The sequence below is a fragment of the Callorhinchus milii genome, unplaced genomic scaffold, assembly GCF_018977255.1.
Source record: "Callorhinchus milii isolate IMCB2004 unplaced genomic scaffold, IMCB_Cmil_1.0 Scaffold9, whole genome shotgun sequence".
Classification (NCBI taxonomy): Eukaryota; Metazoa; Chordata; class Chondrichthyes; order Chimaeriformes; family Callorhinchidae; genus Callorhinchus; species Callorhinchus milii.
Genome location: NW_024704750.1, coordinates 15,378,868 through 15,492,522, shown reverse-complemented (window position 1 = coordinate 15,492,522; position 113,655 = coordinate 15,378,868). Strand labels below are relative to the sequence as shown.

The window sequence follows — 113,655 nt, the reverse complement described above, 5'->3', positions numbered from 1 at the left end:
CCCCTTCCCCCCAAAGTAACTAGCCTTCCAACCTATAGCAGTAACATTAAACCTGAATCTCCAGAGATTAATTACACTTTTAATGATCTGAAGTTTCTCCAATTTGAGTGGTAATGAGTTGGTACCTGGGATAAATCTGACAATTTACCGTATGGATAATTTCCCAGCACAGTAAGCCGATTAGAAAGTGCGAATGACACATGGTTACCTCCCTCTCCAGCACCATCTTAAAGCAGGAGCACAGTTCCAACAGGAGCTGGAGGCAAGGTTTCAAGTCGGAGCCTTTGTTTCCTTACTCCCCAAGGCGGTGTCTCAGAGATGAGATCTATTTGCACAAATAAATTATCCTTAGGTCGTATAGACCTACCTAAGTCAGCTTTCCAACCATCTACCAGTGTTCACACACAAGAAAAATCCCACCTTGTTACCAAGTGAGTGAATGTGGTGTTATACAATCTTGATAGCTGTTTGGTGAGGGAACAGACTACTATGTAACCAATCCCTGACTGGAGTCAGCAACCTCTGGAGATTATCTTATTAAATTGATATTTAGGTGTCAGATTGGTTGAAGTGGTAGTATTCTCGCCCCCGAGTCAGAAAGCTGTGAGTTTGAGTCCCATTTCAGGACTTGGGGAGAGCTGCACTGCTTTCAAATGAGACGTTAAATCGAGGTCTTGTCTGCCTGTTCAGGTGGATGTTAAGGTTCCTTTCTATTGCATTATTTGAAAAATGCTCCTCCTGGTGCCCTGACCAACAATCCCCCAAATAAAATTGATCATTTCATGGCTGTTTATGGGACATTGCTGTGCGCAAATTGACTGCCACATTAATCTCCACAAAATAGTTACTACACTTCACAGTAATTCCTGTGAACCGCTTTGAGACATCTTGACAACGCGATAAGGTGCTAAATCAAATGCAAGTTGATTAGTATCATTATTTCCCTGTTTGTAATCGGAATCTTAAGCACAATCTTTTTTTAAATATATTTCATAATTTTTTTAAATGCTGGTATAGGCCGATCCCAGAATACATTTTATTCACATTTTATATTTCTTTGTATAGGTTATGTCCCCTCAAGTAAAAATAACCAGATACATTTCTGAAAAAACAAGGAATAGTTATATTGCAAAAATATTTGACACAGAGACCCATATTTGATATACAGCCCTGTAGCTCAGGGGTTAGAGCACTCGCCTCGCAAGCAAGAGACCTGGGTTCGATTCCCAATAGTGCAAAATGTTGGGCAAGTTTCCTTACTCCACACACCTCTGTTTACCTAGCAGTAAGTAGGAACTCAGTTGTTAGTCGATTGGCGGATCGCTTTTTCCAGGGTAATAATTTCTTCAAAGAAGTAATAAGAATAAATTGGTCACTTCAATCCACGACTGTTTGTAGGACACTGCTGTACGCAATTGGCTGCTGAACTTCGCCCACAAAGTATAGTCAATTCACTTTACATTTCATTCTGTGAAGCTCTTTGAGACAACTCGAAGGCATGATAAGACGCTATATCAAATGCTAGGATTATTATTATTATCCCTCAGTAGTTTGCTATCTGGATTGTTTAGAGGCAGAATTCCTTCCACTGGCTATTGATAGCCATACAAACCAATGATGACCTAATCAGTAGGGTGATCCCAGCTGGATTAATAGTGTGAAGCTTTCTGGTGCCACATATTGGTTCCTGGTAAGCTGTACGTTTTGAGTTAATTCAATTCCAGCAGCACTGCAACGTGCACTTTGAGGTCCCTTGGTTGCTGTCAATCTGCCTTGTATTCTCAAAATGTGTGTGCTCCCCACCCCAAGAAGGATTGTACACTGTGGAACTGGGACACACAAACTGCTTCTGGAAGTGTGCAGCAACTGAAGACTCATAAGCACAGTAAAGGTTTCCACGCAATGTTATGTTTTCTGTAAAAGTAATGTACAACCAGAAACAATTTGAAGTTAATAAAACTAGTCAAACCTTGGAAATTGTATTGGATTACTGCTTGGGCTGTATACTGCAATATCCCAACGTTATTTTAAATGAAGTGGAATAATATACTTTAAAATGGCATTTTAAGAACACTTCAGTCCGAAAGGGAAATATTTGTTCTGAATTTGCTTCTATCTATGTAGGAGTGCTGTATCGTATTGGTCAGAGCACTCACCTCGCAAGCAAGAACGTCTGGGTTTGATTCCCAGGAGAGTGAAACCTTAGGCAAGTTTCCTTACAGCACACGCCTCTGTTTACCTAGCAGTAAGTAGGAACCCGGTTGTTAGTCAATTAACAAATCGCTTTTCCTTCAAAATATAAAATAATAATTTGGTCACTCAATTCACGAATGTTTGTAGGATATTGCTGCGCACAATTGGCTGCCGCATTTCGCCCACAAAATAGTCAATCCACTTTACAATATATTCTGTCCAGCACCTTGGGACGTCCTCCCGACATGAAAGGCGCTATACAAATATCTCAACAACGTGATAAGGTGTTATATCAAATGCAAGAATTATTTATTATTATTATGTAAGAGGCAACATGAGGTGGTGTCTCTTTAGCAGGAATCGAACTTCCCTGCACAAAGCAAGGATTTTAGCGTTTTTTTTGTGTAACGTGCTGGACACAGTAAACTCACATTGACCTTGTTGTTCGTGTGGGTGTGTGTCTAGGTTAACCCGCCCCAGGGCAATGGACGGGGTGGGTGATTGGAGGGACGCAGGTTGAAAGCCAGATGAGCGCTAATTTATTTCAGAAAAGCTGCCTTCCATAATTGTGTCATGCTTCCAACTTGGAAAAAAAAATGAACAAACGGGAAAGCTGTTGCCATCTGCAGCTTGGGTTTCCCCTACAACCAGCCCTCCAATGGTTCCTCTGAACCAATCCTCCAATGACACAAAAGAGCCATAGGAGAAGCCCATCGTTTTTCCCTATTGTGGTCAGCTGATCCCATTGATCCCCCTCTTGGTCATGTCTGGAAACCCACGACTTCAGAAAGGTTTTTTTAAAAGGCAGAGTCTGTTTCCAGTTTGGTAGGTGACCTGTTTTGTGTTTTCAGTGTGTCTGGGAACTCCTTAGTGTAATTAGTGACCTTTGAACCGGGGAGTTAATCCCGAGCTGTTTTGTATTCCTTACCCATCTTTAAGGCCGGTCTTCTCTCCTTTTTTTTCAGCATCCGTCGCCACAATTAAAGAAGAAACAGCTGCATTTCAAAGGGATTCCGATTCTAGAGGCTTAATCGTGATTGACAAGTCCTTCTTATTCTGGGCAATAAGAAAACTCTGGGAGTCTTTTCTTCTGCTGAAACTTCAATCATTTTCAAAAATTATCTCATTTGGATTTTATTCTATTCCTTTTATAACTATTCCACTATACAATTTTAAAAAAAAGTTGAAAGATGCTTAGTATTTTGCAGTATATATATATATATGAAACGCATTCATCCAGAGATTGGTGCCAGGCCTATATTGTTGACGGGGAAGAAGCTGAAATCCATTTAGCTGCACAACACGGTCATAAAACACTGTGCAAATCCTGCAGACAGTCTTCTGTCACAACACTTTTATCTCTGTGCATAAAAGCAGCTTGAAGCGCTCCATTCTATGAGCGAAAATGTCCAGGAAGTGTGCACATTACAGCTACTGTTTTAAGTATTTTCACGCTCTTGTAGGGAAAGATGGCATTTTAAAAGATATGGTGTCATGTTTAAAACCCTGTAAGGAGATTAGGGAACAAATTCTGGTGCATTGACTCCTTCTTCCAATCCTTGTTTTTTTCTCTCTCTCTGGACAGTACCTCTTGTTAACTATGCATCTAAAATATCTAGAAAGGCACTTTGTCTGAGGTGTACAAGTGCCGGAGATCAAAATCTCCATTCACTGTCAATGTGTCTGGTTCTGAAAAGGTAAAAATAAAAAAAAATTCCAAAAAGTTTTTTTTTAATTCATCCAATCTTGATAAACTTGACAAAATACACTGTCAATTCACTTGACAGTAAATTCTGTGAAGCGTTTTGAGACGTCAGCAAGAAGTGATGAGGGGCTAGATCAGACGCAAGGATTATTATTATTAATTTAGGAAAGGTATCTTTATCGAGGTCATGGGTCAGGTCCTTTTTACCTTTTCAGATTCCCACCACATTAACCAGATGTTGCATCAAGGTCAATAACCATTAATGGGAATGAACCACTTCAGCTGAGAAAGGCAGTATTCTTATACTTGTGAGATATATGATCACAAAGTCAGAATGGTGTATAATAGCACTTGGCACATTTCCAATTATAACGGCTAACTTTCACAGACTAAATTATTTAAATATAAACCCATTAATTTCCTTTTGTATGCTAGTGCATAATATGCCTCTGAAATTAGCCAGTTTCGCTCTACTAAAACGTGTATCCTAAATCTTCTATTTATCATTGATGTAGTTTTAAGCTTAAAAGTTACGACTCTCATGCATAAAATTGTTTTAATATGTATTCTACAAACTGTTCGGGCACTTTTGAAGTTGATTTTAAAATAAAACACCTTTACATTCCTAATTAAGTAGTGTGACTGTGTTGTATTTCTTCAAGTAATGGTCTCCTAATCCTCAAGTTTAGTTAGACTAAAACCCTACATTATTACAGAGGACTTCAAACCAATTCTAATTTCAATAAAGAAGATGATTTAAATGTGAATTCCATTATTTCTGGTAAGGTTTGTGTATAATTTATTCACTGCACTTCTGTCCACAACCAGAAACTAATTTTCTTTTTGCCTGACTGATTCTCAGCCCTCATTCTCTGTCCAAGGGGACAAGTGGGCTCCCAGACCTCCTCCATTCTTGCTTCCGTTATAGGAATCTAATTTGCATTATTTCTTAATGGGAGTCCCGTGGAGTATTGGTTAGAGCACTCGCCTCGCAAGTGAGAGGATCTGGCTTCAATTCCCAGGCAGGGCGAAATCCTTAGGCAAGTTTCCTTACTCCACACCTCTCTGTTTGCCTAGTAGTAAGTTGGAATCCTGTCGTTGATTGGGAGATCGCTTTCCAAGGATAATAATCCCTCCAAAAATGTATATATATATACTCAATTCACGATTGTGCACATTCGGCTGACACATTTCGCCCGCAAATACACAGTCAATCCACTTTACAATATATTCTGTCCGCCATATCTGTGCTCACTCCCATCCCATGAATCCAGCAAAGCATTCGCTTTCAGGGGCGGTGACTGGCCACAGGATACGCCGCCAAACCTCACTTGGCGGCTGTGGGTACAACCTGGGAATAATGTCACTACTGGCAAGATGGGTCCAACCTGGGGGCCGAGGGGCAGATAACCTCTAAGATCCACCTTCTGCTATATCACAGCTGCTCCCCCGCTGCTCTCTCCCATCCAATTTTGTCCAGAAGCAGGTTTTGGCAGATCACCCTACTTCTGGGCAAAATCAGGCTTGTCACGGTAGGTTATAAAAGTAACGAGATTTGTCACGCAATGTCACACCGAGACAAATCACCAGCCAGAGGTTTTTTTCCCATCATGTCTGCTATTGATTTAAGCATTTGGTCTAAGTTTCCAGCACAACCAATTAATGTAGTTTTACACTGGTCGCTCCTGGATTAATTTAAATATATTTTTTAACCCATGGACTGGGTTTCCCTCTTGGCTGCCACGTTGGCCCATAAATACACAATCACTACTTCACAGTAAAATCTTGTAAAGCACTTTGGGTCATCTTTCCAATGTGAAAGGTGCTATACCGAATGCAAGGATTATTATTATTATTCTCTCTTCCTGAATGGCTTAATGGGGTGTTCACCCTGAAGCCCCTTTACTCCCAGCAGCAGTTGTGATGGGGCAAGAAGAGCAATCAAACTTTCTTTCTAACAACTTTGTATTGAATTGTGGTGAGTGGTTATATCCACAAGGGAAGCAGAGAAATGGGGCTCTTTCATAATTTCTCTGGTGAACGGTCCACTAGATCCCAAATGGACCCTGTGGGTGCAAGCTTAAAGTGATTTGTTCCCCCATGCACTTATACTCAGAGGGTGTGAAACATATTGCAACTGAAATCACCTCCTCTCAGCAGTGTCTGGAATCAGGGCTCCACAGAGGCTAAATTTACAACAATTCACTTTCTTAAATCCAGCGTAAACACAGCATAATAAGTACAAGCACACAAGACTGCCTTTTCTATCATTATTATTATATTTTGACATTCCGTAGTTGAAGCCACAATGTATTACAAACCATATTATTTGACATTCTGTAGTTGAAGTTACTATCCTAAACATATTGTATCCAGGATTCCTCTTAAGAAGCTAAGCAAAGAGAATTTTAAAAAGACTGCAGGTGCCAGAATCTGAAAATGCTTTGTGGCATCAGCTCAAGAAGAAACATCCTTAAAAACATATTTCTTTGATGATAAAATTGCATTTCTCTGTATATTATATTTATATATTTTTAAAATCGCCTTGAATCATCAGAACGGCACTGCAAACGTAAAATAAGATGTGGAGTTCGATAGAAGAAGGCGATTAACAAAGATGTCTATAAAAGACAATTAACATTGTTCACATTTCAGAGACTTTCTGGGATTACATCTTAAATGCCAGCAAATCAGATTTGCAGCAACTGAAAGTGAAACGGATACTTCCTTGACTGAAGTTGCAATAGTATCCCATTCCAGGCACCATCAAGCCGGTTAGCTGTATTATCAGATTAGAATACATTGCAGGGGTTGTTATCTGTTCCTACAAAAGAGTACTACTACCAAAAAAAACCTCCTAAGTGTTAGCTGAATTCTGAACCTTTTAACCTGGCTCAAATCCGCTTCTCCCTGTTATGCAAATACCTTGAAATCCCCCAGCTAAATTCAGTGGAAATAATTTTTTTGAATGACAGGTTTACTTTGTGTGGATTCAATTGGCTATTAATCCCCCCTTTGATCTAGGGTATTTTACTAAACTACCAGTTACCTTTTCTGACAGAGTGCTGCCGAGATTAGGGAGATCATTGGAATGCGATCAGGGTGTAGATTTATATTCTCTAACCTTTCAGAGCGAGGGCAGCGAAAGCAACCTATTTGTAGGATTTGATGTTGTTCAATGCTGTCACAAGAGTCAGGAAGCCAATTGTAGAAATGTCTGTCCCTGCTATTTCTTTTAACACTGAAACACAGTGTTTTGTTTAAGAAACAAGACAGGTTTTTTTTGGTTGGTTAGGGTTGTACATCCCGGCTGATCAGATAGTTATGTCAACAGTCAAGCCGCCTCACTAAAGGGAACAGTGTTCTGTATTCAACACATAAGATAAAAGCTCTGGGGAAATAAGCAGGTCTCCTATTGCCTCGTTGAAAAAAAGCAGCCGCACCAGAGAGGAAGGTATGAAAAGAACTCAAATCCAACTTCTGAAGTTGTTATTGTACAGGGTGTCCACAAAGTCCTCTTACCCCCAGTTACAAAACAATGTATGAGCCTTCAGAGGAACTGAAAAAACTGTCCAAGATTTACATTTCACCACCTCACTCCATCCATATTACAGAAGATATCGCACTGAACATGGCAACGGATCATTATCTGCCATGAAAATGATGGCACTCACTCACACAAATCCTCTGGATGTCTAAATACAGTTAAACACTTGTACTGAATACAATTAAGTGCTTCTAAACACAGTTATCATTATTCTTCCACATGTTTCAGTTGTTGGTCAGTGCATTGTAGAAAAAAAACATGGAAGTAACAGGACTTTGTGGACACTCTGTACAATGGACCCTCGCTGTCATTGGCCCAGTCAAGGGCAGTACTACCCTTAGCTCCCCTCTCGGGTAGCTTCTCTCAAGAAAGAAGCCTTTCAGGCCAGCCATTTTGCAGTGAACTAAGTGAAAGGATTCTCTCCTTCCCTCTCAGTGATAAGCGATAATCCTTGTACTTGGTGTAGAATCTTATCCTGTCGTCGATACGCCTCAAAGCGCTTCCCAGGATGTGGGTTACAGAGCGCAGTGACAGTGTTTTGTAGGCAAACGCAGTGGCCAATTCAATTTGCACACAGCCAACTCCAGCAAACAGCCGATTGCAGAATCACCTCTTCTTTCTTTAAGTGTCTTGGCTTCTGTTCCCCCGGCACAGCAGTGCTGTGGGGGGCTGGATCTGGGTGGTGAAGTGAGTGAAATAAACCGTTATGAGAACCAGGCTAAGCTGTGCTGTCAATGTCCACAATCCGTGGGTACAGTTCAGGCCCATGGACAGTCCAGGGTATCAGGAGCTTAGCTGCCTGCTTAAGAACATAAGAAAGAACTGCCTGTTCTACTACCTACCTACCCGTCCTTCCTGTTTAGGTGGATCTTAAAGATCTCACAACGCTATTCACAAAGGGAACGGAGTGTCTCCCCATGTCCTGGCCAACAATCCTCCAGACAATATCATTAATTCACGTCATGGTTGTTTGTGCGACATTGCCAAATGGAGATCAGCTAGAAAGTCACGTCACCTTACAGCAATTATCTGTGAAGAGCTGAGATGCTCTAGTGATATAGGAGCTACATCACATGCATCATGTTGCATGGCATTCCTGCCAATTGTAGAGGGCGTTTCAAGTGGCTTGGCCATGGACATCCATTGTGGTCTTTTACAGGAATTAAATCTGTGAAGAATTTTCAAAGCTATAGTCTAGATTAGATCTCGCCTTGGAACGTCCTCCCAACGTGAAAGGCACTATACAAATGGAATTTTGTATTGCATTGTATCTCAGTAGCCATTCGAAATAACACCTTATTGTGTAAATGATTAGCTCTAGTACTCTGGGATCCTGTTTGCAACAATCCCTCTTTAAACATAGGAGCACAATCGTTTGAATTCCTTGTGGAAGTCAATAAAAAACAGCCTTTGTATTTAAAAATACAGAAGGACAAGGGAATAATGCCTGGTGTGGCATTAAGCAGAGAGTGCTTGTAGATTGGCAGTGGCTGAGACAGATTGCACTGTTCTGCACTAGTCTAGTCTGCCCTCTAGTGGCTTATTCACCTCACTTCAGGCAAAAGCAACAACAGCTCCAAAACTAAATGAACTACAGAAAGGCCTCATTATTATCCCATAGCAGCTTCCTTATTTGTGTTCTGCGAGCAAGCATTATTGGCTGGCAAACCTGAAAATGTTGGGATGATGCACGGATTAATACTATAAATCAGGTCACCGGGTAAGAGAAGGGAGTTTCTCCCCATGTGCCATCCCACTATTCTACTAGATAACATTGATGTTCACTTCACAGTTGTGTGTAGGACATTGCTGCGTGCAAAATCATTTTACAAAATCCAAATCTCTTTGTTTGGTCATTGTTCACCTTCCTCCTACAACCCATTTCCCATTTGTTCGGGTTTCTACTCGTCCCTGATAAAGCACTTTGAGACGTTTTCCTACGTGAAAAGTGCTTTATAAGTGCACATTATTATTATAGTCATCGTGCAAATGGTTAATTATTCAGTGTCCTGCCCCATTTATTTCTTCATAAGTTTTCTTTATAACATTTCACCCACAAAATATACAGTATATTCTATGAAGCACTTTGAGACGTCTCAACGACATGATAAGGCACTATATCAAATGGAAGGAATATTATTATTATTAATTCACTTGGAAATAGCTTGGACAAAGCCCGATCTTAAAGTGAGTGAATAGCTCATTCAAAACTAGTCAAATCTAGTGGAACTGAGACCTGAAGACATCACTCAACACCAGGTGAGACCTGTTGACTTTAACATTTGATGAATTTCCTCCACACAAAGCAGTCAAAAATATTTTCCCTTAACAAAGCCACAGAGCAATATTTTAAGTGACCGGGTCCCTTTTAGATAGGAAAGATAAATTTCTGAATGCCAGCAATGCCTGTTCTGAGTTCTCAGGGTAAATTTGTTTCAGATCCTGTGTCTCGTCTAAGGTTTGGGTTCTGGTGGCTCCAAAACTAACGACAGAACTACAGAAAGGCCTCGATATTATTCTAACAGATATCAGCGTCCTGTATTTGCGTTCAGCGAGCAAGCAATATTGGGCATAAGCTACCTCCTTGCAGCTGCATCATATCCATTTCTGTCCAGGATAGGGGAGGTTTGTTCGCTGTGTAACAGAAGAAAGGGCACAGGTGCCACCTCTGACTCACTCCAGTTACCTCTCCAAAGGGATCAGTGCTGGCGACTGAATAGCATGAAAGCAGAAGAGAACATGGAACCCAATTAATATCTGAGGGGAGGGAGGAATGCGGATCGCAGCCGAGGCTGATTGGGAAAAGACTCACACACGCTCTGTCTCAGTGAGGTACTCTGTCGGATCATTACAGCTCAGGCAGATCGGTGCTGACAGATTCTTTCCCCGTATGGCATGAGACATCCACGAAGATCCATTGTTACTGTTTACACTCAGTAGAGTGTTGAGCTGGTTACACTCCAACAGTGTTGTTCCACTCCTTCACCTCCACAATCCCCCCCTCCCCGCACCTCCCTCCCCCGCCTCAACCCCGTCCCCCTCACCACCACCCCTGCCCCGGGGAGAGAACATGCACTCCATACCTCCAACTAGATCTTTCCATGCATATGTGGACCTCTCGGTAGTGTGGTGATGACTTTTAAGCACAGCGATGGGTTTCCGGACGCGTCAGATACGCTGACACAAAAACAAACGTAATAATCCTTGATTTGATATAGCACCTTATCACATCATTGAGACGTTTCAGAGTGCTTCACAGGATGTAAAGTGAATTGACTGTATATTTTGTGGATGAAACAGTTGGCAGCCACTGTAATGTCCCACAAACAGTCATGGAGTGAGTGACCAATTTTATTTGGAGCATTATTGGCTATGACACCGGGAGTGAGAAACTCGCTTCTTTTATTGAATAGCGCCATGGGATCTTTAACGTCCACCTGAACAGGTAGACGGGACCTTGGTTTACTGTTGTTGTGTTGTGAGTGTCCTGTGTGTATGTACAGTACACAATTCCATAAATACATAGAAAGGAAAAGGCCCAGTGGCCCAGCACATCCAATCCCGGAAGTGTTGCTCCATTTCACTTCCCACCCAGTATTGTAGCTACACTTTCCCCTTGTTGACAATTCACTGCCTTCCCAGGAAAGCCAACACAAATGGCTTTTAGACAGTAATTGTCAGCCAGGCTCACCAGGTAGCATTCTCATCTCTGAAGGTTGAGACTGTGAACTCATATAATCTAGGCTGACACCATGCAGCAGTGAGGGGAGCTCTGCATTGCTGGAAATGATGTCCTACAAAGTCCTGTTTTGCCTGCTCAGGTGGACGTTGAAGATTTCGAAGAGCTTCTCCCATATCCTGGCCAACAATCCAGCAGATAACATTCCTCACTCACTTCATGGCTGTTTGTGAGATTTTGTTGTGTGCAAATTGGCTGCTGCGTTTTCCACCACCACACTTTACAGCAAATCCTGTGAAGCGTTTTGAGACATCTTTCCCAATGTAAACGTGTGATACAATAAACTTGACTGTCCAGCAGAGGGAAGACGAGCAGCAATTTGGAACCTTTCCATCAGTCTGACTCTTTCAGCTCAGCTGTATCAACCACTTATTAACATCCAGCCCCTGAGAGAGTGTATTTAAAGCACTTTGCATTTTTCTCGGTACGTAGCGTTTGGTGTGGTGTGAACAGCAAGCTTTAAATACGTGCAAATAAAACTTGTAACAAGTGAATTGATAAGGTGTCATTTCTTGGCAATGTAACAGGGAAGAGTTGAAGGTAGTCATGTTACTTAGATGCAAGACTGACTCAGAACTGCTCTGACTGTTTTACTGTTTTACTACATATTAATTTTAGCCAATCTAATAATATGCAGGACTAATTTTTCAACACTATATCCATACGCGGGACCTTAAAACAGGTCGGTTTATTGTTTAATCCGACTCTGCTGCTCAGATTTCCACTCCGTCTCTGTGAAGCACTTTGAGATGTTTCCTGATGTGAAAGGGTCTATACAGCGCAGGTTGTTATTGACGTTACACACCATGGTTAATCTGAGGGAAAGGAGCAGCTTTAACACGGTACATGAAGTGCACAAGTCTTTTACACACAGTCATTAGCAGGATTCACCACAGGCGTAATCTTTCAGCTAATTCTGGCTAACAGGTTACATTATTACGTGTTGAAACGTGCTGTGAAACGCAAAGCATTTCAGATTTTTGTCACCAAACTTTGCATGAATGACAATCAAGCTGAGCTGAGCTGAGCAAGTCAGCTTGATGTGTAATGTGGTCAGTGCGAGCGTTTTTTTCTGGTCAGCCGGGTGTCTGACACATGCAGTAACCCGTCACCGTGCTTAATAGAATCCAAACCAAACTGAGAATTTAATGCATCCCACCTACACATGGAAATCCCAGCGATAGATTGTTGGAATGGAATGCGCACTCTCTCCCGGGAGGGACGCATCCTGCTTACCTAATTCTTGAAAGTATTCAGCATAGGTTGGCAAGAGCCAAGGCTTGGGGACCCCAGAGTGTGTGTTGGGGTACTGCTGGAGTCTAACCAGCTAAAAATTGAGTGGGATGACTCCATGACCCCAGTGACTGGTCTGCCCTGGCTGTACTGTCATCAGCAGTGCCCTGGAATACTGCGGACCTACCTGGTTTAGGAACCGGACTACTGAGACCACCACAGAGGGTTGGCTCAATTCCAACATTCCTTTGCCAGGCCTATCTCCTTAAAGCCAGTTCAGTTCCAAGGAGACCTCGCTTACCTCCCCCCCCAAGGAGGATAGTCACTTGTTGGTCGTTAGACATACAGGTGAGCCCTCACTAGGTGGTTGGTAGGTACAAGGAACTCCCTGCGAGCTTCCCATGGCCTTAAAGATCCCCAGGGTTAAGCAACGAGCAGCTTTTGGGGAATGTACACTGATCCCACAAGCCAGGGCACAGATCCCCTAAAGAGTATCTTCGCCCAGACGAGGTTAGCAGAAGCTACTCCAGCAGGTATTGGTCAGAGTCACATTATGTGCATCATTTGTCCTTGGGTCCATAGGTCCTTCAACTACCTGGTCCCCTTTGAAACGCAAGCGACGATCACCAACCATCCCACCCATTTCCTGAAGAGTGAGAACACCAAACTCGTTCTTGGAAAAGGAAGAGGCCGACATCTCCAAAGGCTACACAAGTCATGCAGGCCAGAAATGTCAACGGTTGGTCTTTGTGTGTGTGCTATCCTTAATCAACATCTCTGAAAGAGCACTTTCCACCAGGGCGGGGGTCACTAGACTTTGATCAGGAATGGTTCCCACCCACCCCACCACCCCTCAATTGACATATAATACTATGATCTTTGCATTTGATCTAGAACCTTGTCACATCATTGAGACATCTCAAAGAATTTCACAAAATACATTGCAAATTGAATTGACTGCGGATTTTGTAAGCGAAACGTGGCAGCCAATTGCAAACAGAAGCGTCCCAAACACAGTCGTGGATTCAGTGACCAACGTTTTTTGGGAAGGATTATTACCCCCGGAAAGTGATCTGCCAATTTACTACAAACTAGGTTCCTACTTACTGCTAGGTAAACAGAGGCGCGTGGAGTAAAGAAACTTGCCTAAGGTTTTGCGTCGCCTGGGAAAAGAACCCAGGTCCTCTCACTTGTGAGGTAAGCAAGCTACTAACGGAACTCCACATTTCTGCTCCTTACTCAGGAGCTCAGATTTGAAGCTCCCGTAGCATTGCCACTGCCCCTGCCGAGACCAGTTAAGTGTTTACAGCTTGTTACACTTGAGCAAGTTTCCTTATTTTTTGCAAACCAAGGAATATGTATCTTGGCACCCAGCCTGCACTTCAGTTGTAGACTTCATCTCCAGCCTGTCTCAGAGGATTGATAGCGAGGACTTGCAGAAAGAGATGAAAGCTTACCCTCTTTTCCCAGAACCTGACAGTCTGATGATCTTAATGAGCCTTTGAATGCATTAAACGAGTGTAATAAGTGGCTATTGGCCATTATATCTTCAGTGGAGAAACTCCTTTCTCTTTTCAAATAGTGCCGTGGGATCTTTAAACGTCCACCTGAACACGCAGACGGGATTTCGGTTTAAATCATTATGCATATATAATAATTCTTGCATTTGATTTTGCGCCTTATCCCATCAGTGAGACGTCTCAAAAGAGCTTCGCAGAATATACTGTAAAGTGAATTGCCTGTATATTTTGTGGGCAAAATGCAGCAGCCAATTGCGCACGGCAGTGATACATACATGTTAGCTATCAATCTATTTCATCGTTCTGTCTATCTCTTTTTGTCCATCTATTTATCTCTCTCTCGTCAGTCTTTCTCTGTGAATGTTTGCCTCTGTCTGTGGAAAATTGTGCCTCATATTCTCTTGCTATTCCCCATGTCTTTTCCCTCACACTCTCACTTTTCCCTCTTTCATGCTGGGTCAGCCACCCTCTGTTTATCTCTGCCAATTCCCTGCATCTTCTTTATGTAACACTTGCTCTCTCTTGTCTTTAACCTCTCTCTTACCTCCCACTCTCATACTCACATACTTGTTTCCCCCACAACTCTCCTCTTATATTCTCAGTGTCAGTATCTGTCTCTTTCCTCTCACTCTCTCACACACTCACTGACTCACTCTTCCTTCTCCCTTTATCCTTCCCCTCTTCCTGGCTCCCTCTCCTCTCCCTCTCTCCAGTGACTACAATTTTCAAACTGAACATTTTTTTTCTTTTACTGATGGGTAAAAAAACCTCCATCTGCGTTTTAAACTTTCTGTGATTGAAGAGCGATACATATTTAGAGCAATTCAGCTCGGTGAAAGCAAAAGGATTAGGGACATAACCAGACGAGATGCTAGGCTTCTCAGTAAAATAAACATGAAACTAGTAATAAGTGTTCATTTGAAACTGCATCAGGCAGAGGAGGTGATAAAACATTGGTAAACATAGAAATATATTATATTGCTCAGGGTAGAGGGAGGAATGGAACCACTGTACAATAAAGGTTCAAATAAGGTGCCGAATGATAAGCTTAAACACTTTTATATCAACGTGAAGAGGATTAGGGATATATGATTGGAATTAGAGGTATACAAAGCAAAAATATTGACTTTGCAGAAACATGACCGTGAGCAGAAGAGGGACATGAAATGGAGCTAAGAGCGCATTGAATGTTTTGCATAGATAAACCTGTTAAACTCGGTGAAGGATGGCATTATTGGTAAGGGTTGACGTAAGAGCTGGAGGAGACGATGGGAAGGGTGGAAATAAGACCAGAACGGGATCCAGTAGAAGTAATTGAGAAGCATTAGTAATGATTAGTGCAACAAAGTAAGAAGTGGCAACTGCTCCAGGCTGTCAGCTCAAGGTGAACCAGGTAGATAGTGAGCTGTTCAGGCAAGTAAGAAGGGCCTTAGGGAATCATAATATGATCATGGGTGATTTTAATATCCAAGCCTGGGGAGATCAGGGACAATGACATCCAGGACCACTGCTGTCCTGACAAAATGTCTGTCAGACATCAAGTCCTGGATGAGAGCTAACTTTCTTCAGTTGAACGTCAACAAAGCCGAGGCTCTCCTGATTGACTCCCGTCAGCGCCTCCACACCTCAGGCGCTAACTGCATCACCATCCCTGGTTGCATACTCCACCTTATTAAGACAGTCCAGATCTTTGGCGTCTTGTTTGACCCTCAACTAATCTTTCTAGCCCACGTCTGTGCCATGACCTGCTCTGCCTTCTCCCACCTCCGCAACATCGCCCGGCTCCACCATTGCCTCACACCACAGGCTGCTGAAACCCTCATACACGTTTTCATTACATCGAGGCATGACTATGCAAACTCCTTGCTTGTCGGCCTCCCCAATTCCTCCCTCCACAACCTGTAGATCATCCAGAACTCTGCAGCCCGTGTCCTCTCCCATACCAGGCTCCGTGACCCTATCACTCCATCCTCGCCCAACTCCACTGGCTTCCAATCACACAGAGGACACAGTTCAAGATCCTGGTCCTCACCTTCAAAGCCCTCCATGGTCTTGCTTTCCTTTACCTCTACGACCTCCTAACCCCCTACCATCCTGCTCGCTTCCTCCACTCAGTGGGCTCCACCCTGCTTCACATCCCCCGCCCCACCTCGCACTTTAAAACATTTGCATCTCTCCAGTCCTAGTTGTAAAACAAATGAACATTCTGTTAGTTATGTGTGGCCACAAAATCCTAGCGTGATAAGAATATTGGTTGGCGGGGTTTCTGCTACTCTGCCCCCACCCTCTGGAACTCCATCCCGCAGTCCCTCCGTCTCGCCCCCTCCTTTGCCTCCTTCAAGACCCTCCTCTTCGACCATGCCTTTGATAACCCTTCCCCCTCCACCCTCCGCCCTCCACCCTGCCCGATCCTGACCCCCAGCTCGGGTCCGGAGCTCTGTCTGTCCAACGCCTTGGGACGTGCTCCTGACGTGAAAGGCGCTATACAAATGTAATTTTGTTGTTGTTGTTAAAGGTACAATGACAAGCTTTTAGTGGTAATTAACAACTGTTTCTTACAGTCCGGTGGGTATAGGCTACGCAGTCTTGCAGTGAGTCAGATCTCTGGTATTCTCTGGCTGGAGGTATCAGGCCGTGTCATAGATTGATATAATTATATGATTGACATAATTGCCCACAAAATACACAATCAATCCACTTTATAACATGTTCTGTGAAGCACTTTGAGGCACCTTAACGACATAAGGCGCTATATCAAATGCAAGGATTATTATTATTATTGCTCATAATTGAGGCTGACACTCCAGTGTAATACTAGTGGAGCCCTGCATTGTCAGAGATGACGTCCTTCGAATGATAGATAAACCGAGGCTCTGTTTGCCTGTGATATTACTCGAAAAGAGAAGGGAGTTTCTCCCAGTGTCCTGGCCTACAATCCCCCCAGCCTGGTTCCTGGGTTTTTCTACAAAATAATAATAATCTTTACAAAATAAGTCACTGAACTTAATAATAATTGCTCATGAAGCACTTTAAGACGTTTGCACCTCTCCAGTCCTAGTTGTGAAACAAATGAACATTCTGTTATTTACATGTGGCCACGAAATCCTAGGGTAATAATATAATAATCCCTGCTTTTGATACAGCACCTTATCTGCGTCATTGAGACATCTCAAAGCGCCTCACAGAATATAGTGAAAAGTGAATTGACTTGAAATGAATGTTTTATTACTGAAATCAAATTGATAATTGAAAGTAATGTTTTATTACTGGGATGGTTTACTAGCTGTTTTTGCGACACCGCCACTCGCCCAGCTCTTATTTAACAGGCACGTTAACGGGCAACAAAGCTCTATTTTCAGTCTGTATATGCAGTCCATTTATTCCAGCCAAGAATCACATCAAATGGAACACACATTTGCAGTACAGAATCCCCAGCCACCAACCACTTAGTGGTAGACGAGTAAAAATCTATGAACTCCTCACTTGAGTCTGCTCCTGAGTTCCTGAGTTCTGTCCAAGATTGCTGTTGTGCAATTCCTCCTCCCCCACTCCCCACCCCCCCCAAACCCACCCTGGGCCTCTCGCTCACTGTAATAAACACGGTGTGTGTTCAGGTCTTCACATCAAGTCAGTGTCAGCTCAAGACTCACTGTGCCCTTGTCAAAAACCCCTGTGGATTCCAACACCTGTGCCCTCTTCATACTTCTAACCAGCCATCGCACAGCGATCGCTGGCTGATCACAGCTTCTACCTGACAATTTATGTCTCTTTTGCATAAAACTTGCTTCACATAGGTGCTAATATCCACTTGGGTTTATATCAAAATTGGAATTCCGCCATAATCATCCAATTACCCTCAACTGAATGAGACATGAAAATGCTTTAGCCTCAGGTCAGGGATGGAATCCCATATATCTGACGCCTTTCATTCCCAACTCCCATCTGAAATCCTTCAATTACCTCCTATACAAAAAGCTGTTCTGTATCCAGTGACAGCTTTAACATGTTATTTGCCACAAGCAATTTCAGCTTTGCAAAAGGCATAAAATATTGTCATTTTAAAAATCTGGCAATGGTGTGAACAACTTCATTCCTACACGTGTGCTGGATATTTGAACCCTGAGATTATCAAACTTAACACACCCCAGAAATCAGCTTTTGATCTTTCGCAGCGTTGCATTCAGGACACAGTTTACTGTACCCAAACAGTTTGAACCTCATTCAGAGCTGGGAAGTGGGACTGAGACACAGTTCCATGCAACTGTGAGTTCCAAATATGAATGGAAATATCCCTGCATCTGGAATAGAATGCACACTCTCTCCTTGGAGGGACACTCCCTACTCACCTAATCCTGAAGAGTATTAGGGGCAGGTTGGCAAGAGCCAAGTCTTGGGGGATGGAGGACCCCAGACCCCCAACAATAAAAACCGAGAAATTTTTATTAAAAACAAACCAATTAAACTCGGAATCCAAAAATCAATCTGTTAGTGCAGTGAGGGAGTCGTATAAACATAAGTATACAAGGATTTCCCCCCTCTCGGCTGATGCTTTATTAAGCTTTCTTCAAACCAATTTGCTACTGTAAGTTCACCGCATCCAGTAATTATTTCCGCACCCAAAGGGACTCACACTAATGCAGTTCAACTGGTCTTTAAGGAAATTGAACTCCCCTATGAGCTGTCTATATACTCGCTGATCACGTGGCCTAATCGGAAATGGGCCTTTTTATAAATGGTTTCACCACCTCAAAACCATCTCAAATAAAAGCCTCCCAGCCACTGACCTTCAGTAAATTGCACCATTAAGTAATAGAGAGGCAAACGTGCCTCTGAAAGTCAAGCAGCAAAGCTTCTGGTGCAATGTTTAGGCTGCAAAATAATAGTGTGTACAGCTTGCAGGCGTCACATGCAGTCATCTCGAGTGACCTACTGTGACGGCAGCTCTCAACACCACAAGACAAATTTGCAGAGAGGCGATATAATGATTCTTGCTAAACATTGCTGTCACATCAACTGGTACATTTTCAGTCACAGAGAGTCCCTTCTTGCAGTATAGAAATGACACTCATTTCTCTTTATTTACTTCATAAGTGAAAATCACTATTCGTTGCCTGCTCGACTCAGCTCACAACACTCTTGCCTCTAATTTTAGAAGGTTGTGAACTTGAGCTGTCTCAGTTGACACTCCAGCGCAGTGACATAGTCGGAGGTGCCATCACTTTTGGGTGGATGTTAAACAATCCTCCCAATAAAATGTATCATTTACTTCATGGCTGTTTGTGGGACATGGCTGGCACGTTCACCTAGAAACCCAGTCACTACACTTCACAGGATTTTTACTGTGTACCCAAGGAGTTTGAACCTCATTCAAAGTTGGAGAAGCAGAACTGAGACACAGTATTGGTAAGGGTGTCAGCCTGGCTCAGTTGGTAGCATGCTCACATAAGGCGACCTCTAAGGTCAAATTAACTCTACAGCACTTACCAATTTTGCATTGCACAATAGCAGCAGTTAAAAGCTTCCCGCTAAATCGGAATTTCCTTGTCACTGGACTTGGGCACTTTACTGCAGCAGTAAATAGAAGGTATTATTGTAGTTGAACTGAGGTTAAAGATTTCAACCGACAAAGATATGGAACAGGTGGCACTTCTCAATGGTTTTGCCTTTCTCCATTAAGAATGGTGAAGGAAATGAAACCTCTGCATCCTGCAGTTGCTTGTCAAACTACAACAAGCACTTATACAATTCCAATAAAGAGATAAGAATTCAGAGGCAAGAGTGCTGTGAACTGAGCCCATGGCAAGAGGTTGTACCTCCTGTAATAGCTGCAGCTCGGCTTTGTGTGACCTTTCCATCAAGTCCATTCACCTAAGCAGAAATTACACAAATCATGTGATTTACATGGCACAATTACAAAAACATTTCTTTACCAGGCTCCTACTATTGATCAGAGTTACTGGTGCAACAACAACAAATTACATTTCCTTTCACGTCAGGTGGTCAGGCATTTGGACTGCAGCAGGGGTTTGGGATCGGGAGGAGTAGGAGGGTGGCCCAAGGTGCAGTAGAACAGGAAGGTCTTGCAACTTACCTTGAAGGGGCAAGGGAGGGAGCAAGGCAAAGGGACTGTGGGATGGAGTTCCAAAGTATTGGGGCAGAGAAGCTGAAGGCCTGACCACCAACGGTGGGGTGGGCCAGGCGGGGGACGTGGAGCAGACTGCAACCTGCTGAGCCGAGGGAGTGGACAGGTTGATATGGGGTAAGCATGACACAGAAGTAGGAAGGTGCAAGACCTTGGAGGGCTTTTTTGAAGGCGAAGACAAGGATTTTGAACTCTATCCTCTGGGGGATGGGGAGCCAGTGGAGCTGGGCGAGGGTGGGATGATAGAGTCAAGGAGCCTGGTGCGGGAGAGGACACAAGCTACAGAGTTCTGTATGCAGGGACACAGTTCATCTGAGTTGCATGCTGCAATATCTGCAATCAGTGTTTGAAGTTGGACTAGCACCACACAAAGATAAAATGTTTCTGCTTATCTTTCTGCTTGTCTGTGACGTTCTCCAACAAAACAGTCGCTCCACCTCACAGTATAACTTGCGAAACGCTTTGGAGCATCCTCCTGACATGAAAGGTATTATACCAAATGCAAGGATTATTTTTATTATGATGATTATCTAAGCAAGAGGTTAATACCTTCAGGGTAAATTTGACAATTTATTTGCATTCAATAAAACAGTCACTACACTTGCCAGTGAAGTCTTTAGAGACGTTGCAGTATTATAGGAATTATAGCACGGATTATTGTGTTTATTATTTTGTTTTTTCATATTCCCCAGAAATGTTAGATAAATTGGGTGCATTAATGTTTTTGCTGCGTGCAAACAGTTAGTTTCCCAAGGGCAGCAATGCATCACTTGCAGTCAAAATGAAAGTTTGTTTCTTTTCACATATTGTTAAACCCAATGGAGATAATGCATGACAACCAACACTGCAAATCAGGCTTGAATTGGGATGTGTTCAAATTGCTATTTCCTGCTATTTTAGGGATAATGAACACATAAACTACAGGGCTTGGTTGGAAGAATGGATATTCCCATCTCCCACTCTGTTCCACTAATACTTTCTCAGTTAAAAGCCACAGAATTTCTGCTAAACATGAATCTGCTGAGTTAGGTAACTATGGGAACTAATTGATATCACTGGGATACAATCGCTACTGCACATTACTGAGACGTGTTACAATGTGATAGATCAAAAAGCATTTGATTTAATAGAGCACTGATCATTTTAACATAAATTGACATGACACAATTATGTACAATTAAAATTGGTACAAGACAAGCCTTTTACACGTTACAAGATTAGGAAATATGGAGATAAAGGATAAGAGCACCAAGCATGGCATTGGAATCCACAAACTGAAAGTACTGCCCCGTCTGCTGAGTCACTTAATTGGTTTTAAGGAAAGGAAGTTATTCAACTTTTGCAGCCCAGCCTTAAGGAGAGATAAAGGCATGTTTCATTCACGAATTAGCTGGTTGGAGTGAGAAACATTGGAGAGGCCGAGCCGAAACTAAATTGTTAATGTCAACGATCCTGCATTGGGCCAAAACTTTCAAGTTAATAGTTTGGGAGTTATTAGATAAAATAATCCTTAATGCTTGACATAGCGCCTGCAAGTCGGGAGGGTGTCTCAAAGAGCTTTACAGGATATAGTGTAAAGTGTGATGACTGTGTATTTTTGGTAGACAAATGCAGCAAATAATTTATGCATTGGAGTGTCAGCCAAGACTATGAGTTCAAAGCCTGAATAGTTCTTTGATAATCTCAAGAAATTATAATTTTATGAATATATATTTGTTTACATACATAATACACACATTGCATATATAAACATATATAGACACACATTAGTTTTGTTCTTTTAAATCAAATTTTAGTGAAGAGTTAAGATACAAAGTACAAAAAACACACATTTGCTATTTGCCATTCTATGGCTACCTTCCTTCTTGATCCTTTATTCATAGCATCAAGGTACTTCACAGTTCCAGTTGCATATTATAGGGAAGACTCCTTTCGTATGCTCTTGTTCAAAGCTGCCCTCCTGTGGCATATACTTGAAGTGATTACTGGAGGGCGGCTCAACTGTAGCAATCCTATAAATTACACATTTGCCTTCAAAATGTTCAGAAATAATTATTTTTATATGTGCGAAACAAGTTTTTACCACAAGTGTTTGAATTATCAAAGGAAGGTTATTGTGGTTGTTTGAAGTTCATGGATTGTCTGTTGTAGTGTTGGGCAATTAATAATCTTAATATAAGGACATGTAAAGCTAAAGACATTACTTGTGCATGACCTATGACTGGCTGCTGGTAGAAACTCATTAACCATTCCTAGTGAAACCACCAGCACTTTTTCAATCCTGTCCGAAGGTGCGATATCAACAATCGATTTACACCTCCACGACCTGAGCCAGTTTTAAGAAGCCAAAGGCCCAGTTTGGTGATATTACAGCAGGTTTTCCACACACAATGTTGAAACATTTCCTGAAGTGACGCTAAAGAGTATTCATCATTCCAGTACCTTCAAAGGATTTACAGAGAAGCTAGAAAATGTACAATTTATGCCTACTCAACACAAAACACACAAATGCAGGGTATCTCACATCCACCATATTACAATCAGTTTGGAAGAAAAGAGGTGATCCAATATTTCACTCATCAAACCTGGAGACCTGAAATTCCACCTAGTTTTAGCTTGTTCTGACTTAACCTTTAAGATTGGACAGACTGATTCCTTAAAACTTACATTTTAAATCAGAATAGTCCTAGACCAGATGAAATTTCAGCCTTATGGATTTCTGCTACATAGAAAATTCAGGAACAAGAGTTTTTTGTATGGGAAAACCTTCAAAATAGGAACAGAAGAGAATAGGAAATGTAGGTGACTTTTACTTAGTAAAAGGGTGATAGAGATGTGGAACAGAATACCAGTGGAGGTAGGTGAACAAGAAGACCTTAAAAAAAAACTAGATAAGCTCCTGGCAACTAAAAAGATTCAGGATTATTACATTTAGGGATTGGTACAGTGAAGGAATTGAGTGGGAAGTTGATGGGAAGGCTAGATGGATGGTTTCATCTTGACTGAAATTGTTACAATGTTAACAGATAGACCAATGCACTCTTCACTTACAATGTCCTATTTTGCATTCATTCCCTGCACAAACGGTCATGCACCAACCTTTGGTATAACTGCTGACGTCTTTGGAAAGAATTATTTAACAGAGATGTAAACACATGTCAGAAAAGCACTAAGAAATCACACTTTGTAGAGCGGGGTAACAGCCAGTCTGGATCTCTGGTAAATTTGATGTAGTGACAGCAGAATGAATAATAAAACATTATTTTTTTTTGCTTTGCAAGGCTGTCGACTTACCCCCAGAGACTCAATGCAATTGACTGTTCCCATGTGAAAGTAAAATGATTCTTGTTTCACATTACATTAGAGTGATCATATTATGGTTGAGTTTAATTTGTTGCCAAATGCAATGCAATTTTAGTGGTAAAACATTTCTTGCACTCAAATAGGATTTTCTGCTGCTTCATCAAGAATTTCTAATGCATTCACTTTTTGCTTTGATGCAATAATTTGCTCTTGCAAGCAATGTTATTTTTAAAAAAACAGCAACTTTTTTCACTCAATACACTTATGGGATATCGGTGCCTGAAAGAAATGGTAAATTCACGCGAAGCCAATTACAGCCTCGTATCATGCAAGAACCCCAAGGTCACACAATACAATGACATAACCTCACAGTGGTTGTCATTTGCTTTTCATTGTCCATTTCATTAGCAATGAAAACACTCTGCTCAATACCAACAAAAAGGGTATTGAGCAGCTCCATTATTTAATGGTGGCAGTGATTTTCTCACTGCCGGTGACCTCCAATTAATATACATGCCAGGTAACTGGCACTCTGTGAATGGAACTACTTGTCTAGGGGAAACATTTGTTCAGTCACTAACAGATTAATTCACTATACATCCCAGTGTTAAAACTGACAGTTTAGCGGGAGAGATTCGACTGGGTTTGCTATGTATGGGCAGGGCTTGCAGCCAATGCAGCAAATTGTACATAAGCCCCCTTTATTGTTATACTATAGACCCAGCCTTATAGAGCTCAGTGGGGGGGGGGGGGGGGGGGGACAGCTTTTTGTTCCCCTTCTCATAGAATTCAGCATTTTTTTTTACTTGTTAAGCAGTTTGTGGAACGTTACAGTCGGTAAGCATCAGTTCACCTAATTTTAAGGGTGCTTCCTTAAAAGGAACTGGATAGAAGGGATGTTTAGCTCACTAATCCCATTGGAGCCTCTACCTAGCAAGAAGTGATGATATGAAACTTATTCTCATCAAGAATTGTTGATCTTAAGTCAACAAGTCATTGGTGGTGGGAGTTAAATAATTTGCCTATAAATAGTCACTACACCTCAACGTAAATCACATGGAGTAATTTTAACACTTCCTCCCAACATGAAAGGTGCTATTTCAAAAGCAAGGATTATTATTTTAATTATTACCAGTACAGTATTCAGTGTTTAAAAAAATGTAACTAATAATCTGTATAACATTGTGCAATTGGAAAATTGTAGAGTTGGTATTGAACAATAAAACTAATCTTTCTACTTGATATAGTGCATCAGCAAAATGTTTCAAAGCACAAGATTTTATTGTAAAGTGTAGTGACTGTATTTTATTTATTATGTAGGTGAATGCAACAGGCAAGTTACACACAGCAATGTTCCACAAACAGCCAAGAAATGAAAGACAAATATTATGTGGACAATAACACTAGGAGAAACTCCCTTCTCTGGGATCTTTGACTTCTTGAAAAGGCAGATGGGACTTCTCTTGTGATCTTGTTTTCTGACCTGTTTAAATAGCAGCTGAAAAAGATGAGTAACTGAATGAAGGGGAAAATGAACAGTGTAATTCATTTACTTTAATATTTGAATTCAGTGAAAGCAAAACATAATCAATTACACTAGGGGGTAAAAATGATAAGCGAGAAGCCAAGGTGAATGGATGAACAAGCAGAATTGCTGTGAATGCACATCTCAAGTGGGAATACTCCATTAGTTATTAATGCTCCTGAGAACATCCATATCATTCCTACCTTGTCAAACACAAGAATGACACATATAATGCAATAACAATTGAAGTAGTTAATGTTTTATTCATTTTGAATCTTTATTGCTTTACAAATATGCACACATGCCCTTATCTGGTTACATTGACTGCAATGCAGTTGAAATGCCAACTTGTTCAACAGAATGTCATAAAACAAGTCTCCTGTTTTTTTTTAAATCAACACAAATCAATTTGGAAAAACGCCAGAGTGCATTGCATAATCAGATAACCTCTCCTGCAAATTTTCTAATTTAAGTGGCAACCTGTGACAAATGATACATCCGGGAGAATATATAGAGGTGGAATCCTATGGCACTGTGAAAATCAACCATCAGAGAGTATCTAGTTTCTGATACCTGCCACTCAACATCCAGCAATTGAAGGATGCTGACCTGTTTGCTGTCCTCTTATCCTTCCACACACACACACACACATATATATATATATACACACACATATACACACACATATATATGCACTGTGCACATCAATAAACAGGTACACATTACCACACCCATGCTCCACGCACGTGTACATGCACAATACATACAAATATAGATACAACCACACATGCAAAGGCATACAAACCATACATACATGAATAGTATGCACAAAATACTTTCACACACAACAAACTCACACCTACAGATTCACTTGCATTCTCTTGCAACTGCCATAGATTAGTTGGACTGAAGGACCTATTTCCGTGCAGTACAATACAAAATTACATTTGTTTAGCACCTTTCACGTTGGGAGGATGTCCCATACTACTCTACGCAACCGATTTTTACTCATTATTCTTTGCAATAAAGTGTCCCCATTACTGCTATCATTACGCCATAACAAAGGAAAATGTGACTGGTCAACTCTTAAAGCTCTTGCACACTTTCAGGACATTCACTGTTAATCGACCACCACACCCACCTTTTAGTAACTCTTTCAAGGTCAGAAGATTTCCATTCTTTCAGCCTTCTGTTGCATCACATTCAGGTTAGTCAAGCTTCAACATCCATTTCAAAACACTTTATCATATGCATTGTCTCTTGGGCACCATTGACTGCAATCTTGAAAGTCCACTTAGTGGGGATGAGGTAAGTTTCATGCAATATTTAGTACTGTGAATCTACTGGAAGATAAATATTATAATCTTTTGCAAATATGACAGTACAATACAAAATGCTACTTCAATTCTGTGTAGCACAGCACAAATGTATCACGTAGCTCCACCACCACAATGTGCCGATGTGTTCGATTTATAACAAAAGCAGAGAGGAAGAAAGATTTTCAATTACATTGTTCGCCCTTTTCAGATCATCCTTCCTCCTTTGCGCAGAAGCCAGAGACCTGAAATTCTGCACTGTAGTGGGGCAAAGTTCATAGATAAGATTTTTCCAAAGAGCAAGGCTTGCCTGCAGATGTTCCATCTAACAGTATGAAACTTGGCAACAAACTCAGTTGCAGAACAGATATTTAAAACATTACTTGTTTAACTTAGCGTTGCTTTCCTGAAAATCTTCTAAGTAGTGTGACTGTCTCAAAGGAAAGGACAGCACAATGTGTACCCTATGTTTGGGGTGATTTTCTACAATTTCTTAATTAGGAAATCTTAAAGGGATGCTGCATCTGGCAACCAGAAGTAGGTCACTCATTTCACACCCACTAAGAGGAACCCTGTTCTGAAAAGATGTTGCGCAGTCTTTAAAAGTCCACCTGGACAGTCAGAATGGACTTCAATTTAAGGTCTCAGTTGAGTGGTGCGTCAATTAAGACTACAAGTTCACAATTTAGGTTAGAAACGAGCACTTCTGTGTGCTGACAATTGTGTAACGTGGATTGGCTGATCGCCTCGACTGTCACAGTTGGGATAAAAAAATGTTTATAGAAAATAGACTGCAAAACGATTTCAGATGGAACCTCCAGGGGCAGCTCTATATAGTTTGAGTAGGTTCCAATATGGAATAGGACATTTTGCCTTTGAACCATAACTCAGCTCATCGCCTCCATCTTGGATACACGGCTCCGCCTCCGAGATTGAGCAACATCGAGTGTTCAATCACACAACGCGTCTTTGGCATAATAAAGGCAGCAACGGGCAGAGGGGAGAGAGAGAGAGAGACACTCACACAGAGACACTCGCAAACACACATACAGAGGAGAGAGAGAGAGACAAACACATAGAGAGACGGAGACAGACACTCACAACAGCGAGGCCTCCGCGTGGAGTGAAGGCCGCTTCCCGCTTGCGACGCACCGCGCGTGCGCGTCCGGAGCCGCCGCCGCCGTCGCCCCGCCCACAGTGACGTCGGGTAATCAAAACAACCGGCAGAGGCTCCGGGCCCAGAACCTTCCATGTTTAGCGGGTTGATAGCGGGTGCTGTTTATAGCGGATTCCGCGGGGGAGGGGAGGGGGGAAAAAACATGTCTATCGGCCCAGGTTATAAGTCTGACGCGTTCTGTCTTCATCATTTGCACACACATACGTGATCGGAGGTGATATGATACTCCCCGCCCCTCCCACCTTGTCTCTCCCTTAGTCCGGACCCATCCCCGTTCATGGTCGCGAAGGACATCGTATCGTTGCTGCTGTGAAGCGGTTCAGGTTCCCCCCCAGATCCTGTCCCAGAGGCGAGGCCCCGGCCTCCCCTACCCTCCCGGGGGCGGACACACACACACACACACCACCTGCTATATTTAACTTCCCAGCGGCGTCCGCACTTTTCCGAGCAACGCGGCCTTTGCGGTGTGGAAGCCGTTGGTTGATGATGATGATGACGACGACCACGACGGTGGTGGTTTTTTTTCCGTCCCGTTTCTTTCTAGAACCTCCTCTCGCCGTCGCTCGGTCGAAGGTTGACGTCGTAAAATGACTCCCAGCCTCCCTCCCTCGCGGGGCGGTGACTTTACGACGGCGTGACGTCGCCGGGGCAGCACTTTACGGCCGCCGCTGGCCTCGAGTGACGGTTGAGCGCCGCCGCCGCCTCCGCTCAACTCCTCGCCTCTCGGCCGCTGTTGGTGTCGGGTGCCGCCTGACAGGGGCCGGCGCGGGAATGTACGGCTGCTGAGAGAGGTCTCTCTCTCTCCTCCCCTCCCTTTCCCTCTCCCCCACCCCCTCTCCCACCCCCCCCCCTCCCCTCCCATTCCCCTCCCCGGGCTCTCGCCGCCGCCTCTCCGGCTTCTCGGTATTTAGGAAATGTCCGATCTACCGCCCGGGCCTAGCGTGGTGTCGCCTTCGACCGCCGCCCTCAACCACTCCGGGGCTTACCAGCCGCTGGTGGGCGGCCCGGGCCCGCAAGGAGCTGCCTACGCCGGCACAGCGGGGCAAGGATGCGCCGAGGAAGAGAGGCCCGAGCCGGGCGCTCACCTTATCACGTACCCGGAGACGAGCCGAGGGAAGAAGGGCGTCCCGCATCCTCACCGGCCTCCGCCTCCTCCTCAACAGCAGCAGCAGCAGCGGCTCCTGAACGGCTGCGTGGCCGAGCTTCACTACAAAGCGGATCGCAGAGGCCGCCTCTCGTGTGCCGAAGGCGACGCCGAGTTGAAGGCGGCGCTGGTTGGACTGTCGCCGCCCGAAGGCAGGAGGAAAAAAGCCGAGGCGAAGCACGACGAGAACCAAAGGACTGCTGAGGTCTCCGGGCCCGGCCCCGAGCACCCGGCGGACGGAATCGAGCGGCGACTCGGTGTCAGCCCGGAGGACGAGGAGGAGGAGGAGCACCAGCAGCGCCTGGCCGCCTCGGTGGCCGCTTGTAGCTTACAAGAGGCCGACAGTATACGATACGTGGGCTACCAATCCGAGTTACAAATGCCAGATATTATGCGGTTGATCACGAAAGATTTGTCTGAACCTTATTCCATATATACCTATAGATATTTTATTCACAACTGGCCGCAGCTTTGTTTTCTGGTAAGTGTGAGATTGGGTGCGAAAGGAGGAACTGTGCGTTTGACGGGCGGAGAGGAGAGAATCGGTTTATAAGTTGTGTGATTTACTGCTCGCTACAGGTCGAGAGGCAAATCCAAAAGTTATGTGGTCCGCAGCACGTTGCTTCTGGTCACATTGGGTATGTACTATAAGTACAGAAGAAGAAGTGGCAGCGCATGCCTTGTGTGCACTGACGTCTCTTTTACCTTCCAGATGGGGAGTGTTGAATGCGTTTCTCCGTGTGCTTGTGTACTGTATTAAGGCAGCTTGCGAAATACAACATGGCATTTCTGATCATTTTGCATTTCTAAGCTACAAGAGTCTGCCTTTGCTGGAGGTTACCATGAGGGGCGGTACTTTAACACCCGTTTGTCAGTGGTCGCTGTTAATTGTCCTGTCCGTAGGTACTGTACACGTTTGTTTTTTTTAAGTGTGAAAATTCTGAATTTTGAGAACTTTTTTTGACAGCATAATTAATGCGTCCTTGTATTTGTTGCTTTCAATCTAACTATCTTATACACTAATCTAAGCTTTGGTTAAAGTGAGGGAGACCATTTGGGAATGTCTTTTGTTTTTTGGGGAAAAAACAAATTAATGCACTACAGTTATATAACGAGTTAGAATTGGACAGAGTTGCATTTCACCAGATGTATCACATTTGCAGAATAACCTTTAATGAGTTCTTTAAAACACAAAACATAAAAGTATGGCTGACCAATGTGGGAATAACCCTCAGGGTTATCTAAGATATCAGTTATTATATCCACTACATGGTAGAAATTAGTAGAACATTACTGTGATTCAGTGAAAAGCTTTTCTGTGACCTGGAATGATTGAATGAAGCTGCTTGTTTTCTGAAAGTGTAAGTGCATTAATAGTCAATTTTGAGGACTCTACCAGCAGATTTTGCTCCATTATAACCATCTACAGTATATATAATTTTAAAACTATTTTGATCGATCACAGTAAGATATATTTTTGTGCAAAATTACTAAAGTAGTTTTAAGTTTTCACTTGGGTATCTTACTAGCTAAATGGTCTGTCTGACTGTGTAGCTTTAATTCCAATGAAGGTTGTCATTGGAGTTCGTAAAATTAATACTGAAGATGGGTATATTTTTCTCTCTTTTCACAGCTAGTGTAAAATGAAAGCAACACTTCAAGATTCTTTAAGATATCAGATTTGCAATTACCTTTGCAAAATCCCTGTCAGAAGATTGCACATCTATTGTTAATGGACAACAGCATACTGTCAACTTCACAATAGAAATTCTAACATTCTCACAATCCTGTTCAGAATGACACTAAAGCTTTTTCTCCCAAATTGATGGCTTTTCAGATTGAGAACAGTCTAAAATGATAATTTTAAGACTGAATGTAGTTGGATGGACCAGTGAGAAAAAGCACCACGTGGTGGTCATTCGTACCAGAAGTTAGCAGGTTCAGATCCTGCTCTAGTTGTGAAATTGCAACTTTGCAACAGCAATTTAGTCCATAACTTTTCCTAATGCACCACAAGAGATTATATTTTAAATATGCAATAAAAATAAATGATGTTCCATTTTAATTCACAGCACATTATTTCTTAACCATTGCACAGTTTGTCAAATATTTCACCAAGAATCCTTAACATGCAGGAATTCTAGCTTCTATGTTTATCCAGCGGGTAACCGAGCCTTACAGGTGAAGATCCTTGATCTCTGCACTGTTGGTTGGTTGATTGATCTCAGTTAGGGCGCAGTTGAAGGACCACACTTTCCCTCAGTGCCGCTAGTTTAGGAGAAAGTCAGCTAGGGTTCCTCCTTGTAGGAATTCAGAAAGGCTTGTTGAATATTCAGCGAGAATAGGATCGAACTTGGCTTTGAGGCTACAACAGTTGAATAACATTCCAAAGCTCACTGTTTAATTTTTGGATTTGAATAATGACCACTGCAGCAATGAATTAGCAAGGCGCCTATAGGTGAGGGGAAAGGAGGAAAAATGCTAGCGAGACATTCTCTTGCACTGAATTCTGAGGTTCTGTTTACTGTTTGACAAGATGAATAGGGATAGTCCAAATGACTTGTTCTTTTGGTGCTTGAAAGTGATTTGGAGTTTTTTGGGGGCAGGCAGCAAAGAGCCCTTTTGGAAATTACTGTAAGATCTACTGTAAAGCAGAGTAATAGCTGCAATATAATGAACTTGTCAAGCTGTTCAATGAGAAATGTATATAGCAAAAAATAACTGGAGGGGGTGAGATATTTATCTGATCTGGTTGTTCCAATCATACATTTATGCCCATTTATCCTTTATTTTCAATAACAGAAGCTGATCAAAACTCAACCTGCATTTATCGAGAGCAAGTGGTTAATCTTGTGCAAACTTAAGACTGATTCAGCTGTGGATTCAGCTGTTGCTTCAGGCATGTTGGAACAAAGTATGTTTCTTGTGTGGATTTCTTCTCTCTTTCCCCTGTGTTGACTTTTTTTCTTTCTACAGGGGTACTGTTCAATGGGTACTTATTGCTGGCTGATATCTTGCTCAAATTTGTGAGTGAGCCTCAATGATTAAATGTTGATGTGCTATTCAACCCTGGTGCAGTCAAGCTTGATAAACCAACATCCACATATGTATGACTTCTAGCAGGATCTATTGGTGGGGTTGCTACTAAATAGTAATCAGGAGTGGAAGCTTTAACTAAATTGTCTTTCTCATTTGGATTACTGAGACCAATTGTTCAATATTTGCATTTATTATAGTGCCCTTCACACAGGGCAACATTCAGATTGCAGATTCCAACTGCTGCTCCTGACAGATCAGCTAGCTCAACCCAGACATGGATTTCAGTCACGATTCCAGTCGGCAATATACAGTGACAAAACAGCACAGCAATTCACTATGTGCACAGCTGCTTGCTGGATGAACGCATTGAGTTATTGGTGGAGCTAGGACTCTTGAATTTTAAGTGTTTGTGGGTGAAGGACATTTAAAAAAGGTGTGGCATTTATGAAATTGCACGCTGCTAATTAAAGTGAAATATCAATCATTTTCATCCCTGTTATTGTGCATTTGGAGAATCTCAGTGATCCTTTGTGGTGCCACTCAGTAACACTAAGGATGGAATTGATGATGCTGCTTTGTCACTGTTTCACAAGGCAAGTAAAATGTTGTCTTTGGGACTAGTACAAAGGTATGTTTTATGTAGTTTCTTTAGCAATAGCCACAATGGATGTTCCATTGAGGGAGCTGGTCCATTTTAGGCCCAGCAAATCAAGAGAGTCCTTGTTTTAAAAAGTAAATAGCAGACAATAAGACCACAGAGATTTGCTCCGAGTGACTCATGGTGGTAATTTTCTACAAAGAGGATATGACCTGCCAACTATGGCACTTGGGCTTTCTGATCTCAGTCACAAGGTTATAAATTTGAGCCCCAACAGTTTAATTCTCGTTGAAATGCATTTCTAAACATTTGGTGTGAGCAGTTTTAGTTGGCTCATGCCATAATGAGCAACTTCTCTTCTAGTTTTTGTGGGACTGACCAAAGCCTTGAGTACAATGAGTTGCATGGTAAATCTTGGAAATATTTGCACATAATAATCCTTGCATTTGATATAGCATATTGAGAAGTCCACAATTGGGGCTATGTCTATGTTTCACCCACCAAATACACAGTGAATCCACTTTAAAATATAGTTTGTGAAGTGCTTTGAGATGTTTCAACAACATAATGAGGCACTATATCAAATGCAAGGATTATTATGTGTAAGATAGATTATTAGAACTTTGATAGGACGTCTCAAACTGCTTCACAGGATTTTACTGTGAAGTAGAGTGATTGTATTTTTGTAAACATGCACGCACCCCTTGTTCTTTCAGTTTTCCCTGCCCCTCTAGGAGGAACTGAATCACCTCTTTTCTGAGGACTGTGTTTTAAGCTTGCTTGCCAACATACTGTACCTTGTAATGGCAGCTGACTGAATAATGTTAGTGTTTGTGGAGAGGTGGGTGTTCTGAGGTGATTTGTGATGGAGCTTGTGAGGATGTGTGTGAAACAGTTGGAGGGAGCTGGTACAGAGAAGAACACCAGAGTTGCACAGAACAGGAAATGAATCAGAACTAATGAGTGAGTGCATTTTTAAACACACATCATCCTCAACTCCAGTACTAGTTTTTTGTGGGATAAATGATCTTGTATATTTCCTCTTTACGTATTCCCATGAATTATAGTATTTCCTCTTTCTACATTCCCTGGGTTATAATATTTCTTTTTTTCCATATTCCCAGGGTTATAGCACCAGCATAATAGTTGATCTACCGGTTTTGTTATACTATACAATGCAAGCTTGGTCTGATTTGAGGCTGATAGGCCCAAGTATAAACAGAGAACTTTACATATAAAAAAAACTTATGACAATAGTCTGATCTGTGATCATTCATATTATGTGAACATTTCTGGAGAGACGATTTATGCCTATCTCTACTAGACCAGTTGATGAGTTAGCAGTGGGCTGATGATTATGGCAATGTGGCTGGGAATGATAAACCAGTAACTGCCTATCTGTAGCAAAAGCTCATCACCATAATCTCACATGCACAAGCTGTCTTTTTATTTACAAACTTACATTATATAGATCGCCTCCAGCAAATACCTGTGAGGCCCAGGGAGTGCATTTTTAGTTCTACTTCATCGGCAGATCATTTGTCACTAATTATCGCTTCTAGTTTCTTAAAACTTAATTTCTAGTCTTGCTATTTTTACTGCACTGGCTCGAAGCCAGTTTTCACTGGAGCTGACTCCATTTTTATTGCAGCCGCCTTTTTCTACATTATTTTAACTTAAGTAATGATTTGATCAGAGGTGTGGGTTCCAGCCCTGCCCTTTGAACTGATATGTTGCTGGTTTACAACCTAGGTATCCAATGGTGTACTGCTCATAGCTCTGTTAGCAAATTCTTGTCCAGGACACTGGGTGTGCACCTATGTTGGGAGCTTTCCACCTTCAGGCTTGCAGTTACTTGTAGCTGTTCTGCTTTGTCAATGGAGAAAATAGAGGATGCAACAAGATCAGTGGAATATGATTTAGATTGGGCTGTCCTAAGACCATCAGTTATAAAACATAGCACGTTCTGTTTATACTGTGTTTAAAGTGAATTGAGTGAAGAATATGTTAGTTAATGAGCGATTTAAACCATAATGGTGCATTGTATCCCTCTGTGGCTTGGTTCCAGGTAGCTGGGTTAATTTACCCTGAGCTTAAGCTGCTTATAGTATGAATGATTTCTGGAAACAAACTTTCGAAGGATAAGTAGTTTCAACAACTGCATATCTTTCTGAAATATGAATAAGTGTTGAATCTTGGTGTAGGGTGTATGGTGCAATGCAGGTAACTCAAATCGGAAATTTCGGATTGGGTGGACTTCTTCTTTTAAATGGAGGTACACAGTTTTATGAAGTAACTGAAAATGTTACTTCCAGGCAGGGCGAAACCTTGGGCAAGTTTCCTTACTCCACACGCCTAATAATAATCCCTCCAAAAACCCAAAACAATAATTAAATTGGTCATTTTCAATCTACGACTGTTTGTGGGACATTGCTGTGCGCAATTGGCTGCCGCGTTCGCCCACAAATATACAGTCAATTCACTTTACAGTGTGTTCTGTGAAGCGCTTTGGGACGTCCTCCTGACGTGAAAAGCGCTATATCAAATGCAAGGATTATTATTATTAATGTGCTCTCTTCAATAACTTAGTAAAGGCCCATTTCTGCAGCAGTATCTGTTCTGAGGATCTGATCAGGTCTTCAGTAGAGAGGTGTAGAGCCTCAATCCCCACCGCACATTGTTGAAGAGAGGAAAATGAGTTGACAGTCGGGCTCAAAATGGTGAGGGAAGCAAGCAATCTGCATGTAAAAGTTCAAGTGAAACTGTTTTCTTATCCACTTAGAAAGTACATTAGAAAGTAAAAAAACATAAGTCTAAAATTTCTTGAGGTGATCCGTCTAAATATTGGAAGAACTGTTACCGGTTGGTCAGTTGTATTGTTCATGGTTGGTAAGGGTCGTCACTGAATTTGTATGGATTAAATAAATGCCTTAAAAAAGGACTAACATTTGTGTTAAGTATGGCAATGCAGACAAAGCCACAGGATCTTTAACATCTGCCTGGACAGGCAGACAGGACCTCGATTTAACGTTCCATTCAAAGGACGTCACCCCCGACGGTTTTTTCATAGGTAGTGATGTAAAGTCCCTCTAATGTTAAATCGATGCACCGACAGTACCCTTGACCCTTGGTTTTCAGTACAATGTGTGGGATGTTGTTGTTCTGGTTCCCTGAACAGGGATTCCCTGATATCAAACTACCACTTGGTCTTTTATTTGGTTAATTCCAGATTTGTGTGTACAGCTAACAATTTTTTGCTTTTTTTTCCTCTAGGCTATGGTTGAAGATGAGTGTGTGGGTGCCATTGTCTGCAAGTTGGACATGCACAAGAAGATGTTCAGGAGAGGATACATAGCAATGTTAGCAGTGGACTCCAAGTACAGGAGAAAATGCATCGGTGAGATATTTGATAATGACTAGCTATGTGAAATTCTTTTTTTTTCTACATGCATGGTAGATTTACAACTATAATTAGTGGAGTCCTGTAGCTCAGTGGTTAGAGCACTCGCTTTGCAAGCAAGAAACCTGAGTTCAATTCCAGGCAGGGTGAAACCTTGGGCAAGTTTCCTTACTCCATACGCCTACTAATAATCCCTCCAAACCAAAAAAAAAATAATAAATTGGTCATTTTCAATCTACGACTGTTTGTGGGACATTGCTGTGCGCAATTGGCTGCCGCGTTCGCCCACAAATATACAGTCCATTCACTTTACAGTGTGTTTTGTGAAGCGCTTTGGGACGTCCTCCCGACGTGAAAAGCGCTATATCAAATTCAAGGATTATTATTATTATAGTGATTGAAGTCAGTTTCGCCACTGTAATGGCATCTTAACTTCCGTGTCTTCCACCACCACCCTTACCAGCAGAACTATCTGGTAAGTAGGGGTTCAATGTAACTTTTGAATGCTAAACCTTCCTTACCCCACAGAAAGCAATAATTGCTGCCTAATTCAATGTAAGTAGCAATCCTAACTATACCTGTATTATCTTTGAATTAATTATAAATATTTATAATCCTTGTATTTGATGTAGCATCAGGAGGACGTCTCCAAATACTTCACAGGAGTTTGCTGTAAAATGTAGTGACTCTGCATGTTGATTGCTCCACTTACTATATTATTCATCAGTAGTCTGCCCCAGTAATTAATTTACTGAGTACTTTATTACTGATCAGAAATTAACCCTTGAGAACACATATGCAAGCAATTTGTTTGTTGCAATTTCCCATTCGAACTAACATCCACAGAATTTGTAGGCATTGGCAACAATTTACCCCAGTGTACGAGTCAGGGAACTATTCAGATGTGAAGCCCTTTCCCACCCCACTCTTGGAAGAATGGCAATGTTATGTTAAATATTGTACTTGCCTAGTTATTTGACATAGAGAGGCTGCTTCTAAGCAGATAATTGGTAAATTGTATTAAATGTAGATAAACATAAGGTGCTAAATATTGACAACTTGAGAACAATGGTCATGCAAGCCTAGTGCTGATTGAGTTTCGCCCACGAAATATACGGTCAGTCCACTTTAGAATGTATTTGAAGCGCTTTGAGACATCTCAGTAATTTGATAAGGAGCTATATCAAATGCTCAGATGCTGCAATAGTTCAAAAATTGTGACTTGTCAATATAAAATGGCTAGAAATCTAAACACACGTTGAACTTTTAGCAATAATTGGAAATACAACATCAGTGTTAAAACCAAAATGAGCTGCCATCCAGTAGTAATTGAGTACTCACTCAAGGTAGTAAAAGGCTGTATAGCTGCAACTAATTTTGAGGTCAGTCTAATCCATTTCCTTCCTCTTGTATCTATCTACAGGGCTCTATTCTAACTTGTTCAGCCCGCACCCTTTGGCTAATTTCCCAACCTCTTCCACATGCCTGTGTCCTGTCTGAATTAATAATGAGTGGACACTGTTGTTTAGATTCCTTGTTCAGATTCATGCCCAACAGTAAATTGTGGCCAGATTTTTCTTCATTAGTTTTGTGCTGGTAGCATTAATATTTTCAGATATTCTATGCCTGAATACTTTTGGTAGTAAATTTCCGTTATTTAAACAAAGTTCTGTATGTAGGCACAGAAACTACTTGGAACAGCGATACTAATAATAATAGTTCTTGATATAGCTTCTTATTGTGCTGTCAAAACATCTTCCTGTCAAGCCTAGTGATTGTGTAGGCAAACAAAACTGCAATAAACTTCCTTCCCACCCACCATTGATTCTGTGTAATCCTACTAGAGAAGTCAAAAAGTTTCCCTTTTTCTGAAGATTCCTTGTTTTCTTAACGCGTTAAACCGTAGTCAACAACAACAACTTGCATTTATTCAGCACCCCTCACATGGGTTGGCGTCCCAAAGCGCTTGAAGGTAAAGGTTCCTGAACGTGTTTTTGCAAAGTCTATTTAATATTTGGGTCCAATTTATCATTCGCCTCATTGCAGTTTCCATTTGCAGTGCTGTCCTATCTTACCCGTATGTATTCCCATTCCCAGCACTCACTCACTGAGAAACTGTATTTGTAGCCGTACGTAAAAAGGTGGTGATATGGCATTTTGTTCTATAGTGACTGTCTTCATTCATTTGCACGAATGAAATTGAGGGATATTCCGATATCTAAATTAAAGGAATGAACTCTGCCAACGAGCATCATTCAGTGACTGTTCTAATACTAGGCCAATCTTACTGTGTACAGGGAAAAAAGAAATTAATTAAAATAACATGCCAAAGGACACCCATGTTTTTCTCCTATCCTACCTGTATGTATTCCTATTCCCAGCACTCAATATCTGGACCAAAATATATGCAGTAGAGTGGACAAAGGCAAACCCGGTGATTTAAAGCCATCAGATTTCTTTGAATTTGTGGTAATTGTGCCTGTATGTGTATTTTCTGATTATTTTTCTAAGGACCCATTGCCTTGCAATTTTTTCAGTTTTAAATACCAGTTGCCTGTCTCCTTTAGTGACTGGGCAATATGTCATACATTTTCAATTTACGTAGACATTTGTACGTCTTCCCTATTATTCTCATCACAGATCAGCTGTGTTTTGAATGACTTCCGCAATCTTTCAATACTGCCCTTTCCATCTTCTCTCTTCTATCCCCCCCCATCCCCCGAATGCCTGCTTTTCTGTTTTCACTTCCCTAATGCTACATTGTTAACGCTCATCCCACTGCTTCACACTTCTATTTGTGTTCTTTGTGTTGTTCCTAGTTCCAGATTGAAACAAAGTTACTGATTGAGCAAACCAACTCTTCCTGTCTTTTCACTGCTGCGTTGTCCCTACAGAATTGATGGTGGAGTGCATGTCCTTTAGCCAACTTGCTAATAAGATTCCTAATACCATCTCTAATACTGTCTCTGTGGCATCTCATACTGTAATCCTTCTTGCTTTAATCTACTGGTGTGTTTTTCGTATGTTAACAATCAACTTTGGCAATAGGCTATAGTGAGGTTCATTTCTGCTTGGTGGGGTGGGGGGGTGGATTTGATCATTCAATCCATGACTATTTGTGGGACTTTGCTATGCGCAATTGGCTGCCACATTTCATCCAGGGTCAATCCACTTTGCAATATATTCTGTGACGCTCCGTGAGACATCTCAATGACGCGATAAGGTGCTATATCAAATGCAATTATTACTATAGTTGTCCTGTACTTATGTAGTAATATTATCTCAATACAGTTTTAAGGTATGTTTGCAATTTTTTAAAAATAATTGTAAATCCTTTATTTACTTAAGGCTTTCCCGTTCTCCTTACACACTCCCACCTTCATATCTAGTGGACAGTATGCTTCCAGACCCCTGCCAGTTCTGTTCTGAAACACTTGCAAGATGTGTGTGAAAGCATCAATCTGAGACCCCTGTTGCCCTCAGTGTGAAAATGCCTTGTGTCCTCTTAGTGTCTGTATATCTATGTGCCTGAGCTCAGCACTTCTGTGCTCTCATGAATCTACATCCCAACATTCTGTCACAGAATGGATTGGTGTTGGATACCAGACTGCCTGAGTTTTGCAGCAGTTGTTTTTCTGTTTACTTTAAAATTCAGATTGCTGTATTTTCCAACTCTGTGGTCCTTACAGTCTCACTTTGTTTCACAGGCACAAATCTGGTGAAGAAAGCTATTTATGCCATGGTAGAAGGCGACTGTGATGAGGTACTATCTGTTACACAACCACTATGCCATTAACACACATCTACAACTATAATAATCTGATTCCAGTTTCATTACACTTTGGTTTTATATTCTCCTCCCCCACAGGTGGCCTCTGCTGTCATGTCAGACCTTGAGCTGATCTGGGCCATAGACCTAGATCGCTTCAAAGTCATCTCATTGGCACTCTGATCAGAGGTGAGGGGAAACTTAAGTGAGAGGTCCTACTCTGTATTTTGGACCAGCCCAATGTCTGAAGGTGCTCCATGCAACCACCTTCACGAAAGATAACAAATTTCATTCATTGGAAGGGATTTGAATTGAAATACAAAGAACCTTCAAACACAGGAGCTGAAAAGGCACACTCCTCAGAGGTGTGCAACCCAGAGATATTTCCTTTCTCTCCCCCAGCTGATCTGAGGATGTGACTTATCTCATAGTGCCAAAGCTTCATTGTAACCAATCTTGTGGCACAAAATTTTTGGAAATTTAAAAATCCTCAATGTTGCCGTTTTCCGCATGGAATTGGCCAGAGTCATCCCAGCTGGAGGGCTGGCTGCACTGAACACTGTTTTCAGTCAGCACAGAAATTTGAGAAATGCTGGGTTTGCAGCATTCCCACTTTGTCCTGTGTCAATCTCCTGCACTTCAGCACTTTGTGAATGAGCATGGGGATAAGCGCAGGAGGCACAATCCTGCTGATTTACAGCTCGGCTGGTAGATTTTTTTTAAAAAAATTAGCACGAAATGAAGGTAAGTTTTAAACTTCAAAGGGGTAGTCATGTATTTAGTGTGAGCTACTTGAGCTACAGAGGCTTGACTTTCTGAAAGGTTTGATGCACTGCTGTGAGGGGAGGTGTTGCCCTTTACCCACGTCCAGGAATAGCCGCAAGATTTGGGGCATCAAATTGCAAAAGATTCTCTAGGCAATGGCCACTGAACCAGTTGGTGATGCCCATCCAGACAATTCTTAGGTGTAGACTGACTGCAATTTTTTATAAAAAGGGAGACTTTTTTGGTTTGGGCGAGGAGAGAGAAATATACTTTACAGCTCGCAGAATTCCTCAATTTATAATTTATCTGATAAATGGGAAGTACTGGGGATACGTGCTCAAAACCGTTTTTCTACATGTATAGAGTAACATTTTGTGTGGAATTCTCTTGAATAACAAATTGCACGTATATAACATGCTTCATGCGGGCAGCTTCTCAAAACGCTTAATAGTTTAAGGCATAATCTCTAATAATATCTTTAACTTGTCTGTCAAATATTACGTTTATGAAAGTTTAAATATTTTGTTGCACATTTTTATGATCTTGTTAAAGAGGCGCCTTTTAATATTGTATTCCACAAATAACCTGCATTCAATCCTACCATCTTGCTCCCTCCTTCCCCATCTTCGGGTCATGCCTGAAGACCATCTTCTTCCACCGTGCTTACGGTCACTTCCCCCCTTAGATGTCTAGCTCCACCATTGTTAAGCACTCTGAGATGCTTCCCTGCATGAGGGGGTGCTGTATACATGCAACTTGTTGTTGTTCTAAATCTGGGTTTTGTTTTCTAAAACTTTCTTTTTGTACTTTTAGGTTGTCTTAGAAACGGAAATCACAAACAAATCTGCTCTGAAACTCTATGAAAATCTTGGATTTGTGAGAGACAAAAGGCTGTTCAGATATTACTTAAACGGAGTTGATGCACTGCGTCTTAAACTGTGGCTACGTTAGTAAACCAGAAAGAAATTCAAAAATGTGTCCTCTTCGTGCATGCAATTTTTTACAAATTGCTTTGCAACAGGACCCTCTAATTTCCATGCGGCTCTTATCTGTCTGTGTCTCATTGTGTCACACACCTTTGCAGCACTATGGCATGGCGCATTTGTGCTAAATTAAAAAAAAAAGTTTTAAAATTGTCAAAGTATTCAGAGGATGAACTGTGGTATCAGAAAGATGGGACTGTTATCTGAGATGCACCATTTCAGTGATTGGGGAGAAGGAAATATCCCCCTCCCCCATACATATCCATTTGGCTATAGATTGCGGTAGGGTGCCATTCAAAGGGCCTGTTGGTGAAAATCACGTTGACGGGTTTCCAGAAAACTTGTATCACAAGATTCCTCTATCAACTGCAACAACTTCATACAGAAAATTGCCAGATTAAATTTTTCTCAAACAGCACTGTTTCTGTTTTCTTCCCTGCTCCTTTCCTCTTTCCCCCTCCCCCACCTCCACTCCCCTCCAAAATATTTTGTTTTTCCTTTATTGTTTTAAGTCTTGGTACCTCAGAGGTCAATGATTGACGAAAGCACATATTGTAGAGGTTGTGTGTATATGTGTGAGCGTTACAACAAAAAATAACAGTGAATCTGCTGGTGCCTGTATAGATAGATATATATGCATATATGTCTTCACTACTAGTTTGGAATGCACGCTTTTTTTTTCTTTTCTTGGACAATCTTCCAAGAAAGCTTCTGCTTTTTATTTGAACAATGGTTTAGTTTTTGGTGGCGAGTGGTTTCACGTTTTTAACATTATGATTTTAATTTCTCCTTTTCTCCCACATCCTCTAATCCTTTGAACAAAATTCAAAAGGGTTTCTTGTTTTGGGAAATATAATTGTTGCTTTGAGAGACAGGATAGAGGCTTTCCTATCGAGAAACATCCAGTTGCTGCTTATTTCTCCCCCCTCCCACCACTCCTTGCCCTTTGTGTACAGTGAATAAAATCTTGGCTGGATCTATATATGCACCTTTTGGTTTCAACCGAAGGAATTTTTAAATGAAAGATTGTGCATCTCTACATGATTTTAATCAGAGAAGATTCTTCAAAGTTGTGAAAGGCGGGGTTTCTTTTAAAAGTAATGAAATTGGACCATGTTCTGCTATCCAGTTGAGTATGCAAGCAGCTCAGCTGGAGGAACCTCGGGCCTGGGTTGCCTAAAGGATGCCATTTGTAAAGGACTTTGATAGAAATTCAAGGTGCATATTCCCTGACTTCAGTTCAGTATAATTTCTGTAAGCTTTCAGCAGCTGGGCTCTTGTTTTTTTTCCTCTCTCTGAAGCTGATGATTGTTTTCACCTACACGAGTGTTTGAACTATTTGGAGCTATGCTGCTTTTACATGGTTCAGAACTCACTTATTCTGCCTTATTTTCCACAAGAAGGGTAGACACCCACAGAACAATGAATCTGACACGTTCATCACCAGACAAGAGATTGGGAGCAGAGCACACTATTTGGAATGACTCCCTTCGGTTTTATGTAAGCCATGTAATTTTTAGTTTAAGGGTAGTAAATGAGATTGGGTAACTGTTCGATATCAGTGCTTTTTGGTCTGTATCGAATGATTGGACTGCAGTTCCAGTCAGTGTTTTTACTGCATTTCACTGGTGTCTCTGCTTCTCGTCTCTCAGTAAGCAAGACAAAAGCAACAGGAAAGGGTTAAATGGAAATTGCAAAAATGTTTGTAATATAACTCTGTAAGATGCAGTAAAATAAAGTGAAAAGTGGTTTTAAGAGTCGACAGAATTTTTATGCTTGTATTAAAAAAAAGTGTATGTGAAAGACTTTCAGAGAGGTTTGTACAGCGAAGGATACTGCACCTTTATTGGCATCTCAGGCATCATTTTTTCACAAGTCAAAGCACCACCTCTCAGGAGTTATTCAATGGGTGATCTTAAATTTTTAAGGCTTATAGTCTCAAGGATATGACTGGGGATATGGGGGCAAACATAACAGCCTGAACTGGAATGAGTCCCTTTTCTCAAACTTGTTGAGACTTGAGGTGGATAGATTTTTGTTTGGTAAGGGTATCAAGGGATATGGAGCACAGGCAGGTAAATAGAGTTGAGGTACAGATCAGCCATAACCTAATAGAATGGTGGAACAGGCTTGAGGGGCTGAATGACCTACTCTTCCTTATTGGGTAAACCACTGGATGGTAAAAATTCAGAAGTTATTTTGTTAGTAAGTCGCACGCACAACCAGTTCTTCAATACATTTTTAAACAAAGACTAAACAGCACATGCACAAAACTCTGAAACTGGGTCATTTTGAGTTTGGATACAGAGATGAAAGTAAACAGCACTCCAGATCACTTTGTACCGACAAACTGCTTCCAATGGTGAAAGTGTGGCCTAAAATGGTTATTAAAACGCCAAGTTGTAAAATTTATACTCGCACGAGTGCAATGTCCTATTTTTAAAGCAATGAATAAAAATTACCTTTTGAGGTAATTTTCCAAAAATACCATTAAATAAATAAATCTTTATAGAAACACTAGTCTGATAGTTTTCAATGCAATATGACTGACTATTCATGCACCGGCAGAGATGATGGACCAAATGGCCTTCCTCTGTGAAGGCCATACATTTCTATGGTTCTGTAGATCAAATGTGATTGTCCTCAGTATAAAACTGATCTGCTATAACTATAAACACTTTGTCTTAATTTATTTTGGGGGGATAGCGGTTTCTGCATTGTATTCCCCCCCCCTCACCCTAACTAAAATGTAATAATTCACACTAAAGGTTTGTGATTCATCTGGGTTCTACTTTTCAAAGCTAAATCACCCATTTAATAACAAGCTGGAAATATATGTGTGTGTTTACAGATATAAATGCTTTCAGCAATCACTGACATTGTGGAAGCTTGAGTGTAACACGCAGTCAAAACTAAGGATATCGTGATAAGTCACAAGCTATTTTGTGAAAGACCTCAAATCACCCCATAAAGGGAGCCAAATGGATCACTTTTATTTTTTAGTCTAGAGTTACATAGAGTGTCATTTGGGCAAAGTCTGAAATGCTATGAACAGTGTGTTAGAACTGTTTAAAAGTTACTGGTTTTGTAATATTCAAGATCAGTAGATTAGATTATTTGAATGGTACTTTAACAGGTTGACAGGTTGTATAATGTGTGTTTTATTAAATTGCTGAAGGCTGTGTCTAATGTAATCCAAATATGGAGGTTACACGATTAAGAAAACCTTTGAATTGTCTAGAGAAATGATATTAATATACTATACAATGCATTCCTGTTAAGCACACTATACAGTAACATTTCTCTTGTAATATGCTTAGCAGAGCTATAAACGGACCACAAGACCTATCGTATTCTGTAGTTTGGAGAAGTATTTTGAATTTATGAGTGATATTTACAAATGCTTTTTGAGAGATTGGGTTATGGTTTGATCTATAAGTTGACCTGGTGACAGGTGGAGAGATTTCCTGCAGTTGCATTGAATTTGGGATAAATGGCAATTGCCTCATGTACTTGCTTTATTTTGATCCTTCTATCTGATACAGGTGGACGTAAAAGATCCCAAACCGCTATTTAAAAGAAGAAAGGTATTGCAGTCAACAATCTCCCAGATAAAATTGGTCATTCCCTTTGTGGCCATTTGTGGGAAACTGCTTGTGCGCAAATTGATTGCTGTGTCGCATATAAAATACACAGTCATCACACTTTACAATAAATCTTGTGAAGCAGTTTGAGAAGACCTGAAAGGAGCTGCATCAAATGTAAAGGCTATTATTGCATAGCACCTTACCACGTTGAGATGTCTCAAAGTACTTCACAAGACTTTACTGTATTTGTGTATTTACTGTGTATTTGTAGGCAACGAATTAGCACCGAGTGATGTCCGACAAAAAGCCATGAAGTAAAGGACCAATTTTATCTGGCGAATTATTGGCCACAATTGTAGCAAGATAAGCAAAGAGAACTGCGGGTGTGAAGAAGTGTCAAATTGTAAATATGTGATTGGCCATGATAGGGGCAGATTACATCTTGTAAATTTCACTCAAAACATAACCTTAGCCCAGCATTCTTGTACAAGTGGGTATGTTGTTTGCACCAGAGTTTTAATTATCCTTTACTGATAGGCAACAGCTGCACTAATATCAGAGTGTGTCCGATTACTAGAGTGGAAAGCATGTCGAGCTGCCTAAGTTACGCCTGGTAACCCGACCACAGTAGCCTGCTTGCCTCCCGTGGACCCAGTTCCTGTTTATTTTAAACCAAATTTCAGATATTTCGATCCGATGCGCTATATTCTCGATCTGGAATACCATCCTGAGAGGAATTTGTGACTTTTCTCGTCTCTTGAGTCAAAAGGTTGTGGCTTCAAGTCCCATGTAGGGATTTGGAACCCATATAGTCTATATTGACATTCCTGATGCAGTGTTGGGGGTCGGGGGGTGTTGCATTGTCGGAGGTGCCGTTCTTTGGTTGACGCGTTAAACTGAGGTCCCGTCTGCCTGTCCGAGTGCATGTTAAAGATCCCAAGGCACTATTTGAAAAGAGGGAGTTTCTCCCAGTGTCCTGACTAACAATCCTTCAAATATAGTTGGTCACTCACTCCATGGCTGTTTGTGGGACATGGCTTTGGGCAAATTGCCAAATCTACCCACAATATACACACAGACACACCACTTTATAGTAAATCCTGTGAACTTTGAGACATCTCGACAATGTGAAAGGTGTTACATCAAATGCAAGGATTATTATAATAGTGATAATCCTTGCATTTGATATAGCGCCTTATCACATCTTCGAGACGTCTCAAAGCGCATATTTATATCAATTTCAGCATATTTATCCCATCAAATCTATTATGAAATATCGCACATTCCCCATGCCGTCATTTACAAAATTGTAACAAAACAGTTGCTCTGAATGGACCATAGCCAGGCACAGTGGGTTATTCTGACTTTATTACCTATGTGACATTAAAAAACTAACTTTGGAGTTAAGCAAGTTAGTGATTTGAACTCTGCATGATAATCTGTTCCTCCACCCCATCACGAAGTCAGGTATGCAATGCCTGAGGCATAATAAAAGGCTGATTAAGCTCTTCCAAGTTTTGTTTAATTCCACAGAGACGGGCAACTTCAGGTTGATTGGGCAGAGCGCGGGGGAGTGAGGGTAGAAAGCTGTTAAAGGATGTGTATAACTAGCAAAACAAGTTAAGGAATTCAGGCTGTGTCATTTAACCACCCAACTCCCTGAATTGGAGGGACAACTTTACCCAAACTGAACAAGAGCTTTGCAAATCCTAAACTGCACCCTCTTTGCTTTGTTCTGGAATATCTGAAGGATAATACCTTTTTAAAAAAAAAAATAATTTGGTCACTCAATCCATGACCGTTTGTGGGACACTATGCACTATTAGCTGCCGCATTTTGCCCACAAAATGTAGTCGATTCACTTTACAATACACTCTGTGAAGCGTTTTGAGACGTGCCAACCACATAAGGCGCTATATCAAATGTGAGGATTATTATTGTATTATTATCTAATCATCTTAGAAACCTGGGAGTATTGATACTGAAGGCTGATTGGATCCGACGTTAATTTGTAAATGTCTGAATGTCGCTTGATGCAAGATCTGTCCTTTTTGATGCAGCTACAATGCGAGCTTCTCCAAGACATTGCCCTATGTGAAGCCCGCTTTATAAATACATGTTGTGTTTGTTACGGATGTTGTTCATTTGTTGTTGTGGTTGTTTGTTGTTGTGGTTTTGCTCAAACAGTCAGGCAATTTAGAAGCGTCATTTCCCCACAAAATATAGAGTCAATTCACTTTATAGTATATTCTGTGAAGCACTTTGAGACATCTCAAAGACGTGATAAGTCGCTATCAAATGCAAGGATTATTATTTATTATTGAACGAATGAATGAATTATCCTGTTATATGAATTCTATGTTGATCCTCCAGATAAAATTGGTCATTCCTTTGATGGCTTTTTGTGGAAAACAGTGGGACTCTGTACAGCAAGCTCGAGTTTGCCTTGCAGAGGAGCAAGCAGCAGACTTGGTTAGTGGAGATCGCAGAGGGAGGGAGGTGCTAAGATATAGGTTTGCCATTTCTCTGATAACACTGAATATAGGGAGTTTGTTAATGAACAGGAACGTAACAAGTTTTGTGGTGTATTCTCTCCTAGAAGACTTATTAGATCTTAGACGCTTTGAAAAGAGTGAACAAGTTTACCTTCAAATTTAGAAATGTGATTGTAAATATACCATTTCTAAACTCTGGTGGATATTCTATATCAAAATATATTGACTTTTAAGAAGTGATTAGTTAAATATCTGAAATGCAGAAATATAAAAGGGTAAATAAAATTAATAATCCTTGAATTTGATTTGGTCCCTTTCACGCCAGGAGGACAATTCAAAGCACTTCACAGGACTTAAAGTAGTGCAGTGACTGTGTGTAAATATAATTAAAAATGTACAAGTTTTAAATCAGACACTCTGTTCATTGCCACAGTGTGGGCTTGACCTTGGCTTTTGCCAACCTGTGCCTAACGCTCTGTGGAATTAGGTAAGCAGGGAGCGTCCCTCTGGGGAGGGAGTGTGCGCATTCCATTCCAAACATGGGAATGGCCATGTTTAGGTGGCATGCTTGGAACTCTGTCTCATTTGGACACTGTTAAGCATGGTGATAGGGTTCCTCGTGGTCAAGTGACCAAAAGAAAATGTGGTGCAGTTTTTGAGGAATATTTCGATGACTGAAAAGGAATAGCTTTCCTCAGTATGTAGAGGAAAATGACATTCTATGGGTTATTAGATTAATGTCTGGAAGTTTTTTGATGTCATTAATTTAGTGACATCAAACACCCGATTGTTCCACATACAGTTTCTGTTTGTTTCACTGAATGAATTAATTTTGCTCAGTTATTTACTGGACTGCCAGTATTCACTTACTTCAGCTTTTACAAGAGGAGCAGTGGAATCTGCCCCTTTACTTTAATATAGGTATAAAGGTCAGAATGCGCACTTAAGTTTACGTTGTGACAGTTAGAACACAAATCCAGTCTTACTAATATCCATATAACATTTGGGAGAAAGAAAAAGGAGCTGCCAACAGCATAGACTTTGTCAGCCAAATGGCCTCTTGTACTTTAGTTTCTATGATTGTGTAGGAGCTAAAATACTTTCAGCTTTTCTCTTTGTAATGCACCCAAGTGTCCACCGGGCCGCGCCATAGAGAAACCATAAAATCCAGTGTTATTAATACACTGCAACAAAACACAAAATACTGCAGACGCTGGAAATCTGTAACAAAAACAGAGAGAGCCGGGAAAACTCAGCGGGTCAGGCAGCATCTGCGGAGAAAGGAAAGTGAGTCAACGTTTCGGGTCCAGCGTTCTGGCGAAGGGTCGTGGACCCGAAACGTTGACTCGCTCGCCTTTCTCCATAGATGCTGCCTGACCTGCTCGGTTTTCCCAGCTCTCCCTGTTTTTGTTTTTTAACACGCTGTATCAGGGAGTAGGGAGAAAAGCAGAGTAGTTAACCTCAATGAAGGAGCTGGGGCGCCAGATGGGCTGAATGAGTTATAGCGCTGTAATTCCTATGATTCTGTATCGGTTCTATCAGCTTGAACATTTATGCTCCAAGTTGATGCCTGGGAACAGTAGCCAATGTCTCGCTTGTCTCCACTAATTCAGCTTCTTTGTTAATGTTCTTTACTTAAGCGCTCAGGGACTCTACCCTACGTGAAGGGCACGATACAAAGGCAAGTTGTTGTTTCCTCCCAACTTTTCACTGGCTATAACTCCTGATCGAAGAACTCATCAAACATCGGGATCTTCTCAACCTTAGTTCTCAGCAGCCTACGCTGTGCCTGGTTGGTCCCCTCCCCACAGGAGTCGCTGCTGGAACTCTGACTATGAGTGCCTCGCTGGTGCCTTAGCTGCACAAGACGTTCTGGAGGTCCCCTGCGCCCACTTGTGAGGTACATCGACGAGGTCAAGCTGGGCCACAGATTGTCTGGGAATAAAAATGTGAAGTTTGATCCTCTGTTTATCCTTGCGGACAAGCTAGACAAATTAGACTAATAATAATAATAATAATAATCCTACCATTCGATATAGTTCCATTACCAATCATATCACCAGAACGTCTCAAAGTGCTTCAGAGGATACATCTGTAAAGTGGTGTGACTGCGTGCAATTTACGGGCCGACACAGCAGCCAATTTGTGCACAGCAGAGTGTCCCACAAACAGGCATTGCATAACTGACCAATTTTATTTGGGGATTGTTGGCCAGGATATTGGGAGCCAATGGGCTCTTTAACGTCTCCCTGTGTAGGCAGACTGGCCTTGTTTTAATATCTCATCCGAAGGACAGCATTTCCGACAAGGCAGCGCAGCCCCCCCACCCCCACCCCCTACACCCTCCATCAGCACCTCACTGGAGTGTCAGCAGAGATTATATGGGTTCCAATTCTTGACCTGGGCTTGAACCCACAACCTTCCGACTCAGGGGTGAGAGTGCTACCAACTGAGCCCAGCAAATAACATACAGATGGAATATTCAGGATGTTACCTACAAAATACACAGTTACTGAACTTTATGTTATGTCCTGTGAGACACCTTCCCAACATTATTATTAATAATATTATTAAATAAATGTTCCAAACTGGTCAACAGCAAGCAATAACCTGGGCAGAGAACCTGACTAACCGGTAATAAGGGTTTATATCTTCTAAGGGAAAGATAGGCACCAAACCCCCTCTGTGACACCCATGCGGACCACCCAACACCTTTGAGATGCCTCCCACGAGAAAGGTTACTTACCATAATCCACATTGAATGTTTCATCATGTTCTACTCCTATATAATATTGATCTTCTTGGTGGTTTATGTTTTGAGTATTTTCTTCACAGTCTCTGGCCCCGAGATCATGTCTTATGGGCTTGCTGATTCTCACATGCGGGGGAAGATTGTGCCTCAGTTCCAGTTGTTCCTCAAAGCCAATTGCCTGTGCCAAGACATGAACCTGACTGTGAGCAATGCTATTTATAAGGAAACTAGCCTCTGCGACTCACGCCTGCTTCATATCCCCCACCTCTCCACCCCACCATTGGTGGGTGAGCTTTCAGCTGCTTTGTCTCCCACTCTCTGGAAGTCTTGCCCCTAACTCCCTTTGCCTGCCTGCCTCTCTACTTTCCAACCCCATCTAAAAATCTCTCTTTTGACCGAGCTGCCTAGCTCACCCCACCAAATCTCCCACCCTGCAGCCTGCTTGAGCTCCTAATCCGTGTATTTAAAAGCACTTTGATGTTTTTATAACCTGTGTCCGTGGAAATAGGTAAGCAACGTGCGACCCTCCAGGGAGAGAGAGCACATTCCATTCCAGACACCAGGAGGTTTGTTCTTTACGCAGAGGGTGATCAACAACTGGAACAGGCTGCCAGGATATTGGACTCATCAGCGAGGGTGGTTCATGGGAGCCCAGCAATTTGTCAGCCCAAACTGACTCATTCACCTGGACATTTTCACTGGACTGACAGTCAGGGTTTGCCAATCAAAGGGCAGACATCACCCACAGCCTCCCCCTCCACCCCTACCCAAATGACTGACTAACACTCTGGTGGAGGGGTGGAGCTGATCAGCTGAATCCTGACCTTGACCCACCCCCGATCCTCCATCCTTCAACTCTAGATCTACCCCTGGGACTCATTTGGAAAGCCTTTTGATGCTGTGATGGGAGGACTGTAGGGTGGGTGTCATGAGGGATGAGAACAGATGAGCCTAAGGGCCTTCTCCATCCAGACCAACCTTGTGAGATGCAGGGAGATTTCCAATGTGTAGATGGTAGACATATGTGAAACTCTCAGGCTGATTTGGATACTCTTTAAGCATAGTTTCTGTATGTGTCAGACACCCAGCTAATCAAAAAAAATATAAGGGCAAGTTGTTATACCCTCTCTGTAAATGGGAAATTCCGTACAAAATGGAATTGGAGCTGACTGTTTCCCTAGACACAAGTATTGATAATACATTTGCTGGGGAGACACCACAGGTCTGAAATTCCACATAGCCTTAGCTAAAAAGACCACTGTGTTAATTTCAACACTGTGCAGAATGGTAGAATTTTTTTTTAATTGTCTTAATTTGGAAGCAGTTTTTCGTGGTTCTTTAAATGAAACCAAATCAGAATCCTAGAATTTCTCCGCACAGAAAGAGGTCGCACTGCCCATTGCATCTGTGTCAGATTTCTGAAACCGTTAAAAGCTGATGCTTAACAAAAGGACGGAATAACCTCTTGTTTCCTCTGTTTCTTCTCATGATGTTGAATCTGGTGCATTTGATGCCTTCTCCTGGAAAACTGTTTTGCTGTTTCCATTTGTCTTGCAAGTGTCTTTAAAGAGAAAGCAAAGCTTGTGTATTAAGGCTGTCAAGCTAAAGGCAACCACAAGAACATACCTCCTAACTGTCCTCCACTGTTAGGATAGAGAACGGTGTTACAAGTAAGATGATGATTAATATGAGTAGTGCAAAGAAATCTAAGCGGTTTTGATAGGAAACTGAATGGGATTCAGATGGATGTACGACTTAGGTGATCATATGATTTATAAAGATAAGACTTGGGCAAGTTTTACTGTATTTGATAGTTTTGTCCAGGGCCACACCTGTGCTTTCCGTGCATTCGCTGCTCGCTGCTTCTCCAGTGGCCTCACAGTGGTGTTGACCGCAACAGGCTTCAAAGCCTCCAGTCTCTAAAACACAGAATAAGCCAGTTGATGCTTGTAAGAACATAGGAACATAAGGATTTGTGAGGTGAAAGAAGACAGAGATCCATCCCGTTCGCCTTACACCATCTGGGCAGTCGCACGCACATGTCATGTCCCAAACTATACACGGTATCCCATAAGAATAGAATCTCTTACCAAATAAAATTGAGTCACTCACTTCACAGCTGTTTGTGAGCGCAATACTATGCACAAATTGACTGCCAGGCTCCCCTACAAAATACACAGTAAAATCCTATGAAGCGCTTTGAGACGTCTTAATGATGTGATAAGGCCCTAATATCAAACACAAGGATTATGTTATGCATTACCTGTGTTTATATTGTTGGAATGCATTTAACTACAGGGTAGTATAAGAGAATTTTATTAGAAATTAGAGCAAACTTTTTCCAAGGAGCCAGTTATACCCTTAAACTCTCCTGACATCGATGGTCAATTGATTTTTGTAGATTTGTGGATTTAGTTTTTATTGGAAAGAAAAGCTCCACGAAGAGGCGCTCACACCCCCCTCCTCCTCCCGTTCCCTTCGCTCAACCAGTTTTGACCTTCTCCATATCCCCCCAACCCCACTGCTCGGTGGCCATCCCTTCAGCCACTAAGCCCCAAACCTCTGGAACTCCCTGCCTCAATCCCTCCACTTTGCACCCTCTTTGACCTTTTCAAATCACAGCTGATGACTTTCCTCTTGGACCCAGCCTACCATCAACAGCCCTCTGAAAAACACTTGGTGGGACAATGCCCTATTTTGGTGTTGTACCATTTCATGATTGAGTTGTATTGCTCCAGGGTCCAACCCTGTCACTGTGAAGCTCTCCCAGACTTTATAGATGCAAGTTATCGTTGATGATACAATCAGGTTTAAATTCAATCCAGCATGAGGTGAAATTGGAGATGATACACTGGACAGATATTAGATACCAGAGTTGGTAGGATCTCTTACCTGCAGCCTTCGAGGGGGGTGTCTCTTTATAATGCTCGCTTCCTCATTGTCCAGTGTCACATCAAATGAAATGGCCCTGGGGACTAGATCCATGAGGAGAGATAACTGAGTGTAAAGCTCCTGTCAAACATTAATAAGCTTGGCGCATTGGGAGAGAGGGAAAACAAACTTGTAAACCCCGGTAATAATTAACACCAAAAAAATTATCCCAAGCAAACATTAACAGATTCTCGGAATGCAGTGGGGGGTGGGTGGGAGGAGGGGGCTTATTCCCTGCATTGGGAAAATAAAACTGAAGTCAAGGAAGCATGAAAGCTATAACTGGATGCAAAGCAAAGCACCACTTGTTGCTCGAACGAGTAACTCTCCAGTAAAGACTGACTGTGAACTAGAAAATACATGGTCACTACACACACAGCACACATTTACATTGGTGCGGCGTCTAACACGGAAAGCAAGACGTCTCGGTGGGCTTCACAGCCCTTGGCTGGGAGCGAGGTCTAAGGGATAGGTCTTGAGATGGACGTTTGAGTGAAGCGAGGGAGCTACAGGTACAGCGCAGGGCAGGTACAGGGCAGGTACAGCGCAGGTACAGGGCAGGGCAGGTACAGCGCAGGGCAGGTACAGGGCAGGTACAGGGCAGGTACAGCACAGGGCAGGTACAGGGCAGGTACAGGGCAGGTACAGCACAGGGCAGGTACAGGGCAGGTACAGGGCAGGGCAGCACAGGGCAGGTACAGGGCAGGTACAGCACAGGGCAGGTACAGGGCAGGTACAGGGCAGGGCAGCGCAGGGCAGGTACAGCGCAGGTACAGGGCAGGGCAGGTACAGCGCGGGGCAGGTACAGCGCAGGGCAGGTACAGGGCAGGGCAGGTACAGCACAGGGCAGGGCAGGGGCAGGGACAGGGCAGCACAGGGCAGGTACAGGGCAGGGCAGGTACAGAGCAGAGCAGGTACAGGTTAGATACAGGGCAGAGCAGGTACAGGGCAGGTACAGGGCAGCACAGGGCAGAGCAGGTACAGGGCAGCACAGGGCAGGTACAGGGCAGAGCAGGTACAGGGCAGGTACAGGGCAGGTACAGGGCAGGGCAGATACAGGGCAGGGCAGGTACAGGGCAGGTACAGGGCAGGGAAGGGCGGGTACAGGGCAGCACAGGGCAGGGCAGGTACAGGGCAGGTACAGGGCAGCACAGGGCAGGTACAGGGCAGCACAGGGCAGGTACAGGGCAGCACAGGGCAGAGCAGGTACAGGGCAGCACAGGGCAGGTACAGGGCAGGTACAGGGCAGGGCAGCACAGGGCAGGTACAGGGCAGCACAGGGCAGGCACAGGGCAGGTACAGGGCAGCACAGGGCAGGTACAGGGCAGGTACAGGGCAGGGCAGCACAGGGCAGGGCAGCACAGGGCAGCACAGGGCAGGTGCAGGGCAGCACAGGGCAGGTGCAGGGCAGCACAGGGCAGGTACAGGGCAGCACAGGGCAGGTACAGGGCAGCACAGGGCAGGTACAGGGCAGCACAGGGCAGGTACAGGGCAGGTACAGGGCAGCACAGGGCAGAGCAGGTACAGGGCAGCACAGGGCAGAGCAGGTACAGGGCAGCACAGGGCAGGTACAGGGCAGCACAGGGCAGGTATAGGGCAGCACAGGGCAGCACAGGGCAGGTACAGGGCAGCACAGGGCAGGTACAGGGCAGCACAGGGCAGGTACAGGAGCGCAGGGCAGGTACAGGGCAGCACAGGGCAGGTACAGTAGCGCAGGGCAGGTACAGGGCAGAGCAGGTACAGGGCAGCACAGGGCAGGTACCGGGCAGCACAGGGCAGGTACAGTAGCGCAGGGCAGGTACAGGGCAGCACAGGGCAGGTACAGGGCAGCACAGGGCAGGTACAGGGCAGCACAGGGCAGGTGCAGGGCAGCACAGGGCAGGTACAGGGCAGCACAGGGCAGCACAGGGCAGCACAGGGCAGCACAGGGCAGGTGCAGGGCAGCACAGGGCAGGTACAGGGCAGGGCAGGTACACAGGGCAGGTACAGGGCAGGGCAGGTGCAGGGCAGCACAGGGCAGGTACAGTAGCGCAGGGCTGGACTTACCCTCTGCACAGCTCAGGTACAGGGACTCCCTGAGGGGCGGGAGGTCGGTTCTCCCGCAGAGCAAAGTTGTCTGAGCGCCGCTCCAACCCCTCCGCTGCTGTGCCGGGAACAGCGACTGCGAGGAGCCGAGTCCGCTGTCACCACTGCCGCTCCCACTGCCACTGCCGCTCCCACTGCCACTGCCGCTCCCGCTCCCACTGCCACTGCCGCTCCCACTGCCACTCCCGCTCCCACTCCCCGCCGGGATCACCGGGATCACCTTGGGACCCGCTCTGGACGACCCCGAACCCATGTTCCCGGGAGCCCGCGCTGGACCCGCTGTGTTAAACCATCCCGACTTTTATTCCTCCCGGTGATCCCGTCCTTTTTTGCATCTTGACCCCCCCTCCTCACACCCTCCCCCACCCCCCACACCCCCCACACAGCCCCTCCCCACACCCCCACCCCCACCCCAGGGGGGGGTTTGACTTGCAATGATCGGCGAGGACCTCTCCCTCCCCTTCTCCTTCCTCTCCCTCTCCCCTCTCACACTCTCTCTCTCTCTCTCTCTCTCTCTCAGTGTCCCCTGTTTCTAGGGAAACGCCACGTTGCTATCAGCACTTTGCATTTATATATCGCCCCTCACCCGAGGTGGGGGTCCCACAGCGCTCGACAGTGGCTGAGCACGACCCCGAGCCGGGGCGGGCGGGCGGCGGGCGGGCGGGGGATAGAGGGGAGGGCGGCCATAGGCACGGTCGAAGAGGAAGGTCTTCAGGATGGCCTGGAGATGGGGAACGAAAGGGCGAGGCGGAGGGATAGAGGAAGAGTGCGCCAGAGCGTCAGGCGTCATGGCGAGAAGCCCGGCCACCCAGGGTGGACCTGAGGGCACGAGGGACATGTTGGGAGGCCGGAGCCAGTCAGTCAAGCGGAGGCAGTAGGTAGCGGGTTGGGGAGTAAGCAGGTTGGAGAGGTAGGGAGATGCCGGGGCTTGAAGGGATTTGAAGACGAGCGTGAGGATCTTGAATTGATCCATTTTCTCACTCCACATGCGTGTGCCAGCCTCACACGGAAATCCCCTGTGTCCGGATAGTAGGACAGACCGACACAGGCGGCAGGTTTTTGGGAACGTGGGTTCGGTGTCGTCCAGAGCGTGTTAATGCAATCGTTGGCTCTTGCCAACCCACACCGAATACTCTCTGAAATTATGTAACCAGGGAAGAACATCAGTTTATCCGGAGGACGGCACCTCCGACAATACAGTGCTCCCCCAGCACGGCGTTGGGAGTGTCAGCCTGGCCTGTGTGAGAGGCAAGAGTGCTAGCAACTGAACCAGGCCGACACCTGAGTTTATCATAGAATCTCACATCGGCTTCCCCTGCCTTTTAACCTCCAAGCTCTGTCCATTTTCACTCTGCAGAATCTGGGGACAATCCAGGAAATTGACCTTGGTCAATTTCACAGATATTCACAATAATAATAATAATAATAATCCTGGCATTCAATATAATGGTTATCGCGTCGTTGAGATGTGTCAAAGCGCTTCACAGAATATATCGTAAAGTGGATTGACTTGTTTTTTTTGTTGGTGAAACGCGGCAGCTAATTACGCGCAGCATTGGCCCACAAAAAGTAGTGGATTGAGTGACCAAAGACTTACCTCTACAATCTTGCCTAAGGTCACCTCCCCTTCTACCCTTATCCCTCGCTTAGTCCAATCCCACCACGGTGCAGCGCTCCGAGACACTATTCTCTGCGAAGGGCGCTGTATAAATGCAAGTTGTTGGTGTTGTTGTGACATTCACAAACCATTAAACTGTTCTCATATCTTTTGCATTGCATTAGTCTCAAAAGTCATCCTCCTCGGGGGTGGGTGGGGTAGGGGGGTTGGTGGCTGGTGGCTAAGCTGAACTGGCTCCAAGGTGATCGCAGCAGATGACAGAGATCCTGAAGCACTGATTGAAAAGAGAAGAGAGTGTTCCCCAAAATAAGATTGGTCACTCAATTCATGGCTGTACGTGGAACATTATTGTATGCAAATTGGTTGCTGAGTTTGCCCACAAAATGCACAGTCATGACACTTTACACTAATTTCTGTGAAATGCTTTGCGACATTTCTCCAACATGATAAGGCATCATGAAATGCAAGGATTTATATATACAGTATAAGCAAGTAATATGTAGGATAACATGGCTTAAATAAAAGTAACTTGCTGCAGTCAAAATTGTGGGTTTGTTGCCTGCATATGACTCGTGCTGTATTTTAATGTTATTTATTTGCTTGTTTCGCCATGACAATAACCCATTATTGTACTGAAGTAAAGTGCAGAGTTCAGTGACAGGATTACAGCAGCTCATTACACTTGCAAAGGCCCAGCCGCTGAGCAATAATGATTTTCAACCAATTTGATATCAACATTGAGAACTGATTTAATATTTTCCTGCACGCTGGCAGTCTTGAGTGATGTTTAGTGAGAAACGCAAGAGCCCGAGAATAATTTATAATGTGCCATTTACCCCAGATGTGCTGCCATCAAAGAGTATGGTAATGTAGCTCACTCGCAAAATAGGATCACCAAAGCCTATTTATTGCACCTGGGAAAAAGGCCAAGGATGCTGATCAATGCTTTTCTTTTGTCAAAAACTAAAGGTTTGCAGGAAGAAAAAGAAAAAAACACAGGTGCAGGGAGCTTGCTGTCTGTCACAAATGACAAATAATAATCCTTGCATTTGATGAAGCCCCTTTCACATGGGGAGGGCATCTCGAAGCACTTCACATGAGAAAGCAGCTCCCTCTCAAAGTTGCAGGTTTTATCATTTTCTATGATAAATCAGCAACTTGCATTTGTGATAGCACTCTTCACCTCAGAGAACGTCTTGGAGCTCTCTACAGTGTCAGGGTTGGACGAGAGAGAGGCAGAAGGGGGAGGAGGAGATGATCATTGACACAGTCAAAGTTTTACCTTTTAATATAAAGTATGATTAGATGTAAAAGCAGTGGGAAGCCGAACATTAACAACGTTGTTATTAACAGTAACATTAACAGCAGTAACATGAGCAACAGCAAAAAAAAACGATCAGCTCACTTTGACTGGAGTGAGTTTTTCAGGATAACCTGTCCAACAATCCTTCAGATAAAAGTGGTCTATCACTCGATAGTTGCTTGTGGGAAATTGCTATGTGCAAATTTGGCTGCCACGTTTCACCTACGAAAAACACAGTCACTCCACTTTACAGTGTATCCTGTGAAGCACTTTGACTCGTCCTCCTGACGTGAAAGGTGGTATACCGAATGCAAGGATGATCATTATTATATTATTATGATTATTATTATACATTACAGACTGGGACCAACAAGCAAGTCCAACAAAAAGTGCAATGATTCTGTTTGATCATACAACAAAATCTTCTGTTGTTAACTAATAAAAAAACAACTGGCGCAAGTACTTTCTTTACAAAAACTTTATTACACATTAACACCCATTCCCATGTTGCTTTATAAAGTTTAAATCGCAATACTATAATTTTTTTTAGTGCATTAACTGAAATATATTCATATTGTATGCAGTACGTTTCTGGTAATACTGTCATAAAAAGCATACTTTGTCTCACAAAACTAAATCATATTCACAGAATATACATTCCCGTGCATTTGTAAAACTAGCTGGCGATTAAGCTAACGGGATAGACACAGTCCCATTTGCTCTGCTCCTGCTCCGCGTGTGGTTGCTGGACTCTGTGGTGTCTTCGCTTTGGTCCTCACTCTTCTTTTCTTTCAAGCTATTGATGAACCTCAAGGTTATTTCATCCCATTCCTCAGGAAGGAGCATGAGCAGGAAGCCAATGCATATGATGGTGGTGGCGGCCAGCCTCACCACACTGAATATCATCTCATGTTTCAGAAGGTCGACAGCTGTGTGAGCAAAGGTAATTGGCTCAGAGTTATAATTTTACTCTACAATTATCGCAAGATGTTCCAGCTGGTCAAACCCCAGAAGAACCCTCCACTCACAAACTCTGGGAATCCCCGAAGGCTTGGCTCTTGCCACCTGTAGTTTCAGGAATCAGAAAGCGTCTCTGCAGGGAGAGAGTGCTCATTCCAATCCAGACCCAGGGATATCTCCTATGTGTAGGTTGAATACCTATGTAGAACTCTTAGTCTAGCTGGATTCTCTTAAGCATAAATTAGCTGCGGTCACTGCACTTTAAAGTATATCCTGTGAAGGGCTTTGGGACATTCTCCCTGTGCAAAAGGCACTTCAGCAAATGCCAGGATTATTATTATTATTGAAATGACTTGGGCGGAGCGGTGGGTCAACGCGTGGAACCCTTCACCTCTGGGGCCAATGTCCGAACAATGTGGACAAAGAAACAAATAGCCACCTGCGTTTCCAGGGACACTCAGCAGGGTTCCAATGGAGATGAGAATCGGATATGTGATCACAACCCCGACATTCACAAGGATGTTGAAGGCTGCACAAACAGAGGAAGAGAAACAAGCAGTTCAGATCTGTGTTTAAAAAGCTCGCTGCCCTTTAGCACTCTAACAGAAATTCTTGTATGATTGTACAGCCTGAAGACATTTTGCAATCACTTGTTGGAGTGGCTGGTTGGTGAGGCAGGCTTTAGGTCCTAGCAATCGTGATCCAAGCTCCGCTTTTCCAGGTGTAAATAGGGACAAACATCGGCTGGGTATGTGTCTAGGCGCAAAAAATTGTTTTGGTTTGAGTGCTGAGGGTCGGCGTCAATATTTGCGACTGAGAACAATGCTAGTGCTTCTCGCACAGAGCTCAATGTCAGCAATCCAGACACTTTCCTAAACTAATTGTTGTTCTAACCTGTTACCAGATAGGTTCAGATGAAGAAGACCCTTTGGCCCATCTGATCTCATCCTTCCAGAACACCCACACTACCAGACTACCATCACAGCATCCAGCTGGTTTTTTTAAATGAGTCCAGTGACCTAGCCTCAACCATGGTAATCTGTTCCAGTCATTAATTACCCTCTGAGTGAAGAAAAACATCCTGGTGTTTGTCCTGAAATTATCCTTTGCAACTCTAAACCCATGTCCTCCTGTTCTACTGTCTTGGTGCATTCGAAAGTATTGTTCTGGGTTTACTTTTCAATTCCATTTATAATTTATAAAGCCCTCACTGAGATGTCTTCTTTCAAGTCTGAAGAGTCTTGGTTTCTCTGATCATTGCTCATCATTGCTTTGCTCAGGGATTAAATGTTAGTTCCTTGCTAAACTTCAGATTCGAGAAGATAAAACCCACAGAGCAGATATTCAATCTCAATCGTAGGGCTTATTATTTTATCCGCAGTTAAAGGTAGAGGTGAAAGGGAAATAGAGATGCCATCAGACTGCTTTTACCTTAAGCAGGGCTGAAAACAGTTGGGAATTAGCCACAGTTAAATAAAAATAAAAACTTCATGAAAGATATATTACTTAAGAATATAGAATTATTTTATGAAATGTAATGGGGGTGGAAAATACAGTACATTATCACACACACAATACATACCTAACCAAAGGCTGGCCACACCGCAGAGGTAACCCCAGGGCAAAGCAGAGAATGAAGACCAATATTCCACTTTGGTAAAGTATAATATAACTGGAGCGGATGATATAAAAATTAAATTGAAGAAGCCCATCGTGGAAAGGAAATGAGCGGCTTCCCCAAAATTTGCACTCCCAAGAAACATCTTAAATAAGACCTGGAAGAGATTTATGACATACAACATGTTACGAGCAAATACATTCACTGAAGCAATCAATCAGCAGCTGCTACTGAAGCAAGCTGGCTTTTCATGATTATTAATAAAATATTATAATAATTCTTACATTTTATAATAATAATAATACTCCTTGCATTTGATATAGCGCTTTTCACGTAGGGAGGACGTCCCAAAGTGCTTCACAGAACACACTGTAAAGTGAATTGACTGTATATTTGTGGGCGGACGCGGCAGCCAATTACGCACAGCAATGTCCCACAAACAGTCGTAGATTGAAAATGACCAATTTATTATTGTTTTTGGTTTTGGAGGGATTATTATTAAGCGTGTGGAGTAAGGAAACTTGCCCAAAGTTTCGCCCTCCTGGAAATGAACTTAGGTCTCTCGCTTGCAAAGCGAGTGCTCTAACCACTGAGTTACAGGACTCCGATATTTTGATATAGTGCCTTACGTATCATGTTGTTTTTGTATTTCACAAACTATACAGTCAATCCACTTTGCAGTATATCCTGTGAAGCCCTTTGAGACATCTCGACGACATGATAAGGCGTTATATCAAATGCAAGGATTATTATTATTATTTGCTCTACTTTAATTACAGATACTTTGTGTGTTTTTGTCTCTCCTCGTCCAAATTTCAAACCATTCAGTAAACCAAGTTCTTGAAATGTTACGCTTTTTTTAGACAATGTTTCATGTCTGAAAATGTATCCCCCGCCTCTACTTTATCGGGGATTGACTGAGCTTCTCAGCTGATGGCGCCCAGCCAATGAGACATTGAGAACACATTTACAGAAGACAGCTTACACGTGTTTCCCCTCAAGCCCATCAAATCAAGCAAAAATAGAGCAAAGCCAAGCAAGAGTCCCGTAAGGGAACTCTCCGAACGACAAAATGTGCCGTGTTGCGTTCCAACAGTTCCAGCCTCACAGGAGGTTTATTAGCAGCTTAACTTCAGAACATGGGCTGACGATGCTGAGAGCTACATTAAGCTCTGTAAAGCTCCCATTGTCACTGAAGTTTAAATGACATGTCTGAAATCCCCCAGTGCAACTGATAGGAGACCTTGGGACTAAGGCTAAGCACTTAGTAAGGGGTTCCAACATCACATGTTCATGTCTCATTGTCCCTTCAGTGGTAATTCTCTCATCACCAGTAGATTTACTGACCTTCGGATTATCAGCTGTTTTACCGCTACTCAGTACATTTACTGACCGGGGAGGGAGGTTTGAGCTTAGAGTGGCTTTTCTCTCATTCGCAGGGTGACATCATTGAAGTTGGCAAATTCACTTGGCGATCGGTGCATTGTTTCTCTCTCCTTTGCTTGGCATTTAGCTGGTTAGATCCCAGTAGTACCGCAACACACACCCTGGGTTCCCCGAGCCTTGGCCCTTGCCAAACTGTGCCTAATACTTTCCAGAATTAAGGCAAGCAGGATGCATCCCTCCAGGGAGAGAGTGCGTATTCCATTCCAACAATCTATCTGTGGAATTTCTACTTGTAGGTGGGATGCGTGGAATTCTCAAAAGGCAAAGTACTGCAGATGCCGGAAATCTGGTATAAACACAGCAGGTCAGGCAGCATCCATGGAGAGTAAAATAAGTTAACGTTTCATTTCAATGACCTTTCGCCATGGAATTCTCAGTTTGAGGTTCGATACCCCTAAGCATGGTATTGGGGTCCCGCATGTGTCAGACACCCGGCTGACCTAAAAAAATGGCATTTCCCTATTGTCCTGTTGCTGCTCCTTTTCTTAGACCAGTAAGGCTGCTGGTGATCACAGATTTACCACTGTGGTGACAATGGGACCATCAAAACACCATGTCCTGCCCAGTGCCAGGAGCTTGTACAGACCTGCTTAACCACAACCATGAATTCAGACACGTCACTGAGATGGACAGATTGTCATTTGTCACCTTTGACCAGGGCTGTTTCCTTACAGCGGGCACCACGGAAACCTGATTGGAGATACATAAAGGGGGTGGGGGGGAGGCAGAAGGATTGAGGCAGGGAGTAAAGGAGTATTTCTTAACCGGGTTCTACAGAAATGTTGCGTTTATTCACATACCTTGTATAATGCTGATGTGGAGGCCGATCCAACAGCCAGGGCTACACCGATGATTGAATCACCATGGAAACCATCTGCATAGGCCATCATAACAATGCCAGTAATTGCCATAATGGCAGCAACTATCTGTTCAGCGGAAAATTAGAAAGTTTCTGAATTAGAAAGTTTCGGAACTTCTCCCTCTCCGAGAAAAAAATCCCTTTGCTACGTTGGTTCGATAATTCCCATTGTGCTGTTCGAACCTGAGAGCTTCTATCCAGATTTCTCTCCGCCGTTGTGATTTTTTTAATATAAAAGGTCCCCTTGCAGATGTCAGCTTTAACTTGACAATATGTTAACGTGAGCCAACACCGCACATGAATGGATTCTATTAATTAGAACAGCCTCGCTTCCAATGCTTAGCGCCTGACAGCAAGAAAAAGGCATAATTATGAGTAAAAGCACCTTTAGACACATGATCCTTGCATTTGATATAGCGCCTTATCATGCCATTGAGACATCTCAAATCACTTCACAGGATTTTACTGTGCTGTGTCGTGACTGTGGTTTTGTGGGCAAATGTGGCAGCCAATTCTATCTGGGGGACTGCTGGGCAGGACACCGGGAGAAACTCTCTTCTCTTTTTGAATAGTGCCATGGGATCTTTAATGTCCACTTGAACAGGCAGGTGAAACCTCTGTTTCATGTCTCATCCACAGTAAGGCACTTCTGGCAATGCAGCCCAACACCACTGCACTGGAGCATCAGTGAGCGTATGTAAGTTCAAAGTCCCAATGTGGGGTTTTAACCCACAAGCTTCTGACTCAGGGTTTATTTGGGATTCAGCTGGTATCTGACACACACACACAGTATCTCCAAACAAATCTACACGTATGTATTGCTTCCAGTTGCCTGTACTGGAAGGCACACACCCACCTGGAGTTGCACCCTACTTGCTTAATCCTGAAGTAGTTTAGGTGCATTTGCAAGAGCTAAGGATTAGTAATCCAAGAGTGTGCATTTGGGTACTGCTGGAGATTAACCAGTTTAAACAGAACAGTTTGCCTTTGCAAACCCTGGCAGGTTTGTACTGGTTATTCAGCTGGTTGTAAGAGGAAGCAAAATTAAACGTCACAAAGTAGAGATGTGTAAGTGGCTTGGTGAATTTTTGTTTGGTCTGACACACGCGGAAATCTATCACTGTACCCAAGACTATCAAAACCACAATCCCGGCAGCAACAGAAATTAGTGATCTCTCAGAGAAAGCGCTTCAAAAAAACTTTTCTTAGCGTGATTTAATTCTGAGTAGGTTTCTGCCCTTTCCTCATCTCATTAAAACAGTTCTGCTGCTTGTGCGATATGAGCACATCATAAAACTGACAAAAGCCTTGACTAATAGCTAAATTGGCCAAATTATTATAAGGGACAACCTACATATAAAAGAGAAATAGCGAGACACTTGATAAGCTAACTAGCTAAAGCATTAATGTTGGTCATTTTATGAGCTCAGTCAGCAGATTCATGTCAGAGTGATTCATGTACTGAGGCCGTTTTACATGCCATTAACTGGCTGTGCAATTCAGCGGAGAAACTCCTTCCCTATGAATCCAAACAACCAGAGATTAATCCCTCATCTATAACAATAATAATAATCCTTGCATTTGAGGTAGAGCTTTTCACATCTTCTAAATGTCTCAAAGTGCTTCACAGAATAGACTGTAAAGTGAATTGACTGTATATTTGTGGGCGAAATGCGGCAGCCAATTGCGCACAGCAGTGTCCGACAAACAGTCGTGGATTGAAATAACCAATTTATTATTGTTTTTTTTTGAGGGAGTATTATCAGACGTGTGGATTAAGGAAACTTGCCCAAGGTTTCGCCCTGCCAGGAATCGAACCCAGGTCTCTCGCTTGCAAAGCGAGTGCTCTAACCACTGAGTTACAGGACTCAACAATTGTACTTCATCTACTTCCTTATTCCTCATCTACGTACTTGTATTCCAGCATTCCAATGCTTAAACAGACTAGCGTTAGCACCTATGGGGGCAGTGCATTGCAAGTAGGAGCCATGTGCAATTGGCTGCCGTGTTTCTCCCACAAAGTATACAGTCAATTCACTTTACAGTATATTCTGTGAAGCGCTTTGAGACGTCTCGAAGATGTGAGAAGGCGCTATAACAAATGCATGGATTATTATTATTGTAAGTATCCTATCATTTCAAATTAAATGAAAATCTGTGATATTACACAGATATTGACTGCCATTGAAAGACTCAACAGTAAGGTGTTGTTCCAAGAGTACCCAAAATGATTAAGTGCATGCTTATCGTTTTGGTTGAAGGGCAATAAATTCACAGTCTGTTGCAGTCTGTACCTTTTCTAACTGGGCATAAGTACCAATGTGTCTCACCACTGATGATCAGTGAAGTGAACAGTGGCCTTTTCTGTGACAGGGTCACTGCCAATCATCTATGTGTTACACAGCATGGCTGTGTGACTGCGCTTTCCTACCAAATGCGTGGCAATTTCAGTGAAATGAATGGGTCTTAATCCGCAAGCACGTGGGTTTGTGACTTGCAATTATTCATGTGCTTCTAGAATGGATTGTATTAGACCTTGCGTTTGATACAGTGCCTCGTCACATCATCGAGCCGTCTCGAAGCGCTTCACAGGATTTTACTGTGAAGTGTAGCGACTGTATATTTGTCAGCGAATGCAGCAGTCAATTTAGACACAGCAACATCTCACAAACAGCCACAAAATGAATGACTACATGTTTCAAGACTGCATTACATTATTTTCTCAACTGTAACAAAAGGTGCTTCATATTGGTGCTAGCGATCGATCACAGGTACTCACCCTGACTCCCATGAACTTATCTTTGAGCACAATCCAAGAAAGCAAGAAGACAAATGCTTTGTTGCAGCAGAACAGAGCGGAGACATCGGTGGCTGTTAATTTCTTCAGAGCCAGTAAATACAGGTAGTTAGTTAAGGTCCATAGTATAGAAAATGGAGCTGTCCTTTTGAGGAAGAGTTTCAGTGTGAGTCCGTCCTCTCCAAATATCCGACTGCATTCCCTACAGGCAATGAGCAGATTGGTCTGCGATTGGGGAGACATGATGACATTGCACTCCATTTCATTTCATTTCATTTTCACTCAACGCAAAAACTTACGTTAGGACAATAATCTTTGCATTTCATGTAGCACCTGCAACACTGAATCGCCTTGGGCAGGAAATTACTGCAGGGCGTAAGAACTGCGTAGCTTGTAGGAAAACGCAGGAACACAATTTGCACTAAGCTACGGTTCCACAAACAACCACGAAGTGAGCGACCTGTTTCCTGTTTCTTTTTCGGGGGGGATTGTTGGCAGGGGCACCGGGAGAAATTCCACCAGGATTGTTAAATTCCCTGGTACATCCTCCCGACATGAAAGGCGCTATATAAATGCAATTTGTTGTTGTTCTCTTTTCAACTAGCGCTCTGGGATCTTTAACATCCACCTGAAACCTGCAAAAGACAGAACCTCCGAAAATGCCACAGTGCCTAAAATAGGTGACTGCCATTCTTGGACACGTTTATAATAGATTTTCACCTCTGGGAAACAGAGGCTCAGAACCAGCCTGGCTCTTCGGCAGGACCTGGAGGGCAGACCAGTCACTGGGGGAGGGAATCCTCCCACTCAGCCTTTGTTAACCTTGCAAGTCAAAACCCTAACAGGAAGGGTGGTCCTAGCTGGACAAGCAGCGGGAAAGCTTGCCAGAGAGTGTTTTCAATGGTAAGTTATGTGGTTTTAGTTGTTTTTTATACCAATTGACCGACTGATCCCAGTGTGTCGAGATCATGATGGTCAGTTTGTGCAGTGTGATTGTTCTGATGAAATACACACTTGAGCTCCCCATCACTCGACTCATTAAGAGGTTCAAAGCGCACAATTTAATTTGATGCAATGAGTGAGACTTGCTCCAGTTTGTGCCACAAATGTGCGGGAGGGGAAAGGTGACAGTGAGTCTGGCCTGACTTGGTATAAGCAGGCATCACCTGCCACAGTCTGGTATCATCTGGCATGACTTAGCAAAGGCTAGCATCACCTTGCATAGCCTGGTATGGCCTTGCGCAGACTCCCACAGACTTGCATCACCTGCCACAGTCTGATACAGGCTGGCATTACCTGGCACAACCAACATTGCCAGCTAACATTGCCTGGGAGCGCGTGATTGAAAATCAGCGATCAGAATTATCTTAACATTGTCAAACAAATATTTAATTAGCAAAACAGAGTAACTGTAAGTATTATTTCTTTTTAAAAAAAAGTCATGAAAGATAGAAAGCGAGCGGTACCTAATTTTTTTAATTGGCGACTGTTTGTCCTGTGCCGTTGCCAAATGTCCGGTGTAATACACAGGGAAAAACATGATGTTCCAGTTTGTCGAGAACCACGTCATAAAGAATGGACAATAGAAGTTCTTGTACGTGATCTTGACTATCTGTGTGGTGCCGACCCAAGAGGAAGAGACAGAAAGTATGATCAGAAAAGCCCAGAAAACCTTCAGGAACACAGTGGTGCACGACTGACAGTGGGTCTTGACGTTATTCTCCGGGTTGAGATTCTCCACGCGATTCTCCGAAGCTTCTTCCCCTGAAAGTAAATTAAGAAGAGTTACAGCCCTTATAAATAATAGCAGTGTTATAGTGTTTCAAAGCATTCTTCACATGATTTCCTGTAAAAGTGCAGTGACTGTGGGTTTTGTATGCAGACTTAGCAACCAACTTGCACGCAACAAAGTCCCACAAACCGCTGTGAAGTGAATGATCGAGTGTTTTGGAGGGATTCACTCACTGCCCTTGTTGCCACAGTGCCCGCCACTGCGATGCCACTCCTCACCAACCATCAGCCATCAACTCTCCCTGAGCTCTCACCGAGGACCCGTTTCTCACCCTGATCATCCATTAACCATCCTAATGACAATTATAATAATAATAATCCTTGGATTTGATATGGCACCTTATCACGTCGTTAAGATTTCTGAAACCACTTCACAGAATACACTGTAAAGTGGATTGACTGTATTTTCTTGGCGAAACACGGCAGCCAATTGCACACAGTAGACACCTGTGTAAAGGCAGAAAGATTATATTTAATCTTTGAGCTCGACATAGCGCATGGTAAAACTGAACAATTTTACTTAAAAAAAAGCACCACAGCTTCTGAAATAATCAAAGCCACTGCTGCTGCCAGGACTGGAGAGAGCTGTCAAGAGAATTGATCTGCATGAGTTAACCATCATCTCCCGGCGGTGACCAGAGCTATTTAAAACCTTTAATCTTTAGGATACACTTCAGTCAACCGCATTACCTCATCTGAGCTGGTCTCTCTCTGGGACACAAAGTGACTGTCAGTGGCATCACAAACCCTTGTCAGATACTTTCAGTGGCAACTGAAATAAAATGTCAAAGTAGAAAAATGTTTGTTCTCTTCTGAATCTTCAGTCATCGAATGTTAGAAAGTTTACAGTACATAAGGAGGCCTTTTATAGAGTGTGTATTGATTTCAGCTCCCCCACTGGATTTATTTTTGGAGTTTGAGAGAACGGGGCCAGGCTTAAAGGCTTATATTCTCTCTTATATTTCTCTCTCGTTGTCTATATTTAATCTTTGAGCTCAAACAGGACATGTTAAAACTGAGCAATTTTACTGAAAAAAAAGCACTAAAGCCCTTTCTTTGGGAAAGATCACAAGTTCAAAGATTGGTCGGACAAAGAAGGTCTTTCAGCTCATCCAATCTCATCCTTCCAGAATACCCAACCTACTGTCCTACCATCACAGCATCAAGCTATTTTTAAATGTGTCCAGTGACCTGGCCTCAAACCCTTCTTCCCTGGCAATATGATCCATTTGTTAATTATCCTGAGTAAAGAAAGTCTTTGGGTGTCTGTCCTGAAATTACCATTCCCGACTCTAAATCTATGGCCTCTTGTTCTTCTTGGTCTTGGTGGATCCTAAAGTATTGATGTGGGGTTTACTTTTTCAATCCCAGTTAAAATTTTATGAGGGCATCTCCTTTCAAGAGTGATCACTGTCTTCACTGCAAATCTGAGATCAGAGCTTAGATCTGTGAACTAAGAACCTACGTTAAAAAGGCAGTGGCATGCAGAGAACTCTGATAAGCCATAATTTAGAAGTGTCTTTTACGTCAGGAGTTGAAAGGCTGCATCTGGCACCACGAGACTGAGTGGCGTCCACTGAGCCTTGTACTGAGATGCTATCAGACCAAATCAGACCATTTCACTATGCTGCCTCACAGAGTTCCTGAGTTACAGTCTTAAAGATCTAAGGCTTGTCTTTTTTGTGGTTTGCCTGCACCATGTTCGCAAGTACCCAGGAGATATTTACGGAAATAAATATTTATACAGTCTGAAAGAGTAAAACACCAGCGGTCATAACCACAAGCACTAAATTGTCACTGAGAATTAAAAAAATTTTTAACAAACTCGACAACTGCCTCTCCCATCAGGACCAAATATTGGCTTGTTAAAAAACAATTCTCAGCGAGCAAGAATTGGCTGCACATTGGATCCCATGTTTAAAGGGTGTTGTTGGGTTTGGGTGGAGGGCAGAATTGCAGATAGATATTAGGGACCTTTCATTATTCCTACTCACACACACATACAACTAACCCGAAAGGCACTCTGTGAACATGACAATAAAGACGTTGAAATAAAAAAAACCTTTGAGTAATAATAATAATAATAACAATCCTTGCATTTGATCTAGCGCTTTGCACATCGGGAAAACGTCTCAAAGAGCTTTACAGGATTTATTGCAACATGCAGGTAACTGTATTTTTGTAAGTGAACAAGGTAGCCATTCATGCTCTTGTATCTTCAAGTATCTGCAAGCCATACTAGTAACAGCTCCCTGGCTTTTAATCAGATAGTATCCACTCACTAGATCAGAGACCTAGAATTTTTCTTAGTCACGTAGTTCACAGAGAGCTGGAGGTGACTTTTAACCTCCATCATGTTTATTAATGGGGTCACCAGAAATCAAACTGTAAACTAACTTTCTTTCCTCCTCCTCCCCACCCACCGATTAAATGTTCCGATAATTCTGAACCCTAAAGCACGCATCAGATTCCAGTAGAAAATGCACTTGCTCCGAAGTCCTCATGTTCTGTTGACAGTCAACTCTATAAATCAATTCGGAAATCATTTCCATAGCCCTTCTTTGCAACAATACTAACTCATAATCTTTGCATCTGATATCATGCCTGTAACATCGAAATGTCTCAAAACGTTACACAGGTAATAGCTCTCAATTGCAAGTATCAAAATTCTCAACTGTGTACTTGTAGGCAAACGCAACAGCCAATTTAGCGCACTGCAAGGTGCCATAACTATCTTATACAGGTGTGAAAGGACAGCATGTGCGAACATTGCACTCATTTCTAGTATTAAATGTCTTTATTCAATATGGAATTGTTGTGCTTGGCAAATAGCCCTGCAATAACTCCCCCCTCCCCCATTTTCCAGATATCTGCATCCGACAATCAGGAATAGATCACAGCCAGTCAGTCAGCTGCTAGCAGTAAATGAGGCATGATTGAGCTAGTTACTGTATTCAATACAAACTCCGAGGGGACTGCGAATACAAGTGGAAAATTATATTAACATTATAAAGGTCTTTGTTCTGCGAATCCCAGTACACAGTGTTTCCAAAAGATTACGTGCATCAAGACTGCAGGTACGTAATCCTAGAAGACACACAATAATGACAATCGTTCTTGGATTTGTTATACCGCCTAAACCATCTGAATGTCCAAAAGCACTTTAAAGTAATTACTGTAAAGTGTAGTGACTGTGTATAAATGATAAATAATAATAATAAATCTTGCTTTTGATATAGTGCCTTACCACATCATCGAGACGTCTCAAAGCGCTTCATAGAATATATTGTAAAATGGATTGTGTATTTTGTAGGCGAAATGTGGCACCAATTGCACATAGCAATAACCCACAGACAGTCGTGGATTGAAGCATTCTGAGATGCTACCCTGAATGGAGGGTGCTATCTATAAGTGCAAGTTGTTGCTGTTTGTTGTTGTCATTGATTGAGTGACCAAATTTTTTTTAAGGGATTATTATCCCTGGAAAGTGATCCACCAATTGCCTAACAACCGAGATCCTACTTGCTCCTAGGTAAACAGAGGCATGTGGGCAAGGAAACTTGCCTAAGGTTTCACCTCACCTGGGAATCGAACCAGGGTCCTCTCGTTTGCGAGGCAGGTGGGCTGACCACTGTGCTATAGCTACGCTACAGGACTCTACAAATGGCATTTGAATGGCGTTCCAAGGTCAACCTGGTGTATTTCTGACTACCAAAAGGAGTCCTTATCTGCGCAATTCGAGTTCCTTCCTACGATTCCAGTTAAGAAATATCGCATGTTAAAGCCCAAAGTGTTAGAAAGTATATATTCTAAGGACAAATGCACGGAAAGCGTCGGTTTGCACACTGGCGTAACATAACATGACATAAGTGAGTGTAACAAAGAAGGCTCGACCACCAACAGCCTCCACAAAAGACAACCGACCAAAGCATCAATCCACCACACACTACCATGACCTGGCAATGCTGCACGCTCCTGTGTGTTACCAATATTGCAGCAAAAGCTGAGAAGACGAAGTAAATCTTGTCGTAAGAAACAATCGCCCTAAGTCAACAGGGAGTCAATTGCCAAGGCAATAACATCACATCACGATCGAGGCTGGCATCAAATTTCTCCCAGTGAAGTTCTGGACCTTTCTGAAGATCACCATTCTCCTTTAAAAATACATGATCCTAGATGAGTGCTTCTGTAGAGATAAGGCATGGGGCACCATAGCTTTATTCACTCATTTTCTTATACTAGGCCTTCTCCCCTTCATTTCTCTACTCATCCTCGGCTATTCTCCGGATCTCCCATCCCAGAGTCCCTCCAACTCGCTCCCTCCCTCACCTCGTTCAAGGTCTGGCTCAAATTCTTGCCTTGTAAAATCTGTACAGTTGCCATCAGCTCCATTCAATTTGCCCAACTACAGGTTACAGTGTGTGATGGTCCCAAATGATCTCGTCCCAGCTTTCTCACCATCTCCTCTCCCACTCCGCTACGATTGTAGCATGAGAGTTTATCCCAGGTGAGACTGGAATCCCATCTCTAGTAACTAGGCAATCAAGTCATTTCTCATGGCAACTGTAACAGTGAAGTGTTTGATCAGTGCCCTTGTAACAGCAGCAACTTTGTCAGAGCCAGGCTATTCAGAGTTCAGTCTACACAGCATTTAAAGGCAAGGTATAATTTGGGAGGAGAATTTTGAATGTGCCCATTTTAAATAATTACATGACAACCATGACTTACACTTTAAGCGAAAATTTAGCAACCACTCAATTCCATTGAACTGTACAGTAATAAGATGGTTCCTTTCAGGTAAGGTCAATGTCTCAAAACACTTTACAAAATAAATAAATGTGGCTTGAAATTAAAGTAAATTTTATTGAAATTATAGGCAAATACACACCTCATCTGCTATGGTGCCAGATTTGGGGCTTTTAAAATACGAAATGGCAATTAATCTTGTTTTACATGGGACATTTTATTTTATTGTTCGGTATTTAGTGAGGAATGTGCAAATTCCTCCAATAATTTGTACCTACAAACAAAGTGTTGAAACAATAGTTCTTCTAAAGCATAGCATTTGCTATCTTATAAGTATCTTATAACTAGATTTCCAAAAAGAAAACAGTCATGGAACATGGGGGATGCAAAACCGTCCCTAACACTGAAACTTTAAATGTTATGTTCTACAGGTTAATATCTGAATAAACTTTGCGAAATGTCAAATGCTATAAGTTAGTCTGGATAATGCTAATGAAATGTCATGGGTTATCATTTAACCTGCTAAATGTCTAAAGGTTACCAGTACTATGATATTCTTCAAATAATAATGCTCATGCGCCATCTCTTCATGTCTGTCCCTTTCTACTTTAAGTAGTGGGGGGAGAGACACAGACTTATTCAGTCTTTGGGTTGGGGAGAGGGGTCAGTTCTAATCATAGGATCATAGAATCCTACAGCACAGAAGAAGGCAATTCGGCATATTGTGCCTATGCCGGCTCTTTCAAAAAGCTATCCAATTAGTCCCACTCCCCTGCTCTTTTACCCATTTGAAAGTTATTATTGAATTTGCTTCCACGTTCCTTTTAGGCAGTGCATTCTAGGTCGTAACAACTCTCTGTGTAAACAAAACTTCACCTCATCTCCCCTCTGGTTCTTTTGCCAATTATCTTAAATCTGTGTCCTCTGGTTACTGACCCACCCGCCAGTGGAAACAATTTCAAACAGAAGAAAGTGGATTGAATGTGTATTTTGTGGGCAACATGCAGCAGCCAATTGCGCACAGCAGATATAAGCACTTCCTATAACTTCAAGGCATTTGGGACTGAAATTTCTAACTGTGTTAGTTTGAACCATTACCCCCCTGCCAGCTCTTTTTAGCAGCAGCACAATTCTGTAATTTGCTAAAGTGACAACAGCAAAGAAAGAATGCACATAAACTGAGTAAAAACTGAGAAAAAGGTACAACAAATCCACTGTTCCTTTATTAATTCCCAGAATTCATTTTGTGGAACAATCTTTTCAATCTATGCCATTTCTGGGATTATTTTCTTTTTAAAGAAAAATTGTTAGGCAACTCTTCAGTCTATAAATACATTATTGATCTGTACACCAGCTCTAAAGACGCACTGGCTTGATATTAATAATCTCCCACTTCTGAGTGATATTAGACAAGCGTCAGTTCATTAACTATATTTTAGCTTCATCATAGCTGGTGAGAACTTTCACATGATTAACACTGAACATCCTAGCCTGGACAATGCTTTGGGAACAGTCGAATGATTCACAATTGTTTTTCCCCGTTCTGTATACTGTATTTCCATGTTCCGGTCCTATACATTGCCATATTCCTGTCCTGTATATTCCCATGTTACCATCCTGTGTATTGCTACCTTTCTGCCCTGCATATTGTATCTGTTTAATGTTATAGTGTCACTACTAGAATACAGAGTCACTTTTAAAATGAATGAGAAAGTGAATTATACAGCTGGTCCTTAGAATTCTAGCCTGGTTGTCACCACATCTTACGCAATGGCTTATTTCAGAACCATTCCAGCATCAGACCAAGTGCACTGATGAAACACCTTAAGGGATTAATCCTCCATCTCTATCTCTCTCTCTCTCTCTCTTGGAGTCACACAAGTCTCGTCGCTAAACAATAGTCTGAATACAGCGGAGGTCTACACTTCGGCAGTCTATACTACAGAGATCTTTCTTTCAATTAAACCCACAGTAAATTCTGACCAACAGTTCCTTTCATGACCATTCACTTTTGCGCAGTGTGGAATTTTAAAGCTTTCCTGCTGACAACGTCCCTGACGTGAGGTTAGTCAGCACAGATCAGAGGCTCTCCAAGAGACTGGAAGGGCTAACACACTACATCCACAGGAACAATTGGCTGCTGCATTTCACCCACAAAATATTCAAAACATATTATTATAACTGCCTATTTTGCCTAAAAAACTATGCTCCCTGCCAGCCCCTCACATTATGCTGAACAACAAATACAGTAACGTGGAACAACAACTGACCTGAACAACATACAGAACAGACATACTGCAAAGCTATAATAATAATATTAATCCTTGCATTTGACATAGCACCTTATCACGTCTTCGAGACATCTAAAAGGGCTTCACAGAATCTACTGTAAAATGAATTGACTGTTTCTTTCGTGAGCGAAATCTAGTCAATAACTTTAATTGTTTTTTCCACAACGACAAGATATTAAAGTAAAAGGTTCCATCAGCGACGACACTCTGATTACCTTCTATTATAGAAGCTCTCAACACGGAGGAATTGCAAACAGCCAAGGGCGCCACTCTCGCCGAATGCTTCTTCATTGTCTGCAGTGATTGCTGGAGTTGTAGTCTGCAGTTATAGTTTCCTGTAGCTGCACATCTCTCGGGCAGAGCTTGGTGGAAAGCCAGGGGAGCAGCTCTGTCTGCTGATTTCGAGGCAATGCAGCAACACTTTGGGCGGTGATGTACAGACTCCCTGGGAACACTTGTTATAACATGGTAAAACAAGACTCCGACCTGCCCCAGCTCCCAGCCAGACCACTTGTATGTCAGCTCGTCCTTATGCAGATTGGTTCGAATCAGAACAGCGAGATATGAGCACACAGAGAGAGACAAGCAGTCAGACAGACATGAGCTGAACAAAGCTCCCTGTGAATGCAACAGCGGATGATCTGTGCCAGTGCTTGATAAAACACACTCAGCCACTGCACTCTGGAAACGTCTCAAAAAACTCAGAGCAAGACAGTCAAATAAGAAGTCACCCTCCTTCCCCCAACCCACCCCATCCACAGTTTGCAATCACTGATATTCTTATAAAAAAAAGACTCAAATACCAGGCATATTTGTTATTTCCAAGAATCCAGAATTGCTAAACGACATAAAAACAAGAAAATATCCTGATTAATCAATCTTGTTTAGATCATTTGTCTTTGGCACTTGCAGCTGTGTGTCAGTCTGGCTCAGTTGGTAGCACTCTCACTATTGAGTCAGAAGGTTGTGGGTTCAAGCCCCACATCTGGACTTTGAACTCACAGTCTAGGCTGACATTCCTAATGCAGTGCTGGAGGTGTGCTGCATTGTTGGAGGTGCCATCCTTTGAATGAGATATTAAACTGAGGTTCTGAGGGTCCCTTCTGTTGATTCAGATGGACTTCAAACATCCCACAGCACTATTTGAAAAGAGAAGGGAATTTGTACCCGTGTCCTGGCCAACAATCCGCCAAATAAAATTGGTCACTCACTCCACGGCTGTTTGTGGGCCATCGCTGTGTGGACACTAGCTGCCACTTTCACCTACACAATACACAGTCTCTATACTTTACAGTAAAACCCTAGGAAGCGCTTTGAGACATTCTCCTGATGTGAAAGACGCTACATCAAGTGCAAAGATGATTTATTTATTACAATAATATTGATGATCCCCACAGATATCCAGACCTCACACTCTGATCTCCATAGTGTTGTGCCTTACATTAAGCATTCCAAGATGCTGCCCCATGTGACGGTCACTCTATAAATCCGAGTTGCTGTTGTTGTTACAAAAGATCTGATCCACTGAAAGTCTCAGTCAACATCCAATATCGGAATTTAAAGAAGTTCACATCTCACGTTCTTTCGTGACGATGGACAGATTTCCACTATTTATCTTCATTCTCTAACACACTGGATAATTCTCTAACACTTACCTTAAAGTTGGAGACTTAATGGAGCGAGCTGCGACTAATGAGTCAGGATTATAAGCAGCGAGATGACTTCTACTGCTCAGTTGGTTGAGATCAAAGAGATTTCAGAGGCCAAGAAGACATCGCTGAACATTTGCCAAAAAGGGTTATGTTCCTGTTATCTTGATAAAAAGTTTGCGTTCAAGTCATGTATTGTTCAAGTTGGAAGCCTTTTATGGTCGTTCCACATGAGTTGAGTTGAACCCAGCTTGGCACGTATCCAAGACTATTTGCTCACCCAAGCCTGGAACATCCACCAATGACAGATCCCTGTATATTCTTGCACATTCCTACATAAAGTATCTGATGCTCAAATCTAGATGTCCTACTTTGGTTTTGGTACTTTCTGGAGTGGTCAATTTAAATGGATCATTTTGCAACAGCAACACATGTGCGTCCCCATAGAGACCTTTCCTGACAAGGTGTCAGCCCGGCGCAGTTGGTAGCACTCTCACGTCCGAGTCAGAAGGTTATTGGTCCACTTCGGGACTTTGAGCTCATAGTCTAGGTTAACTCTCGGATTCAGTGTGGGGGTGTCCTGCTGTGTTCGCCTACAAATACACAGTCACTACACTTTACAGTAATTCCTGCAAAGCACTTTGAGATGTTTTGATGACGTGATAAGACACGATATCAAATGCAAGGATCGTATTATTAGTTAAACCTTTCATTTGATATGGTTCCATAATATCTCAAAAGGTTAGGAACATAGGAACAGGAGAAGGCCATTCAGCCCCTTAAGCCTAATCCAAAACTACTCCGTCCGCATCCTCACCTGTACTAAACTCCATACCCACATCATACCAGTTCTAGCCAGGTTCCACTGGCTCTCTATCGCTACTGGCAAGTGCACTGGGATGCTACTCTGCATGAGGAGTGCTATATAAACGCAAGTTGTTGTTCCGCCATTCTATTAGATCATGGCTGATCTGTAGCTCAATTCCAATGACCTGCCCTCGTCCCATATCCCTTACCTAACAAAATATCTATAGGTTCTATAAAGTGTAAGCATTGTGTATTTAAAGACAAACATTGCAGTCAATTTTCACACAGCAATGATCCACAAACAGCCATGAAATGAATGATCAATTTTTTTCCCCATGAGGATTGACACACCTAAATGATCTCAGTTTAACATCGCATCTGAAGTTCAAACAAAGGTTCCTAGGCCTCCTATTATCAATAAAGTTTAAAATTGTCTTGATACATCACAGCTCTGTGGGGTAGGTCTGTAATGACGCAATGGCATTAATCGTATATTGAAACAAGGCTTTGCTTCGGATCAATTTCTACGAGACCAGATCCTTTAGGGATAACATTTGCTGACTTTCCAACCATTACACATCCTTGCGTCTGACACATTAGTTCTCTGTATCTCTCCAATCTTATGAGGAGTTCTCACTCTCTTGAGATGCATCGTCTCACTTGAAGCACCTCTCAGAGGTTAGACGCTGTGTATCTGAGCGTGCTCTGGCAGAGGAAGTCGACTGAAGTTGATGTGAAACCAAATAAAGAGTCTCATCGTCGAAACCTGATGAAAATCTGCAGAGTTGTGCAAAACCTGATCAGTTAATTTCCTACTGGAATCAAACGAAAGTGCTGGCTGCTATTTTCTGACCCAATTCCAGATAACATGAGTCACTTTGAATGGCAAAACAACACTCTTTTTCCATTGCCTGCAAAATCAATTGCAGATCTCCATATTACAAGGTCAGAGTAATAATAATAATAATAATAAGTCCTGCATTTGATATACAATACATTACAAAATTACATTTGTAAAATACCTTTCACATTGGCCGGACATCCCAAGGCGCTGAACAGTCAGCGATTAGTGTTTAGGCCAGAGTGAGGGTGGGGGGTTTGGGATCAGGGAGAATGGGGGGCAGAAAGGGTAGGAGGGTGGCCGAAGGCGCAGTTGAAGAGAAGAGTCTTAAAGCGTGCCCTGAAGGAGCCAAGGGAGGAAGCGAGGCAAAGGGAATATGGGATGGAGTTGTATATAGCACCTTATCACATCATTGAGACGTCTCAAATGCTTCACTTAATATATTGACTGTATTTTGTGGGTGAAACACGACAGCCAATTGCACACAGCAGTGTTCCACAAACAGTCGTTTGTGAGACACTGCTAAAAACTAAAGACTAAAGCATCAATGCCGTCTTACATGAATAAGTGAATTGCATGTGAAAAAACGGTCAAAAACCATTACTATGACCGCATTTTCGGCCAGCTATCCCCTCCTCCCCTCCTCACCCCACCTCCACATATCAATTCCCACCCTTAGCACCGTAGGCTAACCAGACTGGTCAGGTTCTTTGGGACATCCTTTTGATGTGAAAAGAGAAATGTAGCAACCAGTTGTACACAGTGATGTCCCACAAACATTGTGCAGCACATTAGAGAACTAAACAGTCTGAACAAGAAGTGCAGGAAAAATGACTAATTCAATTTGAAAAAAAATATAGAGTTTCAAACTTCTAGGGAAATGCAGACAGTATTTTTGTAAGAGAGCACTCACTATATTCTTACTACTATTTAAGAATCCTATCTCCCCTCCCCCGATAAAACTCAAATCAAAGGGATACGGGGCCATTCCAGGCCATGCTTGTTCTTTCACCGTATAAATCTCTGAAGTCTCCCAATCAATGTGGTATCCAAAAATAGTTGGAATTGAAGCATGGGTCCATTATAAATAGTTGCATCTGACCAGGTTTGGAAGATTGTCAAAGTGTCCGCCATACTGAAACAGTCTGAATTGAACACAAATGCAAAGGTCTAGTTTAATCACGGTCTCAGCCTGGCTCAGTGGCCATCATCCTCAGCAATTTGTCAATTTCTGGATGCTCGAAAATGCTACATAAATAGAGTAAATCTAGACCCAGGTGGAGTTGTCTTACCCAGTGCTTTTAGAGCACAAAATCTTATCTGTTAAGTGTTGATATGAAGCGTGGCTAATACTGCACCATGTGTGCTTTATAGATGTTTGAACTTCTGTTGGCTTAAAGGTAGCTGCTGAAAGACGATTGTAAAACGAGCGTGTTGATCCTAGCTAGACCATTCTCTAGTGTCGCTGAATACAGACAATCACAAGGAACAAAATCCCACCCTGGCTGCGAAACAAGATGTCTCGTCTTGAGCCTGCTTCCTGGAAACATTTCAGGATCCAACGGTAAATATTTATCTTGGTGACAACCCTGCCACTTTGCAACACTCCCCGTGTGAAGGCTGCTATTATAAAAGCAAGTTGTTGTTGTCATTATCTGCAGTGCCAACTGCATCCCATGCTCATGCAACAAAACTGTAACTTAAACTCTGCCTTCAGAAGAGACGCCTCAATGCCTCCAAAGACAGTGTCCACCAGTTCCTCCGCTTGTCCCTTTAGCGGAGAAGGTTCGGTGGCCTGAAAATAAAGCTATGGCTCACAATACAAATTTTGTTTGCTGCTGCAGAATTTGGCACCCGATGTAGATGGGATATGACAGAACTGCTTTTAACTTGAATGACAATGCTTACATTTGTTCCAACGCCTTATCGCATCCATGAGACGCCTCTAAAGTGCTTCACAAGAACTTGGCTGCCGCTTTTGCCAGAACAAAACACACAGTCACTTTACTTTACAGCACAATCCTGTGAAGCGCTTTAAGATCCTTGCATTTGATAAAGTACCTTATCATGTTGTTGAGACATCTCAAAGCGCTTCACAGAATATATTGTAAAGTGTTTTTTGTGAGCAAATGTGGCTGCCAATTGAGCATAGCAGTGTCTCGCAAACAGTCGTGGATTGAGTGACAAATTATTATTTTTTTTTGAAGGGATTATTATCACCAGAAAGCGATCCACCAATCAACTAACAACTGGGTTCCTACGTATTGCTAGGTAAACAAAGTAGTGTGGAATAAGGAAACTCACCTCAGGTTTCGCCCTGCCCAGGAATCAGTCAGGGCGAAACCTTAAGCAAATTTCAAGGATGTTGTTTTTAAAATCCAAATTCTGCAGAGAATTTGGGCCCAGATGCAAAAACAGGAAAGCTTAGCAATTTATAACATGACTCAACAATAAATCATTGCATAAAATGTGTCCAGAACCAATAAGCCAGGCCAACAACTACTTAAAACCATGCGATTGTGATAGATGCGGGGGCAGCAGTGGCCAGCAAATGTTCTGTGTTTGTTATCCTGGGAGAACATCTGTGCAAAAAAAAATAACGTCAATTCACTGACAATCACAATGACAACAAATAGCATTCGCGCAGCACAATGAGTCCCTCGTCGTGCGTGTGCACTCTCCCTCCACGGTACGGACTAATTGGATTCACGGGCAGGATAAACAGCGCTGCAGTGAAATTGACTATTAGGGGAGCGGAGCGGATTGCCTGATGCGGAAGAAAAAGCAATCGCAATGTCTAAGTGCTCAAGCAAAGGTTTATTACCTCTTTTCTATATTAAGACGTGCTGATCACTTCTTCTCCTCAAATGTTTCTCCTACTGTTTTCTGCCTTCATTGCTCACTGAGGATGCAGATTTAATGCATCGCGCTGGTTTAATAATAATCCTTGTATTCGATACAGCGCCTTTCACATCGGGAGGACGTCTCAAAGCGCTGGTGGCCGGTGGCTAGGGCTACAGGGGGCTTCCCCCTCAAATCCAACTCTTCTCCAGTTTGGGCTAATGGGATAATAATAATAATAATATTCATAATAATAATCCTTGCATTTGATATGGTGCCTTATCACATTATTGAGACATCTCAAAGCGCTTCACAGAATATACTGTAAAGTGAATTGATTGCATATTTTGCAGGCGAAATGCTGCAGTCCATTGTGCAAAACAGTGTCCCACAAACAGTCGTGGATTGAGTGACCAAATTATTTTTTGTTTAGTGTTTTTTTTTTCTTTTTTGAAGGGATTATTACCCCTGGAACACGTTCAGTCATTCGACTAACAGCCAGGTTCCTACTTACTGCTAGTTAAAGAGACGTGTGTGGAGTAAGGAAACTTGCCTAAGATTTCACCCCACCCACGAATCAAACCTGGGTCGTCTTGCTTACGAAACGAGTCTGCTAAACCACTACGCTACGGGACTTTTTTTCTCTAAAGGTACTGTCTAGCGCTGCCACTCTGGGAATGCATTTCTTTGATGAGAAAGGTTACAGAGCCGATGCCTGTGTTTTCAGATCTGAGAGTAATACGTACATGTTGCCATAAAATTAACATTCAGGCGAGTTGTGTGCTTAAACCAGTCATTAAAAGGACAAGCAAGGCTCACACTGGGATGTGATCTGCATTTCACTCCCACTGAACGAGCAACATTTTAATGAGGCTTGTAAAGCCTCACTTACCCAGAGCTCTGTTTCTTCAGTTCTTGCTAGGCCTTAGCTGCGTGACAGAGGAGAGCAATGAGACTGATACCTGCTGTTAATGGGAATGATTAAAACTAGAGCTGGTTCCTCTCTGAATAAGATCTCTGACAAGGACAAGGGCTGTAAAAGTGTACAGGTTACTGAAACCGACGATGACAACAACAAGAAATTACATTTATATAGTGCCCTTCACATCAGAAGGAGGTCTCAAGGCACCGGACAGTTAAAGGAGTTGGAAGCAAGGCGGGAGTGGGTTGGAGGGTGGCTGAAGGCACGGTCAAAGAGGAAGGTGTTGAGAAGGGTCTTGACAAAGGCAAGGGAGGGAGTGAAGCAAATGGACTAAGGGATGGAGTTCCACAGGGAGCAGGAAGAAAGGCTGATGCTGATAGTGAGGCGGGCAGGGCAGGAGACATGGAACAGGCCAGTTCCCACCGACCAGAGAGAACTGACAGGTTGGTATGGTGTTAATACATCACAGAGGTAAGGAGGAGCAAGACCTCAGAGGGCTTTAAAAGTGGGGACGAGGATTTTAAACTTAATCCTCTGAGGGTTGGGGAGCCAGTGGACTCGGGCGAGGATAGGGGTTGCATTTATATAGCATTTTTATAAATATATAATAAATATAGTTGTTCAATTCACAACTGTTGGTGGGCCACTGCAGTGAGCAACTGGCTTCCGCCCACAAAGTATACAGTCAAACCACTTTACAAAAGATTTTGTGAAGCACTTTGAGATGTCTCAATGACGTGATAAGGCACGATATCAAACACAAGAATTATTATTATATAGCATCTGCTTATGGGTAGCGTCTCAGAGCACATAACCAGAGCCAGGGAGAAAGGAGGGTGACCAAAAGCACAGTTAAAGAGGAAAGACTTCAGGTGCAATTTGAAGAAGGGTCAAAAAGGAAGGAGATAGTAAACCCAGAACAATAATTTCGATAATACATTAAGGCAGCGGGACAAGAGGGCATGGGTTCAGCAGGATCATGAAGGGCAAGTTTAGGACAGAAACCAGGAAATGTTTCTTCGCACAGAGGTAAATTGACAACAGAAGGGTGGTAGGAGGCCAGCACATGGGGTTCATATAAAGAGACAGCTTGATGCCGTTGTTGGAGGAGAGGATAGAGACAGCATGCTAATTGTACCGTTCAAGTTAGAAACACAATTCTTCACTGTTCACATGGGAAAGCTGCTTTGAAACAAGGCTCCCTGTTTGCAACCAAAGCAATGTCAAGTGGTGTCATCTAAACATCCATTGATGAAATCCTGCAATTTCAGTTTGAAGTCTGATCAGAGAAGATCAAAGCGTATTCATCACAGCAAGCTGAACAGCTTTAGTGATGACAGTTTAACGTTTCCGAAACCCCTGCCTCAGCTACAACTGTCTCAAGTACAACATTCACTAGCTTAACCCCAGACGCACCAGTTTAACCCTTACCTCTGATTTTCTAGCTGTGAAGCAGATGCAATAAAAGATTACTTCATATGAGATGTTAAACCAAGCCTGCCTGTTCAGGTGGATGTTAAATATCCCTTGCTATTGTTTGAAAAGAGAAAGGACTTTCTCCCAGTGTCCTGGCCAACAATTGCCCAAAATAAAATTGGTCACTCACTCCATGGCTGTTTGTGGAACATTGCTGTGCACAAATTAGCTGCTTACCCACAAAACACATAGTCACCGTGTTTTATGGTGATAAGGCACTATATCTAATGCAAGGATTAGTATATCTTTAATGTCCAGCTGAACCACCAGATGGAACCTCAGTTTAACGTCTCATCTGGTGGACGGCACCTCCAGCAATGCACTGGAGTGTTTGCCTGGGCTGTGAGTTCAAAGTCCCAACATGGAGATACCCAAAGCTCACCTCTTCAAACTCACCAATGACCACCTCTTGTTTGGGTAAGGTTCCATTGGCCCCAGCAACCCATTGGGACTGTTCCCAAGTGATCTTTCCTCATTCACATCATTCCCTCATTGTCTAGAGACGTCATTTGGAACATCTTTCTTTATGGCGGTGTACTGCTCTGCAATGTTGGACATTCAATACAATACAATTTTGTGGAGTCCTGAAGCTTAGCACTTGCCTCGCAAGCGAGAGGACCCAGATTCGATTCCTGGGCTGGGCGAAATCTCAGGCAAGTTTTCTTACCCCACACACCTCTGATTACCTAGGGGTAACTATGAACCTGTTTGTTAGTTGATTGGTGGATCCCTTTCCGGGGATAATAATCCCTCTAAAAACAAACAAATAAATAATTGGGTTACTCAATCTATTACCGTTTGTGGCCTTTAGCCCAGAAAATATACAGTCAATTCCCTTCACAGTGTATTCTGTGAAACACTTGTCTCAATGATGTGATAAGGCGATATATCAAATACAAGGATTATTATATTATTACATTTGTACAGCAACTTTCTCTCAGGACATCTTAAAGTGCTGGCAGGCACCCAAAGCTGGTAGTGGGAACCAAGTGGGGAGGGGAAAGATGATTGAAAACGCACTTAAAGAGGTACATTTTGAGACGTGTGTTTAACGAGGGGAAGGAGGGCATGTCAGAGAAATCACAACAGTTAAGGTTAATGTGTTCCTCGACAATACTTAAATTGCTGCATTAATCCAACCCAGGGGCTGCATAATAGCCCTCTATAATTGAATAAGGATTAATGCAGATCATTTGTACATTGCAAACTAAGGCAGTTCCCACTACAAGGAAATACGATCTATCCCCTAATATCTAACCTCATGCATCTTCCTTCAAGATCTTTTTCAAAGAGCTTCATGGGATTTACTGTGAAGTGAAGTGACAGTGTATTTTGTAGGCAAACTCGGCAGCCCAAAGCCACGCAACAATGTCCCATGTCCCACAGTCATGTGGGATGATCAACCAATTTTATTCATAAATACTTTGAGATGGAAGAGAGGGCAAGGCACCTGCAGAGCAGTTTTACACAACAGTATCGATTTCACAGAGGAAAGGTTAGCATCACATTCACAGCCTGAAGCCAAGAAATTGCAGCTCCTTGTAAACTGAAGCTGTGTGGTTCATTCCACTGCAGAAGAGAATCAATAGATTTGTTTTTTCCATTCAGTCTTTTCTAATATGATAATGGAGCGCTCCCTCACCTGAAACGTTGAGTTCATTTCTGAGCAGTCTGAAAGCGGGAACGTGGCAAAGCTTCACAATATATTACTCACATCAGGCCGGTCCCCACAGGTTTACGTCACCACCACTGACACCTAGTGGCTGCAACCACCACACAGTGATTCATCTGAAACTTTATTTTGGCCAGCCGGGTGTCTGACACATGCGGAAACCCACCACCGTGCTTAAGAGGATCCAAACCAAACTGAGAATTCCATGCATCCCAGCTACACATTGAAATTCCAGAAAAGTTTATTGGAATAGAATGCGTACCCTCTTGCTGGAGGAACGTATCCGGCATACCTAAATAGGTAAGTAATAGGTGCAGGTTGGTAAGAGCCAAGGCTTGGGGACCCCAGAGTGTTGGTTGGGGCAACTGCTGGAGTCTGGAATCCAATCAGCTAAAACTGTATAGCCTACCATTGAGGGGCACTGTCTGGCAAACTTTCCCACTGAATCGTCCAGCTAGGTTTGAAAATTTATACAACCATATCAACTTGAATAATTTAAAATAAATAAATACTTTGATTCACGCCTTTGATACATCTCAAAGTGTTTCACGGGATCTAATGTAGAGTATAATGACTGTGTATTTGTATCCAAACGAGGCAGCTAATATGTGCACAGCCATGAAGTTAATCACCAATTTTATTTGGGGGGGGGTGGGGGGGGATTGTTGGCTAGGACACCAGGAGAAACTCCCTTCTCTTTTTGAGCAGTGCCACGGGATGTTTAACATCCACCCGAACAGGCACCTCGGTTGATAAAACTGATCCGATGCACAGCACTTCTGACACTGCAACACACCCCTAGTACTGCACTTGAGTGTCAACCTTTTAAAACAATTTGTCAGTGTCATTGCAACTTATTAAGCACAGAGTCTATTTCACTTGTGTATTGTCACCCTTTTGCTCACAAAATACAAAGTCAATCCACTTAATATATTCTGTGAAACGCTTTGGCATATCTCAACGATGTGATAAGGCACTATATTAAATGCAAGGAATATTATTATTAATATTATTATCCTTCCTCAATCTTCTTTCAGCATAGGCATAGGGGAAGTGGTATCAGCTTAGGGTTGTTGTTGTTGTTTCACCCCTGTTTTCCTTATTTCCAAATTCGTCTGCAAACTTTATAACCTATGGAGTCATCTTTACAATGCAGAATGTTGTGCACCTGTAGTACAATTAACCTCCCATGTATAGCGCTGAATGTTCCTGGCAAAGCTTGAGACCATCTCCACAGCTTCCTCTTCGCTCTTTACTGCAGATCGCTGACATTCCCTGTTTAGAAGGTCGATAGCTCCCTCTGCTGTTTTATTATATATTCTCATGTTGGTGATAATTATCGTATAAGCCTTGCATTTGGTATGTGACGCCGGGCGTCTCAAAGCACTTCACAGGATTTACTGTGAAGTGGAGTGGCTGTGTATTTGTAGGCAAACGCTGCAGCCAATTTGCCCATAGGAGTGTCCCATGTCATGCCATGAAGTGAACAACCAATTTTATTTGGGTGTGGGTCTTACTCAGCCTCGTCAGCTTCTGCGATCTCAAACAATCTCACATGACAAAACAAAATTCCGCAGGGCATGGGAGGGGAGGGGAAGGCAGACAGAAAGAGACATAGAACGGATAACAAAATGTGGAGTCCTGCAGCTCAGTGATTGAAGCACTTGCCTCGCAAGCGAGAGACCTGGGTTTGATTCCCAGCAAGGCGAGACCTTGGGCAAGTTTTCTTACTCCACACACCTGATAATAATCCCTCAAGAAAAAAAACAATAATTTGGTTACTCAATCTACGACTGTTTGTGGGACACTGCTGTGTGCAATTGGCTGCCGTGTTTCGCCCACAAATATACCGTCAATTCACTTTACAGCATACTCTGAAGCGCTTTGAGATGTCTAGAAGACATGAAAAGCGCTATATCAAATGAAAGGATTATTATTATTAAAATAAATCTAAAATATATGGTAGTTTAATTTTAATTAAATAAAAAAATAAATGTTTCTCCAATGCCATATTTGAAAAGATTATATACGTTAGATATGCGTTTAGAAGGGGAATTGGATAGGTATTTGCAGAGGATACAAAAGAGCCGAGGGAAGAGCAGGGATTAGAGTTGATCGTTCCAGGAGAGGAAGTGGTATCAGCATAGGGTTGATGTGCCAAATGCTTTCTGTCCTGATGTTGACTTCAGCCCACAGTCTAAGCTGACGCTCCACTGCAGTACAAACAACATGCATTTATATAGCGCCCTTCACGAGGGATAGCGTCCTGGAACACTTAAGAGTACCAGAAGTACTGAAGGAAGATTGCTGTATCTTCAAGTATGTCGTCTTTCAGCTAAGACAAGCTGGTGTGAGGCTGGCTCAGTTGGTAGCACTGTTGTCTCTGAGTCAAAAAGGTCTGGCCTCCTCCTCGTCCCCCGAGGCCTCCGCTCCACACTCGGCGGCCGTGCCTTCAGCCACTATGCCCCGAGGCTCTGGAACTCCCTTCCTCACTCCTTTCGTCTCGCTCCCTTCCTTCCCATTTTCAGGTCTCTGCTGAAGACCTTTCTTTTCGACCGTGCCTTTGGTCACCTTCCTCCCCCTCCCCCTTCCCCTGGCTCAGTCCCAGGATCCGTTACTGTAAAGCATTCTGAGACTCCGTCCGGCGTGGAGGGCGCTGTATAAATCCAAGTTGTTGTTGTTGTTCTGCCTTCAAGCCTCATGTAAGGACATTGAACTCGTAGTACAGGCTGATACTCTGAAACAGTGCTGGGGAGCTATCCTTTGATGGATGTGCCTTCCTTTGAATGCGACTTTAAACTGAAGTCCAGTCTGCCTATTTAGGTGGACGTTAAAGATCACATGGCACTTCAAAAAGAGAATGGAGTTTCTCTCAGTGTCCTGACCAACACTCCTCCAAATAAAATCAGTCATTCACTCATAGCTATCTGTGGGACGTTGCTGTGCACAAATTAGTTGTTGCGTTCACTCCAATATACTGCATTTTATGATAAATCATGGGAAGTGTTATGAGGCATTTCGACAATGAGATAAAACTCTACATCAAATGTAAGGACTTTTATTCATTATATGAAACCTGAAAGAATGAGGGAATTGTGTGTGTGAGAGAGAGAGAGAGAGAGAGAGAGAGAAAGAGATCAGGGTGAAAGAAAGTCAAGGAAAACAGAGGTGAAGTACTTAAACCAGATTTTTTCTTTTTTTAAAAATCAGGTTCACTTTGACAAGCTAAATACTGCAGTAATAAAGCTGCTCCTGATCTCTCGAGCAGCTTTATTGCATTGCAGTTTGTTTCAGCCTCATGATGATAGATTGGAATTTCTCACCATGCCTAAGATTAATGCACAGACACTCTTTGTAAAATGAAAAAATCGCTGAGAGCGCGTAATTAATTCCCTGTTTATTTTTAGAAGCAACTGAGAAACGTCCTGCTACCGGTAATAAAAATTGCAGTGCCTTATTGGCAACATGAATCAGGATGGAGATACATTTGCTGACATTTTAATCTACTGCTCGTAGAAAAGATGACAAACCTTCAGCAGAAACAAGCCTAAAAGCCAAAAGCTTACGGTTAATTCCTCGCAAAAAATATTTTTCCTTCGCTATCAATAAATGTCTCTCTCCTGGCTTAAATAGAAAGTTCAGCATTGCCTTTGAAGCAGGCTCGCGCAATAGGATACTGAACAGACTTCCTCAGACTAATGTCTTACAGATATACTGCTGGCCTTTCTGGACCAACAGACCAATTGGAAAGGATCAAGTCACTTTCCGTGGCTAATAATCCCTTTTAAAAAACATTATTTGGTCACTCAATCCATGACTGTTTGTGGGACATTGGTTGCCATGTTTCACCCACAAAATATACAGTCAATTCACTTTACAGTATATTCTGTGAAGCACTTTGAGACGTCTCAAAGACGTGATAAGGCGCTATATCAAATGCAAGGATTATTATTATGCAAATATCGACAGGCATCTAAGGAGTATATGTATGTAATCTGCATCGTGTTGATTCCATTCTGTGACAATTGCCTTATCCTAGAATACAGTCGGTCACAGTATAGTCAAAAGCTCAAATGATCCCCTCTGGTTTCCATATTACAATAGCCATGACTCAACAGTAGTAAGTAATGGAATTCTCCATTAAATCTGATAATAGTAATTAGATTTTTCCCAAAGTATTTAGACTTGTTGGTGGATGGTGGTGAACACAGGGGTCCAATTCAGCTCAGATATTTGCGTTTTCTCTCATTTCTCCTCGATAATGACTGCGGCAGATGTGAACAGATGTGCTTCTGATCATGTAAAAGAAAAGATTGTCACCCAGGACAAAGGAGGAAACTTCCTTCTCTTTTAGAATAGCGCCATGGGATCTCAATGTCCCCCCCAAAAAGGCAGGCGGGACCTTGGTTTAGTGTCTCATCTGAAGGACAGCACCTCCAACACTGCAGCACCTGTCCCCCAGCACTGTACTGGAGTGTCAGCTTCCACCATGTGACTCCCAAGTCCCAACATGTGGCTTGAACCCACAACAAGCTCATCACAAGTGGCCTGAGGTTCGCTGTATTCCAGATTGCCAGCCTGTTACACCCCCCATCAGTCTCAGTTTCATCTCAGTCCCCGCTATGATTTTGCAGTTCCAGCAACAAAACAAAGTGGCCTCAGTTGAGTTTTCAAACATAGATTGTTTCTGGTGAGTTATAAAACTGCCCAAATGATTCCGACAGCGAGGATAAGAAGCAGGTGCACTGCACATCAATACACTGGCTAACACCCTGTCTCCATTTCCTCATTAAGGCTCGTCTCAAGATGTATCTCTTGGACGGGATTTCAGTCATCTCTCCCTTCCTCTCTCCCTCCAGCTCCCACCCCCAACTCGGGTGCCCAGTCAACAGTGTTAAGGCCTAGAGAGACATCACCCTGACTTGAAAGGCACCACGTAAATGCAAATTGTGTTGCATTGGATTACGTTGCACTTTTCTGGCATACTGTCAACCAATTCACAAATTATTCAGCCTCTGCCACCACATCAAAGACAATCATCAATTGTTAACAAGATTAGGTTAATAGCAAATAACCAATCTCACTGAAAAAGAACATCGCTTCCATGAGTCTCCAATACAACTAATTTAAGGCAGACAGTAATGTATTGCGGGAGGCATGTTGGTTATGCAATCAGCGGCAGTGTTTTTTTTGTCCTTTCTGTATCCTTCCTAGCGGCAAGAAAGCACTGTCACTGAGAATCTTTATCTTTGCTTTAGGAACAAAAATTTAAATATAAGCCGTGGCATCAGCCTTGCAGTGGTCTAGATTTACATAGCGTACCCTACAGGAAAACATCTAGAATCAGACACAGATCACATTTTTAATCAGAGACTTCTCTGCCCGGGTTAAAAAAAAAACATACTCCACTATTGCTAAATGGTAGACACACATTTTGTACCATCATGTTGCCTACTGCAGGTCACCAATTCTCTTTTTTTTTTGGTCAGTCATGACACAGGCAGAAACTCATCACTGGGCTTAAGAGTATCCAAACCAAGCTGAGATTTCCATGTATCCCACCTACACATGGAAATTGCAGAGGTAGAATGTTGGAATGGAATACACACTCTCTCTCCTGGAGGGACACATCCTGCTTACCTAATTCCAGAAAGCATTAGGTGCAGGTTGGCAAGAGCCAAGGTTTGGGGACCCCAGAGTGTGCAATGGGGGTACTGCTGGAGTCTAACCAGGTAAAACCGCATAATCTGCCATGGATAGCAGTGCCTGTCACTCTTTCACACTGCTTGTTCAGCTAGGACCACCCCACAGTGTGCATTGGGTTACTGCTGGAGTATAACCAGCTGAAACCACATAGCTTGTCATTGAGAACACTGTCTGGCCGATTCTCTTTGAGTTAGAATTGCTCTGAGAATTGTAAATGATCTGCAGTTGCTACAATGAGGCTGTTTGTTGGAATCTTGACATGTCCTGGAGTGACAGGCCACTGGCTTGCCCTTACCCTGTGTGTTTCCTGCACAAGTTCCTAATTGTACCTGTCAAATCAGTGAGGCAACACAACTCTCTATTGGGAGGGAAGAAAGTGAGCAGAGGGCCAGTGCCCACACACACAATTCATCTTCCATTCTCTCTCATTCCATTGCAAACAGTTTCATGCTGTATTTATACCACACATTTTGCAACAAACTCTCATGGACCATACAGTAAAAATCGTAGGACCACTGAAACACAGGAGGGGGACAGCAGCCCACTGAACCTGTTCCACTCGTCGGTAGATCTTTTAATCCCAATCCCATTTTGACACACCACTTAGTATCTCTACTGTACAAGTATCTGTCCATCTCTCTTTTAAATATACTTATTGATTCTGCCTCCGCAGATTTCTGATACATATGACGACTGTTTGTGGGACACTGCTGAGAGCAATTGGCTGCCCCGTTTTACCCACAAAATACGCAATCAATAAACTTTACAATATACCCTGTGAAGTACTTTCTGCTGTGATAAGGCGCTATATCAAATGCAAGGATTATTATTATTTCTGGGGCCAAGCAGTCCACATCTTCACAACCTTCTGTGTGAAGAAATGCTTCCCAACCTGGATTGTAAATCGTCTTTGTTCTGATTTTAGGGGCTCTGCCGCCTTGCGATGCCAGGGAGAATGAGTCAACCCTGAAGCCAAGGTTCAGGCCACCACCGACTGCTCTGGAGCTTCGATCATAGAACTTCAGTCAGGTCATCAGCCCAGAGATTCCTCCCATTGAGTTTAAACTTAATTCAATATTTCAGCAGCGATGCAATTACAAGACAACCATCAAATCTGTTCAGCATAACACAACACAATATAATTTATATTTATATAGCGCCTGTCAAATCAGGAAGACATCTCACATCGCTCAACCGTGCTGTCCGAGCACATCTCACTGTAGTTTTTTTTTAAAAGCACGAATCGCCAATAAATTTAAAGAGAAACGCAGTACTAAAGTGGATCAGTTCTAAATAGAAAATAACGTCATTGGATGTTGTAGTATAACTCAGCAGTGTAAGCTTGCTCAAACACCAGATTATTTGGACAAACCGCAAATATATTAATGGAGCACGCCCTTGGTATGAGAAAGGACACAGCAGGCTGTCTCGCCCGTGTCTCATTCTGGATTGACACCGACCGCACTGAGGGCCAATGTTATTGAGCAACATCCAATTACTTTAAAGGGACAGGCCACATTTAGAATGACATTGTCGGCTTGATCACGTATCACAAGGAAAGCGATGCCCATTGCCAATTCCCTCTTGTCTCATTCTTCCGGGTTCCTCAATTTCACTGTACAGCTCCCTGACAGATGATGAATGTGCCGTCTAACACTGAGAGCTAGGGTCACCCTGCGAGGGAAATCTTCATTGGGCTTTTCAATTGTATAAAGGAAAGAAAGCTCTAACCTTTTTACCACAGACTTGAGCAACAAGCTGAGGCATATCACTGTCTGAACGTGAATAACCCTCACCCACCCCCACTTGGGAAACATTCTTTGATTTAAAGTGAACAAAAATCCTTCTGTCAGGCACAGAGTGTTCAGGTCCTATCAAATATTTATACACAGGTCTGGTTGTGTGTGATGGAATCGTTTCATATCGTGTTGGAAATCTGTGTCAGAGGCGAGGCTCAAATAGTTATGGATTTCCTTTTTGAATCGCAGTATATTTCTTACACATGCTGCAGACCATAACAGTCCATGTCCTCTTCTGCACCAGACTCCTTGAGCCCAGCCCACCCATCCTCATTCATCCCCGCTGGCTCCCCATCCCTCAAATAAAAATAATAATCTTTGCAATTAACATAGCAGCTTTCGCATTGGGAGAATGTCTCAAAGTGCTTCACAGGATTTTTTCTGTAAAGTGTAGTTACTGTATTTTTGTAGGTGCCCATGGCAGCCAATGTACACACAGCAATGTTCCACAAATAGCCTTGAAGTGAGTGACCAATTTTAACAATAAAAATGCTAATCATTGCATATGGTATAGTGCCTTTCACACTGGGAAGACATCTCAAAGCCCTTCACAGAATTTACTGTAAAGTGCAGTGACTATGTATTTGTAAGCAAACACAGCAGTCAATTTGCACACTGCAATATGCCAAAAACAGCCTTGAAGTGAATGACCAATTTTATTTTTCAGGTATTGTTGGCCATGACTCTGGGAGAAACTCCCTTCTCTTTTTGAATAGTGCCAATGGGATCTTTAACATCCAGCTGAACAGATAGGCAGATCCTCGGTTTAATGCCTCATCCAAAAGGTGGAACACCTGATGATGCAGCACACCGACAGCACTGCATTGGACTGCCAGCCTAGGGTATGTGAGTTTAAAGTCCTGACATTGGGCTTGAACCCACAACCTTCTGACCAAGCGCATCAAGTTCAAGATCCTAGTCCTCACTTTCAAATCCATCCATAGCCTCGCCCTGTGACTTCCTTCATCCCTACTGCCCCAGATCTCACCAAACAACAAACTGCTTCTAGCCATTTTGCCTCCGCTCACTAGATCTCCACACCGGAATCCCTCCACCTTGCCCCTTCCTTATCAAATAAGCATTACCTCAACGCACACTCTGTGGTCCCCAAGCCTTAGCTCTTGCCAACCTGCGCCTAATACCTTTTCCGGAATTAGGTAAGCAAGATGTGTCCCTCCAGGGAGAGAGAGTGCACATTCCATTCCATCAATCTATCTCTGAGATTTCCATGTGTAGGTGGGATGTGTGGAATTCTCAGCTTGGTTTGAATACTCTTGAGCATGGTGATGGGTTTCGGCCCGGCTGGCCAGAAAAAAAAGGAACTCAACACCTGACTGAGATCTGTGACCCGACCCCCGGAGGGGAAGGGGAGGGAAGGACATTCAAATAAATGGTTTAAATCGATAGGACTTTCTTCATCTTTTTGTTTTACCATTGGGGGTGGGGGGGAATAAGGTTTAGATAAGACATCACTCTTCCACAGGTAACCACCAAAGTCGAGTGCGCAGAGACACCCCTCCAGCCTCCCACAGTAGTCTTCCGCCACTGTCAAGCGCTCTGGGACACTACCCCGCATGAGGGGCATTATATAAATACAAGTTGTTGTTGTTGTAACTTTACTTTCAGAATTCAAAAGCCAGTCCACAGCACAAGCCCCTGTCTGAAACTGTTACCTTGGATTATATCACGTCAATTTCAGCGGCTGCATGGCCCCCTCACCCACCGCAATATTGGTGTAACGTTTGCTGTGCAGTACAGTAAGTATACAATCGCTGCAAAGCTCCCTTTTGCGAGGCGTGTTGACACTAAGATGGGAATTTCGGAGCGACAGGATTGCGGGTTGGAACCTTGAGTTGTCGTAATAATCAATAGATGCGAAGAGGAGAGAATAGAATAGGAGCGAAAATCATCTTATGACTTGGTTCCCCGCTAACGGTGCGGGATGAGGAAGGAAGCGCCTCTGCTATCAAGGAATCCCTTTAACCCCACAGCTACTGAACTCAATAGATCAATCCTTTCCCTGGTCTCTTAAACAAAAACACCCCGATGGTACATCACAAAATAATAGACATTGCTGGTTTCTCCAGGCAGACTGATGCCTGTCTGGCTCTGTGGATAAAATCCACACCCCCTCCCCCCAGAAAAACACACACAGAAACCGCTGATAAGACACTCAGCACCTTTTTATACACACATATGCATACTTTGAACGAGGAACTCGCTGTAACATTTTACTGGTGCGTTTAATAAAGCCATTTCGGTGTAAACTGAACGCTGAGCACAATTACATCGTGTGTTACTGAATGGTGTCACTCTGTCTCGATCGTCCCGTTATCCACAGATTTGCTTCTTCACCCCCGACACATAGACACACACAACCAGACACACACACACACACAGACAGACAGACAGACAGACAGACAGACAGACAGATAGACAGACACACCGAGACAGTCACATACACAAAACACACTCACAGACCATACACAGAGACAAACATACACATCCAGACCAACACACACACATACATAGACACAGAGACACACACACACATATACACACATACAAACATATACACACACACACATGCACACACACATGCATACACACACGCACACACACATGCACACACACATGCACACACACATGCACACACACATGCACACACACATGCACACACACATGCACACACACATAGAGACAGAAACACACACACAACGTGGACAGAAACGCAAATCACTCAACTGCAGGAAAATGCTTTCAACAGCGAGTGAGCAGCTGCTGAACACCAATATAAACAGCAGTCGGAGCCCACAACGCCAGAGAAAGGTGTGGGTTTGGGTGAATGCAATAATGTTAAAGCAAAAAAAATGAATGGGATGAAAACTTAAGACACGGAGACAGAGGGAAGGGGATGGAGGGAGATGTGCAATGTGGTGTGTGTGGTGTGTGTTGTGTGTGTGTGTGTGTGTTGGAAAGAAAGTTGTGCTCTCCTGAAACACTGGTGTTTTCACTCACTCACTCACTCACTCACTCACTCACTTTTGTGGCTGGAATATCCCGGGTAATAGCCATAATAGCCGGTGATCCGTAAGATCCTGTCCTCGATGGTGGAGACCCCGTTGGATGCGGCTTTGACATCCATAAAGGATCTGGAGCACTGGCCCTGCTGCTCGGCACAGGAGGCAGGAGAGAGCTGGTACTTGAGCTGGTTCAGGTGCGGGCTGATGTCCGACAGTCTCCGCATGGTTTGGTATGTGTGTGTGTGTGTGTGTGTGTGACCAGATCACTGGATTCCGTCAGTCACTGCTGTCAAAGGACACATCTCAAGCAACATCCTCCTCCTCCTCCTCCTCCTCCTCCTCCACCCATCCTACAATCCCTTCTTCCCAATGCTCAGTTGTGTCACCAAAGCTAGAGGGCAGCCTTGCACTCACCCTGCAAACACCCAGCACACCCTCACTCACTCACTCACTCACTCACACACTCACATCGTCCAACCACTTCAACCCAACACTGTTCCCCACATGCACTTTTTAAAACAACTAAGGTAACGTCTCTCGTGTATACATAGAGAGGGATGCATTCAGGTACAAATGCAAATTGGATAGGTCGGTGACTTGCTTTGATCTTTTTATATGTCTGTGTGTGTGTGTGCCTACAATCTTTGTAACAAATACATACACTCTCCAGTATATATATATATATGTATATATTAAAAGGGATGCAATTCTTGCACGATGCAAATTGGATAGATCTTGCTTTGTGCGTTTGCCTGTACGGGACTTTGTAATCTGGTTACAAAGAAAAACACACACACCAACACACACACACACAACCAAAGCAAACAAAAAATTGCACCTTGCAACAGAACAGAACAGAACAGAACAGAAATCGCTGCATCAAAAGAGATCGATCGCCTGCTGGCTGGGAAGGTCTTGCACCAAAAATAAAAGGAGCCCCGATCCAAGCCATCCATTTCTGCACGTCAGCAACCACTACCGCAGGGGAAACACTCCCTAAACCAGACAAAGCAATCCCCAAAGGCTTGCTGGAGGCACAAGACGCCATCATTTAACTTTACAGTATAATAATAATAATAATAATCATAATAATAATCATAATAATACTTGTGTTTGATATATTATCAAGTCGGTGAGACGTCTCAAAGTGCTTCACGGGTTCTACGGTAAGTGGATTAACTATTTTGTGGGCGAAACCGGGCAGCCGACTTGCTTACAGCAATGTCCCGCAGACAGGAAAGGCGTGATATATACAGCCCGATTCAGTTGGGTAGCATTCTAGCCGCTGAATCAGGAGGTTGCGGGTTAAAGTCCCAAGTCGCGACTTTGAACTCACACAGTCTGGGCTTATGTTCCAATATAGTGCTGTTGGAGAGCTGCATCGTCAGAGGTGCCGTGCTTCGGATGAGACGGTAAACCAAGGTCCCATCTGCCTGTTCAGGGGGATGTTAATCGAACCAGGCAAGGGCAGGTCTGCGAAGATTAAGTAAAGAGGAGAGGCAGTGTATGAGGGTGGAGTGGTTGACCGTGTCGAAGGCATCAGAGAGTCAAGGAGGACAAGGAGGCAGAGGGAGCCCTGATCACAGATGTTCAGAATGTCATTAGAGACTTTGATCAGGGCTGTTTCTGTGCTGTGGGCAGCGCAGAAGCCGGATTGGAGGGGTGCAAAGAGGGAATGACGAGAAAGAAAGGAGCGGAGCTGGGACACGACGACTCGTTCCAGGACCTTGGAGAGGAATGGGAGGTTAGAGATGGGGCGGTAGCTGGAGAGAAGGGATGGGTCCAGGGAAGGTTTTTTCAAGATGGGGGTGATGACGGCTGTTTTTAGGGCGGTGGGAACTGAACCGGTGGATAAGGAGTGGTTGATGACGTCGGACAGGAGAGGGGCCAGAAGGTGGAGCCGGGAGATGAGGAGCGAGGTGGGGATGGGATCGAGGGAGCAGGTGGTGAGTTTGAGTTTGTGGACAGTCATGGTGAGGAAGGAGGGAGCAATAGGGTCAAAGGAATATAGGGGAGATGGGTGGGGGGTGGGTCATGAGGGAGAGGTGATGTGGGGTGGCTGTGAACGGGCAGAGGGGGCTGAACGTATCCCCTTGATTTTGGATTCGAGGAAGTCCAGCATCTCCTCACAGCTGGAGTTTGAAGAGAGGATGGGCAAGGCATGGGAGGGTGGACGGAGGAGATGGTTTGTGGTGGAAAAGAAAAGCCTAGGGTTGTCCTTTGCCTCCAAGATAACCTTGGAGTAATAAGGTGCTACATCAAATGCACGTATTATTATTATTATTATTATCCGGACTTTGCTACAATAGGGTGACATTGCCAATTTTTTTTTGGTCAGCCGGGTTTGCTTTGGGGTACTGCTGGAGTCCAACTAGCTAAAACTGCATAGCTTGCCACTTATATTGCTGTCCGGCAAGCTTTCCTTCTGCTTATCCAGCTAGGACCACTCTAGTTGAGTGATTGGACTCCCTGCGTCCAGTGACTGGTCTGCCTTTCCAGGCCCTGCCGATGAGTGAGGCTCTCTGTGCTGTCATCAGCAGTGCCCTGGAATACTGGCTCAGGAAGCGGACTACCAGGACCGCAACATGGCTCAATTCTGACAGTCAGTTGCCAGGGATGTTACCTTGGAGCAGATCAACTCCAAGGAAACCCCATTTATCTCCCCCCCCCAAGGTGGGATTTGGGGGGATTTGTTGCCTGGGAGAAACTCCCTTCTCTTTTTGAATAGTGCCATGGGATTTTTAACGTCCATTTGAACAGGCAGACGAGACCTCGGGTTTAACGTCTCATCCAAAGGAAGGCACCTCCAACAATGCAACACACCTCCAGCACTGCATCGGACTGTCAACAACAGCAATAACATTACATTTGTATAGCGCCTTTCACATCGGGAGGACGTGTCAACTTAGACTATGTGATTCCAAGTACCGATGTGGGGCTTGAACCTACAACCTTCTGACTCAGAGGCGAGAGTGCTACCACTGCACTGAATCAGGCTGACATACTGCTCAGTGTAGATGTGGAATCACTTCAGAATGTTTCCATCTAATATATTAAATGTTATTACCTTTAGTGCCATTCAAATGCCAAGTTGCCCAGGAAACTCGATATATATTTAATTGCCTTCTGAGCTGTCAATCAAGCTTTTGTCCTTGATTGACAGCAAACATCAGGAATCCCTTTTAACGGTTGTTCAGGAGATAGAATTTCTGATAATTCTATTGCGCTGCAGCTGATGAGACTCTAGGATAGCTGATCATAACTGACTGAGGAATCCTAGTCATACAATGCATGAGGGGTGGGGGCGGCTTGCATTGGCCTGGGCTGGCCTGCCTGGGCTGGGCTGGGCTGGGATGCGCTGGGCAGGACAGATGGGGGGGTGGGAGAGAAAGCTATAAATCCAGATAATTATTTACTGTCTAAAAAGTCTGTTAAAGGTGTGAAATACGCATCAGACTTTCAGAAACTACATAAGGTCTGAGACGTTCAATGTCAACCCAGGAATCAGACTGACACCACAACAGTTTACGCTGAAAAGGACATTTCAAAACAAAGGCCTCTCAGAGATTAGATCAATCTATCAATCATGGAACTACACTACCTCATTATTATACATAAGCAGGTAACAGCCCATCAAACCTTGAGCTCATGTTTCTACACACTAGAGACAAAAATATGCATGCTATGATTTTTTATTTGATGCGCTGAAACAACAAGATAAAGACAGGAATAGGATTGAAACATATCAGTGTGAAAATGACAAACACACGAACACAGCACACACTAAAATATAAACTTACACACAAACACACACACACACTTCAGATAATGATTCATTCAAAGAAATTGTATGAATAGTTAGCATTCTTCATGAATAAATCTCAGATGTGACATTTATCTTACAATTGCTTTCTGCACCTGCGTTAAGGGGCTATAATAAGGAACTAAGATTATCTAGTCTTTCCAATGGCCATTATAAACAAGATAAACATTTTGCAATAGAGAAGGAGTCTAAATCTATGAAGAGAACTTCTTGAATCATATAATCATAGAAATTTACAGAGCAGAAGGAGGTCATTTGGCCCATTGAGTCTACACTGGCTCTCAGAGCAAACTGTACTTTCAAACCCACTGTTCTGCCCTATCCAATATCCCTACCAGCCTCTATCCTTCACATAACTGTCTACTTCAACAACAATGACACATTGGATTTATATAGCGCTTTCATGTCAGGAGGATATCCCAAGATGTTGGGCAGGGTAGGGGGAAGGGAGAAGAAAAAGCTGAAGGCCCAACTGCCAATGGTGGGGTGTGCAGGGTGGGGGTCATGGAGCAAGCCAGCACCCGCTCAACAGAGGAAGCGGGCAAATAGGTAAGGATTTAGCAGGTCGCAAAGGTAGGAAAGGGCAAGACCGTGGAGGGCTTTGAAAGTGAGGACAAGGATCCTAAACTCAATTCTCTAGGGGATGGGGAGCCAGTGAAGTTGGACGAGGATGGGGGTGATTTAGTCACAGAGCTTATTGCAGAGCTTCTCATTTGAAACCCACAAAGGACTCTGCCTTTACCACTTTACTTGAGAATGTAGATGTGATGTTGTTTATGTGAAAGAGCTTGATGGACTCGAAGAAGGATGAAATCACATAGTTATCCATTGGTTGTATGGATTACACTGTTTGTTGAGCAATGCTGTATGTAAGTTGGCTGCTGTGTTTGCCTACATAAAATCACAATCACTCCACTTTACAGTAACAACATTCCTGTAAATTGTATATTAATATCCTAATATTTTATAATAATATTCCTTGCATTTGATATAGCACATTTCACATCTTCTAGACATCTCAAAGCGCTTCACAGAACATACTATAAAGTGAATTGACTGTATATTTGTGGGCAAAATGCGGCAGCCGATTGCGCACAGCAGTGTACCACAAACAGTTGTGGATTGAGTGACCAAATTATTATTGGGTTTTTTTCTTGAGCGATTATTATCAGGTGTGTGGAGTAAGGAAATTTGCCCAAGGTTTCGCCCTGCCGGGAATCGAACCCAGGTCTCTCGCTTGCGAGGCGAGTGCTCTAACCGTTGAGCTACAGGACTCCACATAAAGAGCGCTCTATAAATGCAGGTTGCTGTTTTGTTGTAAAGCACATCGAGACATTTATTTATGTAGAAGGCATATTATAATAATATAAGAAGGATTACATTATGATCGTTATTATTATTATTGTGCCATAATGCTTACATACAAAATGGTAAATTGCATGAATCCCAATGGTAATGGTACAGTGGGTAATTTTCAAATGCTGTGTTGAATTCATTTATGTTACATTTTTAAATAGGCCATTAAAGCTTTGCTACAAAATTAGTCTTGAGTTCATTAAAAATATATAAACTGAAATTTATAACGTCTATCTGGACAGTCTCTTTACGTAGAGACACTTTTCAAAATTGCTGACTGTGCGACTTGATATCACACGCTGTGGAACGTGATCTCCTTTCTAGCAACTTTGCAACAGTTACTCACATATTACCAAATGTCTTCCACATAAAATAAATGTCTCTATGCGCTTTACAACAAAACAGCAACCTGCATTTATATAGAGCCCTTAACGTAGGGTAGTGTCTCTGGGTGCTTAGCAATGGTGTAGGTTGATGCCGGGAGAAAGGGATTGGGGTAGTCGAAGAGCGCTTCATTCTTCAGGTGAGATGTGAAGACAGATAAAGACAAGGGAAGGCAGAGGGATTGATGCAGGAAGTTCCAGAGGTTTGTGGTGACTGAAGGCACGGGCTGCCGATGGCTGGTGATGAAGCAAAAGGGTCGAGGGACTCTCAGAAGAGCCAATCAGCTCAGTGAAGGGGGAAGATAGAGGGTCGGGTTGGGAGATAGGGAGAGATAAGGAAGTGCTAGAGCACAAGTGATTTGTAGGTAAGGGTGAGGATCTTGAAATCGATCCGTTTTTTACAAAACAGATTGATGAGAAATAAAGTGATTGAATCTGATTATACGGGTAAATATTGCAACTGATCTGCACTTGCAATGTCTCACTTTAATTCCATTTATGTCAGCCTTTAATCATCCATACCTTCCCTCACCATGAACTATGCACTTCAGAAACAAAGCGGGGAGTTCTTCTTCATTGTTTGAGTTTATAATAGCCACAGGAACCCAGGCATTCTGTTACTTTTGGTGTCAATTTTGAGTGTCAGTATAGCTCAGTTAATAGCACTCTCCACCTCTGGGTCAGGAGCATGTGGGTTTGAGCCCCACATCAGGACTTGAACCCTTCTGTGCAACATTGAGTCAGGTATCGCCGTGGTGGTAACAGGTAGTGGCAGTGAAATAAGCTGCAAAATGCAGCAATGTTGGACATGGTGATGTTCTCGGTTTCATCGTTAGTGGTCTGGCTCATGGAGAACGCAAGTCAGGTTTCAGAAGGGACAAGAGGAAGATAAACAGCAGCCTTGCATTGTCACACGCAGACCTCTCCACATACTGACCACAAACAGCCAGGGGAGGACAAAAGCAAATCATCTCACACCACATTTGTTAAAATTACCGAGGTACCGCCTACCTGTCCAGATGGATGTTGAAGATCCCGTGACACTAGGTGATAAGAGGAGGGAGTTTCTCCCAGTATCCTGGCCACAAGCCCCCAGATAAAATTGATCATTCACTTCATGGCTGTTTGTGGGACACTTGCTGTACACAGATTGGCTGCAGAGTTCACCTATAAATATGCAATTACTGCACTGTGAAGCTGTTTGGGATATTTTGACGTAATAATCCATTACATTAAATGCAAAGATGAAGAACTTAACTAAGAACTTTGTAATCAACAAATTCTAAAATATTGAATATAATGAGAAAAGGCGTTTGGAAATTTGATAATTGCACAATTCTTATTAAGAACGGTTAAGAAATACTGCAGATTAGGTTTTACAGGCACCAAAGTAACCAGGTTCTCAATCACAATAGACTTTTTACAGTGACAAAGCACTGGTAATACTTCTAAAACCTTTAATTTGTATACTGTGATCCCTGAATCTTTGTCTGCACACAAAAGCTGTGAAGTTAATGATATATTTTTCTGGGAATATATTATTTAGGCAAGGGGAAAGCATGTAAATAATCTTGAGCCCTTTAGAACACACATCAATAATGCAAAAGATCTAAACATTGTGTTCAGCAATGCATAATAACAAACCAGACAAGTTTACCACAAGCTGCTTAACACATAAAGATACACATTTTTCATCTATTGGAGAGCACTAGCTTTTATTGAACTTGGAAGACATGGTAAGGGGCAAACTGTCGCATTTTACACTCAGTCTCGTTATTTTCTTGTGGACAATGCAGCTAAAAATCTGCAGATTCTGTCCTGCTTAGGACGTCCTCCAGATGTGAAAGGTGTTACAAAAATGTAATCTGTTGTTGTTGATGATGGTGGTTCTATGAGTATGAGAATGCTACTCATTCTCATACGTGCAAACGTAAGGATGAGTAGCAATACGTAAACAAATGCAGATAGAGTCAGGGATTAATGCAGTTCTTTTTGCAGCCTTTAAAATCTGCTGCATTAAATTGAAATGTACGTATGCAGCAGCATCATTAGTTTGATCTTTCTATACCAAAGACACCTAACAAATACACAGGTTTGCTCAGTTTTAAGCTTGTACATTTATATAGCGCTTTTCACTTAAGGAGGATGTCTCAAAGGGGCTTCACATAGGTGTCTGGGTGCCTGAGCTGTGGGGGAAGTAAGGTGCGGTCAAAAAGATACATTTGACTTGGCACTAAACGTAATTTTTTTTTGCATTTTAGAGGCATGCAGAATTTGGCAAGTTCACAGATTTCTGCCTTTTAAAAATCCTTGCATTTAACAAAGTGCTTTATCACATCTTTGAGACATCTCAAACTGCTTCACAGAATGTACTGTAAAGTGGATTGACTGTGTTTTGTGGTCAAACGCAGCAGCTTATTTGTGTGCAGCAATGTCTCGGAAACAGTTTTATTTGTGCCTTCTTCACTTTGAAGCCAATTTGCTGTAGCTCCAAACAGAACCCTCAAACACTTGGCTTCAAAATTGAGACTGGACTTAAGACTTTTCCAAATTCTTGTTTTGCTGAAGTGCTGAGAAAATAGTATACGTCTTGATCCAGTGCCATTGTACTTAGGGGGCTACTAGTGTGGCAGACAGCGGAGTTCTGGACATGGGAGGAGGAGCCAGGATGAGATGGTGAGTAATAGTCGTGAAATAACGAGAGGAGAGGGTACTTTGGGTCCAGCGCTGCTCAGAGTGGGGGAGGGTAGGGAATGGCTCCTGGGTTGCCTTTGACACTATTGGTTCAGCACCACAGCACAAGTCAGCTCCTCGAGAAATGGCGGTAACCCAATTGGAGGGTAAAATATGATCAAGCACAGTTTTCAACCTTATATTTCCCTAGCAGGATAAGCAAGAATGCCAGACCTAATTTGCATTCCTAAGGTTTCCTTGATGAGTTGTGTAGCACCAAGCTCTGCTTTGTTCTCAGCAATTTTAGGCAGATTAAACAAGTTAAGATCCATTTTTTTTCATTGAGATCGTGTTGTGCCTCGTGCCTATATTTGACAAGGGAGATAGGGAGCCATTTGAGCAATGAACCGCTGTTATTTGTCTCATGTGATCAGTGGAACTCGAAAGGCTCTGAGCATGATATTGAAGGAGCTGCATTTATTATTCATTTGTTTTTGAATATGAAAATTGTTTTGGATTTAGCCTCACTAGTAGAAGTGCTGATTTCAAAATGTTATGCTGTGCTTTAAATTTGAGATTAGCATTGATCTGCTGCCTCTCTTAGCTCTTGGGGGCATCATATAAATGCAAATTGATGTTATATAATAATAATCCTTGCATTTGATATAGCGCCTTAACACTCTGTTGAGATGTCTCCAAGCACATCACAGGATATACTATAAAGAGAATTGACTGTGTATTTTGTGAGCAAAATGCGGCACCCAATTACTTGGTGATCTCACTTTTCAGTACCTGTCTTCACTGCAGACACTTGTCACCTATCCTTGTCATTAATTGCTCTCTCTGGGTGAAAGGGCATTTCAAGTGAATAATTTTATTTTAGGGGATTATTGGCCAGCACACCAGAGAAACTCCATTCTCTTTTCAAGCAGTGCCATTGGATCTTTAATGTCCACCTGAACAGGCAGACGGGACCTTGGTATAACTTTACGTTCGAAGGGTTGCCTCTCCGTCAATATAACCACCCCCCACCACAACCACCCTCCCCCCCTCCCCCTCCACCACCCCAGTACTGCATTAGCGTGTCAGCTAGACAGTGTGAGCTCAAGTCCCAACGTAGGGATTGAACCCACAAACTTCTGACTCGGAGGTGTGAGTGTCACCCCTGAGCCAGCTTTACCACGAAAATTCACCCGGGTCTAGATTTACTCAATTTTCTTAGCATTTCAGAGAGTCCAGATCTTCAAAAAAAAACTCTTAAATATGAGCATAATTTTGAAGCATTTCATAAAACTACAGAAAAGCACTTTGAGACGTCCTCCCAAAGTGAAAAGTGCTATATAAATGTAAATTGCATTGAAGTGTATTGTAAAACAATCTTCAAAGTTAAGACTGAATGTTTCTGTAATCTGACAAATTAACAGGAGCCTTAAACTAAGGCTTTCAAATTGAGTATTTTTGCTTATTGCTATGCCAGCCTTACTTATGGCTGGCACAGCCAACAAGCAAAAACACTCAATTTGATATAAGAACCTTATCATGTCGAAACTTCTCCAAATGCTTGTGGTTTAAATAATAACCAGTATCATAACACAATACAGATGAAGTCTTTCATTAATCAACTGTGTGCTGTTTTTTGAATAAAGCTGCAGGAGCAAAGCTGTCAAAACTCACAATCCTCTTGGGTCAATGCCATCACCTCACATCAATTGAATTGAATGTGCTGACAAAAAAAATTAAATGGTCACAATTTTGTTTTTAAGACAAAATGGTTCTTACAGATGGGGAATTTCGGGCCTCAGATGCCTGAGTACCAACAGGAGTCCTGTATCGTCATGGTTGGAGTTCTCGCCTTGCAAGCAAGAAGACCCGGGTTCGATTCCCAGGCAAGACAAAACCTTTGGCAAGTTTCCTTCTCCACATGCCTCTGCTTACCTAGCATTAACTAGGAACCGGTTGTTAGTCGATTGGCAGATTATTTTTCCGGGGATAATAATCATTTAAAAAATATATATAATAATAAACATTTGGTCACTCAATCCACGACTGCTTGTGGGACACTACTGTGTGCAGTTGGCTGCACAAAAAATATACAGTCAATTCACTTTACAGTTATTCTGTGAAGAGCTTTGAGACGTCTTGAAGACGTATAACAAATGCATGTAGTATTATTATTGCTGAGAACAGTGACTGCCATCAACAAAGTAGTTGAGTTCTGAACAGTTACTAAGAGTAATTCCTCAACTCTCTCGACTCCCACTACCAACTTGGGTGGCAAGCCATGATTCTTACAGGTCTTGGAATATCCTCTCGACATGAAGGGCTCTGCACAAACATAAACTTGTACTGTATAATTGATACAAGGAAATTATTTCAAGTCAGTGATCTAATGTCGAATGGTTAGAAATTACTCATGTTTGATGCTTGTGCGTTGACATTATCTATAACCCTGAATCAGATTATATCCTTGTTATCACTATCAGCATCACTAGATCAGTGCTGATCCATCATCTCATGTTTTAAATGTTTGTTCGTTCATCTCTCTCCTTTTCTCTTCTCCCTCTCCCTCTCTCCTATTTTTCCACCCTTCCCTTCTCTATCTCTCCTCTTTTTTCAACTTTTCTCATCTTCTATCTTTCCCCCTCTCATACTTTTTTAATCTTTTGCCCAATATAATAATAATAATAATCCACGCTTGATATCTCACCTATATCATCAAAACATCTTAAAGCTTCATTAAAGTTAATTGTTTAAAGTGTCATTACTGTTTTCTGGGAAACACGGAAGGCAATTTGCTCACAACAGGGTCTCATATACAGCCATGGATGAATGACCAAACCTACCTCCTCAGTGTGAATTTTGAACTAGCTTTAGCGTTGGCGAACTGTACATTTAATTTGTCTCCTTATACTGCTCTGTGTGGCAAATATCAAATGATTTTTGATGGTTGTGTAGGTGGTTGGTTTCTGAGTTCTAATCTATTAGTAGTAGCAAGTTCAAAATGTTATTAGTTAAAGGGCTTGGAAGGCATCGCTGTGCAGTAGCAGGATTTATTCATGAGTTGTGCAATTCAATCCCACTGTTGACTATTGCTGATGTTTACAGATTGCTGCAGCATTAATGTGTAAACTCATAAATATTTATGTCCCCTTCATTGAATTGATTACCTATTGAACTGAGAAGACTCGTGGACAACTTTTGAATATATGTTGTGATCTTTTTTGATAAAAAGAGAAATACAACATGGTTAATTCACCTCCCCCCACCCCACCCCTCCCCCTCCCCATGCCCCACTACCCGACATTTCTGCTCTGTAGTTACTTCCAACCTCCTTCTCCATCTTATACCCAATTTCCATTGTAACGTTCAGGGAACCACATACATCATTATTGTCACACTGTTTTACTTTAGGGTAGGAGAGAAAGAGCGATAGACTAGGGTTACAATATAAATTTGTACAAATTGCCTTTCATATTGGACACCCCAAAGCGTTTCACAGGATTTACTGCATTTTGTAGGTAAACGTGGCAGCCAGTTTGCACACAGCAATGTTCCACAAACAGCCATAATGTGAGTGACTGATTTTATCAGGAGGATTGTTGTCCAGTACACCAGGAGAAAGCCACTTTTCTTTTCAAATAGTGTGATGGGATCTTTACGTCCATCTGAACAGGCAGACAGAACATCGGATTAACTTGTCATGTGAAAGAGGGCAGCTCTAGCAATATAGTGCTCAACCAACACTGCGCTGGAGTGTCATCCCGATCTGAACAGTAAGTTCAAAGATCCGACTTGGATCTTGAACCCACAACCTTCTAACTCAGAGGGAAGAGTGCTACCAATTAAGTTTTGCACTGGATAAACCGCAAAAATGGGATTCATTAAATTATCGACACATATGTTAAAATGCTGTTTTTGTTCTTTTCTTCTGTGACCATGGCTAATTCTCATCCTTCTCCGTGGCGGAGTCCTTGCAATCTCTATCCGCTTCACATATTCATTCGAATGAATATAATTGGCTTTACAATTGAAAGCCAGTGGGAGAGCAAGTTTTTCACACGTAAAAAAATCAGCCGTTTGAAGTCAATTTAAAAAACAAATCCTCATTGAAATACTCAGACCTTAATTTGCCTGTGTAGGTCATTAATGTCATTAATAGTTGAAGTTACTGGCCAAGATAATAATAATAATAATAATAATCCTGAATCCAGAAAAAGCATAAACAATAGTTTTTGGTCACATCTTCCTCCCCCACTCCCCTCTACTCAAAAAGAGAAGCAAATTTCACTTGGTTTCCTGGCCGACAATCCCCAAATTAAACTTGGTCATTCACTCCATGGCTGTTTGTGGGACATCGTTGTGCATAAATTGGCTGCTGTGCTCATCTATAAATACACAGTCATTCCACTTTGCAATAAAATTGTAATGCCTTTGAGACGTCCTCCTGAAATGAAAGGTGCTGTATAATGGGATACTTGTTGTAGTTATTTGATTTACCCAATCCATCTGTGTTATAATGTAGAATTAACACAAGTCTTCAAAGTTGAGCGAAAGTAACTGATGCTTAAAAGTTTTCACTTTTGTACTGTTTTCTGCTTATTGTTGAAAAGATTTATCCCTTCTACTGTAATTGGATGATTTTGAAGAGAATTTCTATATGGCTACATCCAATAAAAATAATAATACTATACATGAAACAAAACTGTGGAAATAACCCCAAAAAAATGAAAATGATAGAAAGATCCATTTTTTTTTGAGAAAAGTTAATTTCACTCCACAAACTTGTTGCCATCAGATCAGATACAAGTTCTTGTATTTGGGGAATTGTCAGTCAGGAACTGGGAGAGAGTCCCAGTCTTGAGCTTTCATGTAGAAGCACATTACATTTTATCCAAGTATCCCAGCCATTGGGTTAACAGACAAATTGTAATTACAGAGAAACTGTGCTTCTCAACAGTCAGAACTTGAGCTTCAGAGACATAAGATGATTTGGAGGTGTTTATTAATAATAATACTAATCCTTGCATTCGATATAGCACCATTATCATGTCGTTCAGACGTCTCAAAGCGCTTCAAGGAATATACTGTATATTTTGTGATCAAAACCCTTTACACTATATATTTTATTTCTCTCAACCTTCTGAAAGTGTGCCTATTTATTTGATCTCTCCTTGAATTTCGAGCATCCTAATATTGTATTTTTCTTGCAGTGCATTCTCTTCTCTTGGTAATGACCCAGTCAAAAACTTGGCTGATGCAAGTGCTAGTTCAAGAATTTCGCTCAATGCTTCACTCCCCCTTCTCTGGAATGAATTGATGCAAACACAAAGAAAAGGCTTTGACTTCTGTTTGCAAATCAGAATTTCAGCGAGCCTCTCAGAATAATAAGAATGATATCTTGGAATCAAATACAGCACAGAAGCAGGCTATTTGACCCATCACATCTGCACTGGTTCTCTAAGCAAGGTGTTCATTCAATTCCACTGTCCCTCCCTATTCTTAAATTCTTTCAAGCCTCTATGTTTAATATACCTGTGACTATTTTCACTCACAAAATACACAGTCAAACCACTTTATAGTACATCCTATGAAGCGCAGGCACACATGGCAAACACGACAGTCATTTCATACATAGCAATATCCCACAACTTGTCAGGAAGTGAAGGATCAATTTTATTTGGGGGGATTGTTGGCCAGAACACAGGGAGAAACCCATAGGATACTTAATCTCCTCCTGAACAGGCAGACTTGGTTAAATCAACTTATCAGAAAGAATGGCACCTCTAACAATACAATGCTTTGGTAGCATTGTGCTGGAGTGTCAGCCTCGACTATAAACTAAAAGTCCCGATGTGGGCCTTGAACATCTTCGTGGTGTTAATGCCTGAACCAAAAGGATTCAATTGAAAATTTATGGAAAGGCGGCTGAGGCCAGGATGCTGGGACTCATTTTAAAAAACATGCTGTGATGGGAGGAGAGTAGACACGGTATTCTACAATCAGTTCAGAGGGGCCCACTTCAAACAAAACCAATACAAAAGAAAATATAAATTCTGTGTGAGATGAATTGTTTTTTCAGAACTGCATTTTTCGCTAAGGAGACCGAGAGCATGGTCACTGAGCTTGTCTGTGTCAATCAATCTCTGGCCATTTATTGAGTGGGTGGAAACCGATTTTGTAAAGGCAAGATGTTTCTCCCTGAAGCCAGGTCACATGGGAGACAAAATAATATATACATCAGTCCTGTAATAATTAGTACAAGCTTAAATCTGAGCAAACCTGTGTATTTTTTAAGTTTCTCAGGGATCGAAAGATCAAACAGTGATTTATAATAGAGGATCCCCGTCAATTGCCCAGTATTTAACAGTAGATAATTGCCCAAGCCTATAGCAATTTATCTTCCGCCCTGACTTCCTAATGTACCAGCTCTCTGGAGCATCCCACAAACAGCCTCTTAAACTCTGTGCATCAATGCTGACAAAAAGATACAACTACACCTACCATCATCATGGTTCATTACATATCCCCCCGGGGTATACAGAGAACTGGGATCTCAGATGCCATCTAGATACATAACTCATAAGCATCACAGGCTTGTACCTTGTGTAACATGCATATGGTTCATTCTTCAAGCCACCAGTCCCTACATATTTATATATGACATGTTTGCCTTTTCAGGTGGACATTAAAAATCCCACGGTACTATTCGAAAAGGGAAGGAAGGTTCTCGGCAGTGTCCTGGCAAACAACCCACCTCCTGTAATAATTAAATTGTTGTTTCGTAAGATTGGTATAAGCAAAAAAAACAAGCAAATATTAAAAACTTTAATATTTAATTGAACTTCACACCATTGCCTGAAGCATACTTGAATAATTAAACCATGATTACGTTCACATCCTCCCTCATTTAAAAAGATGAGTCAGCCATTCATTTCATTGTTGTTTTGTGGGGCATAGCTGACACAGATTAGCTGCCTGCATTATGACAGCTTGTGAGCAATTGTAACAGCAGATATGGATTGAGTCTCAGTTGACTGAATCCATTTGTTGACTGAATGCAATACCAATGGATGAGAAATTCCACATGGGTGTAGATTGCAACGGAACCCGATCTGTCAATGGACTAACAACCGGGTTCCTATTTATTGCTAGGTAAGCAGTGGCATGTGGAGTAAGGAAACTTGCCTAAGGTTTCGCCCTGCACAGGAATTGAATCCAGGTCCTCTCGCTTGTGAGGCGATCACCGACCACTGTGCTACGGGACTTCACATTTGAGGATAGATCACTTTCACCACTTTCACACGGCTGACTGGGAGGCCGAGTTGGAAGGGGGGGATGAGGGGGAAGCTGAGAAAAGGGGATGGAGAGAAAGGTGCTTGAAAGCACCAAACCTTTTAATATGTCTCATTTTTAAGCATCTATAAATCTCTTTTCAAGGAATTTACAGATTCTATTTCAACAACGAACAATTTATGTGCAAAGATTAAGAGTAATAGTCTACGGTATTATTAACCTTGAGTTTATGAGCTATTACTTTGGGGATAGCAAGTAATGATGTTAATATATTTGTTCAATCCCCTACATAAAGAGATAAGAATGGACTAAATTATGTATTTTACCTTTGGAAGTGCAATTCCTGCCAGAATGTAGGTCAACGTCTCACGCAGCATTGAAAATAATTATTACTAGGATTCCAATTTTAATTAGAAACTCATTTCTGCCACGGAGCTCTCTCTCTCTCTCCACAACTTCTCTCAACATCTTGCATAACAGCAAGAGTCCTGGCCTCAGCAGCATTAAGATTCTAGGGTTTGGATGGTAATCTGAGATTGTAAAGAAAGGGAAGGAAAAAGAGCTCGGCAATTGAGAGATCGCTCATCTCTCGGGCGTCCTGGTTTGCGACTGCCAATGCAGGCCATTGATGGCTGAGAGGAGGGTGATCGCAGCATAAAAAACACATGCACACTCCTACATTTTACAATAAATCCCATGGAGCGCCTTGAGATGCCCTCCTCATATGAAAGGCGCTGTATCAAATGTAATTATCATTATTATTTTATAAAAACCTGTGGAGTGGAAATTGAAATGGTGACATCGATGTGCTTAAAAGAGAAAACATTTTGGCAGTTCTTGGATTGTGCTTTGCTTTTGACAGCTGTAAAGTAGCTAGGAGGGAGACACATGAAATGACACAGACACAGTGAGAGGGAACACACAGAATGACACAGGCACGGTCAGAAGGATGCACACACAGAGTGACACAGACACAGTTAGGGGAACACCCAGAATGACACAGACATTGTGAGGGGAACACACATGAACTGATACAGAAATAGTCATCTCCATAAAGACAAGATCCACTGAGATGAAAAGAACGATAGCATCAGGACAGCAACCACTTACAGTCTCTATTTTATTTGCATTGCATTCCAGATTACACCTCACATTAAACATCTTATTTGAAATCCACTTCAACCACAAATTTGTTAAAGGTTGTGTCACCCGACCAAAATACACGAGAGATGCCAACCGAGAATGGTGAAGTCTTTTTAATTCGGGATGCGACACGGCAATAAAATTCAGACAGCAGCTTTTTATTTCATAACGTTTTAATCAAATGAACTTCCGCATTCCACACTTAACATACACCGATGATTGTTCTTCAGGTTAAAATCATAACATGTCAAATGCACGTGGAAAGAGCTAAGAATGCAGACTGTACAATTGGTTTTCGCAAAGGCAGGGTGTGAGCACTTATCACAGAGGCTGTGTCTAGGTATTAAACTGCGGTTTATTGTAAAAATCACTCTATTGATTTGTCGATGGAATGCAATAACATAGATTATTCTTGTCTGATCAGGACCATATCATGCTGAATTGAATTTTTGCTTCTCAGGCAACTATTCTCCTATATGTAAACCATGGATAAACAGTGACCTTCCTTTTTTCCTGCAAACAGTCTTTATTCAGGTAGTGGATGGATAATGAGGGGTTTGCACCCGAGCTGCCAATTAAAGGCATGATTAATTTGCACTAATCACTAGCATAGACACATTCAACTCATCTGATCTGATCCTTTCAATACCCATCAAACTCCCATCACAACACCATGCTGTTTCTTAAAGGAGTATGTCATCCTGGCCTCTTCCATCCTTCCTGGTACCTCCGGTTCCAGTCGTGAATTACCCTCTGGGCAAAGAAATACTTCCTGGTGTCTGCCTGAAGTTGCCCTCTTCAACCCTGAATTTGTGCCCTCTTGTTTTGCTGCCTCAACATTGCCCTGGGTTTACATGATGAACCTTTGATAGCTGTTCATGCTTGTCAACCACACCGCAACAACAACTTGCATTTATATAGCACTCCTCACGTAGAGTAGCGTCTCAAGAGTGCCTGACGCTTAGGCAAGGGAAGTGACTAAGCACAGTCGAAGAGGAAGATTTTCAGGCGTGATGTGGAAGAAAGGGGCAAGGCGAAGGGAATTGAGGGAAAGTGTTCCAGCGTTTCGGGGTAGTGGCTGAAAGTGTGGCCGCCGATGGTGGAAAGGAGGGCACGAGGGACAATTGGAGGGACAAACAACCGTCGAGGCTTGTACCCACAAGAAGGAAAAGAGGAGGAAAGTATTGAGCTCAGGCCAAGAGGAATTTCAGACCTCCGATTGGCACAGGGAGCAGCACAGGAGATGTGTTCAAGATGAACATGCCTCAGAATGTCTGTCTGAACAAAGCAAGGGAATTGCTCACAAATTACTTGTGTGTTCTTTTCTGTGCGGTCGGTCGCTTCTATCATTAGTTTCATCTTTTAATTATACTTCCTTCAGAAGCCGAGCAGGTCTCAACTCACAGTTAGTGAAAAGCCATCCTCCCAAAGCAGCAAGCAGAATGAACGCCAAAGCTCCCTGTGTCCTGTGCTTTTTTCAAAGCCTTTTGATTTGAAATTATCAGGCATTAGACAAGACTGCTAGGGATTAGGCTTACAATCACGACTGAACCAACAGACTTGCATCGGAATATTACTCAAGTCTTTGTTTCAGATGCTCTTTTACCTGCTGTGCTTTCCCAGGATTTCTTCTTGTTAAACAATAGACTAAGAGCGAAGGAGTGGACTACCAACTGCCCCACCAACTTTCCTTACTTCTTGTCCATTCCCTTCCCCACCACCTTCCAGAAATCACAACCAAATAATTGTCATCTTCAGAAATCTCCGACTGCTACTTTTATTGCTGTTGCTTCAGCAAAAGTCACCAGTTCCGAAAAGAGTGAGCGCACAGATCACTCTTGTCCTGGCGTCCGCAAGCACTGAATACTAGA

At 42.6% G+C, this 113,655-nt stretch overlaps 3 protein-coding genes across 4 annotated transcripts; 1 reads left to right on the top strand and 2 right to left on the bottom strand.

Annotated features, from left to right (window-relative positions):
• The first annotated feature begins 28,296 nt into the window (after positions 1-28,296).
• On the top strand, positions 28,297-42,853 carry naa30 (N-alpha-acetyltransferase 30, NatC catalytic subunit). The gene is made up of 4 exons (XM_007893297.2): positions 28,297-29,025; positions 35,455-35,578; positions 39,289-39,344; positions 40,929-42,853. The coding sequence occupies exons 1-4, from the start codon at positions 28,315-28,317 to the stop codon at positions 41,064-41,066; spliced, it is 1,029 nt and encodes a 342-aa protein (XP_007891488.2). The 5' UTR covers positions 28,297-28,314; the 3' UTR covers positions 41,067-42,853.
• A 6,041-nt stretch (positions 42,854-48,894) lies between these two features.
• Positions 48,895-55,201, bottom strand: ccdc198 (coiled-coil domain containing 198). The gene is made up of 6 exons (XM_007893427.2): positions 54,910-55,201; positions 52,825-52,907; positions 51,765-51,851; positions 51,395-51,493; positions 49,927-50,110; positions 48,895-49,115 (listed from the first exon to the last, which is right to left on the bottom strand). Exons 1-6 carry the CDS (start codon positions 55,199-55,201, stop codon positions 48,895-48,897), a joined length of 966 nt encoding a protein of 321 aa, XP_007891618.1.
• A 3,126-nt stretch (positions 55,202-58,327) lies between these two features.
• On the bottom strand, positions 58,328-95,235 carry slc35f4 (solute carrier family 35 member F4). 2 transcript variants are annotated; one of them, XM_042337984.1, is made up of 7 exons: positions 95,133-95,235; positions 67,016-67,313; positions 65,532-65,751; positions 62,694-62,819; positions 60,412-60,604; positions 59,269-59,358; positions 58,328-58,798 (listed from the first exon to the last, which is right to left on the bottom strand). In XM_042337984.1, exons 1-7 carry the CDS (start codon positions 95,233-95,235, stop codon positions 58,557-58,559), a joined length of 1,272 nt encoding a protein of 423 aa, XP_042193918.1. In that variant the 3' UTR covers positions 58,328-58,556. The 2 variants fall into 2 exon arrangements, with proteins under 2 accessions (XP_042193918.1, XP_007891487.1); XM_007893296.2 differs by lacking the exon at positions 95,133-95,235 and adding an exon at positions 74,593-74,906.
• Between the last annotated feature and the right edge of the window lie 18,420 nt (positions 95,236-113,655).

What these genes read in the sequence shown, in the direction of transcription:
- slc35f4 (XM_042337984.1), bottom strand. Translation starts at nt 95,235, where the DNA reads ATGGATGTCAAAGCCGCATCCAACGGGGTCTCCACCATCGAGGACAGG. An exon ending in ATAAGTTCATGGGAGTCAGG is followed by an intron (nt 62,820 to 65,531) that starts GTGAGTACCTGT and finishes TCCGCTGAACAG; the next exon opens with ATAGTTGCTGCCATTATGGC. An exon ending in TGTGGCCAGCCTTTGGTTAG is followed by an intron (nt 59,359 to 60,411) that starts GTATGTATTGTG and finishes CTGTTTGTGCAG; the next exon opens with CCTTCAACATCCTTGTGAAT.
- ccdc198 (XM_007893427.2), bottom strand. Translation starts at nt 55,201, where the DNA reads ATGGGTTCGGGGTCGTCCAGAGCGGGTCCCAAGGTGATCCCGGTGATC. An exon ending in GTACCTGAGCTGTGCAGAGG is followed by an intron (nt 52,908 to 54,909) that starts GTAAGTCCAGCC and finishes TCATGGATCTAG; the next exon opens with TCCCCAGGGCCATTTCATTT. An exon ending in AACATTCAATGTGGATTATG is followed by an intron (nt 49,116 to 49,926) that starts GTAAGTAACCTT and finishes TTTTATTCCCAG; the next exon opens with ACAATCTGTGGCCCAGCTTG.
- naa30 (XM_007893297.2), top strand. Translation starts at nt 28,315, where the DNA reads ATGTCCGATCTACCGCCCGGGCCTAGCGTGGTGTCGCCTTCGACCGCC. An exon ending in GGCCGCAGCTTTGTTTTCTG is followed by an intron (nt 29,026 to 35,454) that starts GTAAGTGTGAGA and finishes TTTTTCCTCTAG; the next exon opens with GCTATGGTTGAAGATGAGTG. An exon ending in GTACAGGAGAAAATGCATCG is followed by an intron (nt 35,579 to 39,288) that starts GTGAGATATTTG and finishes TTTGTTTCACAG; the next exon opens with GCACAAATCTGGTGAAGAAA.